At 43.2% G+C, this 120,082-nt stretch overlaps 2 protein-coding genes across 2 annotated transcripts in view; both read left to right on the top strand.

Annotated features, from left to right (window-relative positions):
* The first annotated feature begins 14,617 nt into the window (after positions 1-14,617).
* On the top strand, positions 14,618-85,307 carry PINX1 (PIN2 (TERF1) interacting telomerase inhibitor 1). The gene is made up of 7 exons (XM_060754654.2): positions 14,618-14,686; positions 16,331-16,440; positions 18,554-18,646; positions 22,503-22,581; positions 26,036-26,128; positions 29,153-29,226; positions 84,039-85,307. The coding sequence occupies exons 1-7, from the start codon at positions 14,668-14,670 to the stop codon at positions 84,609-84,611; spliced, it is 1,041 nt and encodes a 346-aa protein (XP_060610637.2). The 5' UTR covers positions 14,618-14,667; the 3' UTR covers positions 84,612-85,307.
* A 25,210-nt stretch (positions 85,308-110,517) lies between these two features.
* Positions 110,518-120,082, top strand: part of SOX7 (SRY-box transcription factor 7) — a 21,371-nt gene continuing 11,806 nt past the window's right edge. Inside the window, exon 1 of the mRNA XM_060754653.2 lies at positions 110,518-112,808. Coding sequence (XP_060610636.2) covers positions 112,568-112,808 — 241 coding nt within the window. The 5' untranslated portion in view covers positions 110,518-112,567. The remainder of the gene's footprint in view (positions 112,809-120,082) is intronic.

Genomic DNA, 120,082 nt, shown 5'->3' with positions numbered 1-120,082 from the left:
TAAATGTTTAAGAACAATGTCTTTCAAGTTGGATAGCCATTCTGTGCTGGGTTTTTAATCTCCGACTGGTGCATACACTCAAAAAACATCAGGGACCTACTGTACATAAAAAAAAAACAAGAAAACAGCTACAATCTACAGTTACTGTAAACCAATATACACACCTTTTACTGTAATGGAAAACCTTGCACTGTAATGGTTATTGTTTAAACAAAAAAAATCTCTTGTCAGAAATGATTTTGTATCTTTGATTATTATATATCAGAAATTTTAATGTATTTGTATACTTGCCATGATAAACGGGAGGGAAAGCATTTGACACAATCGATTTTCCTTTCTCCAGTCTGATGCATGCATTGCTTTACGGTGTGGGTGGGCGGGGCGTGGTTAAAGTCGATCCTTTGAATTTAAAAAGGTGACCCAAATCATCAGCTTTGTTTTCAGAAAAAAAAAGCCAATATGCTGGTTCAAGCGACGCTACAAAAACCCAATCGTAAAGACATGTGACCCTTGCGACTCCCTGTCAATGTGCTGTGATCTCGCCACATTTCCCATCGTGGGTAGGTAGGACACTTACGCCAATCAGAGATCTTTGAAATCACACACAACCACAACATTGATTTACTTTGTCTTCCCAACCTAGTTTTGGTTTTGAATCAAACGGACTCGGAAATCAACACGACGTCACGGTTCTTCCTGCTTTTCAATGCCAATACACTCTGCGTCCAAACATCCTGTTTTGAAGCCAAGAGCGTTTTTTGACGTGGAGCCAATTTCGAGACAATTCTTTCTCTCTTTCCCCCCTCTTTCTCCCCTTTCTCCTACTGTGGTTTAGACATATTTCTGTTTCCCTAATGGAAGATATTGGTTTTCCCTCCCTTGGCCTGCTCCTTGGCCTGCTTCACTCCTTCCTCATGTCATTCCATCTTTTTTACAAAAGGAAAAAAATATATATATACAAACAAACAAAGGAACAAATACTCTTTTTTCTTTTCTCTCTTTCTCTTTCTCTCTATTTCTCTCTCTCTCTCTCTCTAGGATGTGTAATGTTGTGTTGTCCGGATTCTGTATAAAAACAAAAAAAAATATGTATATGATGATGTATCTGATATTTGGCGGCCTCCGGCTGCAACTTTAACCAATATAATTAACAAAGAAATGCATAATGTTGGTGTTTTAAAAAGTTTTAAAAAAACATAGTTAAGATGTTTGTGTAAAATTGCATGGTTTAAAATGTACTTAGTGCATTGAGAAATGTTGTTGAGTTCCTCGGTGAAGGATGGTTTGCTTTTTTGATTCTAATGGTGATTGGTTTGTTGACCAGAGTATTCCCCTATACTGTACGTCTTGCTTTCTTTCTTTCACATCTTCCCTCCCTTCCCCTCCCCTTCTTTGGTTTTGGTTTCCTTCAAGACCTAGCATAGCGTTTATCGATTGATATATGTAATACCGTTCCTTAAAACCAGGTTGTGGAAACGTTTCATCTGGGGGGAAAAATAAGATGTTTTGCGTCATGGTTTGCATTTGGTTCCATCTTTTCTTTCTGCTGCAATAATTCAGGTCTGAAGCAATCAGCTACTTTCATGAGTTCCTTTAAATCACTGTGGAAACTGGAGGCTGGATATTTTGAGAGAATATCATATTTATTTATTTATTTGCATTATTTCTACCCCGCTCATATCAGCCCGGAGGCGACTTAGAGCGGCGTACACAATCGGCACAATTCGATGCCATAAAAATACATACATTGATAAGCAAAAGAACCATTGTAGTGCAATTAGACATAAGACAGTGCATAATAACAATATTAAAAGCTAAAACCTATGTCCTCTCATTCAAGTCCTTATCCGTTCCATCGTCTTGGGCCATTCCTGGGTCATTTTCCAATTCAAGTTTCTCTATTTGTTCGGAGGTTCCAAATGCTTGCTCTAAGAGCCAAGTTTTTACTCTTTTCCGAAAGGTCAGGAGGGAAGGGGCTGATCTAATGTCCCTAGGCAGGGAGTTCCAAAGCCAAGGGGCCACCACAGAGAAGGCCCTGTCTCTCGTCCCCGCCAGACGTGCTTGCGAAGCAGGTGGGATCGAGAGCAGGGCCTCCTCGGATGATCTCAAATTCCTGGAGGGTTCGTAGGAAGAAATGCATTCGGATAGATACGCTGGAATCATAGAATTTTTGAACCCAGAGAGACTTAATAATAATACTATACTTCATTTATATTTCACTCTATCTCCCTGATGGGACTCAGAGCGGATGACAAAATACATACAGTAGAGTCTCGCTTATCCAACATAAACAAGCCAGCAGAGCGTTGGATAGGTGAAATTGTTGGATAATAAGGAGGGATTAAAGGAAACGCCTATTAAACATTATGATTTTACAAATTAAGCACCAAAACATCATGTTTTGCAACAAATCGACAGAAAAAGCAGTTCAGTACATGGTAACGTTATGTAGTAATTACTGTATTTACAAATTTAGCACCAAAACATCACAATGTATTGAAACAGCTGTGGATCCGGGCAGGAGGCAGACTGCGTTAGATGAGCGAAAGTTGGATAAGCAAAGCTCTACTGTATATGGCAAACATTCAATGTTCTACAATTAACAACAAAAACAGACAGTACATAGACAGAGGCAAGGCTTCCCTCTTTTTTATCTCCGGCATCTGGAGATTGTGCTCGACTCGGCCATGGAGAGTTCCATTTTTCCACACCGAGGAACCTGTTTTCCTTGGATGCCTTCCTTATCGAATTGCTTCAGGGACGCTTTTACTTCCCCGCCAAAGCAGTACCTGTTCATCTACTCACATTGCTGTTTTCGAACTTTTTTATTGTGTCAGGAGCAACTTGAGAAACTGCAAGAAACTGTTTTTGAACTGCTAGGTAAACAAAAGCTAGGGCTGAAAATGGGAGCTCACCCCGACCCGTGGCTTGAACTTCCAACCTTTCAGTCGGCAAGATTTTCTGTAGCTAGCGGTGTAACCCCCTGTGCAAACCACGGCCTCTAGGTTATCAAGTCCATGCCCCTGTGTAGGGCAGGAATTAACCACTAATTGATGGGCTCTAATCAGTGGTTCCTCAACTTGGGTACTCCAGATATTTTTGACCTTCAGCAGCCAAACCCCTGTCTTCTGACCAAGCAATTATCTGGGAAATGAGGTACAAGACACCTGGAAGACCAATTTGGGAACCACTGGCTTAAATAGATTCAAGAAAGGACAGAATATCACTGCTCCCTTATGAAGCCCTTCTTTCAGTAGTTCTCAACCTGGGATCCCCAGGTGTTTTTGGCCTACAACTCCCAGAAATCCCAGCCAGTTTACAAGCTGTTAGGATTTCTGGGAGTTGGAGGTCAAAAACATCTGGAGACCCCAGGTTGAGAACCACTACGTTAGGAGATTTCACATCATGTTTAAGAAGCAATATCTGTTTACTTTCAAGTTCCACCCATTGGTTGGAAATCCTGTCCTGAGGAGCAAGAGAGAAGATAGCTGTTCCAACTTGAAAAGAGCTCTCATATCTCTCCTTGAGTCTGCTTTTCTCCAGACTAAACATATCCAGCTCTTCCAGCCTTTCCTCTGCAGGCGTTAAACCTAATTTTGAGACCCTGCATCTTCTAGATAGGCTCTAGTCCAGGCATGGGCAAACTTCAGCCTTCCAGGTGTTTTGGACTTCAACTCCTACTGTTCCTAACAGCCTACCGATCCTTTGTGACCTCATGGACCAGCCCAGGCCAGAGCTCCCTGTCAGCCGTCACCACCCCCAGCTCCTTCAGAATCAAGCCAGTCACTTCAAGGATACCATCCATCCATCTTCCTTTTACCGCCCGTTTTCTCCATCATCATTATCTTCTCCAAGCTTTCCTGTCTTCTCATGATGTGGCAAAGTACTTCATCTTGGTCTTTACTATCCTTCCCTCCAAAGAGCAGTCGGGCTTTATTTCCTGAAGTATGGACTGGTTGGATCTTCTTGCAGTCCAAGGCACTCTGAGAGTCTTCCTCCAGCACAACAGTTCAAAGGCGTCTATCTTCCTTCGCTCAGTCTTCCTTACGGTCCGGCTCACACATTCGTAGGTTACTACAGGAAATACCATTGCTTTAACTATGCTGATCATTGTTGCCAGTGTGATGTCTCTACTCTTCACTATTTTATCAAGACTGGTCATTGCTCTCCTCCCAAGAAGGAAACGTCTTCTGATTTCTTGGCTGCAGTCTGCGTCTGCAATAATCTTTGAGCATAGAAATACAAACCCTGTCACTACTCTCCACATTTTCCCTCTCTTTGCCAGTTATAAATCTGTCTGGTTGCCATAGTCTTGTTTTTTTTATGTTTAACTGCAACCCAGCTTTTGTACTTTCTTCTTTCACCTTGGTTAGAAGGCTCCTCAGCTCCTCCTTACTTTCAGCCATCAAAGTGGTATCATCTGCATATCTATGGTTGTTAATGTTTCTTCCAGCAATTTTAACCCCAGTCTTGCATTCGTCTAGGTCCTCTAGTGCAACTTTATGGTCAATGCCTGGCAGACATTGGCCATAAAACCCAAGTGGAAGACCTAGAAATTCCTAGGGAGATTTGAATAATCAAATCTGTGAGCAGACTGTATTTGCGCAACTTCTGTCAAGCCAAAGTGGTTTACAATTTTTTTAAAAAAAGAACTTCATAGAGAAATAGAAAATACAATAACAATAATAATAATGAAACATTTCAGTAGCAACCCCAGCAAGGCATAGTCTAGGAACTGGGGCCCCATCTACACTGCCCTGTAATGCAGCTTGAAACTGCATTATAAGGTCAGGGTAGACCCAGAGCCCTTCCAGACAGGCCTTATATACCAGGATCTGATCTCAGCGTTTCTGCTTTAAACTGGATTATAAGAGTCCGCACTGATAGATAATCTAGGATAAACATAAAACCTGGGATCAGATCCTGGGATATAGGATCTGTCTGGATTGGCGAAGTTAAGTTGCATTATATGTTAGTGTGAATTCAGCCAAAATCACCAAAACAGGACAATAAAACCAGTAGCCAGTTATGTATTACAGGCGTTAATGACTTCAAAAAGTCTCCAATTGTTGAATAAACAGCAAAACTGTCAGTATCTGTCAAATTTGCCTACAAAGCCACTTCTCTGGCCAAGTTGCTTCTGCTCTTCTGGTTTGGATTCCTAATCAGATGCTCCCTGGAAGATAAGTTTACATTTAAGTAAGTTCATAAGGACCATATATCTATTGTTTCAGTATGGGATGGCTGTTGTATGCCTTCAAATCATTTCTGGATGGTGGAGACCTCCTGTGGGCTTGTCTTGGCAGAATTTGTTGAACCACCCTTGCCTTCCTCTGAGATTGAGCGAGTATGACACATGCCCACCTGCAAATAGAAAAGCAACAAGTGCATTCAACATTGTCACTAAAACATTGAAATGGATGCCTGCGTATCTTGAGATACATCACCCATTAGTTGGTGTACATCAACTTGAATATTATATTTATTGAACAGGTATATTTATTAGAGAGGCAGAAATCTACAATGAGTTTCCACTTCCTAATCTAGAGATTCGAGGAATGGCTGTGTTGTCAGTATCAATATACAAAGCGATCTTGCAACAATCTTTGGGATTTACTGAGAAATATAATAATAACAACAAAAATAACAACAAAACAACAGCACTTTATATTCTGCCCTTCTTCCCGAGGGGGCTCAGGGTGGATTACAGCATATAAAGAAGACACAGGCAAACATTCAATGCCTTGTTACAATCACATATAATGAGACACACAAACACAAACAAATGCAAAGTCTTCCCCTTTCATTTCCGGCTCTGGGGGAGGTGCTCTTCTCCATTTCCAAGCTGAGGAGCCTGCGTTGTCCGCAGACACCTCCTGATCGTGTGGCTGGCATGATTGCTTGGAGTGCCTTTTTGCCTTTTTCTCGCCAAAGCAGTACCTATTGATCTACTCACATTTGCATGTTTTCCAATTGCTAGGTTGGCAGGAGCTAGGGCTAACAGTGGGAGCTTAACCTGTCCCACAGATTTGAACTGCCAGCCTTCAGGTCAGCAGTTCAGCAGCACAAAGGTTTAACCCACTGCGCCACTGGTTGTGCCATCGCTAGAGATTTGTAGCATCAGTTCAGTCTGTTTCATCAGTTGCAATTGAGTCTACAAAAGCTAGGCTACAAATTACTTTTTTGCACTAAGTTTCAAGAGCAACATCCCTTTGTATACTGATAAAAACTAACAGCCATTTCTCTCAGTTTCAAAGATGCAAAAAGTGCATAAATGAGCTAGAGGGTTCCCACTGAGGGTCATCCAGATGGGAAAATTCAATATTTTATGGTTTTATAAACTGACCTGGGTAGCTAGTATAAGAAGTTTCTGATCATACTGGGAGCTGAGAGAAAATATTCTGGAATGAACAGAACCTGTATTTATCCCCAAAATAAAATAGGAAAGGGCAGGAACAAAAATGTAGAACTTTCTGTTCTTTTCAGACATGCCTTTAATCTCTGTGGATGTGCCCTGAAATCGGTAACGCAAGTTAGTTATGGTTTTGCTGAAGTCTTAACTGATTTCAAAGGGAAATAAGTAAAACCAGGCCTCATCTAGACTGAGCATTTCATGCATTTCAAAGCTAGTTTCAAACTACGTCAGCTAGACAAGAAACTCCAAACCAAAGTGCATGAAAGAAAGCTCTTCAAGTACACCAATGTGCTGTGGTTCATATGGTCACCATCCGGATCTCATAATGCAGGGGTCCTCAAACTAAGGCCCGGGGGCCAGATACAGCCCTCCAAGGTCATTTACCCGGCCCTCACTCAGGGTCAACCTAAGTCTGAAATAACTTGAAAGCACATAACAACAACAACAACAACAACAACAACAACAATCCTATCTCATCAGCCAAAAGCAGGCCCACACTTCCCAGTGAAATGCTAATAAGTTTATATTTGTTAAAATTGATCTTCATTTTAATTATTGTATTGTTTTAAAGTGTTTTTTGCACTACCAATAAGATATGTGCAGTGTGCATTCATGTCTTTTTCAAATTATAATCCATCCCTCCAACAGTTTGAGGGACTGTGACCTGGCCTCTGTTTAAAAGGTTTGAGGACCCCTGTCATAATGGTTCCAGGATTTCCTATATAATCATCTGCACAGTGAAAGCACTTTCTTCAATACCAGTTTGGAACGGCATTAAATGATGGGTGAGTCTACACAGGCATGAAAGCCCAGATTCTCTCTGAGCTAACTCCTGGATGTCTCCATGAGTTGTACTGGGTGAATCTGGCATCATCTTGCTTCAGTTGGAAGGAGCAGTGGTTCTCAACCTGTGGACTCCCAGATGTTTTGGCCATCAACATCCAGAAATCCTAACAGCTGGTAAACTGGCTGGGATTTCTGGGAGTTGTAGGCCAAAACACCTGGGGACCCGCAAGTTGAGAACCACTGCTCTGGAGTTTGCTTAAAACTACAGAACGTAGGGTAGGTGGACATCTGGATCAGGTCCAACACAGACCTGTCTGCTGTCTACATGAGACATCACCACTATCCCCTTTTCCCACGCTCCACAACTTCTCAACATGGGGAAAGGGGGATGGATTGTGCCCATGTCGCTGCCATTGCTGCTTCCAGGTAGCCACAGAGCTCCATATGAGCTCCTTGCTATCGTGATGGCTCGTACAATGAGGAAGACAGTGGGGAGATTGTCTACCTCCTACTTTCTGGTGATCTGGAGCTTGCTTGGAGTTCTATGGTTGGCTCTGAACATTAGTGATGTGGAAGGAGAGGTGTTGACCGGGTTGGATTATGTGGAGGTCAACGTGGCCTCCAGATGATCTGGGATGCATGTGAACACCTCCAGGACCAGTCCAGATCATTTCTGCTCTGGACTGTCCACAGATTTACCAGCCAATGAAGAACATTAGTGATGTGGAAGGAGAGGTGTTGACCTGGTTGGATCATGTGAAGACCAATGTGGCCTCCAGATGATCTAGGGTGCATGTGAACACCTCCAGGACAAGTCTGGATCATTTCTGCTCTGTACTGTCCACAGATTTACCAGCCAATGAAGAACATTAGTGATGTGGAAGGAGAGATGTTGACCTGGTTGGATTATGTGGAGGTCAATGTGGCCTCCAGATGATCTGGGATGCATGTAAACACCTTCAGGACAAGTCTGGATCATTTCTGCTCTCGACTGTCCACAGATTTACCAGCCAATGAAGAACATTAGTGATGTGGAAGGAGAGGTGTTGACCTGGTGGGATCATGTGGAGACCAATACGGCCTCCAGATGATCTAGGGTGCGTGTGAACACCTACAGGACCAGTCCAGATCATTTCTGCTCTGGACTGTCCACAGATTTACCAGCCAATGAAGACTCATTTTCCCTCTTGTTTTTCAGTAGGACTTCAGGAACCATGTCCCCTCTATTTTTGTAAATATCCACTGCTTTATGTGGCTCTCAGGCACAGACCAACTTGGTCCCTCCAGGTGTTTTGGACTTCAACACCCACAATTCCTAACAGCCGGTAGGCTGTTAGGAATTGTGGGAGTTGAAGTCCAAAACACCTGGAGGGACCAAGTTGGTCCCTGGCTGCTCTAGCTTCTTGCTTCAGACTTGAATTTCCCCATAACTGCCTCTTTCCCTCTTCCATGTGCATGTTTTTTAATTGATTTCTGTGCAATTTTTCTCCGCTGCTGAAATTAATGTCTTTTTTTTTAAGAAAAAAAATTAATTGTTGCCGTCAGCTGCATAATAATGGTCATTTGGTTTTGGTTTTTCTTCACCAAGCTGTTTTCAATGAAAGTCAGTGGCTGTCTTCCCTTGGACACTAATGAATGTATATATTGTTAAGTGCAGAATACACAGGAGAGTGGCTGAGTTAAGGATCAGAGGGGGTTTTGTAAAGCCTGTTTATTTTTTTAAGATGAGTTGGAGCATTTAATATTTTGACCACCATTTACGTGGTTTTGGGGAACCCAGATTATGTCAAGATCTCATGCCAAAACAAGCCAAAATTTGAGTTTGAGTTGAGCGTCTTTCTTCCACAAACCATATTTTAAATGATACTTTAAATGTCATTTTAAATGTTTTATTGAAACATGTACTGATGAAAAGAAACAAACAAAAAAACACAAAAAACATAAAATGTCATCTTGACAAAAGATTTATACATGACTCAGAAAGTATTTATTTCAATTTTGTACCTTTCCATTTTAATACATTATACTGTATTGACTCAACTGAGATAATATAAACAGTTCATTTTAATAATATTTACTGTGTTGGGCTGATTATTTCTCTTCATCGTCGAGTTCTTCACATTGATGACGAGTTGTTCAATGAGCTTCAGCTGGAAGCAGGTAAGTGTTGCACTCTAGCCTTGGAACACCTTTTCATAACAACAACAACAACAACAACAACAACAACAACAACACTGTATTTATATCCTGCCCTATCTCCCGAAGGGAACTCAGGGCAGATCACAGTATACCTGTGAGTGTGGAGAAGAGCAAATCACTGACCACCTGCTGCAATGCAACATGCACAATGGAGGACCTCCATTGCAAACTTTGTGTTTTGTCTGTTTGTTTGTTTTCTTAAAAATGTAATACAACTGTCTGGTTGCTCCTGACATGATAAATAAATAAATACAGTATACCTACACTGCAAACATACAATGCCATTTTGGATAGACAGGACAGAGACAGACAGAACAGAAAGGAGGTATGTTGTGTTGACGTCCAGATTTTTTGGCGCCTTAGAGGTTGTGCTCAAATCCAGCCACAGGGAGGTGTTTTCACTCCATCCTCTCTGATGAGGAGCCATCAGGACTTCCTCCTTCCTTTTGGTCACTGGGAATTTTCTGAATGCTTTCTTTATAGTGTCGTAAAATACCTCCCCCACTTGTTTTAGTGGTACTTAATTTCTCTAATTAGAGCTCAAGATGGTTTTTTGGCACCTTGGAGGTTGTTATCGAATCCAGCCACAGGGGGGTGCTGTCGCTCCATCCTCTCTAAAAAAATTTTTTTGTCGTATCAGGAGTGACTCCTGGTGTGAGAGAATTGGCCGTCTGCAAGGACGTTGCCCAGGGGACGCCTGGATGATTTGATGTTTTTACCATCCTTGTGGGAGGCTTCTCTCATGTCCCCGCATGAGGAGCTGGAGCTGATAGAGGGAGCTCATCCGCCTCTTCCCAGATTTGAACCTGCGACCTGTCAGTCTTCAGTCCTGCCGGCACAGGGGTTTAACCCACTGTGCCACCGGGGGCTCCATCCTCTCTGATGAGGAGCCATCAGGACTTCCTCCTTCCTTTTGGTCACTGGGAATTTTCTGAACGTTTTCTTTATGGTGTCGTAAAATACCTCCCCCACTTGTTTTAGCAGTACTTAATTCCTCTAATTAGAGCTCAAGCTGTTTTTGAACTGCTTAGGTCAACAGTAGGCTGGGCTGACAGTCAGCAGCTAACGCCGACCTGGGGCTTCAAACTGGCAACCTTTCAGTTGGAAGATCTTATCATTGCTGGTGATTTACTAGCTGTACTAAAGCCCCAGCCCCACACAGAGTCCAGTAGTAACTACCCTGTTTCCCTGAAAATAAGACAAACCCATAAAATAAGACATAGTGATAGACATGGCTATGCAGCATACAAGGTCGGCTCCCACTGTCAAGTCCTTGTCATTCTATGCGTGCTGCAAGCTGAGACATAGAAGGAGACATAGGAAGTGAAAGTAAAAGTCTCCTCAGTGAAATGGGGAGCAGGACGCTCTCCTTTGGATATTGTGTGTGCTCAGGAGAAAGAAGTAAAGCTGTGGCTACTGTTTTACTTTCTCCCCCAGCACCAAGCAGCAGCAGTCTGTGGGTCTCTCTCACCCCACACAAACACTGGTAAAGCTCACTACCTCTGAGGATGCTTGCCATAGATGCAGGCAAAACGTCAGGAGAGAATGCCTCTAGATCATGGCCATATAGCCTGAAAAAACCTACAACAATCCACCGGTAAAGCTGCTGCTCCACAGCACTGACCAGCAACAGTCTGTGGGACTCTCTCACCCCACACAAATACCATAAATAGGGAAAAAGCTTCAGCAAGGAGTCTCCTACTGAGCCCTGAGAGATCATCCCATAAATGCAGATTGTTGTACCATCTATATATATATAAATGCTCATGTCGTAATGAGTGGCTTAAAAACAAAAGAACAGCTGGGCCAGTACCTACCAAATTTGGCAACAAAATGTCTCACTACACAAGGAGTGACCATCAATCAAAAAATTATGATTTTGTCATTTGGGAGTTGTAGTTGCTGGGATTTATAGCTCACCTACAATCAAAGAGCATTCTGAACTCCACCAACAATGGAATTGAACCAAACTTGGCACACAGAACTTCCATGACCAACAGAAAATACTGGAAAGGTTTGGAGGGCATTGACCTTGAGTTTGGGAGTTGTAGTCCACCTATATCCAGAGAGCACTGTGGACTCAAACAATGATGGATCTGGACCAAATTTGGCATGAATATTCAATATGCCCAAATATAAACACAGATGGAGTTTGGGGGAAATAGACCTTGACATTTGGGAGTTGTAGTTACTGGGATTTATAGTTCACCTACAATCAAGAAGCATTCCGAACCTCACCAACGATGGAATTGGGCCAAACATCCTACACAAAACCCCCATGACCAACAGGAAATACTGTGTTTCCTGGTGGTCTTTGGTGACCCTTCTGATACCCCCCTGGTGTATTGACACCCCCCTTGGTGTATTGACTTCCCAGGTTGAGAAATGCTGCCTTAAGGCCACCCAGTCCAGCTCCCTTCACCAGGGCAACAAAACAAAGCCCTCCTGACAAAGGGCCATCCAGCCATTCATATGCACACACATATATGTATATGACAGATGCAGTATCAAAGATTTCAAAGGGACCCCTAAAGAAGGACAATGATATGTTACATGTTCCAGAGTAGGCAAACCAGACAATCTCCACATCAACACTGGCAAAGAAACAACAAGAAATACTGTTTACCCTCAAGCATAAAGACATTACATATATTAGAAACCAACACATTCTCATTACTTCATCTCCAGATCACCAGACTGGGCCACAGCAACGCGTGGCAGGGGACAGCTAGTACTTAATAAAAAAAGAAGATATCCCCTGAACATAAGCCATACTATGTCTTCTTGAGGAGAAATAAATATAAGAGACTGTCTTATTTTGGAGGAAACACGGTAACTTACTACAGCAGTTTATTTACAGAAAGCATATAGAAAACGGAAAAAGGCATCTCCCAAAAAACAGTATAAAAGTAGCTATGAAATAGCAATAGTTCGTATGGACAAAGATCAATTGTCCAAAATAGCCAATTACATGAAATCCAGGAAGTCAAGAGCATAGGCATAAATCCATAAGCAAGAAGACAGGAAATTTTCCAAAGCAAAACTCTATCAGGAACATAGGCAAATACAAGAGACTCGATTCATGAACTTGAGAACTGAAACAGGAACTTGATTCTATGGCAATGTTGTATGCTCTGGAGATACCAAGTAAACATCACTTAATTTAAGCACAAACCTGACCGAGAAGCCATGAGGTCATCTCTTTGACACCTGCATTTCATGGATTTCTCACGGAGTCTTTCTGAACACCAAATTAATCTATCCTTCACTCCCTCCATGCAGAGGCCTAATCTGATATCACGGGAAAATTCCCCATCTGCTGAATCTTCCTCTGAAAGCCAATTCCCATGAAAAATGGAATGGATATTGGAATCCCAGACAACCTCTGTCTCCAGCACTTCTCTCTGATCTAAGGCCTGCAAATCACCCTGATCGCACACAGATCCCTTGCACGCAGCTGAACAAAATCCCACATTTTCTGCTTTGAACTGGGCTATATGACAGTGTGGACTCAGATAACCCAGGGCCCTTCCACACAGCCCTATATCTCAGAATATCAAGGCAGAAAATCCCACAATATTTGCTTTGAACTGGGTTATCTGAGTCCACACCACCATATATTCCAGTTCAAAGGTTGCCAGTTTGTGTACCTTAGAGTCTTCAGAAGTCAGAAATGATTTAAAGGCACACAACTACAAAATACATTTTGCTAAGTGAAATAAGGGAAAATAATAATAAACTTTATTTATATTCCACTTTATTTCAGAGTGGATTACAGTACACATATAAGGCAAACATTATTATTATTTGAAACACAACAAGATGAATCCACGGCAGACACTCTGTTGGCTGTTGTATTGGATCATCATCACTAGCTTACTCTTAGGTCTTTAAATGGTGTATACATTGGGTTGTTGTAGGTTTTTTTCGGGCTATATGGCCATGTTCTAGAGGCATTTCTCCTGACGTTTCGCCTGCATCTATGGCAAGCATCCTCAGAGGTAGTGAGGTCTGTTGGAACTAGGAAAAAGGGTTTATATATCTGTGGAATGACCAGGGTGGGACAAAGGACTCTTGTCTGGAGCTAGGTGTGAATGTTTCAACTGACCACCTTGATTTGATAGCCTGGCAGTGCCTGGAGCAATCTTTTGTTGAGAGGTGATTAGCTGTGCCTGATTGTTTTCCCTCTGCTGTTTTAATTTTAGAGTTTTTTTAATACTGGTAGCCAGATTTTGTTCATTTTCATGTTTTCCTCCCTTCTGTTGAAACTGTCCACATGCTTCTTGTGGATTTCAATGGCTTCTCTGTGTCGCCTGACGTGGTGGTTGTGAGAGTGGTCCAGCATTTCTGTGTTCTCAAATAATATGCGGTGTCCAGGTTGGTTCATCAGGTGCTTTGCTATAGAGGGAAGTGATTGCACTCTTTCCTGCTCTCTCTTTAGAAGGAGATAAACTACAAATCTGGGCTGACTAATAGGATCATAGAATCAAAGGATTATAGAGTTGGAAGAGACCAAATGGGACATCCAGTCCAACTCTAAACTGTATTAAAAACTCTAAAATTACAACAGCAAAAAAAAAAACAGAGGGGAAACAATCTGGGACATCTAATCACCTCTCAACAAAAGATTGCCCCAGGCCCTGCCAGGCCAACAAATGCTAATCAAGGTGGTCAGTTGAAACATTCACACCTAGCTCCAGCAGACAAGAGTTCTTTGTCCCATCCTGGTCATTCCACAGGTATATAAACCCTTTTTCCTAGTTCCAACAGACCTCACTACCTCTGAGGATGCTTGCCATAGATGCAGGCGAAACGTCAGGAGAGAATGCCTCTAGAACATGGCCATATAGCCCCAAAAAACCCACAAGAACCTTGTGTATACTATATATTCTTCTGGGACAAACTTTTGAAGGCAATACCATTCCTGTCCTACAGAGGGCGAACTCCCAAAAGTTTCCACCAACTCTCACTCTATCGCCTAAGCTTACTAAGACGGGTGGGGAATTGCAATTTAGCCGACTAACGTAGTGCCGGTTAGATTTTTCCCAACTCTATAAACCAAATAACGCATCCCAATTCCTCTTTTAAATCTCTCCCCGGCGTCTCAGCTTACACGCTTCTTCCTAACCCTGTTCTTTCTCCCTCGCGAGGCTTCCTTTGTGCCCGGCGTTTGAATTAGACTCCTAAGACCTTAGCAAGATGGCGGCAGGGAAGGTCACGGCGCGCCGGCGAGAGAGAAAGGACCCCAGGAGCGCTCCCTTCCCAAGATGGCGATGCTGGCAGAGCGTGAGTTTTGAACCGATGGGAAGGAATGGGATGGGGTTTTTCTAACCTTCAGAGGGAAGGGATGGCACCCTTGGCTGCTCTCTCTTTAGAAGGAGGTAAACTGCAAATCTGGGCTGACTCATAGGATCATAGAATCAAAGGATTATAGAGTTGGAAGGGGCCAAATGGGACATCCAGTCTAACTCCATTCTGCCATACAGGAAAAGCACAGTCAAAACACCCACAACAGATAGCCATCTAGCTTCTGTTTAAAAGCCTCCAAAGAAGGGGTGTCCACCACACTCCGAGGCAGAGAGTTCCACTGCTGAACAGCTCTCACAGTCAGGAAGTTCTTCCTCATGTTCAGGTGGAATCTCCTTTCCTGTAGTTTGAAGACATTGTTCCTTTGTGTCCTAGTCTCCAGGACAGCAGAAAACAAGCCTCCTCCCTCCTAGAGTTGGAAGAGACCTCATGGGCCATCCAGTCCAACCCCCTACCAAAAAGCAGGATAATTGCATTCAAAGCACCCCTGACAGATGGCCATCCAGCTTCTGCTTAAAAGCTTCCAAAGAAGGAGACTCCACCACACTCCGGGGCAGAGAGTTCCACGGCTGAACAGCTTGCTCCCTCCTCCCCATGACTTCCTCTCACATATTTATACATGGCTATCATATCTCCTCTCAGCCTTCTCTTCTTCAGGCTAAACATGCCCAGCTCTTTAACCCGCTCCTCATAGGGCTTGTTCTCCAGACCCTTGATCATTTTAGTCGCCCTCCTCTGAACACTTTCCAGCTTGTCAAGATCTCCCTTCAATTGTGGTGCCCAGAATTGGACACAATGCCCAGCTCTTTAACCCGCTCCTCATAGGGCTTGTTCTCCAGACCCTTGATCATTTTAGTTGCCCTTCTCTGGACACATTCCAGCTTGTCAATATCTCTCATCAATTGTGATGCCCAGAACCGGACACAATATTGCAGGTGTGGTCTAACCAAAACAGAATAGAGCATGGGTAGCATGACTTCCCTGGATCTAGACACTATGCTCCTAGTGATGCAGGCCAAAATCCCATTGGCTTTTTTTGCCGCCACAAAACAAAACCTAAGCTCATTTTGTGCTTTAGCCTTGTGAACCTTTTCCCTACAAGAGTTGACTATTTGTTTGAATTCTTCTTTGGTGATTTCTCCCTTTTTCTACTTCTTGTGCATGTCTCTTTTGAGTCTTAGCACAGTTAGAAGTTCTTTGGACATCCATTCTGGCTTCTTTGCACTTGTGATGAGATTTTTCAGTCCTCTTTGTTGCCTGGCTATCATTGCCAAGCATGGAGCTACTAGGCAAAGTGGACAGGCTTCCTGCAACTTTAATTAGGGTAGCCAGAGTGGAAACTGGAGAGGGCCACTACTTTAATTAGGATTGCCAGAGTGGAAACAGGAGAGGGCTACTGCACCTTTCATTAGGATTGCCAGAGTGGAAACGAGAGAGGGCTACTGCACCTTTCATTAGGATTGTCAGAATGGAAATAGGTCACAGTCATTTGATTCCTTTCCCAGTGCATTTGAGTTCTTTAAGGTTCCTCAGAGCAGTAAACAATGGCAGGAAGGAACAGCCAGATTTGAACTTAGTTGCCTATCTATGTGCAGGTCATGTAACCTTTTCTCTCTCTTGTAGCACGTCGCAAGCAAAAATGGTCTGTGGATCCTCGGAATAGTGCTTGGAGCAAAGATGAATCGAAATTTGGCCAGAAGATGTTGGAAAAAATGGGATGGTCGAAAGGCAAGGTACATAGATTCGGGACAGGGCAATAAAGTAGCAATAGGAAAGATTACCAGGCCTATTAGATTTGACACTGATGACCAGGACGGTTTTAAATTGTGTATTTCAATATTGAGATACATGTTTTTAATGTTTATGTATGCGTATATAAATTCTTGTCCCGGCATTGCATGTTTGCCGTTTATATGCTGTGCGCCGCCCTGAATCCCCTTCGGAGAGATAAGGGTGGAATGTAAATGTTTTAAATAAATCAACAAATAGCAAGATGAATAGCAAGACCTTACACAACAAGACCTTAGCAGTTCAAAGATAGTAGGAATGTCAGTGTCTTGAGTTCCAAAAATCCTATTCAACCTGAATGTCCCAAAATAGCCCCCCTTTTTGCAGATTGACAAACAAACAAGGACATTTTCTGCTAATTGGTTTCCCACGGGGTAGATAAAAATCAAAGAACAGAATCTTGTTAGTGTTTTAATTATGCATACATCCCCTTTTGGGATGAATGTCCATGTTCAGTTCAAGCTTGTGGAAGAAATGTTGTGCATGCAGTGCCACTCTCTATGGACACACATTGTATGTATAGTAATTAACAATCCTGCATCAAGAAGCTGAGAAAATCAGTCAGAAGCCTGGGAGACAAACCAGATAAAGAGTGCAGTCTGGAATCATGTCTGAGTCTTGAAGCTGGCAAGGAAGACTGGTTAAGTGTTGTTTCCTAGCACTTGTTTCCTAGCACGTGAGCTGTGTTTGTACCTTGCCTTATCCACCAAGACTTGACTGCTGAGCAAAGGCAGTTTGGTGGCTCCAAGTGAGATGCATGCACTTTCAGCTTGCCCCTGTGCTGGGCCAGATGGTCTCTTCAAAATATGACAGATAGATAGCACTCCATGCTTTTCCTACAGTTATCCAGTAGTTTGCTGATTTGTTTGATTATTAGTCCTCACTTTCACCAATCTGCTGACTCCTCAAACAGTTAGTTTTGACCTGTTTATCCCAAGTTTCCACCTATCGGCTCTAGTTTTTGAGATATAGAACACGTGGCATCTATTAGTCACCATCTGTTCCTTCATAGAAAACCATATCTTAGAAACTAGAGCTGATGCAGTCTATCCAATGCAGTTTTCCGGGAAGTCTGACTTGGCCATGGTGGTCCACGCTCTTGTTACATTCCGTATGGACTACTGTAACACTCTCTACGTGGGATTGCCTTTGAAGACTGTCCGGAAGCTTCATCTGGTCCAACGGACGGCAGCCAGGTTGCTAACTGGAGCGACTCTCAGGGAGCATACAACCCCCCCGTTGCACCAGCTCCACTGGCTGCCAGTCTGCTACCGGGCACAATTCAAAGTGCTGGCCTTGGCCTATAAAGCCCTAAATGGTTTTGACCCAACTTACCTGTCCGAACGCATCTCCCCTTATGAACCTTCGAGGGCCTTAAGATCATCTGGAGAGGCCCTGCTCTCGGTCCCACCATCGTCACAAGCATGGCTGACAGGGGCGAGAGACAGGGCCTTCTTAGTGGTGGCTCCTTGGCTATGGAACGCCCTTACTATTGAGATTAGATCGGCTTCTTCACTTTTAGTATTTCAGAAAAAACTCAAGACATGGCTATTTGAGCAGGCATTTGCGAATACTGAGTAACGGACATAAGAACGGAATCAACTACAGGATGGATTGGACATTGTTTTAATGGTTATTTATTGAATTATGTTTTATTACAGCTGTTATGATTTTATTGATGTTAAAATTTTTATATTGTAACTCTGTTTTTGGTGGTATTGAATTTTGCCTTGCAAACCGCCTCGAGTCGCCGGAAGGCTGACAGCAGCAGTATAAAAATACTGTAAATAAATAAATAAAATCAGCACGCCAAATAACTCCAGGAACAGGCCTAAAAACGAAGGCACCAAGATAATTTTTGTTTGGCTGCGTAATTCGATTTTGCTGTTCTTCTCCTGAAATGTGTGGTCAAGCATTTGAAATTAGTTTTTGTTACATACTTATTTTTTAATATATATATATATATATATCACGAGAAGGACAATTAAGGCGCCATATTGACAGGCAACAAGCTACGCTACCTGAAAATAAGCAGTTATCCAATTCTGTTTTTGCTAGGGACTTGGAGCTCAGGAGCAAGGCAACACGGAGCACATCCGGGTTCAAGTGAAGAACAACACATTGGGCTTAGGATCAACCATCAACCAAGAGGTGAGTGGAGCCTGTGGAGATGAGGCCCTGTGTTCATACTTGTGGCTCAGTTGCTTAAACCTCAGGCACCAAATGGGGCATTTCATTGGACTGGGGCCATAGGGACATCCATTCCAGCTCCATTCTGAAATGCAATAAAACAAAGTCAAAGCCTCCCAGCAGATGACTGTCCAGCCTCTGTTTGAAAACCTCAAAAGAAGGGGGCTCCACCACAACCTAAGTCAGTCTCTTCCACTGTGGAATCATTCTTACCATGGCAGTGTTCTTTCTCATGTTTAGGTGGAATCCCTTTCCCAGTCTTGCAGAGCTACATTTTGTTGCAGTCTTCTAATAGAAGTCTGCAGTCCAGTGACCTGGAACAGGAACATTGTAAACACTTCCTTTCATGTTTCACTTGGAAATGCAATTATTTTACAATGAAAAGCAACTAGGACCAAAGTTAAAATCCCATTCATTCAGATTAATTTTGCCACAAGGCTTACTTTTGCGTTTCTCTGAACCTGAGACAGTGTGACTTGCTCAAGGTCACCCAGTGGGTTCCCATAGCTGAGTGGGTATTTAAACCCTTACGTCCAGAGTCATTTTCCAATGTTCAAACCACTACACTGTGCTGTCTGTTTTAAATGCTTTTACATTAGTGAATTAATGCTTTTAAAATAAAAATAGTTTATTTTTGATACGAACTTTTAAATTATAGATTAAAATCTCAGTAGGTAAAGGTTTTCCCTGACATTAAGTCCAGTTGTGTCTGACTCTGGGGGTTGGTGCTCATCTCCATTTCTAAGCCAAAGAGCCAGTGTTGTCCTTAGACACCTCCAAGGTCATGTGGCCAGCATGACTTTATGGAGCGCTGTTACCTTCCTGCTAGAGCACTACCCATAGATCTACTCATATTTGCATGTTTTCGAACTGTTAGGTTGGCAGAAGCTGGGACTAACAGCGGGAGCTTACGCCGCTCCTCAGATTTGACCCTGCGACCTTTTGGTCAGCAAGTTCAACAGCTCAGCTCTTTAACCCACTGTTCTACCGGCAGCTCCTTAGATTAAAATCTAGTATTTTATCAATTTTATAGATTGCTAAATGGAAAATGGGGAAAAAGGAAGGAAAAAGGAAGAGGGGCCGACCAAGGGCAAGGTGGATGGATGGCATCCTTGAAGTGACTGGACTGACCTTGAAGGAGCTGGGGGTGGTGACGGCCGACAGGGAGCTCTGGCGTGGGATAGTCCATGAAGTCACGAAGAGTCGGAAATGACTGAACGAATGAACAACAACAACAAATGACCTATAACACTTTCCAGTAGGCCTGTTTGATCAAGAAAAAATTTGTTTCTAAATTCGATTCTTAATTGGGGTGTTTTTTTGTTTCGATATTAAAAATATTTACAAAACTTTCAAAAAAAATGTTTTGTTATTTACGAATTTTCGTTATTATTTACAAAACATTTTTGAAAAAAAAATTTTCTTGATCAAACAGGCTAAGTGTGAATGTTGCAGTAATGGTCACCTTGATTAGCATTGAATGGCTTTCTCCCACCCTGGACATTCCATAGATATTAGATGATATATAACTCACCATTTGCCTAGTTTCCAACAGACCTCTGAGGATGCCTGCCATAGATGTGGGCAAAATGTCAGGAGAGAATGCTTCTGGAACATGGTCATACAGCCCTGAAAAGTCAGCCAGAGCCGGATGGCGCGCGGAGGCCGCTTGTGAGCGCGCGCGCGCCATCCAATGGGCTCCGGCGCCCCCCTCCTCCTCCTCCTCCTCCTCCTTCTCTTCCTCCCAGCTGGGAGGAAGAGGAGGAGGAGGAGGAGGAGGAGGGGGGCGCCGGAGCCAGAGCCGGATGGCGCGCGCGCGCTCACAAGCGGCCTCCGCGCGCCATCCAATGGGCTCCGGCGCCCCCCTCCTCCTCCTCCTCCTCCTCCTTCTCTTCCTCCCAGCTGGGAGGAAGAGGAGGAGGAGGAGGAGGAGGAGGGGGGCGCCGGAGCCAGAGCCGGATGGCGCGCGCGCGCTCACAAGCGGCCTCCGCGCGCCATCCAATGGGCTCCGGCGCCCCCCTCCTCCTCCTCCTCCTCCTCCTCTTCCTCCCAGCTGGGAGGAAGAGGAGGAGGAGGAAGAGGAGGAGGGGGGCGCCGGAGCCAGAGCCGGATGGCGCGCGGAGGCCGCTTGTGAGCGCGCGCGCGCCATCCAATGGGCTCCGGCGCCCCCCTCCTCCTCCTCCTCCTCCTTCTCTTCCTCCCAGCTGGGAGGAAGAGGAGGAGGAGGAGGAGGAGGAGGGGGGCGCCGGAGCCAGAGCCGGATGGCGCGCGCGCGCTCACAAGCGGCCTCCGCGCGCCATCCAATGGGCTGCCAAGGGTGGCTGCCAAGGGTGGCTGCCATCCAATGGGCTGCCAAGGGTGGCTGCCAAGGTAGCGGCGCGCCATCCAATGGGCTCCGGAGGAAGAGGAGGAGCCAGAGCCGGATGGCGCGCTCAGCAGCAGCCTCCATGCAATTAACGAGCGGAGCTTCAGCTCGTAAAATACATGGGGCTGCTGCTTCGATATTTTTAAACCCTTCCGGGTTTAAAAATATGTTTTGATATCGCTTCGGATATGCAAAAAATAACGATTTTAATACGAATTAACGAATTAACGAAACGAAACCGACAGGCCTACTTTCCAGCATACATTTTAGTGCCTCAAATGTTAGCCCTGTCTCTGAGTATATTTGACCTGCTGGTTCCAAATATGGCAGCAGTTTTTGAGATACAGAACATATGCTTTATACAAGTCTTCATCTGTTTGCCCATAGAAAATCATGATTACCATACGTAAGAAACTAGAGTTAACGCAGTCTATCCAATGCAGTTTTCATAACTCCAAAGAACCCCAGAAAAAGGCTTAAAAACCAAGACACCAAGAAAAACATTTTATTACTTGAGCTATGTAATAGGCCCTCCCCTTTTGCATATGCAAGAGGCACAAAAACCCCATGAAAGTGAATTTAAAAACACATTTTTAAACCAGAGAGAACATCTTTCTTGCAATGTCTTAGTCCTCTGTCAGAGGTTGACTCTAAAGTCACCCTGCAGGACTTCGAGGTTTGTAGACCTATTAGTCAGATCAGCAAATGATCAAATCCACAAAAGTTAAACCCACAAATGTGGGTTTTACTTTCATACAACAACAAAAATGAATAATTTACACAGTTTTGTTTTCCCTATGTACTGTCATAAAATCATGGGTTATAGGAACAGTATAACAGCTAAAAATCTATATAAATAAAAAACTTAATGTTTGTTTGTGGAATTAACAGAACTCAAAAACCACTAGGCGAATTGACACCAAATTTGGACACAGGACACCTAACAATCCAATGTATGTCCTTCACTCAAAAAAATTGATTTTGTCATCTGGGAGTTGTAGTTTCTGAGATTTATAGTTCACCTACAATCAAAGAGCATTCTGAACCCCACCAGTGATGGAATTGAACTAAACTTGGCACACAGTTCTCCCATGACCAACAGAAAATACTGGAAGGGTTGGTGGGAAATGTCCTTTGGTTTTGGAGTTATAGTTCACCTACATCCAGAGATCACTGTGGACTCAAACAATGATGGATCTGGACCAAACTCTACACGAATACTCAATGTGCCCAAATGTGAACACTGGTAGAGTTTGAGGAAAATAGAATCTTGACATTTGGAAGTTGTAGTTGCTGGGATTTATAGTTCACCTACAATCAAAGAGCATTCTGAACCCCACCAATGATAGAATTGGGTCAAACCTCCCACACAGAACCCGCATGTGGGCCACAGCAACACGTGGCAGGGGGCGGCTAGTTATTAATAAAATGCTGTGCATGTGATATTTGCAGGACAACTGGATTGCCCATCAGGATGACTTCAACCAGCTCCTGGCCGAACTGAACAATACTCACGGACAAGAATCACCCGGTAAGGAAGTTAACTTGGAAAAGGGCACTGGCAGTGGGTGACTCCTCCTCTGTCGCATTTCTCAAGGAGATTGGCATAGTTCTCTGGAAAGGTTTTATTTATTTGCAGTTGGGCCCCTGTATCCACAGGGGAGATATTCCTTCATAGACGGTTATCCATTGAATGGTTTGAGATATTATAGTGAAATGTTGTACAAATGATGTCGCCAGAAAGAAAAAAAACTCCTGCTCCTTGAGGTCAATGCATGGCTGTCCCCATCTTCATAGAATCATAAGAATTGGAAGAGATTATAAGGGCCATCCTGTCATAGAATCCTAGAGTTGGAAGAGACCTCGTGGGCCATCCAGTCCAACCCCATTCGGCCAAGAAGCAGGGAAATTGCATTCAAAGCACCCCTGACAGATGGCCACCCAGCCTCTGCTTAAAAGCCTCCAAAGGAGGAGCCTTCACCATACTCTGGTGCAGAGAGTTCCACTGCTGAACAGCTCTGGCATTGTTATCCACCTTACTAAACCACTTATACTTTAACTAGTTCATGTAGTAGTCTTTCCTTTCCCCCCCCCCCCTCCAAAATTAGTCTGCTGTTGTTGTAGTTGCTAGCTATTATTGTTATGTTTTTTTACGTTGTTTTATGCTGTCTTAATTATTTTTGCTTTGTTTTTAATTGTGTTCTGCCTTGGGCTTGGGCCCCATGTAAGCCGCCCCGAGTCCCTTCGGGGAGATGGAGGTGGGGTAGAAAAATAAAGTTCTGCTTCTTCTTAGGAAGTGCTTCCTGTTGTTTGTGGAATCTCCTTTCACATAGTTTGAAGCCATTGTTCCACATCCCAGTTTCCAGGGCAGAAGAAAACAAGCTTGCCCCCTCCTCCCTATGACTTTTCCTCACATATTTATACATGGCCATCATGTGTCCTCTCAGCCTTCTCTTCTGCAGGCTAAACATGCCCAGCTTATTAAGCCGCTCCTCATAGGGCTTGTTCTCCAGACCCTTGATTATTTTGGTTGCTCTCCTCTGGACACATTCCAGCTTGACAACATCTCCCTTCAATTGTGGTGCCCAGAATTGGATGCAGTATTCCAGATGTGGTCTGACCAAGGAAGAATAGAGGGGTAGCATGACTTCCCTGGGTCTAGACACTATACTACTATTGATGCAGGCCAAAATCCCATTGGCTTTTTTTTTGCTGCCGCATGGCATTCCTGGCTCATGTTCACCTTCCTGTCCATAAGGACTCCAAGATCTTTTTCACACGTACAGTGTTCCCTCGCTATTTCGCTGTTTGCTTATTGTTTCATGGTTTTTTCTTCCCATGAAGGGGGAGGAAGAGGAACATTTGCAACAGCCACACTTGCCTCAAGCAGACAAGAGTTCTTTCTTCCACCCCGGACATTATTCCACAGATATATAAACCCCATTTTCCTCAGAGATTGTGACAGGCATCCTCACAACCTCTGAGGATGCCTGTCACAGATGCAGGTGAAAAGTCAGGAGAGAATGCATCTAGAATGCTAAAGAATGCTAAAAAATGTGCACAAAGATTATTTCCCTCAATTTTCTGTTCTTTTATTACCTCCCTTGCCCCCTTCCAATCCACTTCTCTTAAGACTGAAACTCTGAGTGATGTGGCATTGCAATTCTTTGCCACACGAGTGTGCTGTTGCCACTTATGGCACAAAAGAAGCCAGCACAAACATAGTTTCAGACTGTGGAGGAGAATCTGGCTTGGAACCTGGTGGCAGGAGAAAGCATTGTGCTTCCATTCTCCCTTTACTGAATTCCCAAACTTGATAGCTTTTTTCTGCTGTTCTCAAGGTTTAAAATAGGTGATCTCCATCTCACTACAAAGAGTGCAGGCTGAGTATCCCTCATTCCAAATGCTTGGGATCAGGAGTGTTCTGGAGTTGGAATTTTGGGATACCTGTACAGTATCGTAGATGCATACCTAAAGAGAAGTCTTTGAGATGGGATCCAAATATTTTAAAGTGTGCTTATGACCTTAACATATGCCTCTAGTTCGGTTTATATGAAGGATCACATACTCCCCAATGAGCCTGCCTCCTGAGATCTACTTGGGAGATCTTCCTCTCTGCCACTCAAGCTATGACAGAAATATTGTGTTTCATGGTCTTCTGTCTTCTCATGCCTCACATACCCCAAGCTATAATGATGAATGTGATGAATGTGCTGTTTTTCAGCCAAATCTCAGGTGTGAATTAAGTACAAAATTTTGGAAAGCAAGGAGCAACTTAAGTGGTTGGGTATGTTTAGCCTGGATGAGAGAAGATTAAGAGGTGACATAATAGCCACATTAAAAATGTGAAAATATGTGATCTTAAGGAGGGAGAAATCTTGTTTTCTGATATTGTGGAGATTATTAACTTTAAATATCTTTTAATGGTTTTTAACTGATTCTTTAAAAATACTTATATTTAATTCTGTTTTAATATTTGCATATTTTTATATTTTTAATTGCATAAAAGATAAATGTAAATATTTAAATGCAATTTAAATATTTTAAATTGTATGTTAATATTTTTATGTTAAGCCACTTTAAGTCTTCTTTGGAAGAGACAAATTTATTATTTATTTATTTACAGTATTTATATTCTGCCCTTCTCACCACACAGGGGACTCAGGGTGGATTACAATGTATATATACAGGGCAAGCATTCAATGCCATAGACACACAACATATATAGACAGACAGAGGCTGTTTAACATTCCAGCTTCATGAGGATATTCTGGCCACCAGGGGAGCTGTCGCTTCACCGTCCATTTGTGACACTGATGGAATACTTCCTCATTCTTTTGTTTGCTTCCTGGAGATTTTATGGCATCGTAAATTAGTTAAATTAGCCTCCCCGCATAAGCGGTACCTAAATTTCCTACTTGACAAATGTAATTGTCTTTCGGGCTGCAAAGGTCGATAGCAAGGTACACAGATGGTTGAAAGCTCACTCTGACCCGGGCTGGCTTCGAACTCATCACTTTTCAGTCAGTAGTGATCTTAATGCAGCTCCCAGCCAGCTGCGCCACAGTGGGGTATAAATTTATTATTATTATTATTATTATTATTATTATTATTATTATACAGAACTATGGATTCAAACCAAAAGAAAAAAGGTTCCACCAAAACCTTAGGAAGAACCTCCTGACTATGAGAGGCTTTTGACAGTAGAAAATACTTCTGCCTGGAAGATCAATAGAGCCTTCCTTCTCTGGAAGTTTTGAAACAGAGGCTGGAAGGATGGTCATCTGTTGTGAATGCTTGTATTTCATGTTCCTCCATGGAGGAATGGAGTTTGTCTAGATGGCCCTTGGGGGTTTTACCCAACTCTATGACTATAGCATTATTTGGAGGGATCCAAAGAAATAGCCCTATGGAAGCAAGAATCTTGGGATCCTCATGGGAAACATGCCTCCACAAGACAACATCTCCCTCTGTTTGTGTTTCAGAAGCTGTATCCGGAGAGGAAAAGAAGATATTTAGCTTAGAGGAGAAATCCAAGACCTCCCGGAAACGGGTCCATTACATGAAATTTGCCAAAGGTAAGGCGACTGAGATGAAGCAAAGGCAAAAAAAATATGGATCTTGCACCCTTGTGCTCTTGGCTCTTTACGCTTGCAAGTATTTTGGACCAAGGCATCAAATAGAAACATGACTATCAAACAGAAATCATGACTCCAAACTAAAGTTTTGGAGCCATGCTTGATCTTGCGCAAAGTGCATTTCTCTTGGTGTCATTGATGCCATTTCTGACTTATGGCGACCCTTACTGGATTCATTCAGAGGGGTTTGCTTTGCTTTCATTTGATGTTGATAGAGTGCTTTGCCCAAGATCATCACAGATGGGTAGGGATTTGAACCTTGGTCTCCCAACCTAACACTCAAATCAGTACACCAGGCTGGCTGCCTGTTTTAATTTGTATTACTGTATATACTCGAGTATAAGCCTAGTTTTTCAGTCCTTTTTTTAGGCTGGAAAAGTCTCCCCCGCTTATACTCAAGTCAATATTATTTATTACTTTACATTGTTGTTATTATTATTACCCTTATTATTTTATTGTTATTATTATATTTATTATTTTAGTCTATTATTGTTATTGTTACATTTACTATTTTACTGTATTGTTATTATTACATTTATTATTTTACTCTGTTTATTATTACTGGAGAACATGTAAGCTTATTTACATTGAAGAAGGTTAGAATAATGGTTTAATCAGAGTTGGACAGTCTTCTCTTGAATTACAGTTTTATGTAAATATTCAAAAACATTTAACCTACTGATGCCTATATAATTTTATTGCTATCTATTTTTATTTTGAAATTTACCAGTAGCTGCTGCATTTCCCACCCTCGGCTTATACTCGAGTCAATACATTTTCCCAGTTTTTTGTGGTAAAATTAGGTGCCTCGGCTTATATTCGGGTTGGCTTATATTCGTGTATATACAGTAACTACTTAAGTATTAAATAGTGTAACGTCATTTTAACCTTTAAATAAAGTTCTGAATTTTTTTGCCACGTTTGATATTGTTCTGTGTCTTCAAATAATTTCTGTCTTATGGCAGCCCAAAGACATTCCTAGCATGGGTTTTCCTTGGCAGAATTTGTCCAGAGAGAGTAATATGTGCAGGTTCACCCATTGGGTTTCCTTGGCCAAACAGATCTCCCAGTGTCCTTGTCCAGTGCTCAAACCACTATAACACACCAGTTCTCGTTGCACAATTTTAAGTGTTGTGATTAAATTCATAACTTAACTTGGACCTTTTTAAATTGGAAAAATCTGCCAGGTCATGGCTTAGCAAATAGAAAAACAGGATAGTCTTATGGTACTTATAATAATAATATTTATTATTTATTTATTTTTAATTATTTATTTATTTACAGCATTTATATACCGCTTTTCTCATCCCTGGGGGGGACTCAAAGTGGTTTACACATAGATAATGGCAAAAATTCAATGCCTTACAACTACAGTATTAAAACCATACTTTAAACATAAATCATATTAAATAAAAACAGTACATCATCAAATATCAAAACAGTTATTAAAACCATAAAACAATCTCATCAGTCGAGTTGCCGTTCCAGTCCTTGTCCCACTAAAAGCTGCATAAATCTAGTCCCAGAACCATGATTTTATTTTTTTTCTAAAGGTCAGGAGCGAGGGAGCAGATCTTACCTCCTTTGGGAGTGTGTTCCATAGGCAGGGGGCCACAGCCAAGAAGGCCCTGCTCCTCGTCCCCACCAGCTGCATTTGCGCTGTTGATGGGAGTGAGAGCAGGGCCTCCTCAGATGATCTTAAATTGCGAGGTGGGACGTAGGGACAGATGCGTTCAGACAAGTAAGCTGGGCCTGAACCGCATAGAGCTTTATAGGTCAAAACCAGCACTTTGAATTGGGCTCGGAGATGGACCAGCAGCCAGAGGAGCAGGCATAGCTGGGGGGTGGTATGCTCCCTGTATTATAATAAATAATAATAATAATAATTATTATTATTATTAACTTTATTTGTACCCCGCTAGCATCTCCCGAAGGACTCGATAATCATAGAATCAAAGAGTTGGAAGAGACCTCATGGGCCATCCAGTCCAACCCCCTGCCAAGAAGCAGTAATATTGCATTCAAATCACCCCTGACAGATGACCATCCAGCCTCTGCTTAAAAGCTTCCAAAGAAGGAGCCTCCACCACACTCCGGGGCAGAGAGTTCCACTGCTGAACGGCTCTCACAGTCAGGAAGTTCTTCCTCATGTTCAGATGGAATCTCCTCTCTTGTAGTTTGAAGCCATTGTTCCATTGTGTCCTAGTCTCCAAGGAAGCAGAAAACAAGCTTGCTCCCTCCTCCCTGTGGCTTCCTCTCACATATTTATACATGGCTATCATATCTCCTCTTCTTCAGTACTAAATAATACTAAATAAATACTACTACTAATAATAATAATAATAATAATAATAATCTTTATTTATATCCCGCCACCATCTCCCCCAACGGGGACACGGGGCGGCTTACATGAGGCCAAGCCCGAACAACAAAATACAATAAAATAAGATACAAATTGCAATAAAATAAACAACATAGCATTAAAATATAAAACGTATAAGCATATAAACAATATACACACAACATAAAGGGAAGAAAAAAATGTAAACCAAATAATGACAGTGAGTGGGCCGCATGTACATAAAATGATTTAAAAACTCAAGGTGAGATAAAGGAGCAGGATTGTTTGTAAGGGAGAAATCATAGAGAGACAGGGAAATAATCGGAAATACTTTTCCCCTTGGAGAAAACAGGTTAAATACTGCAAAATGTGCATCAAGCAAAATAGCATATCTGTATTCCAAAGCACTGAATTTTTACGCTTGATTTAGGCAGCAAAAGAAGAACAAAATAGTTTCCTCTGTAATACCCCACTGAAATTAGTGGGATTGTCCCAAAAGTCTTAACTCTCTTAACCATCATGCTGGAGAGAGTTACCATCCCTCTGTGTGTGTGTGTGTGTGTGTGTGTGTGTGTGTTCTCCACTTATTTCCCACTGTTCCTGTTTGTTTCCCCTCTCTGTAGGTAAAGACCTCTCTTCCCGAAGTGAAGATGATCTGTCCTGCATTTTTGGGAAACGTCAGATTAAAAAGAAACAGGTAAGAGATTAATCTGATCGCATCCTCTATTGAAAGTGCCTATTTTAATCATGAAGAATATCTCACTGTGGGATCTTTTATTCCACTGCTTCTTGATTTTTGATCATCCGGGTGTTATACGCTACGTCTCCCAAAAGTCAATGTCCAGGAAATTCCTGGAGCTGAATTCCCCGACATCTGGAGAAGCTGAGTTTGAGAATCCCTATTCACACTACATGTCCTTGCAGACAGCCAATTCTCTCACAACAGAAGTGACTTGCAGTTTCTCAAGTCGCTCCTGACACAACAAAAAAAAAATTACACACTTGCAGCACTTTGATGCCACTTTTCCTGCTGTGGATCCATTTTACAGAATTCTAGGCTCTGTAGCTTTGTGTACTGATGATAATAATAATCATCATCATCTTTATTTCTACCCTGCCACCATCTCCCCAACAGGGACTCGGGGCGACTTAGATGAGGCCAAGCCCAATCAACAAATTACAGCAGAATAAAACCAAAATCACATGCAACAAACAACATCATAATTACATAAAACATATGAATACATTAACAAAGAATTAATGTGTTCATATTAATGTATTCATATTTGAACGATATTTAGAATTCTTTGCTAGAGAGCGCTAGTTTCTCAATAAACCTTACAACTGCAAAGGATTTTAAAGAGATGTTTGTGGCAGCTTGGAGTACAGGGTTGAGTGTTGGCCTCCAACTCCAGAGACCAAGGTTCGATTCCTTGCTTGGCCATGGAAGCCCAGTGCGTGACTCAGAGTTTTCTCAGCCCCAGAAAACACTGTGAAAGTTCTTCCTCATGTTTGCCATACATTGGAAACGGCATGAAAGCACATAACAACAACATGTCAGTTTAAAGTTGTGTTGAAATGCTACAATTGTTCGATCTCTTTTCATCCTGTTGTTAATATAAGCTTAGACGGCAACCTTGAAAGCATTTTCTTGAATAAGTAAATAAGTCAAAGTTTCCCCCAGACAGCAACCAGCTAGGCTTTGAAGCTGCAAGGTCATTAAAGGTGGCCAATTGCAACATCCACACTTGCCTCAAGCAGACAAGAGTTCTTTCTCCCATCCTGGACATTCCACAGATATATAAACCTCACTTGCCTAGTTTCCAGCAGACCCCTCAACCTCTGAGGATGCCTGCCATAGATGTGGGTGAAACATCAGGAGAGAATGCTTCTGGAAGATGGCCATACAGCCCAGAAAACTCACAGCAACCCGAAGTAAATATACTTTACTTTGGAATAGATAGATGTTTAGTTGCACTCTTATCCTGGGTTTTGCATAAATAATTTTGAACCAATGCCTTCCTTTGCAGTAGTTATGCATCCGTTTTAACTTGCTGTGGTTCTGTATCATTGAAACTATATGTCCTATTCGTTCTGTATTAATTCTGGGAAGGAGGCAGGGAGAAATGATGGTTGAATCAGGTTCTCTCCCAGGGAAATTGAGGCCTTTACCTGCCTGAAAGAAGAAACCAACCAAGTAGGACCAAAGAGAGTGGGGAGGGTATTTGAACCAAGAGATGACTTTCTTTGCTTTCTGCCAAGTTATCAGAGATGTAACTTCTTTTAGGATAAAATTTGAGCTACTGTTGATGAAACATGGCATCGTTTGAGACAATACAATGACAGATCAGCTATGGAAATTACCTCTAGTTGAGAACTAGATATCTAGGCTAGGTTCTTTAAAGAATTATCCTGCGTTTTGTCTGCTGCCTCATTTGCTTTGTATGAATCTTCTTCAACCAAAGGCATTTGGAAACCAGTTGCAGGGGGGTTGCTGTTGCAGTATTTTTAAGGTGTGTGAGACAGAGCTGGGAATCTCAGTGATTGAATTATTTCCTGTAAATCCCTCTCGCAAGGTGTGGTGACGGCTGGCGATTTACATACTGTAGATTTCACAGGTAATTAGACAATTTGCACATGCAGGAGGGAGCTATCTGTGGCCATTAGTCCCAGCGACTAGGGCTAACACACAATGCGGAACTGGGGAATGCTCACATTTGTTCAGGATTCCAGCCGTGCCCTTTTCTCAGGGATTCGGTTTCATATTTTACCAATCCCAACAGTAGCACACAGCACCCTGAGGCCCTAGAAGGAGGCAGCAAATTCCCAGAGTTGTAAACCATAATCCAAAATTAATATTTAGCTTTACCTTTACTCTAATTGCACTATATAACATGATTTTTGTCAATGTCATTTCCTAATTATATCATAAAAACATGGGGAAAGTTTATTAAACTGCAAATTTTTTGTTTTTGTGAGACCTGAAGCATATTTTGCTCTAGTTTTTCAATGAATATCTTATCAAGTCTCAATCAATTCAACATAATTTGTGGCAGCTCCAAAAACAAAGTTTCTGGAGTATGGCAACTATTTTCAAAGTGACACACAATTAAACAGGAATAACACTTTCAAACCAGGAACAGAAAAAAATGTTACATAGTGTTAGCAAAGAATCATATTTATTTATTTATCATGTCAGAAGCCAATTGAGGGTACCTATGCAATGTATTTAAAAACCACAAACAAAATTTAAAAACTTGGCATTAAACTAAACCTCCTTTGACCAGTAGCTGGCCTCTGGTTAAAGGAGTGTCTCTCGTGTTGTTATAAGAACTGGTCCTCCATTGTGCATGTGGCAGGGCTCAGATTGCATTGTAGTAGGTGGTCTGTGGTTTGCTCTTCTCCACACTTGAATGTCATGGACTCCACTTTGTGGCCCCATTTCTTATGGTTGGCTCTGCATCTCATGGTGCCAGAGTGCAGCCTGTTCAGCGCCTTCCAAATCACCCCCATCTTCTGTGTAAAAAATAAACATCACGATAAAAACAATAAGACACGAGAGTACAATAAAATCAATACAGAACAAATACAATACAAAATCAATCCCAAGTGCAGGCCACCTGTACAAGTTAAAAACATAAAAATTCAGGATATTTATTTATCATGTCAGGCAACTGAACAGTTGTATTACATTTTTGACAGAACAAACAAACAAACATACAAAAGACACAGAGTTTGCAAGCTTGGTAGTTGATTAAATGTCCTTTGACCAGTAGCTGGCCACTTGGAGTGCCTCTGGTGTTGCTGCAAGAAGGTCCTCCCTTGTGCATGTGGCAGGGCTCAGGTTGCATTGCAGCAGGTGGTCAGTGGTTTGCTCTTCTCCACACTCGCATGTCATGGATTCCACTTTGTAGCCCCATTTCTTGAGGTTGGCTCTGCATCTCGTGGTGCCAGAGCGCTGTCTGTTCAGTGCCTTCCAAGTCGCCCAGTCTTCTGTGTGCCCAGGATGAGCTGGGGGTTAAAAAGAAATGTTTGTCTGGGAAAGGCTCATAGGCCTCAAACTACAGGAAAGGAGATTCCACCTGAACATTAAGAAGAACTTCCTCACTGTGAGAGCTGTTCAACAGTGGAACTCTCTGCCCCATACTGTGGTGAAGGCTCCTTCTTTGGAGGCTGTTAAACAGAGGCTGGATGGCCATCTGTCGGGGGTGCTTTGAATTTTATTTCCTGCTTTGCAGAATGGGGTTGGACTGGATGGCCCATGAGGTCTCTTCCAACTCTAGGATTCTATGATTCTTGGGATGTGTCTCTTGGCCTGTTGTGGTTTCCCTTCTTTTAGAAAGTTGACCCTAAAAGCAGCAGCTGGGCTTTGAAATCCTGCAGCTTGTCAGTGTTGTGCTTGGAAGAGCACGGAAACGTTGGAGCAGAGTGTCCCTGTATCTCTTCCTCCCGAGATAGGAGGATTCCTGGTGTCTATCAGGGGTTCTGCTGTAGAGACTACGTTGGCTGATTTCTTTTGTGGCAAAGCCTGTATAGATTTGCACCAGGTATATCAAGCCAGGATATTCCTTGCCCACGCAATCCTGGTTCCTTAAACAACTCTCCTCCCCATCCATAGCTCTGATGTTTCTGTGGCCTCTAGAGATCGCTCTTCCCCCTTCTTCCCCTTTGCTTATCCAGTAGCTGCTTGGCCGATTACATAACAGCACAAGAGAAAATACCCTTGGCTATCTTTTCCCAAGTCTGGAGGGATGCATGTCAACGTTTACCCTAACCAGCCCTGCTTTGTTTATGCTCCAGAGTTTAGCAGAAGGGCTGATCATGAAGAATGAGTTTTCTCCTCCTTCACCAAGAGAGTTTGTATTCTGGGAAATATACACCTGTGAGACAGGTGAGGAGCCTGCGCCCCTTCTGTGCTTCCAGTTTCCCAGAGGGCTGTGCTCCCTTCCCGATGCCATTGCGATCGGGTGGTTTCCCAGTTCTTCTATGTTTTCCTACCTTTTTTTATTCTAAAAGATTAGGATGCCTGCCCTGAGGATATTACCTGTCCGAACGCATCTCCTTCTATGAACCATCACAGAGGTTAAGATCTTCTGAGGAGGCCCTGCTCTCGGTCCCACCACCTTTGCAAGTGCGACTGGTGGGAACAAGTGGCAGGGCCTTCTCAGTGGTGACTTTGGAACTCCCTTCCTAGTGACCGCATCTCTGTATACGAACCCACACGATCTCTTCGTTCATCTCACAATCCCACCTCCATCGCAAGCGCGATTGATGGGGACGAGGGATAGGGGCTTCTCAGTGGTGGCCCCTCGACTCTGGAACTCGCTCCCCGAGGACATTAGGCATGCCCCAACTTTGGCAGTCTTTAAGAGGACCCTGAAAATGTGGTTGTTCCAGTGTGCCTTCCCAGAATAAGGAAACCCAAGCAACATGTCCCTAATCGCACTTTACTAATGATCTAGGATTGTCTGCTCACTCCATCTCTCTCCAAATACCTACCCTAGTTATATGTCACCTTGTCATGACCAGCATTTTTAAAATTTTAATTATTACAATTGGCCTGCCATCGTTTTTTAATGGGCCGTGGTGTTATTGTTACTGTTTATTGCTTTGTTTATGAGTTTATTATTGTCTGTATTGTTGTTGTTGCTTTTTTATTGATGTATTTGGGCTCGGCCTCGTGTAAGCCGCACCAAGTCCCTCGGGAGATGGTAGCGGGGTATAAATAAAGGTTTATTATTATTATTATTATTATTATTATTATTATTATTAGTGGAATTCGTTTGGCCCCTTCCCTCCTGTCATTTCGCAAACATGTGAAACTTTAGCTTTGGGAGCAAGTATTTGGTCCAGCATAATTATCTGTGTTCCCAGATGTACAAGCTGGCTTTAGAAAAGGCAGAGGAATGAGAGACCAAATTGCCAATATCCGCGAGATAATGGAGAAAGGCAGGGAGTTTCAGAAAAATATCTATTTCTGCTTTATTTACTTGTTTTCTGCTGCCCTGGAGACTAAGATGCAATGGAACGATGGTTCAGACTACAGGAAAGGAGATTCCACCTGAACATGAAGAAGAACTTCTTGACTGTGACAGCCGTTCAGCAGTGGAACTCTCTCCCTCAGAGTGCAGAGGAAATTCCTTCCTTGGAAGCTTTTAAACAGGCTGGATGACTATCTGTCAGGGGTATTTTGATTGTGCTTTTCCTGCATGGCAGGGGGTTGGACTAGATTGATTGATTGATTGATTTATTATTATTTAAAAGTTTTGTATACCAGCCTTCTCACCTCTCTTGAGGGACTCAGACCGGTTTCCAACCATAATATCACATACGATCAATAAAACATCATAATACATATTACAGTAAAACATTAAAACAGCAATTACAATCAATAACTATAATGGTCAGTCGTCACACTAAAATCATTGCTCCTCATCCTCCATCCATATCTCAGGGTGTTGGCTCACTCGTCGAATGGCTGTCTCCATAACTACGTCTTCACCTGTTTCCTAAATGTCAGGATAGATGGGGCGGTTCTGATCTCCAGTGGGAGAGAGTTCCAGAGTCAAGGGGCCACCACCGAGAAGGCCCTGTCCCTGGTCCCCACCAGACGCGCTTGCGAGGCCAGTGGGACTGAGAGCAGGGCCTCTCCAGACAATCTTAATAATCTTGATGGTTCATAGGGGAGAATATGTTCGGAGAGATAAACAGATGGCCCATGTACTTTCGTCCATCTCTATTGTTCTATTATTCTGAGAGGGAATGCAGCAGAATATGGAGGTAAAGTTCTGGATTGCATGTGGAAGTGGGAGGAGTTGTGTTTTTCATGCTTTCGGGGCAGATATTTACCCAAACCACAAGGAACTTATAAACAACTAGCCATCCCCTGCCACGCGTTGCTGTGGCCCACATGGGGGTCCTGTGTGGGAGGTTTGGCCCAATTCTATCATTGGTGGGGTTCAGAATGCTCTGTGATCGTAGGTGAACTATAAATCCCAGCAACTACAACTCCCAAATGTCAAGGTTTATTTTCCCCAAACTCTACCAGTGTTCACATTTGGGCATATTGAGTATTTGTGTAGAGTTTGGTCCAGATCCATCATTGTTTGAGTCCACAGTGATCTCTGGATGTAGGTGAACTACAACTCCAGAACCAAAGGACACTGCCCACCAAACCCTTCCAGTATTTTCTGTTGGTCATGGGAGAACTGTGTGCCGAGTTTGGTTCAGTTTCATTGTTGGGGGGGGGGGGGGAGGGTTCAGAATGCTCTTTGATTGTAGGTGAACTATAAATCCCAGCAACTACAACTCCCAAATGACAAAATCAAATTTTGTTGAGTGAAGGACATACATTGGGTTGTTAGGTGTCTTGTGTCCAAATTTGGTGGCAATTACCCCAGTGGTTTTTGAGTTCTGTTAATCCCACAAACCAACATTACATTTTTATTTGTATAGATTGGTCTTTGGGGGGACCTCAAGGCACCATGATGGCATTCTAGGACCACATTCAGGCTGCGACTTGTATATGCTTTTCATAGGCCAACATCTGCACCCTACCAGATTCCTGCAGACATTTTACAATGAAATTACTGAACGCCAACACAGTAGACAGTTTGTAGAGTATTTCATTTGGACGATCAGGTTCAAAACTCCCATTTGCCTGTAATATCTCTTTTGTATGGAAACTTCAGGCAGAGTATTGGCTTGGGAGGATGTTGCCCAAAAAAGGAATGTCTGTACGCTTAAGTGCTGATTTCCCCAGGCAAACCTATCTTTCCTTCACCCGCCTCTTCCCAAACCGCCTTCACTCAGGTCAAAACCTGGCAAGTACCACTTCTTCTGGACTTCCGCTGCTTTCCCTGAATGACGTAACCATCCAGATCCCTTTTCGCTTGATGTCGCTACTTGCAAAAAGTTTGGCCTCTGTCCAGTTCTGGGGCTCGTTTCCTTCCAGGACAAATTGGGGGATAATGATGACCAAGACACTAGTAACTATATGGTGTAACAACAATGACCGTTGATCCAGATTTGGAATCACTGGCTCTTTCATAGAATCATAGAATCAAAGAGTTGGAAGAGACCTCATGGGCCATCCAGTCCAATCCCATTCTGCCAAGAAGCAGGAATGTTGCATTCAAATCACCCCTGACAGATGGCCATCCAGCCTCTGTTTAAAAGCTTCCAAAGAAGGAGACAACGAATCTCCTTTGCTTAAGGAGACAACGAATCTGCTATGGACATTGATCAGCCATCAAACAGAAGTCTCCTAAAATTGTGGTCCGGATTCATAACAAATAATAATGAAACTTTATTTACATTCTGCTCTATCTCCCCAAAGGGACTCAGGGCGGATTCCAATCATAAAAGTCAGACATGCAATGCCCGAATACAACAACAATACATCCATACTAACAAAATTTATACAACCCAACATATAAATACGAATTATAACTTAACAAACTAAAACGAAATAAAAAGCACAGCCTGTTATAACAGACATAAGGGAAAACATCAAATGGAAACATTAATTTCCGATTTGGGTTGTTGTAGGTTTTTTCGGGCTGTATGGCCATGTTCTAAAGGCATTTTCTCCTGACGTTTCGCCTGCATCGATGGCAAGCATCCTCAGAGGTAGTGAGGTCTGTTGGAACTAGGAAAAAGGGTTTATATATCTGTGGAATGACCGGGGTGGGACAAAGGACTCTTGTCTGCTGGAGGTGTGAATGTTTCAACTGATCACCCTGATTAGCATTTGATTGCCTGGCAGTGCCTGGAGCAATCCTTTGTTGAGAGGTGATTAGATGTCCTTGTTTGTTTCCTCTCTGTTGTTGTGCTGTTCTAATTTTGGAGTTTTTTTAATACTGGTAGCCAGATTTTCTCATTTTCATGGTTTCCTCCTTTCTGTTGAAATTGTCCACATGCTTGTGGATTTCAATGGCTTCTCTGTGTAGTCTGACATGGTGGTTTCTGGAGTGGTCCAGCATTTCTGTGTTCTCAAATAATAGGCTGTGTCCAGGTTGGTTCATCAGGTGCTCTGCCCTGCTACGGCTGACTTATCTGGTTGAAGTAGTCTGCAGTGTGTTTCATGTTCCTTGATTCGTGTTTGGGTGCTGCGTTTGGTGGTCCCTATGTAGACTTCTCCAGGAGTCTACTGTATACCATGCGGCTGTGGACAAGTCTACACAGGAACCTCCAAACGCAGCAGCATTGCCCAAACACGAATCAAGGAACATGAAAGGCACTGCAGACTACTTCAACCAGAGAAGTCCGCCATAGCAGAGCATCTGATGAACCAAAACAGCATTTTATTCGAGAACAAATAGATTAATCATTGCTCAAGATATCTATTGAGCTGGTGGGGTGAGCAGAGCACGCATACGGAGGGCAACTATTAATCAGAGATATAATGGTAGCATTACTAACTACTATTCCTCCTCCTCGTAAGCTACTGAGCAAAGGTATGTCTTTAGCTGTTTTTTGAAAGTGGGGAGGGAGGGGGCCATCTTTAACTCCTTAGGAAGGGAGTTCCAGAGGTGGGGGGAAGCCACAGAGAAGGCCCTTTTTCTCATTCCCACCAGCTGTGTTTGGGAAAGGGGTGGAACTGAGAGGAGGACCTCCTCCGATGACCGCAGTGTCCGAGTTAGTCTGTAGAGGGAGATGCGGTTTGTCAATAGTCTGGACCTATGCCACGTAGGGCTTTAAAGGTAAGAACCAGCACTTTAAAGGTAAGAACGAGAGACAGGGCCTTCTCAGTGGTGGCCCCTCAGATGTGGAACACCCTTCCTATAGATATCAGATCGGCCCCATCCCTATTGGCGTTTCGGAGGAAAGTGAAGACCTGGCTGTTCGAACAAGCATTCGATTAAGCAGTGTAATGAATATAGGAACACAGATTAACAGATGATGAGATTGGATTCTGATTTTACTGATGAGACTCTAATGATTGTTATATTGATGTTTAATTGTTGATGATGCTATTGTTTTAACTGTCCCATAATCGTTTTATGATGTTTTGCATTGAATTTTGCTGTTGTTAACCGCTTTGAGCTGCCTGAGGGCTGAGAAAAGCGGTATATAAATAAAGTAAATAAATTTATATTTAGCTCGGAAGCAGACTGGCATCCAGTGGAGCTGCCGAAACATGGGAGCGGTTCCCTCCCTGAACTGTGCTCCAATTAGGAACCTGGCTGCTAATCTCTGGACCATTTGAAGCTTCTAAGGCAGCCCCACGTAGAGAGTGTGGCAGTAGTCCATGCATGTAGAGAGTGTTGCAGCAGTCATGGTGCTTTCTCTGGTGCAGAGTAAGGAACTCGCCATTTACCCAACACCATCCCCTTTCTCCTTTTAAAGAAATCTTTGCACCGGTGAAGCAAAACAACCACATTCCACTCGTTCTTATCTTTCTGAACTTCCTGGAACCCCTTTTAATATGCTCTCAGGCCCCTATTAAGCATCCCTTTTCTACACACAAACACATACATGCTATCTCTCTCTGTAATAAATTTATTCCCCATGTTTCCTTCCTCCGTCCAGCTGTATTTCCTGACAAGGTCTTATCATTGGGAAAAGTCTTCCTATTAAACTCATTGAGGTTTGGGATACGACCGGGTTTGGGAAGTTGCTCAAGGAGGTTCTGATTTCATTTCGACTGCATGAGAGGGGAGAAGGCTCCCCAAAGTGCTTCAAAATAAGGGACTCACATGGTAAACATTGATAAATGTAGAAATGTAAATGTGTGGATGTATTTTTAACACACTCAGTGGCTCACTGGTCTTTGGGCTCCCTTGTTGGTGATAGCATTCCTTAAAAGTGTGCGGTTGGTGTTCCACCGGTAGAAGCCACATCTGTGCTGGCGGATCCCCTCCATCATTTAGCCGTGCCTTGTTCCCAGTCCTCTGGAAGCTGCTACTCTCATCTTTGGGCAATTTCCTCATTACTAACTCACAGGGTGTTTTCTCACCCTCTTTGAAGTTTCCTCTCCTGATTCACATTTCCTGATGGTCACTTGAAGGAATTGAGAAGGCGTCTGGGCCACCCGTTCAGCCCCGGAAACAGTGTCAGCAGCTTTAGCAGTTGCATATTTAGTAGGAAACCATGAGTACTAGAAACTTACCTTTTTGTTTTTCGTGCTCCTTGGGTTCTAAAAACCTGGCTAGGATCAAAAAGGCACAGTCTTGATGATATTATTAATTTTTATCCAATCTTTCTCCCAATAATGCAGCGGATTTCAACCTTTCTAATGCCATGACCCCTTAATACAGTTCCTCATGTTGTGTTGACCCCCAACCACAAAATTATTTTCGTTGCTACTTCAAACTGAAATTTTGCTGCTGTTAGGAATAGTCATGTAAATACCTGAAATGCAGAATGTATTTTCCTTCACTGGACCACATTTGGCACTAATATCCAATATGGCCAAATCTGAATGCTGGTGGGATTGGCCGGGGGGGGGGGGGGGGGGATGATTTTGTCATTTGGGCATTGTAGTTGCTGGGATTCATAGTTCATCTACAATCAAAGAGCATTCTGAACTCCACCAACGATGGAATTGAACCAAACTTGGCACACAGAACTCCCATGTCCAAAAGAAAATACTGGAAAGGTTTGGTGGGCATTGACCTTGAGTTTTGAAGTTGGTGTTCACCTACATCCAGAGAGCACTGTGATGGATCTGGACCAAACTTGGCTCAAATACTAAATATGCCCAAAGGTGGAGTTTGGGAAAATAAACCTTGATATTTAGGAGTTCTAGTTGCTGGGATTTATAGTTCACCTACAGTCAAAGAGCATTGTGAACCCCACCAGCGATAGAATTGGGCCAGACTTCCCACACAGGATCCCCATGACCAAAGGAAAATACTGTGCTTTCTGAAACACAGTATTTGGCGACTCCTCTGACACCCCCTTGTGACCCCCCCCCCCCCCGGGGTCCCAACCCCCAGGTTGAGAAACGCTGCAATAATGGGACTCAAGGTGGCCAACAACATATTCAAAAACAATACAGATTAAAAGCTATGTAAAACTCTGATAGAAAATATAAATAGAAACTTTGGGATTGTTTTTTAGCTGACTCCGTGGATATGGAAACAGATTTTATTTTCATACTAGCCGTCCCCTGCCATACGTTGCTGCGGCCCAATCTGTCTATATGTATTTTGTGTATGTGTGTGTGTGTATATGTATATATGTGTGTGTGTGTGTGTATGTGTGTGTATATATATATATGTATATGTATATCTGTATATATGTATATGTATATCTGTATATATGTGTGTTTGCGTGTATATATGTGGTTTTGCGCATGTGTTGTAATGCATTTTTTAAAATTTTTGGCTTTTTGAGTCCCTTTTGATGTGTTTTTCAGTGTTTTTATGAGTGATGGTCACTCTTTGTCCTGATAGGTGTATTGTGTCCAAATTTTGTGTCGATTCATCCAGTGGTTTTTGAGTTATGTTAATCCCATAAATAAACATTACATTTTTATTTATATAGATTTCAATCTTAAAAATCAGTAAGAGAGTTCAGGAAAAAAGTTTTTTTAAAAAAAAAAATCCCTTATTATTTTTAGGGCTTCACATCTAAGAGCAGACAAACCAAGTGCTGCCTAGAATCAGTGTAGAGCCATCTTAGCATTTGCTCCCTCCACTATATTTTTTCCTTCTCTCCCCCTCCCCAGGCTTCATTGGTGAAGAATCTCCGCCCGGAGCCCCTCGTTCCTTGGGGGTTTTGTTAGGGCCCGATGCAAAACCAAGGGGGTGGGAGAACCGAGCTTTGATTTATCATCTCGCCTTCCCGTTCGGTCACTTCGATAGGCTAAAAGAGCCGAGTTGGCTTTAATGTGTCGCCATTAGAGACCAAACATTAGCTGGGAGAACCCATCACGCCGCCTGGTGAAAAATGTCCCCTGATTGGCTAATTAATCAGTCAAAAGGGGAATGACATGACTCTTTGGCTTGAGGGACTCGGCTGCGCAGGTAAACAGCCGGGGTGATAAATGGCGCCCCTGCACATTCATATATCAAGAAAACTGAAGTCATTTTTAACGGTGCCGGGCCTGAAAGCTGGTGCGCTTGTTCTTCCGAGCCATCCTCTTCCCTCTAGCTTTGGCCCTTAACTCTCTCTCTTGTCTTTCCCCCATCGCCCACAATTTCCCCCCTTTCCTTCCAGTTTTGCTGCCGTGGCTTTTTGTCGTACGGACGATCACATAAGAAATCCTGAAAAGAGGAAGATGCCTCTGAGATGAAGGCAGTTGGTTTCTCTCTTAGCTGGCCTTCTGAAACTTCATGATCCCAACCGTGGTGGATGACAGTCTCCATCATCCCCTGCCACCATGGCCTTTGCCAAGTTAGAGAAAAAGGAAGCTTATCCAGGGCTCCATTTGAGATCCAAAGGTTTCTATGGAAGTGCAGCACCTGACTCAGACAGCAGTTCGGGTGTTATGCAACGGCAACAAAGGCTTCGGTCATTTGCCACTTTGGGGCCAGAGTGAAGAAGAGGAGCCAGGAAGACAGTCTTCCACCATGTTTCCAGGGCCATCGGTTGGGAGCCTCCCTCCCAACAATATTTATTTATTTATTTATTTATTTATTTATTTATTTATTTATCATGTCAGGAGCAAACCAAACAGTTGTATTGCATTTTTAACAAACAAACATACATACATACAAAGCACAAAGTTTGCAAGCTTGGTAGTTGATTAAATGTCCTTTGACCAGTATTTGGCCACTTGGAGTGCCTCTGGTGTTACTATAAGAAGGTCCTCCATTGTGCATGTGGCAGGACTCAGGTTGCATCGCAGCAGGTGGTCTGTAGTTTGCTCTTCTCCACACTCGCATGTCATGGATTCCACTTTGTAGCCCCATTTTTTAAGGTTGGCTCTTCATCTCGTGGTGCCAGAGTGCAGTCTGTTCAGCGCCTTCCAAGTCGCCCAGTCCTCTGTGTGCCCAGGGGGGAGTCTCTCATTTGGTATCAGCCATTGATTGAGGTTCTGGGTTTGAGCCTGCCACTTTTGGACTTTCGCTTGCTGAGGTGTTCCTTTAGAGTACAGTTGTCCTACCACATTTGCAGGATTAATTCTTGATGATGCATGGATTTGATTAATGTGGTCTCTCTAGGAATCTCTAGGCCCTCCAGTGAGACTATATGGTTGACTTCTACCAGTTGACCACAGAGTTGCACTAGAAGACTTGGAATTCCAAGATTTCCAAGAATGTTGTCCTCTTGGGTTAAAGGGGTTTTTCAACTTGTGGTTTCCCCACTTTTGTGGGGGGTCCTTCATTCCTAACCCCAGCAAATGTGGAGACTGACTGTACACACAGGCTGAAACACCTCATAGAATCATAGAATCAAAGAGTTGGAAGAGACCTCATGGGCCATCCAGTCCAACCCCCTGCCAAGAAGCAAGATTATTGCATTCACATCACCCCAGACAGATGGCCATCCAGCCTCTGTTTAAAAGCTTCCAAAGAAGGAGCCTCCACTACACTCCGGGGCAGAGAGTTCCACTGCTGAACAGCTCTCACAGTCAGGAGGTTCTTCCTCGTGTTCAGATGGAATCTCCTCTCTTGTAGTTTGAAGTCATTGGTCCATCGCGTCCTAGTCTCCAAGGAAGCAGAAAACAAGCTTGCTCCCTCCTCCCTGTGGCTTCCTCTTACATATTTATACATGGCTATCATATCTCCTCTCAGCCTTCTCTTCTTCAGGCTAAACATGCCCACCTCGTGCTTTCTTTCTTCTTTTTGCTCATAACACTACCCTTTGAACACCTTGAAAGCTATATCCAGTTTCCTCCATGGCATTCATTGCATATTCCCCCAGTTTCTGCTTCTCCAGAAGCCTCCATAGCCATCCAGTGATCTTATGTAGGACCTTCTGTTGAAAACTCAAGTTGGAAAGCCCTCCCCTCCCATGACAAAATCTACAAGAGATTGGAAATCAATCATCAAAACTAACCATGGGGTGGAAGGAGATTCCATTTGCATTGCAACAGATTGAGTCTCTCAGTAAGTGAAGAGATGGAGAAAAAAAGGAGTTTGAAATCGGCTTTTTTGGTCTCAGGAAGCCGGGGTCAAAGAGTGAGCGTAGGAGTGGAGTTTGTCAGTGCAACTTGGCTGCTGCTTGTGAAATGAAGTAGCCCCTTCAGTTTTGACAGTTTGTACTTAATGCATCACTGGAGCTGTTGCCTCCCTGACATCGTCTCATTACAGCTCAGACTCCCCTCGTCACCCTTGCAAGACACAGAGTAATTTTCTTTCCTGCCCCCCTTCTTTCTAGAGAAAGCATGAGTTGAGTTTCATACCAAACAATACTTGAAGGAATGTAGCATGGTAGCAGGGATTTTCTCTTGGGGCGCCTGGGTTCTTATCTCTGGTTTTTTAATGAAATTGGCATCTCCTGCTATAAACCCTGTGGCCTGTTCTGAGTGGCATGGTTTTCAAAAATCATCTCCTCCCCTGGGGACCTTGGCACTTTGATCAATCAGGTAGCAGCCTCCAAAAATAGAATATATTAATATAGGGACAAGCATAGAAGACCATTGTTGTGTGGATGCATAGTGGAAAAATTGGAGAGGCCTGAGTGGCAATGCCATCTCTCCCCTGAAAATTGGTGATTGCCTTTTGGAATCATAAGTTGGAAGACACCACAAGGGCCATCCAGTTCAATCTCCTTCAGCCAAGTGGATAGACAGACCCCTGAGAAGATGACCATCCAATATTAGCTTCAAAACCTCCAGAGAAGGAGACTCCACTGGTTATAAGGCAGCATATTCCTGATGGCTCTGACCATCAGGAAGTTCTCTCTAATGTTTCAATGGGATCTCTTTTACTGAAGTTTGAATTCATTGCCCCATGTCCTAGAATCATTGAATTGGAGGAGACCTCATGGGCCATCAAGTCCAAGCCCCTACCAAGAAGCAAGAAAATCACATTCAAAGCACCCCTGACAGATGGCCATCCAGCTTCTGCTTAAAAGCATCCAAAGAAGGAGCCTCCACCACACTCAGGGGCAGAGAGAGAGAGTGTTCCACTGCTGAACAGCTCTCAGTCAGGAAGTTCTTCCTCATGTTCAGGTGGAATCTCCTTTCTTGTAGTTTGAAGTCATTGTTCCATGTCCTAGTCTCCAGGGCAGCAGAAAACAAGCTTGCGCCCTCCTCCCTATGACTTCTCCTCACATCTTGATCCATGGCCTTCATCATGTCTCCTCTCAGCCTTCTCTTATGCAGGCTAAACATGCCCAGCTCTTGAAGCCGCTCCTCATACGACTTGTTCTCCAGACCCTTGATCATTTTAGTCACCCTTCTCTGGACACATTCCAGGTTGTCAACCTCCCCCATCAATTGCGGTGCCAAGAATTGGACACAATATTTCAGGTGAATAGAGGGGTAGCATTTTAAGTTTGAAGACACCACAAGGGCCATCAAGTTCAATCTCCTGCCAAGTGAGAAGACCTCCAATCCATTCTCTGCTTCAAAACCTCCAGAGAAGGAGACTCCACCGCTTGTATGGCAGCATATTCTTGATAGCTTTGACCATCAGGAAGTTCTCTCTAATGCTTCAGTGGAATCTCTTTTCCTGCAATTTGAATCCATTGCTCCATATCAAAGTCTCCAGATCAGCCGAAGACAGCCTTGTCTTCTCCTCAGTATGACATCCTTTCAGATACTTAAACATGGCTATCGTTTTCCCTCTCTGCCATCTGTCAGGAGTGCTTTGATTGTGTGTTCCTACAGGCAGGGGATTGGACTCGGTGATCCCTTGTCATCCCTTCCAGCTCTCTGATTCTGTCATTCTTTTCAACAAGCTAAACACCCCCAGCTCCCTAAACCACTTCTCATAGGGCTTGGCTTCCAGACCTTTGACCATTTTGGTTGCCCTTCTCTGGACACCTTCCAACTTGTTCTGGGAACCCTTCTTGGTTCCCAGAACTGAACATAGTGTTACTCCAGGTAAGGTCTGGCCATGGGACTTCCCTCAATCCAGACACTGTGTTCCCATTAATGCAGCCTGGAATTAGTTTTTTTTTTTAGCTGCCACATCTACACTGTTGAGTCATGTCCAGCTTGTGGTCTACTAAGACTCCTAAATCCCTTTCCTTGTCACCCAACTAACACTTAAAACCAGAGGAACATAGAGAGATGACCTGTCCAGAAGGGCATAGCATCATTCATGGCTGGTTCATGAAGGATATTTTTTCCCTAGGAACCGATGTATGCTGCAGCAATTTTCTTAGATTATTCTGCCTCATTTTGTTTCTTGGCAGTAGGAGATTTCACAGAATAGAATCACAGTTGGAAGAGACCACAGAGGCCACCAGTCCAACCCCATTCTGCCATGCAAGAACACACAATCAACATTTGAATGTTGGCCTCACTGGTCATAGCTCACCTTGTCAGTCACAGCAACCCACGGATCTCTTGGTTCCCTGCCTGCATCCTGTTCCCAAGTGTGTGGTCAGTGCAAACAAGGCGTTGAGCAACCCGGGGAGGATTGTCACCTTCCGAGTGCGTCAGGAGATCCGGGTAGTGCTGCTCCATAATTCATAGATCCCAGCAAATTTACCTTTACCCCCTTCCTGTACAGAACCATTTCCTGGTCATTCTCCAAGGAGGGGAACCATACTCCGTCTCTTGACTAACTAGCTGGAAAGGCAGGTCTTCCATTCATCATTTGAGGGGAGGAGGAATGGACATCCGTCAACGTTTTTTCAGTGCCAGTTATTTTTGGCACCCTCGCCTTCTTCCCTTCTTTTCTTTTGGCACAAAGGAGGATGCCAGCCCCAGATAAATGGGTTTTCTGTTCCGTCAGGAGCAATGCTGGTCCGCTTTCTCTCCAGGTCTCGGGCCAGTGAAGAGGAGGGAAGGGAGACCAGTGGCACTCAGCTTGGCATTTAAAAATTAAAAGTAAAAGTTAACTAGCTTGTCAGCCTGGGATTTATATTGTCATAGTTCACTGGGGCTAGATAATGGGGAAGGCTTTGATGTTTGCAACTGCGGGTTTGCTTTGCCCAGTAAGGAAATATTCAAGAGCTGGTGGTTGGGAAAGGGGAGGAGGACCTAGGCTGCATATATGCCAGTGGTTCTCAGCCTTCTCAATGCCACAACCTCATAATATACTGGAAAGATTTGGTGGGCATTGACTTTGAGTTTTGGAGTTGTAGTTCACCTACATCCAGAAAGCACTGTGGTCTCAAACAAGGATGGATCTGGACTAAACTTGGCACGAATATTCAATATGCCCAAATTTGAACACTGGTGGAGTTTGTGGAAAATAGACCTTGACATTTGGGAGTAGTAGTTGCTGGTATTTATAGTTCACCTACAATCAGAGCATTCTGAACCCCACCAATAACAGAATTTTCTGATTATCTTTGGTGACCTCTCTGACACCCTCTCGCGACCCCCAGATTGAGAAACACTGATCTATGCTGTAGAATTAATGCAGTTTGACACCACTCTTACTGCTATCGCTCAATGCTATATAATTATGGGATTTGCAGTCTGGTGCAGACCAGCGGTCTTTGGCAGAGAAGTCTCAAGAGCTTTTAAAACTAGGATTTATGATTCCATAGCATTGAGGCATAGCCATTAAAGTGGTATTGAACTGCATTAATTCTGCACCCCCAAATTGATCATTTAGTTGGATGGTGGGAGAGGTGGAATTAGGGGTTTCTGGAAGGAAAGGCACCTGTGGATAAGTCAAAATATCCCCTGCCCCAAGCCATTATAGTGTGCTGGGCTTTAGCACAGATGGTTAATCACTAGCAGCAAAAGATCTTACCAGTTTAAAGATTGACAGTTTGAAGCCTGGGTCGGGGTGAGTACCAACCTTCAGCCTAGTTTACTGTCTACCTAAGCAGTTCGAAAACAGCTGTGAAATTAGGCACCGCTTGAGTGGGGAGGTATTTTATGGCACCATAAAGAAAATACCAGAAAATGTCAGTGATCAAAGGAAGGAGGAAGTCTGATCAAGGGCTCTTTATCATAGAGAATGGAGCGACAGCACTCCCCTGTGGCTGGAATAGAGCACAAACTCCAGAACGCTGAAGTTGGGAAAAACTCCGACATATACCTCTATCTGGGTTGTTGTAGGTTTTTTGAGCTGCATGGCCATGTTCTAGAAGCATTCTCTCCTGATGTTTCGCCTGCATCTGTGGCAGGCATCCTCAGAGATTGTGAGGTCTCCATGCTCAGGGATGTAAGCTGTTTTGACATCAGTAGATAGTTGGATAAGAAAATCAGCCAAACCTCAACTAGTGCTAAAAGACTAATATTGTCACTTGCTAGACTTGAAATTCTCAAGAAAGGGGTCTTGGCTCCATTGTGAAGGAATCAGAGTATCTGATACTCCAAGTATCTCAATTTGGCAGCAGTTGAGCACACACCTATCACTACCAGAGTTAGCTTTTCCTGCTGTGTTTATTTTACAGTTCTCCAGGGAGAAATGCTTTGCACACTCCAGCTTCTCTTCTTTATGGAGAATGTCTTCAAAAATTGGCGCACCCCCACCACACTTTTCTTGGCTGATGTTCCACACTTTTCCTGTCCTGGTCTCTCTGTATCTAGAAGTAAACATGCCAGATTCGTAGCAGAAAACAGAAGGCATATACTCTGCCTTCTTTCTCTTTATTCACTCACAGGGAAGAAATACTTTGCCCCCTGATTGTTTTATTAGAATGGTCATACAGTGGACCCTTGGTGGGTTTGGTTCCAGGACCCTCTGTGAATACCAAAATCCTTGAATGCTCAAATCACATTAAATGCAGTGGTGTAGAAAAATTACATCCCTTACATAAAATGGCAATAAGCAAGGTTTGCCTTTGGGAATGTTTAAAAATATCTTCAGACCATGGATTAGCGGATACCGAATCTGTGGGTACCAAGGCACAAGTATTTCAGAAATTATTGCTTTTAAGTAAATTAATGTTTGCAGTTGGATACAAGGTGCACCTACACTGTAGAATTAATGCAGCTTGACCCCACTTTAATTGCCATGGCTCGATGCTGTGGAAGCATGGGATTTGTAGTTTGAAGAGCAAACAACTCCCTTTTTCAGAGATGGCAAAAGGCCTTGCAAACTACAACTTCCAGGTTGTCATAGCATTGAGCCATGCAAATAAAGTGCAGTCAAACATCAATCATTCTACAGTGTTGATGCACTCACAGATTCACCCCCATTTTGCTCAGAGACTAACTTCTGTGTAAGCAGGCTGTGAATGGCACATATTTTTATATATCATTTGTTGATTTTTTGTGGTGTGAATCTAATGCAGCTCTAAGAAGCCTATGTGACTGTTTGTTGCATTGATATGTAGCCATAGAATGCAGTGGAAAGAGAAGGGAATGGGCTTAATGAATATAAAAAGGTAAAGGTTGTCCCCTGACATTAAGTCCAGTTATGTCTGACTCTGGGGTGTGGTGCTCATCTCCATTTCTAAGCCAAAGAGCCGGCGTTGTCCATAGACACCTCCAAGGTCATGTGGTCGGCATGACTGCATGGAGCACCATTACCTTCCCGCTGGATGGTACCTATTGATCTACTCACATTCACATGCTTTCGAACTGCTAGGTTGGCAGAAGCTGGGGCTGTCAGCGGAAGCTCACACCGCTCCCCGGAATCGAACCTGCGACCTTTCGATCAACAAGCTCAGCAGCTCAGCGCTTTAACCCACTGTGCCACCAGGGGCTCCTTTAAGGAATATACAAAGCTGTTTTATGTTGTATCAGGCAACGCACCTATCTACACCAATATTCTCCACTCTTGTCAGTATGGATTGAGCATGCTTTATCCAAAATGCTTGGGATGAGACGTGTTTCATATTTATTTATTTATTTGGACTTTTGGAATACCTCTATTTGCATATCCATACGTAATGAAATATCTTGTGGATGGGGCCTAAGTCTAAAAATTAGTGTTATTTATGTTTCATAGATACCACTTGCACATTGCCTGAAGGTAGTTTCATGCAATATTTGTATACAAAACCTATGTACATTGAACCATCAGAAAACAAGGTGTTTATATATCATCCATCCTTGTGGACAATTTTGGATTTTGGGAATTCTAGATAAGGGATGCTCAGCCAGTATAATCACCCAGGACTTAGTTCAAAATCATTCTGATACTGTACAAACTGGATATTGGAGATGTCAAGAAGTTGGATTCGTGTCAAAAGCCTGATACGGTAGAGTCTCGCTTATCCAACATTAACGGGTCGGCTGTTGCACTCCAGGCCAAGAAGCCCTCTGACTTTAAACACCACACAGCTGAGTAAAATGCAAGCAGTTTATTGAAGATAATTCAAAGCAGTGGCAGTAAAAACAATCCACAAAAATAGGTAAATCAAATTAGGTAGAAAAGAAAGATAGGAACAACAAATCCAGGAAATAGTCCATCAGAGTTCATGACAACAAATACTGGAACTTCCAAGGCAAAACCCCAAAACTTGAGCACGAATCAAACAAGGCACTTGATACAAGAATCTATCCAAGGTGAGGCTTCCAGGGATCTGAGAAGACGTCTTGACTCAATTCCAATGTTGCTTCGTCTGACTACAGATTCTGTACTTGGCACTTTTATCCCCTAGTCTACTCTATATCCCAAGTGGCAAAGAAAAGATTTCGTATCAGCCTTGAATCTGCTATCAACCTGTCCTGTAATCTGGCAGAGCGCCTGAGAGCCTGGTTTATTTTTCTGTGCTGACTGAAATTATCTCTCATATCTACTGGCTCATTAATTTCTGCAGCTGGCCCAGGTGCAGAGCTTTTCTCAGGCTCAGAGCCTTGGGAATTCTCTGGTAGCGATTCAGGCCCAGGGAACAGACCATCATCCCCAAATCCTTCAGGAACAGTCTCATCAGAAAAGGCACTTTGATCAGGAATCCCATTGTCATTCTCTGCATCTAGAGCAACCTCATCATTAGACACATGGACCTCATTTCATTCCCAACATCAAGAGTACCCTGATCATTAGACACAATCATAGGCTGAACTCCAACAACAAGAGCGTTGGATAAACGAAAATGTTGGATATTTATTTATCGTGTCATCAGCAGCCAGACATTTGTATTAAATTTTTAACAAAAACAAACAAAACAAACAGACCAAACACAGAACTTGCAAGCGTGGTAGTTGATTTAATGTCCTTTGACCAGTAGCTGGCCACTTGGAGTGCCTCTGGTGTTGCCACAAGGAGGTCCTCCATTGTGCATGTAGTAGGGCTCAGGTTGCATTGCAGTAGGTGGTCATGGTTTGCTCTTCTCCACACTCACATGTCGTGGATTCCACTTTGTGGCCCCATTTCTTAAGGTTGGCTCTGCATCTCGTGGTGCCAGAGCGTAGTCTGTTCAGCGCCTTCCAAGTCACCCAGTCTTCTGTGTGCCCAGGGTGAAGTCTCTCATTTGGTATCAGCCATTGATTGAGGTTCTGGGTTTGAGCCTGCCACTTTTGGACTCTTGCTTGCTGGGGTGTTCCAGCGAGTGTCTCTGTAGATCTTAGAAAACTATTTCTTGATTTAAGTCGTTGGCGTGCTGGCTGATACCCAAACAAGGGATGGGCTGGAGATGTCACTGCCTTGGTCCTTTCACTATTGGCTGCTACTTCCCGGCAGATGTCAGGTGGTGCGATACCGGCTAGAGCCAGTGGTTCTCAACCTGGGGTCCCCAGATGTTTTTGGCCTTCAACACCCAGAAATCCTAACAGCTGGTAAACTGGCTGGGATTTCTGGGAGTTGTAGGCCAAAACACCTGGGGACCCACAGGTTGAGAACCATTGGAGACAGTGTAATTTCTCCAGTGGTGTAGGGCGCAGACACCCCGTGATAATGCGGCATGTCTCATCCACTGTTTTAGCGTGGTCCACACCGGCATTACCCAAAATGTTGGATAATAATGTGGAATTAAGTAAAAGCCTATTAAATGTCAAATTATGTTATGATTTTACAAATTAAGCACCAAAACATCATGTTTTACAACAAATCGACAGAAAAGGCAGTTCAGTACACAGTAATGTTATGTAGTAATTACTGTATTTACAAATTTAGCACCAAAACATCGCATTGTATTGAAACAGCTGTGGATCTGGGCAGGAGGCAGACTGTGTTGGATAATACAGAATGTTGGATGAGCAAAGGTTGGATAAGCAAGACTGTATACAGTTATCTCTCCACATTTGTGGTTTTGACTTCTGAGGATTTGATTAATCACAGATTTATTATCTCTAAGGCTCTCTAGGTCCTCCATTGTGTTTCTGTGGTTAGTTTCCAGCAGAAGCCTTCCATAGAGGCATGCTGGAAAACCTAAACATTCCTAGAAATGTGTTCTATTGGGAAACAAAAGGGATTTCCTTGTTTGTGGTTTTTCACTTTCACAGGAGTTCTGTGCCCTTAAGCTCAGCAAATGTGAAGGGATGACTCTGTTTTTTGAGGAAAATAAGAGGGCAGGAAAATGTATCATTAGTTTGAAAGAATGGGAAGGAGTTCAGAAAAGTAAAACAAATATTATATTTTGTGTGGATCACCCACCTTATAGCCGCCAGAGGCAGCAAGCCATTCATATCTAAAAATACCCAATAAGAAGAGCTGGGTGTGCCTCTCTGTGTTAATTTTAGACAGACATTTTTCTTTTCTTTTTTTCCCCCTTTGCACATTTTCTGTAGAGCCACTGCTGTAAGGCCAAGTAATTCCACCTTTTTCTTTGCTGCTATGAGCTGTTGGGTGTTTTCTTGTTGTCAGAACCATAATAAACCATTCCAAATCGAGAGATCTCTTGAGGAATCTTAAGTCCTCAAGTACAAATCGTGTGATCAACTCCTGGTTATTTATTTATCATGTCAGAAGTGACTTGAGGCTGCAGTTAGAATGCATTAAAAACACAGAGTTTTATATATAATTATAATAATAATAAAACTTTATTTATATTCCACTCTATCTCCCCAAAGGGACTCAGGGCGAATTCCGAACATAAAAGGCAAAGATTCAATGCCCGAATACAACAACAATACATGGCATTATTCTAAATGTCCTTTGATCAATAGCTGGCCACTTGGAGTGCCTCTGGTGTGGCTGTGAGAAGGTCCTCCATTGTGTATGTGGCAGGGCTCAGGTTGCATTATAATAGGTGGTCTGTGGTTTGTTCTCCACACTCGCATGTCATGAACTCCATTTGCAAACCTTCCAAGTCGCCCAGTCTTCTGTATGCCCAAGAGGAAGTTTCTCATCTGGTCTCAGCCATTAATTAAGGTTCTGGGTTTTCACCTGCCACTTTTGGATTCTTGCTTGCTGATGTGTTCCTGCAAGTATCTCTGTAGATCTTAGGAAGCCATTTCGTGATTTAAGTCGTTGGCATGCTGGCTGTTATCCGAACAGAGGATGGCCTGGAGATGTCACTGCCTTGGTCCTTTCATTATTGGCTGCTTCTTCTGGTGAATACTAACCATACAATCTTAGAGATTCCTAGAGAGGCATTATCTCTGGTAAAAAAATAGCATTATTGTAATTTTTAATCCACTTTCATAAAAGCCCTGAACCCAAAATGTGGAAGGCTGATTTTACTGCAGTCACCATCATCTTCAGCATTTTTCCCAGCTCAGAAATCAAACTTAACAGATTTGCAAATGACACCAAATTGGGCGGGAGATAGTTCAAAATCCATGCATGTTTTCGAACTGCTAGGTTGGCAGAAGCTGGGGCTAACAGCAGGAGCTTGCACCGCTCCCCGGATTTGAACCTTGCCATCTTTCGGTTAGCACGTTCAGCAGCTCAACGGTTTAACCCACCGCGTCACCAGGGGATTAATCTATTATGTGAAAAATCCAATCCACAAAAGTCAAATACATACATTCATAGAATCATAGAATCAAAGAGTTGGAAGAGACCTCATGGGCCATCCAGTCCAACCCCCTGCCAAGAAGCAGGAATGTTGCATTCAAATCACCCCTGACAGATAGCCATCCAGCCTCTGTTTAAAAGTTTCCAAAGAAGGAGCCTCCACCACACTCCGGGGCAGAGAGTTCCACTGCTGAACGGCTCTCAGAGTCAGGAAGTTCTTCCTTATGTTCATATGGAATCTCCTCTCTTGTAGTTTGAAGCCATTGTTCTGCGTCCTAGTCCCCAAGGAAGCAGAAAACAAGCTTGCTCCCTCCTCCCTGTGGCTTCCTCTCACATATTTATACATGGCTATCATATCTCCTCTCAGCCTTCTCTTCTTCAGGCTAAACATGCCCAGCTCCTTAAGCCGCTCCTCATAGGGCTTGTTCTCCAGACCCTTGATCATTTTAGTCGCCCTCCTCTGGACACATTCCAGCTTGTCAATATCTCTCTTGAATTGTGGTGCCCAGAATTGGACACAATATTCCAGGTGTGGTCTAACCAAGGCAGAATAGAGCATGGGTAGAATGACTTCCCTAGATCTAGACACTAGACTCCTATTGATGCAGGCCAAAATCCCATTGGCTTTTTTTGCTGCCACATCACATTGTTGGCTCATGTTTAACTTGTTGTCCACGAGGACTCCAAGATCTTTTTCACACGTACTGCTCTCGAGCCAGGGAGAAGGGAGGGAGAAGAGTAATCTACAACTTCTGTCGAATGGATTCTTTTTGCAAAACACACACACATGCCTCTGGTATTGCAACCATGATGTTGGGAGTCGTGGCACTTCAAGGATTGTGCCATAGCGGTGGGATAAGCGGAGGTCATTGGAGGAGGCATCTCCTCCCTGTGTCCAGGGTGTGCTGAGAAAGGGCAATGTGGACCCTTCCCTTTTTCGAAAAGAAAACAAACAACCTTATTTACTTCTTGGTGGTATGTTCTCTCACCCCACCAGCGCCTCCGTTGCCTCGTTTGAAGGAGCAAAAGCGGCCCTTGCCAGGCCTTGGAGTGGTGCTTCGGTGCTGGAGCGTCGCCGGAAAAAAAAAAGGAACAGTCCGATAAGGCTCCCAGGACAGAAGCCTTTGTGCTTATCTCTGCGGAGCACATGGGCCGCCGAGAGTGCATCCCTTTCCTGTCCTAGCTTTGGGAGACGTAAACTGACCATCTCCCGACAGACTTCAAATATGGGGCTTAACGTCTGTAGGGCAGGAGACCTTTCCCCCAACCCCACGACTTGGGAGCCTAGAGTAGGTCTGTTCTTTTTTTAGGAAATGTGGGTAGGAGAGGAGTATTTTTTTGTTTTGTTTTGGAGGTTTGTTTTCCTTTCCTCTCGTGAAAAATCCTGATAACGCTTGGGCCATTTGAAAACTCCTGCCTGTGTATTTTGATTTTCAGGCGGCCCAAAGGCAGCCCGCCTCCCCAGTTTGTTTTCTTAAGATGTTTTCCCAGAAGGGAAAGTTGAAGATGGAAAGGCTGGGGAGTAGTGCCTTCTCAGCTCCGAGTGTATTTAAATAGATTCTTGAATTAATGTACAATTTAAAGGGACATTAAACCGTTGAGCTGCTGAACTTGCTGACCAAAAGGTCAGCGGTTCGAATCCGGGGAGCGGGGTGAGCTCTCTCTGTTAGCTCCGGTTTCTGCCAACCTAGCAGTTCGAAAACACGCAAATGTAAGTAGATCAATAGAGAAGGTAACAGCACTCTATGTAGTCATGCTGGCCACATGACCTTGGAGGCATCTACTGAGAACGGTACCTATTGATCTACTCACATTTGCATGTTTTTGAACAACTAGGTTGGCAGAAGCTGGGGCTAACAGCGGGAACTCACTACAGACAATGGAAATGAGCACCACCCCCCAGAGTTGGACCCGACTAGACTTAATGTCAAGGAGAAACCTTTACCTACCTTTACTTTAAAGGGAGAAAGGGCTCTGATTTTGTGGAGGATTCTTGCAGAAGGACGCTATCATAAAATCAAAGGCAAACAAAATCAAACTGCCTGTGCTTTGGGACTTATTTCTACAGTAACCACAAAGATACCCAGCGCACCAAGATACCCAACACACCTTGGGGCTCTCCCGCCCTCTTGCTGGCACATTTTTGCCTGGCTCTGCTCTCGGCAGGCTTGCCCCAGTTGCGGTTTAGAGGCCTCCCCAGACGTGCCGGGAGCGCCCTTGTAGTGCCTCTGGCTCTGCGTTGATGCAACAAGCAGGCGGGCTCCTTTCCCAACCTACGCCAGGCCCCCGTGCCAGCATTTCTCTCCCTTTGGCAACTTGCAATCAATTTCCTTTATATAAACCACTTCTGAAGATTCCATGTTTGATTTGCCTGGTGATTGCTCCCCGGGGCCCCAAACCATCCTCCGTTCTGGGAGGTTTTTTTTAGTGGTGTTCCTCTAAACCAGTGGTTCTCAACCTTCCTAATGCCGCGACCCCTTAGTACAGGTCCTCATGTTGTGGTGACCCCCAACCATAACATTCTTTTCATTGCTACTTCATTACTGTCATTTTGCTACTGTTATGAATGTATTTTCAGTCACTGGGCTAAATTTGGCACAAATACCTGATACGCCCAAATTTGAATACTGGTGGGGTTAGGGGTGATTGATTTTGTCATTTGGTAGTGCTGGAGTTGCTGGGATTTATAGTTCACCTACAATCAAAGAGCCTTTTGAACTCCACCAATGATGGAATTGAATCAAACTTGGCACACAGAATTCCCATGACCAAGAGAAAATAATGGGAAGGTCTGGTGGACATTGACCTTGAGTTTTTGGAGTTGTAGTTCACCTACATCCAGAGAACACTGTGGACTCGAGCAATGATGGATCTGGATCAAACTTGGCAGAAATACTCAATATGCCCAAATGTGAACACTGGTAGAGTTTGGAGAAAATAGACCTTGCCATTTGGGAGTTGTAGTTGTTGGGATTTATAGTTCACCCACAATGAAATTGCATTCTGAACCCCACTGATAGAATTGGACCAAACTTTCCACACAGAACCCCCATGACCAACAGATAATACTATGTTTTCTGATGGTCTTTGGTGACCCCTATGACACCCCCTTGCAACCCCCATAGGGATCCCGACCCCCAGGTTGAGAAACACTGCTCTAAACACTTACACCGAGGAGTGTCCATAGTAGGCTCTTTCTGTCTTAGCAGGTCGTTGCCTTTTGCTGGGTTGGACTACTCCTGTCCTTCCAACCCTGAAATTTAGTTTTATGCATTTGGCAGCAACACTTTAGGGCAGGCATGGGCAAACTTCGGCCCATGTTTCAGATATTTCTTGTTATGTTTGCGCTTCACAGTGACACACTGCAGTCATCACAGTTGGGAAAGTTGCGACGCACGATTGGGAAAGCTTTACTGTAGTTGCTTGACTTCGTTACTGATTGCTGAAACAGACTGGCAAGGCGGTTTGAGAGCTCACAAAACCTTCAGGTGATGGGGATCAAAAGCAGGCCTACTTTGTGGCACACTCCCATAGACTATCAACTATTTCATTACGTCTGGAATCACTCCGAAGCAGAATTCCTTCAAATTTAGAATTGTACCACATAAGAGTGTGGAGAAGAGCAAACCACAGACCACCTATTACAATGCAGCCTGGGCCTGCCACATGCACAATGGAGGACCTTCTTATAGCAACACTAGACCCTCCAAGTGGCCAGCTACTGGTCAAAGGACATTTAATAGAATACCAAGTTTGCAAACTTTCTGTTTTCTCAAATACAACACAATTGTGCCCTTGGTTCGCTCCTGACACGATAAATAAATAAAACCACATAAGAGCCCCTGCTGGCGCAGAAGGTTAAACCGCTGAGCTGCTGAACTTAGTGACCAGAAGATCAGCAGTTCAAATCCGGGGAATGGGTGAGCTTCTGCTGTTAGCCCCAGCTTCTGTCAAACTAGCAGTTGGAAAACATGCAAATGGGAGCAGATCAATAGATACCAATCCGGCAGGAAGGTAATGGCACTCCATGCAGTCATGCTGGCCACATGACCTTGGAGGCGTCAATGAATAATAGAATCATAGAATCAAAGAGTTGGAAGAGACCTCATGGGCCATCCAGTCCAACCCCCTTCCAAGAAGCAGGAATGTTGCATTCAAATCACCCCTGACAGATGGCCATCCAGCCTCTGTTTAAAAGCTTCCAAGAAAGGAGCCTCCACCACACTCCGGGGCAGAGAGTTCCACTGCTGAACGGCTCTCACAGTCAGGAAGTTCTTCCTCATGTTCAGATGGAATCTCCTTTCTTGTAGTTTGAAACCATTGTTCCATTGCGTCCTAGTCTCCAAGGAAGCAGAAAACAAGCTTGCTCCCTCCTCCCTGTGGCTTCCTCTCACATATTTATACATGGCTATCATATCTCCTTTCAGCCTTCTCTTCTTCAGGCTAAACATGCCCAGCTCCTTAAGCCGCTCCTCATAGGGCTTGTTCTCCAGACCCTTGATCATTTTAGTCGCCCTCCTCTGGGCACATTCCAGCTTGTCAATATCTCTCTTGAATTGTGGTGCCCAGAATTGGGCACAATATTCCAGGTGTGGTCTAACCAAAGCGGAATAGAGGGGTAGCATGACTTCCCTAGATCTAGACACCTTGTTGATGCAGGCCACAATCCCATTGGCTTTTTTTGCCACCACATCACATTGTTGGCTCATGTTTAACTTGTTGTCCACAAGGACTCTTTTCACACTGCTCTCGAGGCAGGCGTCCCCCATTTTGTATCTTTGCATTTCGTTTTTCCTGCCAAAGTGGAGTATCTTGCATTTGTCACTGTTGAACTTCATTTTGTTAGTTTTGGCCCATCTCTCTAATCTGTCAAGATCATTTTGAATCCTGTTCCTGTCCTCTGGAGTATTGGCTATCCCTCCCAATTTGGTGTCGTCTGCACCAAATGGACAATGCGGGCTCTTTGGCTCAGAAATCGAGATGAGCACCAACCCCCAGAGTCAGACACAAGTAGACTTAATGTTGGGGAAAACTTTTACCTTTTACCACATAAGCAAAATCCATTGTACACCTAAGTGCAATGGTAAATCCAGCACTGGCACCCAATATCAACTGCGGTTTGGTTCCAGGACTCAGGTGGATACCAAAATCCATGGGTGCTCAAATCCTATAATATACAATGGCACAGCAGTTTGGCATCTCTTACATAAAGCAGCAAAATCAAGGTTCATTTTTTGCAATTAAAAAAAATATTTTCAGTCTGTAGACAACTTAATCTGTGGATCCAAAACCCATGGGTATCAGGGTCGTAATTGTCTAAGCACTCCAACAGTATTAAAATATGCAAACATAGCAAACTAACACAAGGATTACATCTTGCTGGTACAACACAGGTGTCAAAGATTAACATGGAAATATCTTGATGCTTGAAGGAAAGTGAAACTGGCTTTATCAACAACAATGAGTTTCAAAAATGCCTGAGGCAGGTAGCTGTCCAGAAAAAGCCATTTAAACTTTATAAACCTATTTCTTACTAAGAAACAACTTGGCAGGCAATCCAAGACTGAAAACAAGTCTTCCTCTGAAGGAATCTAGGAGAAGAGGTGCATAAAAACAAGAAAGTGAATTCTTTCCTTATCATTTTTGTCCTGTGGTTCTTGGGTGTGCCTATTGCTTGGTTATCATTGTTTAAGTATTGTTCCCTGCCTTGAGCCCCATTGTAGAGGCGGAATAACAATGCAATAAATGGGTGATTTATCCTACCAAAGCCTGCTGAGATTCGGTTCTGCTGGGAGCTGTTCTCATCAGCAGGAATCCAATTGCTGGTTCTTTCTTTGTTCTGTTTGCGAGCAACTCGTTTGAGATATGCCGGAGGAAAGTTCTGCATATATCATGGGCTGCATTGTAATAATAAATGGGTCCCAAGCCTTAATCTCTCCCTAGAAGCCAAAATGACTAAACTGGAATTGTTTGTTTTTAAAATTATTTCGTATTAATTTTTCACAACAAAGTAAAAACAACCAACACATACTATAATAAGAAACATTTTCTTTTGTCGTGTCAGGAGCAACTTGAGAAATTGCAAGTTGCTTCTGGTGTGAGAAAATTGCAAGGACGTCGCCCAGGGGACACCCAGATGATTTGATGTTTTTATCATCCTTGTGGGAGGCTTCTCTCATGTCCCCACAAGAGGAGCTGGAGTTGATAGAGGGAGCTCATCCACCTCTCCCCGGATTCGAACCTGTGACCTATTGGTCTTCAGTCCTGCCGGCACAGGGGTTTAACCCACTGCGCCACGGGGGGTCCATAAGAAACAAATAAAAGAATCCGATACAAAAACAATCCTATAGTATTCCCATCCTTTTCATAGAATCATAGAATTGAAAGAAACCTCATGGGTCATCCAGTACTACCCCATTCTGCCAAGAAGCAGGAAAATTGCATTCAAACCACCCCGACAGATGGCCTGAAGTATGGACTGGTTGGATCTTCTTGTGGTCCAAGGCACTCTCAGGACTTTGCTCCAGCACTACAGTTCAAAAGCATCTATCTTCCTTCGCTCAGCCTTCCCTAAGGTCCAGCTCTCACATCTGTAGGTTACTATGGGGAATACCATTGCTTTAAGTATGTGGCTCTTCATTGCTAGTGTAATGTCTCCACTCTTCACTATTTTATTGAGATTGGTCATTGCTCTCCTCCCAAGAAGTAAGTGTCTCCTGATTTCCTGGCAGCAGTCTGCGTCTGCAGTAATCTTTGCACCTAGAAATACAAAGTCTGTCACTGCCTCCATGTTTTCTCCCTCAATTTCCCAGTTGTCAATCATTCTTGTTGCCATAATCTTGGTTTTTCTTATGTTTAGCTGCAATCCAGTTTGCCCTTTCTTCTATCATCTTGATTAGAAGGCTCCTCAGCTCCTCCTCACTTTCAGCCATCAAAGTGGTGTCATCCGCATATCTAAGGTTGTTAATGTTTCTTCCAGCAATTTTAACTCCAGCCTTGCATTTGTCAAGCCCCGCACATGGCATGATGTGTTCTGCATACAAGTTGAATAGGTTGGGTGAGAGTATACAACCCTGCTGTACGCCTTTCCCAATCTTGAACCAGTCTGTTGTTCCATGGTCAATTTTACTATTGCTACTTGGTCCTTATAGAGATTTCTCAGGAGAAAGACAAGGTGATTTGGTATGCCCATCCCACCAAGAACTTGCCACAATTTATTATGATCCACACAGTCAAAGGCTATAGAATAGTCAATAAAACAGAAATAGATGTTTTTCTGAAACTCCCTGCCTTTCTCCATTATCCAGCATCTGGATAGTGGCAATTTGGTCTCTCGTTCCTCTGCCTTTTCTAAACCCAGCTTGAACATCTGGCAACTCAACTATGGCTTGGAAGTCTCCTATTCATAAAATCGCCATACATTGGCAGCAGTTAACATCAGTTTGCTACCAAATCAACTTTGGGTAATGGCAGCCTTGTGCACAAGAAACCAAAAGTCCTTTTCATCTATGGCTGTGATCTCAGGTCTTGCAAACTTAGGTCTTTCTTGATTGAATCAATCTACCAATAATGCAATCTCTCCCATGGTATCGTTACAACTCTCTTCCAGCCCTACATTTCAAATGAGTTAATTTTCTCTATTTCAGTTTGCTTTCCCCTCAGGCTTTCACAACCATACACAAAAATGAGCTGTCTTATGGTCTGGATGATTCTGATTTTGGGGTTTTATGAAATGTGTTTACACTTGAGAATAATGTCTATTCTTTCATGACTGCCTTTCCAAGTATGGATCTTCTTCTGATTTGTTCATTCTCCATTTTGGTTAATTTCTGAGTCAAAGTATAGGAAATCTATAGCTATTTCAATGCTCTTTGTTACCTGTTTTAAAGTTATATAAAATCACCTGTTTTCATTATTATTATATTCTTAATGTTGAGCTGTAACCCTGATTTCTCACTTTCTGCCTTAGCTTTCATAAGTAATGATAGTAATCGTTATCCCAAATCTTTATTGTTTTCTACAAATAATATGATATTATAATATGGTGTACCTTCCCTTAGTTTTCATTTCTTTGTGATCAAACCAGAATTTCTCATCATGTACACCAGTGTTTCTCAACCTTCCTAATGGCGCTACTCCTTAATATAGTTCCTTATGTTGTGGTGACCCCCAACCATAACATTATTTTCGTTGCTACTTCAATGAATTTTGCTACTGTTATGAATTGTAATTGAACCAAACTTGGCACATAGAACCCTCACGACCAACAGAAAATACTGGAAGGTTTTGGTGGGCATTGACCTTGAGTTTTGGAGTTGTAGTTCACCTCCATCCAGAGAACACTGTGAACTCAAACAATGATGAATCTGGACCAAACTTGGAACGGATACTCAATATGCCCAAATGTGAACACTGGTGGAGTTTGAGGAAAATAGACTTGACATTTGGGAGTTGTAGTTATTGGGATGTATAGTTCACCTACAATGAAAGAGCATTCTGAACCCCACCGATGATAAAATTGGGCCAAACTTCTGACACAGAACCCCCATGACCAACAGAAAATACTGTGTTTTCTGATGGTCTTTGGCAACCCCTCTGACACCCTTTAGCTACCCCCCCCCCCCCAGTAGTCCCATCCCCAGGTTGAAAAACACTGCTTTAAGGAAAAGAAGATAGGTTGTACTAAGGAAGGGGTACAATGGAGTGCACTCCTCACACCTGAATACAGCTGAATCAATTATTTTCCAGGGCAAACGCAGCAACGAGTATTTCTTGTTTCACTGCCGATCTGAAGGAGGTGAGGTTGGACTAGCTAGAAAACTTGCAAGATTGTCATTTGAACAGGATTCTCATAAATGTTGAACAGTAGCTCCCTTGTTCTGCAATCCAAGGGAAGGTTGGATGCAAAGGGCAGGAAGGTAAGAACATGCACTAAGGTAGCCGAAAGAAGCTTTCAGATTCACTCTCTGGAACCCCAAATATCCTTAGAACATACATTTTAAGATATTTTCTGCTTCCTTGGAGACTAGGACGCAATGGAACAATGGCTTCAAACTACAAGAGAGGAGATTCCATCTGAACATTAGGAAGAACTTCCTGACTGTGAGAGCCGTTCAGCAGTGGAACTCTCTGCCCCGGAGTGTGGTGGAGGCTCCTTCTTTGGAAGCTTTTAAGCAGAGGCTGGATGGTCATCTGTCAGGGGTGATTTGAATGCAATATTCCTGCTTCTTGGCAGGGGGTTGGACTGGATGGCGCATGAGGTCTCTTCCAACTCTTTGATTCTATGATTCTAGGATATGCAGGGCTACTGTGCATAAAGGCAGCCACAGATCATGTGTGGCTGCAGTGAAAAATGGTGATGAAAGATGTCTTGTTTTCAGAACTCACCTGAAATCCTGTGTCCAGTTCTGGGCACTGCAGTTCAAGACTAATACTGATAAAGTGGGATCATGTCCAGAGAAAAGGGATCAAGATGGCAGATGTGAAAACCAAGCCCTAGGATAGTATTTCTCCACTTGGGGTCGGAACCTCTGGGTGGGAGGGGGAGTGTCACAAGGGGGGTTTCAGAGGGGTCTCCAAAAACTATCAGAAAACATATATTTATGTTTATTAAACTCAAAGTAGGGAGGGGAGAGCAGGCATGCTCGGTATAAAGGCTACGCAGAATGGCAATACGATCAATCCCACCATCCGACACCAATTATACTAACTTCTTTATGATATGGCACCAATTAGTAACTGGACAGGGGGCAAGCAATCCCACCAACTGTCCTTCCTTTAAAATAAAGAATTCACTGGCACCTATGGAGCGTTTGAGGGGATATCTCTCTATTTAAACTTTCGCTGCCACCATACACTAAATGAACAGGAACCCTCTAGCTGGTTAAACTATTCAAAAGGCTTCTTAGACCACCAAGTACTGTGTTTTTAAAGAGCTTCTTTGAAGGAAAACAGGTGAGGTTGATTTAAAAAGAAAAGGGACTAAATCCACAAATGTACGCTTGACTCAGGCTTAAGTTTTTAAAAATAAACAAGAAAAGTTTATTTAATATAGTACAGATTGAAGCGAATGCAGATTACTAAGCTTGGCTGTTACAGATAAAATGTTCTGGCACTTAAAAGCGTAACGGTTGCATGAGAATGATCTTTTCTTTGTTACAGTTACTCCTACAAAAACCCAGCTATTTCTTCCCTAAATAGCTGTACCAAGCTTGCCACAGCTCACTTGGCTGGCAAACTTCAGGCAAACTGCCTATTCTAATCACGAACTCCTAAAACTGTAATCCTGCTCTAACTCTAACATCAACCAGACTGACTGACTAAAAGCAGCTTCTTTCTTTCCCTCCAAACAGTCCAACTCCGCCCCCCTTTTACAAACCAATCCTGGCTGTTTCCAGGCTGGCTCAGGCCTAGGCCACTCCCCCTCTCTGAACTGGAGTTTTTCCCTAAACTAAGATGGCCCCTGCTGCCCTCTGCCAGGCCTTCTAAGCTGAAACTAATCTAGCCTGTCTCTCCTAGGCCCTGCCACCCACGCTGGCAAGGTAAGGGATCTTCACACTCGGCACATGGCAGCATGGTGCGAATGTGCGGGCGAGGGAGAGTGTGTGAGGCTGGAGGGATCCTTGTGTCAGGAAGTCCCTTCAAGGCATGGGAATTCTACATGGGAACTTTGATGCAATTCTATCGTTGATGAAGATCAGAATACTCTTTGACTGTAGATAAACTATACATCTCAGCAACTACAATTTTCAAACATCAAAGTCCATTTTCCCCAAAACTCCACCAGTGTTCACATTTGGGCATATTGAGTATTCCTACCAAGTTTGGTCCAGATCCATCATTCTTTGAATCCACAGTACTCTCTGTAGGTGAACTACAACTCCAAAACTCAAGGTCAGTGTCTACCAAACCCTTCCAATATTTTCTGTTGGCCATGGGAGTTCTGTGTGCCATGTTTGGTTCAATTCCATTGTTCGTGGAGTTCAGAATGCTCTTTGATTGTACGTGAACTATAAATCCCAGCAACTACAACTCCCAAATGGCAAAAATCAACCCTCCCATTCTCACCAGTATTCAAATTTGAGTGTACTGGGTATTTGTTTGTGCCAAATTTGGTCCAGTGAATGAAAATACATCCTGCATATTAGATATTCATATTATATATGTGGAATTACAAATAAAACACCCATCCTTCTACATCCTAATCACAGTTGCACAACCCCTGATGCCACATTAGTGTGAAACCACAGAGTTCAATATAGTCACAGCTTTGGGATAAAAGCTATCCCTCAGCCTATTTGTCCTTGTTATTATCATCCTAAGGAGGGGATTCAAGCCCTGATCTCCCATAATCTTAGTCCAACACACACAGAATCAGGTCTGCAGGTTTACTGCCAAGTAAGCCAAAGACTATTTAATATTTCAGATTACATTTAGGAACTCCATCATTGCAGAAAGTCTTGAGAGAGCATTAGCTAATGAGTTGCATGGGAAAAAATGTGAAAACTTTGAGATGTTTTGAAGATGTTTTTCAGAAACTTGAACCCTTGTCTCCCAGTGTCCTAGGCCAACACTCAGCCACTACATCAGAATGGTTCTTTCAGGTCATATGTGTTGTTTTTTCAAGTCAGGAGCAACTTGAGTAACTGCAAGTTGCTTCTTGTGTGAGAGAATTGGCTGTCTGCAAGGACGTTGCCCAGGGGATGCCTGGATTTTGATATTTTACCATCCTTGTGGGAAGCTTCTCTCATGTCCCCGCACGGGGGGATGGAGCTGACAGAGGGAGCTCAAACCGCTGTCCCTGGATTCAAACTGCTGACTTGCTGGTCAGCAATCCTGCTGACACAAGGGTTTAACCCATTGTGCCACTGGGGTCATATAATAGCCATCTTTAAATATCTGGAGGGATGGCATGTAGAAGATGACAGAGCAAACTGGTTTTCTGCCTCCCCAAAGTCTAAGACATAAATCAATAGATTCAGATTATAGGAAAAGAGATACAAATTAGGCATTGTGAAGAACATATTGATGGTTAAGTGACAGACTCTCCTTCACTGGGAGTCTTTAAACAGAGACTGGATAGCCATTTTCCAAGGGAGCTTTCGTTGTGTGTTCCCATAGGGCAGGAGGTTGGACTAGATGCCTCTTGGGGTCCCTTCCAACTATGTGAGCCTACATTTCAATATTTCCTCTTCCTCAGAAGGATGCAAGGGCAGCTTGGCCAAATCAGTTGAAATCCCTTTCAAGTCTAGAATCTGTTTTCTCAAAGTAGCTAGCCCACTGTCTTTTGGCAATCACAAAAGCAGGGCCTTCTCAGTGGGTGCACAAAGGCCTTTGCTAGAGATGATGATGAGAGGAGATATGATAGCCATGTATAAATATGTAAGAGGAAGCCACAGGGAGGAGGGAGCAAGCTTGTTTTCTGCTTCCTTGGAGACTAGGACGCAATGGAACAATGGCTTCAAGCTACAAGAGAGGAGATTCCATCTGAACATGAGGAAGAACTTCCTGACTGTGAGAGCCGTTCAGCAGTGGAACTCTCTGCCCCGGAGTGTGGTGGAGGCTCCTTCTTTGGAAGCTTTTAAGCAGAGGCTGGATGCCCATTTGTCAGGGGTGATTTGAATGCAATATTCCTGCTTCTTGGCAGGGGGTTGGACTGGATGGCCCATGAGGTCTCTTCCAACTCTTTGATTCTATGATTCTATGATTCTATGATGATGATGATGATGATAATGACACAACAATAATTATTTATATATTTCCTTCTTTAAATGAGACTTAGAGCGGCTCTTTCCCTTCTGGTAGCAGGTGAATATTTTCTTTTTTCCATTTCGGCGTGCCTTACGGAACTTACTCTTTTTGAGGAAAGAGCTATGTGCAGTCTATTGTCCTGTTCTTACTTATTTATTTGCTTTTTAATGGATGCAGAGGACCGTATCTCCCTGCTCCGGCCTTCTCTGTGGCGACTCCCAGGCTGTGCAACTGACTCCCACAGAAAACTACGTTGGTTCCCTCTCTGATCTCCTTCTAACCACAAGTATTAGAACAAGCATTTCCTGATGAACTGATTGTGCAGACGGGTTAATTCTTTTAAGAGGGTGTGACTGCTGCACTTTTACTCTGCGTGTGATGGCATCCATCTCTGCCTTTTGTTTTTCTTAACCCTCCTGCCTAATAGTTTCACTGGATAGTTCAAGTGTTATTTGTATGGCAGCATTTGCCATGGCAGTTTACTCCATCAAAAGGAGAGTGCTATCAGAAGCCACTCCCAATCAGCACTGTGGTTTGTGGCTAGTGTCATCGAAACCACAACAATCAAAATTAAAGCTCAGGCATCTTATTTTTGTGGAGCTACAGCTCTGAAGAAAGGCTTTTACCAAATGCCGAGTGAAAAATACTTGTCAACCAAGCTGGACTCTGAAAAGGAAAAGGCACTAGAGATCATACCACAAGCACACTTTGGATGGAAAGCAGCAGTCTTTCAGGAGAGAAACAACTTATGTTTTATAGATTACATATTACAGCAAAGTTCTTGACTGTGTACATCAGTGTTTCTCAACCTGGGAGTCGGGACCCCTGGGGGGGTCATAAGGGGGTTTCAGAGGGGTCACCAAGGACCATCAGAAAACATATTTCTGAGGGTATTAAGAACTCCTTTGGCAGAGAAGGCTGAAGATCTCTCCGCCTGTCCTTCTCTTCCTTTTTGGAAACACAGGGCAAATCCTCCCACTAAAAGCCCTCCTCTGCTGTGTTTGGCCAGCCTCTCTCAGCTGGCCTCTCAGGCAAGGGGAGGGCTGTTTCTGAGACTCCCAAGTGGGGAGGGGAGAGCAGGCATGCTCAGTGCATGGCAGCATGGTGTGCATGTGAGGGAGAGTGTATGAGGTTGGCCCTGATCCATCATTGTTTGAGTCCACAGTGCTCTTTGGATGTAGGTGAACTGCAATTCCAAAACTCTAGGTCAGTGCCCCTCAAACACAGTATTGGGTTGTTGTAGGTTTTTTCGGGCTATATGGCCATGTTCTAAAGGCATTTTCTCCTGACGTTTCGCCTGCATCTATGGCAAGCATCCTCAGAGGTAGTGAGGTCACTACCTCTGAGGATGCTTGCCATAGATGCAGGCGAAACATCAGCAGAAAATGCCTTTAGAACATGGCCATATAGCCCGAAAAAGCCTACAACAACCCAGTGATTCTGGCCATGAAAGCCTTCGACAATACATAAACACAATATTATCTGTTAGACATGGGAGTTCTGTGTGCCAATGTCATCATTGGTGATGTTCAGAATTCTCTTTGATTGTAGATTAACTATAAATGCCAGCAACTACAACTCCCAAATGACAAAAATCAACCCAACACTGCTACTGAAATTTGGGTGTATCAGGTATATGTGCCAAATTTGGTCCAGTGAATGATAATACATCCTGCATATCAGATATTTACATTATGATTAAAACAGTAGCAAAATTATGGTTATGAAGGTGCAACGAAAATAATGTCATGGTTGGGGGTCATCACAACATGAGAAACTGGATTAAGGGTTTGTGGAATTAGAAAGGTTGAGAAACACTGCCCTGAAGAAAGCAAACAGAATATTTGAAGATACACCAATAATTGGGATGTTGAAAGTTCAGAATCTTCGAGTGCTTGTTTTTCTTCTTCTCAAAAATCTCAGGATTCTTTCGTTTTTCCTCATCGCCCAGAATGTCGCAAAGGCAGCTTCCCGTAGTTGCCAGTCATTCCCAAATCATCACGCTTCCCTCGTCTCCGAGAGGAACCAAGCCCTGCGCTTGTTGACACAGCTTCCTCCCATAATCTCTGCAGGAATCCTTTTCCGTCTTCAGGGTTTTTCCAGGCGCACGGTGGCCTCATTTTTTCCAAACAGCTTATCTCGGCCATCTACTTTTACACCCTGTTCTCTGCCTTTCACAGACAATTGGCCCGATCGCAGCCTTGGGTGCGTGGATGCGTGTGTGTGTGTGTCTGCATATGTGCGTACCCATTTGGAGTTTTTTCTATCTTTTTGAATTTATTTCCATTCTGGTCGCTCCATTCATTCTCACCTGTGTAGATTAGCCAGGCTTTTCAGGTGATGCAAATTGTGGCATCGATCTTGTTAGTGAATCACACATAAATTTATTTATAAATAAAGTAGCTGTCCCTTGCCACGCGTTGCTGTGGCCCAGTCTGGTGATCTGGAATTTAAAGTAATGAGAAAGCGTTGGTTTCTAATATATGTGAGTTCTTTATGCTTGTGGGTAAAGAGTATTTCTTGCTTTTTCTTTGTCGGTATTGATGTGGAGATTGTCTGGTTTGCCCACCCTGGAACATGCAACATATCATAGTCCTTCTTTAAGGGCCCCTTTCAAATCTATGGTACTATTTCTGTGAGTGTGTGAATCATATCTATCTATCTCTATCTATCTATCTATCTATCTATCTATCTATCTATCTATCTATGGCTGGATGGCTCTTTGTCAGGAGGACTTTGATTACGTTTTCTTGCCCTGATGAAGGGAGTTGGATTGGATGGCCTTAAGTATTTTCTGTTGATCATTGTGGTTCTGTGTGTGAAGTTTCTGTCGTTTGTGGGATTCAGAATGCTCTTTGATTGTAGGTGAACTGTGAATCCCAGTGACTACAACTCCCAAATGTCAAGGTCTATTTCCCCCAAACTCCATCTGTGTTCATATTTGGGCATATTGAGTGCTTGTGTCAAGTTTGGTCCAGATCCATCATTGTTTGAGTCCACAGTGCTCTCTGGATGTAGGTGAACTACAACTCCCAAACTCAAGGTCAGTGCCCACCAAACCCTTCTAGTGTTGTCTGTTGGTCATGGGAGATCTGTGTGCCAAGTTTGGTTCAATTCCATTGTTGGTGAAGTTCAAAATGCTCTTTGATTGTAAGTGAAGTATAAATCTCAGCAACTACAACTCCCAAATGACAAAATCATAAATTTTTGCGTGATGGTCATGCCTTGTGTTGTGAGACGTTTTGTTGCCAAATTTGGTGTGATTTCGTTCATTGGTTCTTTTGTTTTTAAGGTACTCATTATGACTACAGCATTTATATATATATAGATATAAATAATTTATTTCTACATTTATAAATAAGTCCAGATTTGGATGGGTTGTAAAGAACTGTTCTCCTTCTTTTCTACCCATCCCAAAACCTCCTATTCCTGGCTGCTGCTGCTTTTTATCTGAAGGAAAAGGATGGAGAGAGTAGGCATTTCACTGCTGTGAGCTCTAGTCTTTTGTCAGACTTCACTAGGAGCCGTGGTGGCACAATGGGTTAAACAACAATAACAATAACAACAACAAAACTTTATTTATATACTGCTCTATCTCCCCAAGGGAACTCAGAGCAGTTTCCAAGTAACATAAACAATACATACAAGAAAAATGGCATAAACATAAAATTAACAAGACAATATATGCATTAAAGTACTTCATCAAGATGAAGTACTTTGGCCACAACAATGATGCTGGGGAAAATGGAAGGAAAAAGGAAGAGGGGCCGACCAAGGGCAAGATGGATGGATGGCATCCCTGAAGTGACTGGATTGACCTTTAAGGAGCTGGGGGTGGTGACGGCTGACAGGGAGCTCTGGTGTGGGCTGGTCCATGAGGTCACGAAGAGTTGGAAACAACTGAACGAATGAACGACAACATAAGTATTAAAACTACAATAGCACATATATTAAAAATAATCATGCTGATCAAGGCAGTTTGAAAGCCTGGGCCGGGCTACTGCGATTTTAGGGGGCCCGGGAAATTAGGTAGAGTCTATGGCTGTACATTTCCAGGGCCTAAACCCTTGTGCCTTAAACCCTTGTGCTGGCTGAACTGCTGACCTGAAGATGGGTGGTTTGAATCTGCGAGACAGGGTGAGCTCCCGTTTCTCAGCTCCAGCTTCCATTTGGGGACATGAGAGAAACCTCCCACAGGATGGTAATACATCCTGGCATCCCCTGGGCAACGTCCTTGCAGATGGCCAGTTGTTTCACACCAGAAGCGGCTTGCAGTTTCTCAAGTTGCTTTTGACACAATAAAAGAAATCCCAGGAATACTGTGTCCAATTCTGATCATCACCATTATATCAATCCTGTCCAGAGAAGGGTGATCAAAATGTTCACAAGTGTGGAAGCCATGAATCTTTCTGAGGAGCCACTCAGGGAACTGAGGCTACTTAGCCTGGAAAAGAGGGTGTTAAGAGGGGACATGAGAGCCATGTTTAAATATTTGAAAGAGTGTCCTATTGAATATAGAGCAGACTTGTTTTCAGCTGCTCTAAAGACAAGAATGTGGAGCAATGGATTCAAAGTGCAGGAAAAAATGCACCTGAACTTTAGGAAGGATGTTTTGATATAATAAGGACCGGGCTATGGCACAGCCAGCTGCATTAAATCACTACGGACTGAGAGGTCATGAGTTCGAAGCCAGCCCAGGTCGGAGTAAGCTCCCAACCATTAATAGTCTAGCTTGCTGTTGACCTATGCAGCCCGAAAGACAGTTGCATCTGTCAAGTAGGAAATTTAGGTACCACTTTATGCTGGGAGGCTAATTTAACTAATTAATATCATAAAACCTTCCAGCAGCGTGCGTAAGAATGAGGAAGTACTCCATCATGGACCTGATGTCACAAGTGGATGGTGAAGCAACAGCTCCCCCTGTGGCTGGAACCGAGCATACCTTCATGAAGCCGGAAAACTGGAATGTTAAATTGCCTCTGTGTCTGTCTATATATGTTGTATGTCTATGGCATTGAATGTTTGCCATGTATATGTGCATTGTAATCTGCCCTGAATCCCCTGCGGGGTGAGAAGGGCAGAATATAAATACTGTAAATAATAATAATAATAGGTATAGGTAAAGGTAAAGGTTGTCCCCCCTGACATTAAATCCAGTCGTGTGTGACTCTGGGGTGTGGTGCTCATCTCCATTTCTAAGCTAAAGAGCTGGCATTGTCCATAAACACCTCCAAGGTTATGTGGCCAACATGACTGCATTGAGCGCCGCTACCTACTCACCGGAGCGGTACCTATTGATCTACTCACATTTGCATGTTTTCGAACTGCTAGGTGGACAGAAGCTGGGGCTGACAGCGGAAGCTCACGCCGCTCCCTGGATTCGAACCTGCGACCTTTCATCAACAAGCTCAGCAGCTCAGCGGTTTAATCTACAGCACCACCGGGGGCTCCTAATACTAAAATAATAATAATAATAATAATAATAATAATAATAATGGGTTATTGTAGGTTTTTTCGGGCTATATGGCCATGTTCTAGAGGCATTCTCTCCTGACGTTTTGCCTGCATCTATGGCAAGCATAGTAAAGAGTAGAGACATCACACTGGCAACAAAGATCCGCCTAGTCAAAGCCATGGTATTCCCTGTAGTAACCTAGGGATGTGAGAGCTGGACCTTAGGGAAGGCTGAGCGAAGGAAGATAGATGCTTTTGAGCTGTGGTGCTGGAGGAAAGTGCTGAGAGTGCCTTGGACTGCGAGAAGATCCAACCAGTCCATCCTCCAGGAAATAAAGCCCGACTGCTCATTGGAGGGAAGGAGACTAGAGACAAAGTGGAAGTACTTTGGCCACATCATGAGGAAACAGCAAAGCGTAGAGAAGACAATTATGCTGGGGAAGGTGGAAGGCAAAAGGAAGAGGGGCCGACCTAGGGCAAGATGGATGGATGGCATCCTTGAAGTGCCTGACCTTGAAGGAGCTGGGGGCGGTGACGGCTGACAGGGAGCTCTGGCGTGGGCTGGTCCATGAGGTCACAAAGAGTCGGAGACGACTGAACGAATGAACAACAAATGGCAAGCATCCTCAATGATAATAATCGTGGTGGTGGTGTTGGGAATATGCTACCTCGATGTCCAGGGGAGTCTCCCTCTCTGGAGGTTTTTAAGCAGAGCTGGTATGGCCATCTGTTGGGAGTGCTTTGGTTGGGTGTTCCTGCATAGCAGATGAGGTTGGACTGGACTGGCCCTTGGGGACTTGTCTAGCTCTGTGGTTCTTTGAGGGCAATGAAAGTGTGGGTGCATTGCATTTGAAACGTCACCTTTTCTCCTTCGCCCATGAGCCAAGACCAGATGCTTGTCTGTGATATGAATCCCTCCCTTCTCCTTCCTGCCGCCTCCCAGTGTCCGTGACAGCAGCAAGGGTCCTTTCCCAGGGGTTGGGAGTTGAAGAGAGGAGCTAAATGGCACGTGCAGCATCTGAAAGCCTGGCCTCTTTGGAGCCTACATGTTGGTGCAGCATCATTCATAAAACACTTGGCTATCCAAGGGTTGTGATTATGTCCAGAGTTACTGCAAATAGCTTCCATCCTGCCAAGGGACTTGGATCATCACACCTCTAAGCGGACTTGAAGGCAATGTCTCCGTTTATGCCAAGCCATAACTTACAATGTGTTCTTTACTATATACTCTTTTTACTGAGCATATAGTCCAGAGATTGATAAGATTGTAATTTCCTCCCAGTAGCAGCCGGTATCTTCCATGGAGGGGTGGACCTAATCTGGATTTTAGTTTGAAAGTGTGTTTCCTTTCAGTTTCCAGTCTGATGTCATTCATAAAAATCAGTGCAGCATGGCTAAGAAGACATTGCCATGAATGCTCTGGACATTATGTGGGCATTGTTGTTGTTACCATTATTATTTAATACACAACAAGATTAGTACGCAGCAAACAAGATCACTATGCTGGCTTTTGTATTAGATCACACATCGGATGCTTCCCAAGTGTCTAGGACTGTGTGATGTATCGGCGAATGGTGTTCTTCCCATTTGTTTAGCCAGGAAGAAGCTGGCATCCACAGTTTGAGCTCATGAATCAAATCATATTATCTACAGAAGGAATCTCCTGATTCATTTCAAAGAGATTAAGTTTGACTTTCTCAATTGGAAAGTCATTGCTGTCCACTAAAAAAAAATAAGACATACAATATGTAGCTGTGATGGGAAGTATTGAGAAGACAGAGGGGAGCAGAAGACACTGCCATCTTGTCTTTACTAATAATATAATATAGTATATTGTATATACATATAATATTTATAATATTATAATGTAATACAATGTAATAGTAGTAATAATAATTCAATATTATAATTATAATTATATATTTAATTACATGTAATATTACTAATAATATTACAATATAATGGTATAGTGCAATATAGTAATATATACTGATATTGTACTTTGCTAATAATATAATATATTGTATGAAAATATATATTGTAAGCCACTCTGAGTCCCCTTCGGGGTGAGAAGGGCGGCATATAAGCGCCATAAATAAATAAATAAATAAATAAATAAATATTGGATTCCAACTCTGGAGACCAGGGTTCGAATCCCCACTTGGCCATGGAAAACCACCTTGCGCAAGTCACACTTCCTCAGCCCCAGAAAACTCTGTGACTGGGTGGCTATAATTCGGAAACAACTTGAAAGCACTGTCGAATGCTTTCATGGCTGGAATCACTGGGTTGTTGTAGGTTTTTCGGGCTATATGGCCATGTTCTAGAAGCATTGTCTCCTGACGTTTCACTTGCACGTATGGCAAGCATCCTCAGAAGTTGTGACTTCACAACCTCTGAGGATGCTTGCCATAGATGCAGGTGAAATGTCAGGAGAGAATGCTTCTAGAACATGGCTATATAGCCCGAAAAACCTACAACAACCCAACGTGAAAGCAAACGACAACAAAGGAACAAATGAATAAACCCTATACTTTGCTGCAGTGCCAAAACTCTTCAAGAAGGGGTAAAGAATAGCAAATGGGGGATTGTGCATGCTTAGTGGCTGCAAAATGTCAATGGGCAAAGAAATTCTGGCTGGACCACATTGTTGTGTAGAGCTAAAATGGTTGTTTGGCTAGAACAGCAAGCAAAAGCATACAGGTGCTGCTGCGTTTTGTTGCAATTTCCCACTTAGAGCTCCAGCCCAGGCGCCGTTTTGAGCTCAGTGACTCGATGTTTGTTGACTGTCCTGTCTGCAGCGAGCTGGATTGAAGAAAAAGAGCAGCAAGTGATCAGAGACTTTTTCAAAGTTTGTTTGGTTACCAGCATTTTTTTTTAAAAGGAACTTCCATCAGTTAACTTCAAAGTATGTTTCTTTTTCAGTTTCCAGTCTGATGTCATTCATTTTAGATCAAAATCAGTGCAATATGGCTGAGAAGACATTGCCATTAATGCTACAATCATGCATGCATGTGTTTGTGGGTAGTTATTATTCATCATCATCATCATCATTCTGCTATTATCTCTTGATTAAGAGAGAGAGCAGTTACAGTTGGGTTGAACCACATTATTTATTTATTATTTATTTATTTGTATTTGTATACCGCCTTTCTCAGCCAATCGGCGACTCAAGGCGGTTTCCAACAAATCAGTACATATAAAAACATAATACAGATTAAAACAGTAAACAATATAAAACACCACAAAATCAATAAAACAACATCATTAGCGTTTCATTATTATCCAGCATTGTCCAGTTCCATTGTCAAATTGTTCAATTTCCTATATTAGCTACTCTGCATTTGTAAACGCTTGCTCGAACAGCCATGTTGTAACTTGCCTCGGAAACGTTAAGAGGGAGGAAGCAGATCTAATCTCCCTAGGGAGGGTGTTCCATAGCCGAGGGGCCACCACTGAGAAGGCCCTGTCTCTTGTCCCCGCCAAACGTACTTGAGACAAAGGCAGGCGAAAAACAGGGCATCCCCAGGTGATCTTAGAGTCCTCAATGGTTAATAAAATAATATATAAAATTTATAAAATAATGTATAAATATTAAAATTAATATGGCGTCCCTACTTCGCGGATTTTCACTTATCGCGGGGGGTCCTGGAACCGAACCCCTGCGATAAGTGAGGGAACACTGTAATCTACTTTATAGATACACCTTCAGCAGGGAAAATGTGTTCCCAGCTAGATCTAAATTCAATATATTAATAATAATAATTGTATTTATTAACCACCTCTCATCGTAGCCCAGGACAGGTTAGAACATCGCTAAAAACACATAATCATCTAAAACATTTTTATAAAATACACATATCAAAACATATTTCTACAAAATACACATTGAATACATATTAAAATGCACAAAACAAAGATAGAACACAAGACACAAGTTTGAAATTTGTAACATAATATAAGCCACTTATCTTGTTAAGCAATCAATTCCCACCTTAATGAAGCTACGCTGGCCACCATCTATTTGGTTGCTGCAGTATATTTTGCAAGTGTCCAGTGTTTCTGAATACACAAGCTGTCCCTTCAGATCTCAGCTTGGTGCTGTACTGTGACTGTTTTTCATTATTCAGACTATAGAACTGTTCTCATTCGAAGCATCTATTCATACAGAATATTTCGGACAGTGTGGTTTCAGTGCCAGATTGCGGTTTTGGGAGAGAAGGGCTTAAATCTTCTTTCAGCCATGAAAACTCCCTGGCTGACTTTGAGCAAGTCTTACTCTCTCAGCCTCAAAGGGAAGCAATAAGAAACCCACTCTGAATAGACCTAGCCAGGAAAACCCCATAACAAGTGTGACTGTTATGTGATGAAATATGATATTTAGAACTCCAAATTCATCTGTCTCGTGTATGCTTTGACCTCATGACAAAGGGCATATGCTAACACATTGGTGCATTGGTTTTCTGCCAACAAAGCAAATGCTCCATTCAGCCTAGAACAGTGGTTCTCAACCTTCCTAATGCCGTGACCCCTTAATACAGTTCCTCAATGTTGTAGTGACCCCCAACCATAAAATTATTTTTGTTGCTACTTCATAACTGTGATTTTGCTACTGTTATGAATCGTAATGTAAATATTACATATGCAGGATGTATTTTATTCACTGGACCAAATTTGGCACAAATACCCGAAACACTGAAAATTAAATACTGGTGGGGTGGGGGGCTGATTTTGTCATTTGGGAGTTGTAGTTGCTGGGATTTATAGTTTACCTAGAATCGAGGAGCATTCTGAATTCCACCAACGATGGCATTGAACCAAACTTGGCACACAGAACTCCCATGACCAACAGAAAATACTGGAAGGGTTTGGTGGACGTTGACCTTGAGTTTTGGAGTTGTAGTTCACCTACGTCCAGAGAGCACTGACTCAAACAATGATGGATCTGGACCAAACTTGGCACAAGTACTCAATATGCCCAAATGTGAAACCTGGTGGAATTTGGGGAAAATAGACCTTGACATTTGGGAGTTGTAGTTGCTGGGATTTATAGTTCACCTACAATCAAAGAGCATTCTGAACCCCACCAACGACAGAATTGGGCCAAACTTCCCACAAAGAACCCCCATGACCAACAGAAAATACTGTGTTTTCCTGGTGGTCTTTGGCGACTCCTCTGACATCCCCTCGTGACCCACCCAGGGGCCCGACCCCCAGGTTGAGAAACACTGGCCTAGAAGGAAATTCAGGTGTATATATGTGCTTTATTGTTCCCTCTACCTTTTTTGTAAGCCACCTTGACTCATAGTTTGGGGGGAAAGCAGAATATAAGTAAATGGATGGATGGATGGATGGATGGATGGATGGATGGATGGATGGATAGATAGATAGATAGATAGATAGATAGATAGATAGATAGATACTGTAGATTTATAGATAATACAACCACCTGACCATTTCAAGATTTCACCTGGAAAGATACAGGGGATCCTCTCCCTTGGTCACTCCATGGTATCAAAATAATGCTTCCTGCTTGATATCTTCAGTCACAATAATCAATTTAATTTGGCCATTCTGTTTTGAACAGCTGTGTTTTGAATTGGACTGGTTTAACACATTTCCGTAGGGAAGTTATAGTGCAAAGCCATGGGGAGCTTTTCTGGCACCAACCCCATTGTTTCCAAATGATGAAGGCTCTCCTAAAAGTGCCCCAGTGCCGAATCCTCTCTTCCTTGGTCCAGACAAGCAGTCATGGCCAACACAAGATGGCCATTTGGTAGTCTCCCAACAGTTTTCCAGAGCCTTATTTTCTCTTCTCTGTCTGAAATGAGGGAAATACCTCCCTCAAGGTTGAATTTTCTAGCAGTCAAGACTTTAAGCCTCTAATTTTTTGGTCCATCTCCACCCATGTCTGGAATGCAAACCCAGTAAGTTTGTCTCCGAAATTGAATTAGCCTTGGGCTGCAAGAAGTTCCTCATCCTTTTGGAAGTAGTGAAGCCCATGTGAACTCCCCCAGATGCCCCTTCTGAGACATTCTTAATCCCAAAAGAATATTTTATGGCATCCTGAAAATGGTCATTCACACATCCCAGAAGCCTTCAGGGGCCACACTTGGCAATGAAAAGGCCATTTAATCTTCAGAGCCAGTGTGGCGTAGTAGTTTGATCATTGAAGTCCACAAAATCAGCCATCGAAACCTAGCAGGTAGCCTTGGGCAAGTCACAGAAGAAGTCAATAGCAGCCTCCACCCAAAGAAGCCCTGCCAAGATACGTTCTCCTTAAGGTCACCATAGGTCAGAAATGATTTGAAGGCACACAACAACATCAAAGTCTCAAAAAGCTATGGTTCAGATCAATGCTAGTTGGAAAGCCAAGGTGTTGTGATGGCTTGAGCATTGGACTACAACTCCGGATAGTACTTTTGGCCATAAAACCATGACTTGAGAGAAAGGCAAAGGCAAAACCCCTCTGAAGAAACCTTGCCAAGAAAACCCCATGAGAGGGTCATTTTAGGTCTGCCACAATTTGAAGGCACACAGCAAGAATAATCCACATTTAGACGCACATACAATGACGCACATACAATGACGCACATTTAGACGCACATACAACCCCGGTGGTGCAGGGGGTTAAACCGCTGAGCTTGTTGACCGAAAGGTCGCAGGTTCGAATCCGGGGAGCAGCATGAGATTCCACTGTCAACCCCAGCTTCTGCCAACCTAGCAGTTCGAAAACATGCAAATGTGAGTAGATTAATAGGTACCACTCCGGTGGGAAGGTAATGGCGCTCTATGCAGTCATGCTGGCCACATGATCTTGGAGGTGTCTACGGACAACGATAGGTCTGTGGCTTAGAAATTGAGATGAGCACCAACCCCCAGAATCGGACACGACTGGACTTCATGTCAGGGGAAAACCTTTACCTGCAACAATGTGTGTGTGTGTGTGTGTGTATTTAAAAGGAAGCAGAAAACTAAATTTAAAATAGGATATAAACATAGATTTAACAAATACATATTTGAAAAGTTAATATCTACAGATAATTTTATTTTCAGAATTAGGAGTTGCACTAAAGACCGTGAGTAACTGGAGTTAAGGGCATAGGATCCTCACCAAAATGGGAAAACTGCACATGCTATTGTTTATACCAGCAAGGACACTTCTAGGTGCTCCAGCATGACTCTGTGGTCAGCTTTTGCACAGTGGAGGACCTGGAGATTCCTAGAGATAACATTTCAATCAAATTTGCAAGAGTGAAATCCACAAATGCGGAGAGCTGACTGTATTTGTGATCTTTTGCATTCTCCTCTCTTTTTGTAAGCCACCTTGATTCCCAGTTGGGATAAAGGAAAAACATAAATGAAGGGATTCATGGATGGAAGATGCAGCCCCCTGTCCAAAGTCCACCTGGAAAGAAATAGGGACCTCTCTTCCTTGGTCACTCAATAACATTAAAATAATGTTATCTAATTAGTGCCACCAGTCACAACAGCCAATGCAATTTGGCCACTCTGTCTAAAACCGCATTGCTTTTTTGCTTTGGACTAGTTTCACACCCTTTGGTGGGGAAGCCGTCATGCGAGGCCGTTGGGAGCTTTCCTGGCACCAACCCGTCCTTTCCAAATGATTAAGTGTCTCCCATAAGTGTCCCCGAAACCGAAATGTGTGAGTTTGTTTTGAGCCTGGCACTGCCTATACCTGTCTCCATGCCCCACTGGCTCCCTGTTCAGTGGCCCGTGGTTATTAAAATTCCTTCCGATACTGGAGTTGCTGGCCAGCATTCCTGTTTTGGGGCAATCTGGGTTTCTCTAAAGTCTACCAGGGCTCTGAATGTTGGCTTGTTGATCAATAAAAGTCCTGTGTTTCTGTCTAAACCTTTCTCCTCCATGACCCTTTTGGCCACATGCATCATCTCTCCGATAGATATCAATAAGATCATTAAAATATATATTTTTCCATTTGCAAAAGCATGGGAAAGGGCTGCTGACAACTTCCTTATCCACTGTGGGAGTGGATATGAGGTGGCACTCCTTGAGGTGATGAATTGACCAAGGAGCGGAGACATCCATCACCAGGTGAAGCCTGGCGTCAAAACTCCTTTGCAGCCTTGAGGAAAAGAAAAGTTAATTTTTGGCTTTCACCCCCACCCGCACCCTACATTTTCTCCCACAACTCAGTCGGTATGTCCCATAATTTCTATTTCTTGTCCCTTTTCAACTAAAGGAGAGGAATAATCAAGTTAGAGCTTGACCCAACTAGCCTTAGGCACTATTTCAAGACTGGTGATGAATGTATTCAGTGCTTCTCAGTGGTCATGATTTATTCAGACTGGGTTTGCTTTTGCTTCTTCTGAGGCTGAGAGAGTGTGATTTGCCAAGGGGTTTCCATGGCTAAAGGGGTATTCGAAATGTGATCTCCCAGGGCACTATTTTAACATTCAAAATTTTTTCTCCATGTGATTTCATTGAGAAACAAAAAAAAAGTTAACCTTATAAACCAAAATTAATTTTGGAATTGGCAGTGGAATATTCTGTTTCACAATGGGGTGGAGTTTCCTTCTTTAGAGGTTTTAAAGCAGAGGCTGGGTGGTCATCTGTCAGGGGTGCTTTGATTACGTCTTCCTGCATGCAGAATGGGGTTGGACTGGATGGTCCTTGTGGTCTCTTCCAATTCTAGTATAGTATTAATCATATTTTGGGGCTGAATCCATTCAGAATTAGACTTCTAATGAAAGTGTCACATTATCACATAGACACTAAATCATTCTGGTTCTTGTTACTGGTGTAGATATGCTTTATTGCTAGTAAATGATTCAGCTGAAGATACACAGCAGAGAGGCCCATCGATTGAGCTCAGCCAAGGTAGAATGGGGGCCCAAACAAACTCTACCAAAAATATCCATTGGCTATCAATCCCTATTCTTGACTCATGGGGTTCCCTTGGGCTGGAGTGAACTCTACATAAGGTTATTGTTATCTTCATATCCTACTTTTTCTCTTTTAAGAGGCAAGACTCATGAAAGATAGCACTGTCGTATGATATATAGTTGTGGTTCTCAACCTGTTGATCATAGATGTTTTGGCCTTCAACTCTCAGAAGTCCTAACAGCTGGTAAACTGGCTGGAATTTCTGGGAGTTGTAGGCCAAAACACCTGGGGACCCACAGGTTGAGAACCACTGATATATAGTGTGGAAGCAAATAAAGACACCCAGAGGGCATACATATGGCCCATCTCTCCATGGGAACACCTAAGGAAACTCAGGATATACTTACACAGTAGAATTAATGCAGTCTGCCCCCACTTTAACTGCTACGGTGCAATGCTATCGCATCCTGGAGGGTTTAGAACAGTGGTTCTCAACCTGGGGTCCCCAGATGTTTTTGGCCTACAACTCCCAGAAATCCCAGCCAGTTTACCAGCTGTTAGGATTTCTGGGAGTTGAAGACCAAAAACATCTGGGGACCCCAGGTTGAGAACCACTGGTTTAGAAAGTCTTCAACCTGCTCTGTCCAAAGAGTGCTGGTGCCTCACCATACTACAGCTCCCAGAATTCCAGAGCATATAGCTATGGCAGTTCAAGTGGTGTTCAACTGTGTTAATGCTACCATGTAGATGCACTCATGGTGGAAAATGAAGCATTTCCACAGAGAAAAGAGTAGTACACCAACTTACTATAAAACAAGGTCACAAACCTGATATCAGCAAAGATCTATCGATCCAAACAACGTTTCCAAAGGGTGCTCTTTGATCCACCCGACAAACTTTGTTTTATCTTTGACATCCAGATTACAACTGAACTCTTTTACACCTTAGATGTTGTCCGAGATAAACATGACTGGTAGGCATGGGCATAGCAAGCATACCTCAATTAGCAAATGCAGAATGCCTCCCTTAACAAAGCCTTTGATAATGAAGTTTCTTTTTACAAAGTTTTTTGTTACACACTCAGCCCTCTGGCTTTTCCTTTCATCTTTATATTTATCTGAAAGGAGCTTTCAGACATATTCATAGAATCATAGAATCAAAGAGTTGGAAGAGACCTCATGGGCCATCCAGTCCAACCCCCCACCAAGAAGCAGGAATATTGCATTCAAATCATCCCTGACAGATGGTCATCCAGCCTCTGTCTAAAAGCTTCCAAAGAAGGAGCTTCCACCACACTCCAGGACAGAGAGTGTCAAGATTATGTTTTGCGTCTGTATGATCTGGTAACCTCAATTCCTCTGTGCATAGACCCCAAGGGTCTCACTCTGACAGAGAGTTCCACTGCTGAACGGCTCTCATAGTCAAGAAGTTCTTCCTAATGTTCAGATGGAATTTCCTTTCTTGTAGTTTGAAGCCATTATTCCGTGTCCTAGTCTCTAGGGAAACAGAGAACAAGCCTGCTCCCTCCTCCCTGTGACTTCCTCTCACATATTTATACATGGCTATCATGTCTCCTCTCAGCCTTCTCTTCTTCAGGCTAAACATACCCAGCTTGTCAATATCTCCCTTGAATTGTGGTGCCCAGAATTGGGCACAATATTCCAGGTGTGGTCTAACCAAAGCAGAATAGAGGGGTAGCATGACTTCCCTAGATCTAGACACTATGCTCCTATTGATGCAGGCCAAAATCCCATTGGCTTTTTTTGCCGCCACGTCACATTGTTGTCTCATGTTTAACTTGTTGTCCACAAGGACTCCAAGATCTTTTTCACACGTTCAGCAGTGGAACTCTTTGCCCCCGAGTGTGGTGGAGGCTCCTTCTTTGGAGGCTTTTAAACAGAGGCTGGATGGCCATCTGTCAGGGGTGCTTTGAATGCAATATTCCTGCTTCTTGGCAGGGGGTTGGACTGGATGGCTCATGAGGTCTCTTCCAACTCTTTGATTCTATGATGCGCAAATGCCAAGATAAGGGTCCTCCCTAAGTCCTCCAGCACAATTTCTGGTGAAGGTTGAGCGTAAAGTTGCATTGGAGAACATGGATCAAATCCACAAGTGATTTTTCTTTTGGGGCGAACAGAGCCTGTGGTTAGTTCCCATATTCTTTTGGTCCACTGTTTTGGGAATTATAGTCAGCTCTTCACCTTTGCTAGGTTTACAGTCACAAAACTGCTGTGAAAGTGAAAAACCATGAATGAAGAAATTGAGTTTTGTCTTCTGATTTCGCCGTGATGGTCAATGTCTGCTGGAACCTGGCCACAGAATGTCCTGGGTTGGTGACCTAGAAAGTCTTAGAGATGTGAAATATCCAGGGCTTTTAGCAGGACTGGAGGAAACTGACCTACAGCCACATTGGAGGAGCTAGAGATCATTAGGGAGAATATTTTAATCAAATCTGTGAATAATCAAATGTGGAGAGACAACTATAATCTCACTCAGTAGCTTCCAAATCTCCTTGTCCTCCAAAGGCCAGGTCTAGTGGAACAGAAATAACTTTGCACTTGAGATTCCATTAGTGTTTCTTTGGGGCACTTAAACAGCTCTGGGTCAATTCTCCAAAGGAATTTCTGTCCTTTAAAAAAATGCATAAAAACAGTTGAGATTTTCAGTGTTATTTTAAACTCTGATTTGTCTGTGTCCCCAGTACCCGACCCTGTTTGTTTGTTTGCCTTCTGAAACAAATGGGTAGGGTTTAGAAAGAAGAGGCTGTTCAACGGCAATGGCAAACGGTCCTCTGAGTATTCCTTGTTTAAGAAAAGCACAATGAGGAATTCAGGGGGTTGCCGTAAATCGACTGTCCACCTGCAGGCACACGCAACCTACGACAACAAATAAGAATTGAAGTTATTACTTACTGTTTAAAAAAAACATGTTCCACAGAGAGTGATTGCAAGGGGGTGACATGAAACTTGCCAGTATAGTGCAGCCTGTCTTATGTTTGACACACATCCCTTGCTGTATATTTTTCCACACAGGCAAAAACTCATAATAATTTTATTGCGTACCACACTGAGATCGCACAATACAGAGTGCCATCTAAATATCAGAATAAATACAATAAAGGGTTTTAGAAAGAAAGAAAGACAGACAGACAGACAGACAGACAGAAAGAGTTAGTATGGGTTGTGAATTTTCCAGGCTGTATGGCCATGTTCCAGAAGCATTCTCTCCTGACGTTTTGCCTGCATCTATGGCAGCCATCCTCATAGGTTATGAGGTCTGTTGGAAACTAGGCAAGTGGGGTTTATATATCTGTGGAATGATGTCTAGAGTGGGAGAAAGAATTCTTGTCTGTTGGAGGTAGGTGTGAATGTTTCACCCTGGACATTCCACAGATGTATGAAACCCAATTTTCCTAGTTTCCAACAGCCCTCACAACCTCTGAGGATGCCTATAATAGATGCAGGCGAAATGTCAGGAGGGAATGCTTCTGGAACATGGCCATACAGCCCGGAAAACTTACAACAACCCAGTGATTCTGACCATGAATGCCTTTGACAAAGAAACAGTATGTTCTATTCCGTGACCTGATCTCTACTCTTGCCATTTTGTTTTGCAGGATGACGCTGCCAACGAAGACTCTTCAGACGAAGCCTCAAAAGACGGGCTTGAGCCAGCTGAACAGGTGGACGCTGGAAATACAGTGACCAGCGCACTCACCGTCCAGGAGTATTTTGCCAAGCGCATGGCGAAACTCAAGAAAGCCCAACGTGGACACGACTGTGACCCTCCTCCAGAAAAGACTGAAAAGCTGGAGTGCTCGGAGGCCCAGCCGAGAAGAAAAAAGAAACAGAAAGAGGTTGGGCTTGAGAATGCAGCCAGAGAAGCAAAAACAGTAACCCCAGTGAGACTTGACTCAAGTGAAGAGGAGGAGGATAAACTGGAGACCCAAAAGGAGGAGAAGAAGAAGAGGAAGAAAAAGAAGAAATCTAAGCAACCGAGTGTTGATAGCAGCAGTCTTATTTGCGATGAGTCTCAGGAGGAAGAGTTATGTCACAGAGAGGCATCTGATGTGGAAGTTGAAGACGTAGGGGAACCACAGCCAAAGAAAAAGAAGACCAAAAAGCTAGGAAGGGATAGAGAGGGAGAGGGAGGAAGAACAAAGCCAGGCAAGAAGAAACGCTCCAGTTAACGCTTGTCTGCTGAGTTCTTGAACTGAATTGGTTGACATGTTTGCACGAACGCGACTGACTGTACAAATGAACCACGTCTCCAGCCCAAAAAGATATTTTTGGAAACGGTCTCATCCCTATTTGCAGCCCTTCCTCTTAAGACAGTCTCCAAAAAGTGTGGCTCCTCTTAAAAATCCACAAAAAGGGAGAATTCAGACTTTCCAATTTGGGAGTAATTTTACGTTGTGTGATCTTTAGGATGCATCTACACTAGGCATGGGCAAACTTCAACCCTCCAGGTGTTTTGGATTTCAACTCTCACAATTCCTAACAGCCGGTAGGCTGTTAGGAATTGTGAGAGTTGAAGTCCAAAACACCTGGAGGACTGAAGTTTGCTCATGCCTGGTCTACACTGTTACAATTAATGCAGTTTGATACCACTTTAACTACAATGGCCCAATGCAATGGAATAGCAGGAGCTATAGTTTTAGTGAAGCATCAGCTCTCTTTGACAGAAGAGGCTAAATGAGTTGGAAAACTTCAGTCTCCACAATTCCATTGCATTTTGCCACAACAGTTAAAGTGGTATTAAACTGCATTACTTCTATAGTGTGGCTGCACCGCTGGTCAGACCAGGCTCTTATCCACCAGTTCCTACAGCGTAAATGGAGCAGGGAAAGAATCAACCGAGGAAATAAACAAGTGCTAGAAAACGACTCATGTTTAGATATCATTTCTGTGTCTTGAAAGAAAAGCAGTGAAATTGGGAACAGTTGTGGCTGGGCTCTCCCTTGAATGATCAAAGAGATACGTACACATAAAATATCCACCTCCTTAACCACAACTAACTCACAGGAAAAATAACTTTTTGGACTGCCGGTTCTGAGAACTTCAGTCCAAAATACTTTCTTTCTCCAGGCTGCATTGAATTTACCTGCCAGTGGTAAAACAAGTAGCAGCAACCATCTGGTTCTATGTTTTCCATGAGAATCATGGAATCAAAGAGTTGGAAGAGACCTCGTGGGCCATCCATCCATCCCAACCTCATTCTGCCAAAAAGCAGGAAAATCGCATTCAAAGCACCCCTGACAGATGGCCATCCAGCCTCTGTTTTAAAGCCTCCAAAGAAGTAGTCTCCACCACACCCTGGGGCAGAGAGTTCCACTGCTGAACAGCTCTCACAGTCAGAAAGTTCTTCCTAATGTTCAGGTAGACCTGGACATGATTATAAAGGGCGGACATCAACCATAGTCCCAGCTGGGTCATAGGGTCCCTAACAGCTACCTAGACATACTAGGTGTTCATTCTGTGATAGTATAGAACAGATGTAAACAAACTTCAACCCTCCAGGTGTTTTGGACTTCAACTCCCACAATTCCTAACAGCCGATAGGCTGTTAGGAATTGTGGGATTTGAAGTCCAAAACATCTGGAGGGTCAAAGTTTGCCCAAGCCTGGTATAAAAACTAGATCCAAGGCAGTGGTACTTTTGAGCTTCGTCTCTCCGAAAGCCAAGCCAACATTAGCCAGTTGTCAGGGATCCTGGGAATTGACATCGAAAAAGTAGGCCACCAGTGTTGAGAAATGCTGGCCTTCAGTTCTGATAGATGACCAGGTTCTAAGATTTCATGCCACTCCCTTTGCACTCCCTCTCTCTGGCCTTTTCTTTTAATTGCAAAACAAATTCAGTACAATACTAATAACACTATGTAACGAAAAAAATTGTTCCTGGTTTGAAGGTGATATTTCTTGTTTAATTGTGCAGTACTTACTTTGAAAGTCATCGTTATACTTCAGAAACTTGGTTTCTGTGGCTGCCACTTTTAACCTTTCATTGTGCCATTTTTAACCTTTTATGCAAACTTCAGAAACAAGGTTTTTGCAGTGTAATAAACTTTTTCCATGTTTTTATGATAGAACCAATTAGAAAATGAAATTTCTAACCTAGGAACAAAAATCGTGTGACATAATTGTTTGAGCATTGGGGTCCAGGGTTTGAATTTGGCCTTAGAGGAAGGTCCCATCTTAACAAGCCTTGCCAAGAAACTCTTAGGGTTGCCCTGTGTTGGAAATGCCTCAAAGGCACACAACAGCAGCAACAATAAGCATATTCGTTTATGACTTCTACTGGCTTTTCCCCCTTTCATAAATAGTCCAAGGGTGTAGCTATCTATCTATCTATCTATCTATCTATCTATCTATCTATCTATTTATGGCATTTGTAGGCCACCTTTCTCAGCCTTACGGCGACTCAAGGCGGCTCACAGAATTAGCAAACTTGCTGCCATACATTCATAAAAATAAAATTAAAAACATTTTACTCAACATTCTAAAAACATATATAACCAATTAAAAACATATTTATCTACACTATAGAATGGATGTCACCACTTTCACTTCCTTTGCTTAATGCTATGTAATAGAGGCAGTTGCAGATTTACAAGGTCGCTAATCTTCTCTGGCAAAGAGTGCTTGTGCCGCACCAAACTTGTGTCCAATTCTGGGCACCACAATTCAAGAGAGATATTGACAAGCTGGAATGTGTCCAGAGGAGGGTGACTAAAATGATCAAGGGTCTGGAGAACAAGCCCTATGAGGAGCGTCTTAGGGAACTGGGCATGTTTAGCCTGAAGAAGAGAAGGCTGAGAGGAGATATGATAGCCATGTATAAATATGTGAGAGGAAGCCACAGGGAGGAGGGAGCAAGCTTGTTTTCTGCTTCCTTGGAGACTAGGACGCGGAACAATGGCTTCAAACTACAAGAGAGGAGATTCCATCTGAACATTAGGAAGAACTTCCTGACTGTGAGAGCCGTTCAGCAGTGGAACTCTCTGCCCCGGAGTGTGGTGGAGGCTCCTTCTTTGGAAGCTTTTAAGCAGAGGCTGGATGGCCATCTGTCAGGGGTGATTTGAATGCAATATTCCTGCTTCTTGGCAGGGGGTTGGACTGGATGGCCCATGAGGTCTCTTCCAACTCTTTGATTCTATGATTCTATGAAACTACAAATCCCAGGAGTCCATAGCATTGAGTCGTGGCAGTATAAAGTGAAATCAAACTGCATTAATGATACAGTGTAGATGTGCCCCTAGAGGTGCGTTGAGAGATAGAATCATAGAATCAAAGAGTTGGAAGAGACCTCATGGGCCATCCAGTCCAACCCCCTGCCAAGAAGCAGGAATATTGCATTCAAATCACCCCTGACAGATGGCCATCCAGCCTCTGCTTAAAAGCTTCCAAAGAAGGAGCCTCCACCACACTCCAGGACTCCAGAGAGTGTCAAGATTATATTTTGCGTCTGTATGATCTGGTAACCTCAATTCCGCTGTGCATAGACCCCAAGGGTCTCACTCTGACAGAGAGTTCCACTGCTGAACGGCTCTCATAGTCAAGAAGTTCTTCCTAATGTTCAGATGGAATCTCCTTTCTTGTAGTTTGAAGCCATTGTTCCGTGTCCTAGTCTCCAGGGAAACAGAGAACAAGCTTGCTCCCTCCTCCCTGTGACTTCCTCTCACATATTTATACATGGCTATCATGTCTCCTCTCAGCCTTCTCTTCTTCAGGCTAAACATACCCAGCTTGTCAATATCTCCCTTGAATTGTGGTGCCCGGGGCAGAGAGTTCCACTGCTGAACGGCTCTCACAGTCAGGAAGTTCTTCCTAATGTTCAGATGTTCATTCTTTAACAGTTATTTGGATATGTATTTTTTCTGTGTCAGGAGCAACTTGAGAAACTGCAAGTTGCTTCTGGTGTGAGAGAATTGGCTGTCTACAAGGACGTTGCCCCGGGGACACCTGGATGTTTGATGCTTTATCATCCTTGTGGGAGGCTTATCTCATGTCCCTGCATGAGGAGTTGGAGCTGACAGAGGGAGCTCAATCCGCTCTCCCCAGATTCAAACCGCTGACTTATTGGTCAGCAGTCCTGCCGGCACAAGGGTTTAACCCATTGCACCACCGGGGACTCCAAGTGGGATCAAACGGCATTTGTTCTACAGTGTAGAACCAGCATAGGTGATGTCAGAGATTATATATACGTACATCCATTTGTTGGCAACGGAAGCATCCCCCAGCGCGGATGTGACAGGGCCCCAAAGAAATATCATTGCTTTTTTTGCTGGGGGCATGCTTCTTTCAACCTGTGGTTTGCAATATCTGCATTCCTGACATTTGTTGGCACGCTTCAAAAGGGCCTGGCAGCATCTGCAGAAGCAAGCGATGATTTACTGCTTGTGAAAAAAGTAAGTCACTGCCGGCGAATGCACCCAGCAAAAGTCGCCTTTCAACCTGGGTGACTCCTTTGCGGTTGGTGGTTTTGGTGACGGCAGACCTCAGTCTCCTTTGCCGCCTTCAGAAAAATGGACTAGAGGGAACCAAGCCTTATTAAATCAAATGGAAGAGGGGTGTGTGTGTATATATATACACATATATTTGTTAATGCTTTCTTATTTTCCTTCCCTTGGCCCATCTGCGCTTTGATCATGCCGTAACAACTGCGAAGTTGAACACGCAAGGTGCAATTCTTTGAACAAAAGAAAGTTCCAATCTTGGTGGAACATCAGGCGAGAGACGGAGAAAGTCAACAGATTAAGTAAGAATAAGGGAGCGGTAAAGCTGCCATTGGCGTTGGAAAAAAGATGGGAAAATCTCATTCGTAAAGCCTGACGGACGTCCAAGTACAGAGTGCTCTTCTGCTTTGATACACGGCCTCTTAGGTTTCAGGTCAATTTCTCCCAAGCAGCCAAAATGTCACATTTGCCATCTTGGGGCTTGGGTGTCTTGGAAAGGTAACATTTCCAAGTTCATGATAATAAGGTGGATAACTGTTATTGCCACAACTCCAAAACGCAGGTTGCTTTCCATTAAAATGACTGATCAAGATTTGGCAATGGAAACAATCACCAGGGTGGACGGTGTTGGGTTGAAATTTGGTGGACGGTGTTGGGTTGAAATTTGGGGAGTCCTCCTTTTTGGGAAATCAAGGTTCTCATTTCACCATAGATCCCATTGGGTGATTGTGGGGTTGTTGTTACCTACTTTCCTGCTACAACAGCCTTTGAAAGTAGGGCACTCCTTCCTGTCAGCAGTGTGAATGCATGCGGCAGGAGTATGCTTTTGGAGAGTCAAGCTTCTAGTCCTCATTGCACCCTGAAACTCAATGGATTATTTATTTCTGTTCCAGCACAAAATGTCAATAAAGCAACTTGAAAGTAAGAACGAAAGGAAGGGAAGGGAATGAATGAAGAAAGAAAGATAGAAGGAAGAAAAGGAAGGAAGGAAGGAAGGAGGAAGGATGGATGGATGGATGGATGGAAGGAAGGAAGGAAGGAAGGAAGGAAGGAAGAAGGAAGGGAAGGAAGGAAGGGAAGAGGGAAGGGAAGAAAAGAAAAGAAAGAAAGGGAGGGAGGGAGGGAGGGAAGGAGAAAGAAAGAAAGAAAGAAAGAAAGAAAGGGAAAAAGAAGGAAAGAAAAGAAAGGGAGGGAGAGAAGGAAAGAAAGAAGGAAGGAATGAGGGAAGGAAGGAAGAAGAAAGAAAGAGAGAAAGAAAGAAAAGGAGGGGAAAAGGAAGAAAAGAAAAAGGGAGGGAGAGAAGGAAAGAAGGAAGGAAGGAAAGATGGACGGAAGGAACAAGGGAAGGAAGTAAGGAAATGGAAAGAAAGAAAGAAAGGGAAGGAAGGAAGGAAGGAAAGAAAGAAAAAGAAAGGGAAGGAAAGGAAAGGAGGGAAGAAAGAAAAGAAAGGGAGGGAAGGAAGAAGGAAAGGGAAGGAAGAAAAAGAAAAAAAGAAAAGAAAAGAGGGAAGGAAAGAAAGAGGAAATGAGGGAAGAAAGAAAAGAAAGGGAGGGAGGGAGGGAGGGAAGGAATGAAAGGAAAGAAAGCAAACAAGAAAGAAAGAAAGAAAGAAAAAAAGAAAAGAGTGAAGGAAAGAAGGAAGGAAAGAAAAAGAAAGGGAAGGAGGAAGAAAGAAAAGAAAGGGAGGGAAGGAAGGAAGAAAAGAAGGAAGGAAGGAAGGAATGAAAGGGAAGGAAGGAAGAAAGAAAGAAAGAAAGAAAGAAAGAAAAAGAAAGAAAGAAAGAAAGAAAGGAAGGAAGAAAGAAAGAAAGAAAGAAAGAACGAGAGGATGGGAAAGAAAGAGAGAGGAAAGGAAGGAAGTAAGAAACTCTCTGGGTGATAGGAAATATCTAAGGCTAAGAAAAACAAAATGCTGCTGGAGAACTAAGAGCAATTCACCTTTTGTGGGGACCCTATCACACTGTGAGACGTGGATTCATATCAAAGCTTGGCCATGGAAATATACTGCGTGACCTTAGGCAAGTCACACTTTCTCAGCCTCAGAGGAAAATAATGGCCAAGCTCCTCTGAACAAATCCTGTCAAGAAAACCCCTGATTAGTTTGTCTTAGTCAATGAAACTCAGAATTGACTTGAAGGCACACAACAACAATCCCACCTGTAGCATATTCTAAATAGCATCACTTTGCATGCATTGGTATTAGTATGATATTTACAAAAAGGTAATGAAGAGGTGTTGTCTGTCAAATGACAATTGCTATAATAAATAATAACACTTTATTTATATTCCTCCCTATCTCCCCGGAGGGATTCAGGGCAGATTCCAAACATAAAAGGCAAAAATTCTATGCCCGAACATACCAACAATATACCCATAGTAACAAAATTTGGCAACCCAATATATAAAAACAAATTATGACTTAGATGTTAAATTATGACTAGAATCAGAGTTGGAAGGGAACTCATGGGCCATCCAGTCCAATCCCGTTCTGACAAGAAGCAGGAAAATTCATCTGTTTTCTAAAACCGGGACTTAAAATAAATTACAAATTCAACAAAATACAATATAGTTAAAATGTGCAAAGGTTCAACATTAAGAATGGATTACATTATCTAAAACATGTTTTAAATGTTCAAAGTTTGTAACAGCTGTTTAGGAAGAGCATAGTTTGAAAGAGTGTAGCACCTTATTAAAAGCCCTTTCATTAAAAGCCTTCGTTCTTAAACTTCATTGTTCTCTGTGGAGCTGATTTCAGTTAAGTAAATACAACAAGAAACCTGATGGCACAGTGGGTTGAACTGCTGAGCTGCTGAACTTGCTAACTGAAAGGTCGGTTCAGCTCTGGGGAGTGGGGTGAGCTCCTCCTGTTAGCCCCAGCTTCTGCCAACCTGGCAGTTCGAAAACATGCAAATGTGAGTAGATCAATAGGTACATATAACTGTTAAGATGCAGGAGAAGGATGTCAAAACAAACCCCTTTGTGTTTTTCTGAGTTGTTGTTTTTTTTCTCTCGCAAAGCAGCATAAATGTATAATTCTTTTTTTTTCTTTTCTTTTCTTCTTCCCCTCCCTGTGCTTGTATGATTTTACCCCTTTCCTTTAATACTAATAAAGACTAATAAGCAAAAAAAATATAGGTACAGCTCCAGCGGAAAGGTAACGGCATTCCATGCAGTCATGCTGGCCACATGATCTTGGAGGTGTCTATGGACAATGCCGACTCTTCGGCTTAGAAATGGAGATGAGCACCAACCCCCAGAATCAGACACGACTGGACTTAATGTCAGGGGAAAACCTTTTTTAAAAAACAAGAATGAGAGTCATGCCTTCCACGTGTGACTGTATTACAGTTCCTAGTATTGCTTGCTTTTGCTGGCTTTAGCCGACAGGAGTTGCAGCCCAACAACATGTGCTGACACATATTTCAGAGCAAAGCTCTTTTCCCCTTCTAGAATGACACTGACTTAAGTTTCAGCCTCAGTGAACACAGCGAGCCAATCTGTGTGGAAGAGTAACACTGTGAAGCAGTTGCAAGAAACCCCAAATACAACCACATTCACCATTAAGGGCACATGCACACCCATGCACAATGGGACTGCAATTCTGCAAAAGTTAATGGGTTGCTGATATTCCAACAGCAGACAAAAGGTCAATATGTTTTCGCATGAATGTGTAAGTCACCAACAGGATTCCAGTATCTAAAGCACTGTCATAACCTACTCATTTTAATATCTGCATCCACACATTTTAATTAAGTGTCAGATATGAAGCCAATTAGGATGGTTGCATATCCTGGACTTTCTGATTTAAATGTTTTGGCTTTCTGGTTTTAATGCGCTTTTTTAATAACTCTGCAATGTTTTGATGTTTTACATTTGCGGTCTGCGACTATCGTGATAAAATTCATTCTTTTATTCACTCGTTCATTAGGCAAAATAAATGAATGACACAGATATAGGATAGATGACCCCTTGCTTGAAACTCAAAAACCACTGGACGAATTGACACCAAATTTGGACACAATACACCTATCAGGCCAACAAGTGACCATCACTCATAAAAGCACTGAAAACAGAGCAGAAGGGACTTAAAAAGTAAAAAAATGCATTACAACACATGCGCATAACCACATATATATACAAATATATACACACACATATATATACACACAAAAAACACATATACACAGACTGGGCCACTGCAACGCATGGCAGGGCATATTTTTTAAGTCAGGTCCGTTGGAACATAAATACACAATGAAAGTTTATTTCAAAAAAGTAAATTTATTTTCAGAAAGTACATACTTCACTCTATTTTTCGACATAGTTGCCAAGTTTGTTCAAACACTTATCATACCTCTGAACCAATTTTAAAATACCCTCTTCATAAAAACTTGCCGCCTGCCCCGATAACCAAGAGTTAACTGTAATCAAAGAAGGGCAACCGGAGCGGTCCTCATCATGGACGTTGTCACGGCCATCTTTGAATTGTCGTACCCACTTACGCACTTTGCTTTCACTCATAACAGTATCACCGTACACGTCACACTGGCATAGAACTCTGGCATAGACACTGAGAACTGGGAAGCCCTGGCCCTTGAGCGCTCCAGCTGGAGGACAGCTGTGACCAGCAGTGCTGCAGAATTTGAGGAGGCACGAGTGGAGGGTGAAAGAGAGAAACGTGCCAGGAGGAAAGTGCGTCAAGCCAACCCCGACCGGGACCGCCTTCCACCTGGAAACCAATGCCCTCACTGCGGAAGAAGATGCAGAGCAAGAATAGGGCTCCACAGCCACATACGGACCCACAAGGAAATCCACAATGGAAGACCATCTTACTCGTCCAACGAGGGATCGCCTAAGTAAGTAAGTAAGTAAGTAAAGTAAGTAACACTTCACAAATCTGTCAATGAATTTCTGCAGCAGGCAGGTTCCTTGCTGACAAAAGCCGTATCACCGAGCGAACCTCACATGCGGAGGGTGAGTTGATAGTCTTAAACATTTTAAAAACACATAACAGAACCGTACAGGTTAGCTACAGAGCGGAAACTGAGCACAGTTGCTCCCGAGGCATGCCAGTACACGACGCACGCGCTCGTTGCGGTATGCATGCGAACTACTAGTGTCTACAACAAAACGGACCTTACTTTAAAAATACCCCTCGTAAATAAAAATGCAATGTTTGTTTGTGGGATTAACATAACTAAAAAAAACCTTGGGCGAATTGACACCAAATTTGGACACAATACATCTATCAGGTCAACAAGTGGCCATCACTCATAAAAACATTGGAAAACATAGCAAAAGGAACTTTAAAAGCCAAAAACCAAAAATACATTACAATGCATGTGCATAACCACACAAATACACATATACACAAATATATACACACACATATTATGCACATATATGCAATCACAAAACACATATACACAGACTGGACCACAGCAACATGTGGAAGGGGAAGGCTAGTATATATACAAAAATGTAACATTCATTTGTGGGATTAACATAACTCAAAAACCACTAGATGAATTGCAGCCAAATTTGGCCACAAGATACCTACTAACCCAAGGAGTGACCATCACTCAAGAAAATTTTATTTTGTCATTTGGGAGTTGTATTTGCTGGGATTTATAGTTTACTTACAATCAAAGAGCATTCTGAACACCACCAATAATGGAATTGAACCAAACGTGGCACACAGAACTCCCATGACCAACAGAAAACACTAGAAGGGTTTAGTGGGCATTGACCTTGAGTTCTGGAGTTGTAGTTCACCTATATCCAGAGAGCACTGTGGACTCAAACAATGATGGATCTGGACCAAACTTGGCATGAATACTCAATATACCCAAATATGAATACAGATGGAGTTTGGGGGGAAATAGACCTTGACATTTGGGAGTTGTAGTTATTGGGACAACTCCTTCCTCAGAGCAAGAAACGTAACTGAAGCCCTCCTAACAAAGAGCCATCCAGCCACAGATTAGATAGATAGATAGATAGATAGATAGATAGATAGATAGATAAGGCCGTCCAATCCAACTCCCTTCATCAGGGCAAGAAAACGTAATCAAAGTCCTCCTGACAAAGAGCCATCCATCCATAAATATAGAGATAGATAGATAGATAGATAGATAGATAGATATAGATATAGAGATAGATATAGAGATAGATATAGAGATAGATACGAGCCCACGAGGACCTTGAGATCGTCTGGAGAGGCCCTTCTCTCGATCCCGCCTGCCTCACAGGCACGGCTGGCGGGGACGAGGGAGAGGGCCTTCTCGGTGGTGGCCCCCCGGCTATGGAACACTCTCCCTGCAGACATCAGACAGGCGCCCTCCCTCATGGCCTTCCGAAAAAGCCTTAAGACATGGCTGTTCGAGAGGGCATTTAATTAAGTGCAACAACAATGTGGTAAAGAAGATCGGAATGGAACAAGGAATATGAGACTGGTTATGATTCTACTAAGAGACGAAGCGGATTTTTAGTGTTGTCTGCAATTGTTGTATAATCTATATGTTGTTGTAATTGGTTTCCTTTGTAAACTGTCTTCTATATGTGTTTGTACACCGCCATGAGTCGCCCTTATGGGCTGAGAATGGCGGTTAATAAGTGCATCAAATAAATAAATAGATAGATAGATAGATAGATAGATAGATAGATAGATAGATAGATATGATTCACACACTCACAAAAATAGTATCAAAGATTTGAAAGGGACCCCTAAAGAAGGACAATTATATGTTGCATGTTCCAGAGTAGGCAAACCAGACAATCTCCACATCAACACTGACAAAGTAACAACAAGAAACACTTTTAACCCACAAGCATCAAGATATTACATATATTAAAAACCAACACTTTCCCATTACTTTATTTTCCAGCTCACGAGATTGGGCCACAGCAACACCTGGCAGGGGATAGGTAGTCCCTTATATAAAAGGGTCAAATTAAAATTTGCTTTTTGGAATTTAAAAGTTCATATTTCTGATGTTCTTCCCACCCATCATTACAAACAGGTATAGATTAGATACAAGCTCTTTGTGCATTGGATCTTTCCATGAGGATGCTTGATTTCATTTGATTTGTATTGCCTTCAGCCTTAGAGAGAGAGAGACTGGTGGATGCCAAGTTTCATTGTGTCTGTCATCATTTCCTAATGAATGTTACAAATGAGGTGGATTTTTCCGTATGTGCAATGGATCATCATCTGAGCATACACCTCAATAGTGCCTTTGGATAAGGTCCATTTCCAAAATTAAACTCCTGTGTTGGGATAGGAATCCCATTAACTTCTTGGACGAGTTGGGTTGCAACTCCTTGAACCCGGAAATCATAAGATCTTAGAGGAGGAAGGGGCCACAAGGGACATCTAACCCAGCCCCGTCTTGCAGAAACACACCGCCATCACCCTCTTGAACAAGGGCCATCCAAACTTTGCTCAAACCCTACAAAAAAGTAGAGTCCACCTCTTTTTGATGTAGTGCTTTCCACTGCTGAACTATTTTTACAGTCAAGAAGTTCTTCCTAATGTCTTGACGGAATCTCCTTCCATTGCAATTTGAATCCATCGCTTCAGTCTCCGGAGCAGCAGAAAGCAAGATTGCTCCATCTTTGCCCTGACGTCCCTTATGATATTTCAAGATGGGTTACAATACCTCTCAATTTTATGTATTGTCAAAGGCTTTCATGGCCGGAATCACTGGGTTGTTGTAGGTTTTTCTGGGCTATATGGCCATGTTCTAGAAGCATTCTCTCCTGACGTTTTGCCTGCATTTATGGCAAGCATCCTCCAGTTGTTTCTCGTTGATCCTGCATCAAACTGCAAAGGCTCTGGCATAAACCAGTACAGGTAGGCCTGTCGGTTTCGTTTCGTTAATTCGTTATTTCGTATTAAAATCGTTATTTTTTGCATATCCGAAGCGATATCAAAACATATTTTTAAACCCGGAAGGGTTTAAAAATATCGAAGCAGCAGCCCCATGTATTTTACGAGCTGAAGCTCCGCTCGTTAATGGCATGGAGGCTGCTGCTGAGCGCGCCATCCGGCTCTGGCTCCTCCTCTTCCTCCGGAGCCCATTAGATAGCGCGCGCGCGCTCACAAGCGGCCTCCGCGCGCCATCCGGCTCTGGCTCCTGCGCCCCCCTCCTCCTCCTCCTCCTCCTCCTCTTCCTCCCAGCTGGGAGGAAGAGGAGGAGGAGGAGGAGGAGGAGGGGGGCGCAGGAGCCGGAGCCCATTGGATGGCGCGCGCGGGCTCACAAGCAGCCTCCGCGCGCCATCCGGCTCTGGCTCCTGCGCCCCCCTCCTCCTCCTCCTCCTCCTCCTCTTCCTCCCAGCTGGGAGGAAGAGGAGGAGGAGGAGGAGGAGGAGGGGGGCGCAGGAGCCGGAGCCCATTGGATGGCGCGTGCGGGCTCACAAGCGGCCTCCGCGCGCCATCCGGCTTGTGTGACTTTTCAGGGCTGTATGACCATGTTCCAGAAGCATTCTCTCCTGACATTTTGCCCACATCTATGGCAGGCATCCTCAGAGGTCTGTTGGAAACTAGGCAAATGGTGAGTTATATATCATCTAATATTATCTATGGAATGTCCAGGGTGGGAGAAAGCCATTCAATGCTAATCAAGGTGACCATTACTGCAACATTCACACTTAGCCTGTTTGATCAAGAAAATTTTTTTTTCTAAAATGTTTTGTAAATAATAACGAAAATTCGTAAATAACAAAACGTTTTTTTGGAAAGTTTTGTAAATATTTTAAATATCGAAACAAAAAAACACCCCAATTAAGAATCGAATTTAGAAACAAATTTTTTCTTGATCAAACAGGCCTAAGTACAGGTGGTCCCAGTGGTCATTGGCACACTGGGTGCCATGCCAAAAGATCTCAGCTGGCATTTGGAAACAATAAACATTGACACCTCACCACTGGATGGGAACATTAAAGCTGGTCTTTTGTATCCATGGAGTACACTATCCATGTCTTTAAATACATATGTATTTAAAATCCCAAAAGGAAAAGTGATTTTTGCCATGTCACCATTTGATTATACCATTGTTTAGCATGGGAATTGAAGAAAGAGAGGGAATTCAAGCAAAGGTATCCAGCCAGCGTTTTTCTCTCCATGGCACCAGTCCATATATGGCATTTTCCAAAGTTTTGTGAAGTCTTTCCCACCATCTTAAAACACTGAAATGCATACCCTAAGGCTTGGTTAAGAGTAGTAAGTGCTTAGAGGTGATTAATTCATTTGGCTCAATCCAATTAGCTGCCTTGAATATGCAAGTCCTGAGCAGCATAGTTGTGAATGGGATAACTTGAATTATTTTAATAGTTTTAATGGCTTGGTGTGCTTGCAAGTATTTGTTTTCAACCATTCTATGTTCAATTCTATTTTATGTGCTGTAGGTTCTTTTTTATGACCTTACATGCTAGTTTTAGAGGGTCTCAAAGTCTTTTAAATTGTTTATTTATTTATTTATTTGCCTAGAGACTATTTCATCTTGCACTTGATGAGATTGATATTGATATTGATTGATATTGATTGCAGTTTGTTTTATATCTGCAGCTATTTTTGAATTTTACTGATTTTTAACCAGTGGGGTTTTATGATATTATGTTGTTTGTTATTGTTTTTGTGTTACTGTTTATGCACTTGTTGTATTTTGTGTATTTGCACCTTTGAGTGCTTTGTGAGCCATTCTGAGTCCCTTCAGGAGATGGTAGCAGGACATAAATAAAGATTATTATTGGGTTGCTGTAGGTTGGCCATGGTCTAGAGGCATTTCTCCTGACGTTTCGCCTGCATCTATGGCAAGAATCCTCAGAGGTAGTGAGGTCTGTTGGAACTAGGAAAATGGGTTTATATATCTGTGGAATGACCAGGGTGGGACAAAGATTATTATGATTATGATCATTTGATATATAACAAGATTAGTACACAGCAAACAAGATCACTCTGCAAGCTTTTGTATTTGATCATGCTTCGGACACTTCCCAAGTGTCTGGGACTGTGTGATGTATCGATAAATAATGCATGAGTAGGGTGGCTTTTTGCTACTGACAGATGGTGATTTTGTCAGCGCCCATTGTTTTTAAGTGCAGGCCAAGGTCTTTAGAAACTGCACGCAGTGTGACAATCACCACTGGAACCCCTTTGACTGTCTTGCAGTTTGATCTTTTAATCCTCATATTGTGTAAGCTTTTCCAGTTGCTTCTCGTTGATCCTGCATCGAACTGCAAAGGCTCTGGCATAAACCAGCACAGGTGGTCCCAGTGGTCATTGGTGCACTGGGTGCCATTATTACAAAAACTGTAGATTGCAAATCACAATTTCTATGTTCCAAGAAATTCTACATTGAATGTAACATGAGAACATTCACATGATTAATTAGAGACTGTATATAAATAACGGCGCTCCATGCAGTCATGCTGGCCACATGACCTTGGAGGTGTCTACAGACAACGCTGGCTCTTCGGCTTAGAAATGGAGATGAGCACCACACCCCAGAGTCAGCCAGCGTTGTCCGTAGACACCTCCAAGGTCATGTGGCCGGCATGACTGCATGGAGCGCCGTTACCTTCCCGCTGGAGCGGTACCTATTGATCTACTCACATTTGCATGTTTTCGAACTGCTAGGTTGGCAGAAGCTAGGGCTGACAGCGGAAGCTCACGCCGCTCCCCGGAATCGAACCTGCGACCTTTCGATCAACAAGCTCAGCAGCTCAGTGCTTTAACCCACTGCGCCACCGGGGGCTCCCATATAATATATATATATATATATATATATATATATATATATATATAAAATCAAAAGAGTTTTGATTATTGATGTCGCCATACCAGGTGACAGTCGCATTGAGGAAAAACAACAGGAAAATCTCAGCCATTATCAAAACCTCAAAATCGAACTGCAAAGGCTCTGGCATAAACCAGTACAGGTGGCCCCAGTGTTCATTGGCACACTGGGTGCCGTGCCAAAAGATCTCATCAATCACGATCTGTCAACTGCAAAAGGCCACCTTTCATGGATCTTCACGCATCATTCAAAAATACACCACACAGTCCTAGACTTGTGATTTTGTGATACGAAATCCAGCATGGAGATCCCGTTTGCTGTGACATACTGTGGTTTTGTGTCAGTAAAATAATAATTATGGTATCTCATTCATGGGGTTGCTATAAATAAAAGTTAACTTGACGGCAGTTTACTACAACATCCAGTTGAAAGGGAGGTGAAAGTGGTGTCAAAGTGCATCAATTCTACAGTGTAGATGCACCCCAAGAGAATGCTCTCTCTGTCCGCCGTTGTTAGTGTGGACTAAATGTAATTAAATCACAGAAATTTTAAAAATACGTGGTTTATTTTATTTATTTATTTTATTGTGTCATCAGCAACCATACCATTGTATTACATTTCTAACAGAACAAAACAAACAAACAGATTTTTTAAAAAGCACACATTTTGCAAACTTGGTAGTTGATTAAATGTCCTTTGACCAGTATCTGGCCACTTGGAGTGCCTCTGGTGTTGCCGCAAGAAGGTCCTCCATTGTGCATGTAGCAGGGCTCAGGTTGCATTGAGGCAGGTGGTCTGTGGTTTGCTCCTCTCCACACTCGCATGTCATGGATTCAGCTTTGTAGCCCCATTTCTTAAGATTGGCTCTGCATCTCGTGGTTCCAGAGCGCAGTCTGTTCAGCGCCTTCCAAGTCGCCCAGTCTTCTTTGTGCCCAGGGGGGAGTCTCTCATCTGGTATCACCCACGGATTGAGGTGCTGGGTTTGAGCCTGCCACTTTTGGACTCTCGCTTGCTGAGGTGTTCCAGCGAGTATCTCTGTAGATCTTAGAAAACTATTTCGTGATTTAAGTCGTTGATGTGCTGGCTGATACCCAAACAAGGGATGAGCTGGAGATGTCGCTGCCTTGGTCCTTTCATGACATGAGAGAAGCCTCCTCGCAGGATTGCAAGATATCTGGGCGTCCCCTAGGCAACATCTTCATAGAAGGCTGATTCTCTCGATCCAGAAGCAACCAGAATACGTGGTTAAAAGAAATTCTGCAGTGCAGATGCACCCTGAACCTCTTCCTGGCAGAGCTCTGTGTTATCCATAAAAGTCCCTTTCTTCTCCTTGCCTGAGGGTTGCCATGAAAATGACTCAAAGGCACTTGTAAACAATGCAAAAATTGTGGGAATCGGAGCAAAGCCTTGACTACGGTGAGGTGGATCTGTAATTGGTTAAGTGAACGAACACAGAGAGTGCTCACTAATGCTTCCTCTTCATCTTGGAAAGAAGTGACAAGTGGAGTGCCTCAGGGTTCCGTCCTGGGCCCGGTCCTGTTCAACATCTTTATTAATGACTTAGATGAAGGGCTAGAAGGCAGAATCATCAAGTTTGCAGACGACACCAAATTGGGAGGGATAGCCAATACTCCAGAGGACAGGAGCAGAATTCAAAACGATCTTGATAGATTAGAGAGATGAAGGGCCAAAGCTAACAAAATGAAGTTCAACAGTGACAAATGCAAGATACTCCACTTTGGCAGAAAAAATGAAATGCAAAGATACAGAATAGGGGACAATGCCTGGCTCGAGAGCAGTACGTGTGAAAAAGATCTTGGAGTCCTCGTGGACAACAAGTTAAACATGAGCCAACAATGTGATGTGGCGGCAAAAAAAGCCAATGGGATTTTGGCCTGCATCAATAGGAGCATAGTGTCTAGATCTAAGGAAGTAATGCTACCCATGCTCTATTCCGCTTTGGTTAGACCACACCTGGAATATTGTGTCCAATTCTGGGCACCACAATTCAAGAGAGATATTGACAAGCTGGAATGTGTCCAGAGGAGGGCGACTAAAATGATTAAGGGTCTGGAGAACAAGCCCTATGAGGAGCGGCTTAGGGAACTGGGCATGTTTAGCCTGAAGAAGAGAAGGCTGAGAGGAGATATGATAGCCATGTATAAATATGTGAGAGGAAGCCACAGGGAGGAGGGAGCAAGCTTGTTTTCTGCTTCCTTGGAGACTAGGACGCGGAACAATGGCTTCAAACTACAAGAGAGGAGATTCCATCTGAACATGAGGAAGAACTTCCTGACTGTGAGAGCCGTTCAGCAGTGGAACTCTCTGCCCCGGAGTGTGGTGGAGGCTCCTTCTTTGGAAGCTTTTAAACAGGGGCTGGATGGCCATCTGTCAGGGGTGATTTGAATGCAATATTCCTGCTTCTTGGCAGAATGGGGTTGGACGGGATGGCCCATGAGGTCTCTTCCAACTCTTTGATTCTAGGATTCTATGAAATGAAACCATTAAACCAATCTATTAAATTATATGAAATACTGCACTTGATGTTGATTTATATTTATATCCCACTTTCCTCTCTTAAACCAGACTCAAAGCAACTTACAATGAATGAAGAACAAAGCAATTAAAAACCTACAACATATAAATTTATCCTAGAGTTGCTAAAACAATTCTGTTCAATCACATGAGACCATTAAAACATGTGGCTTGTTCTTAAAAACTTTAAAAAAACATTTATATTTTAGGATCAACAGAGATAATGGGAATTACAGTCCACCACATCTGGAGGATGCTGCTACTTTAATTCTCACTGATCATCTTATGTATAATAACTCCCAGGCAATAAATTAAAAGACTTCCGGTTCCGGTGATGGCGGCCAGCAGCGGCAACGCTGAGCTGCGCAATTCGAACACACAGAATCGAAGGGAATCTTAGGAATCCCCCCCCCCGACCATCAGATTTAGGGGGGAGTGAGACCGGCACCAGAAGGGAGGCGGATAGAGCCCGAAATAACAAGGAAGAGGTCGTGAGGCGAAGGTAGGAAGCGGAGAAGGGAGCGCCGCCATTACAATCACGGCTGGCTCTCCCTAAGAAGGACCTACCGCTGCTGCTGACCCTCGGGCTGGTAGTTTTACCTGCCGAACGCTTGAGGCCCCCCGGTGTTGGGGCTCCGCCTCCGCCGCCATCGCTTGGGCCTGTAGCCGAGGCTACAGCCGCTGCCGCCGGCTGGCGTGGATCCTGTCGCGGCCGCCATCTTGCCTGTAGCCTGTAGCTGAGGCTGTGGAGTGGCGAGCCGCGGGAAGGCCGCGGCGAGAGGAAGACGCCGCGAGGGATACGCCGCGGCTGCCCTTCCCACCCCGGCGTAGTGAAGAACACGCCGCGAGAGGGACGCCTTCCAGCCTGCAGCCGCCATTGAGGAGCGAGCCGTGGGTCGTGAGAGGGACGCCGCAAGAGACACGCCGCGGCTGTCCTTCCCCCCTGCCATCGAGGCTGCGGCAGCTGTGGAGGAGCGGGCCGTGAGCCGCGAGAGGAACGGCTGCCGGCCGGCTGATCGAGCTGGGCCGGGCCGGGTGAAATCTGCCGCGGTTGCCAGGCTACCTGCCTGGGCCCGCTGCTGCAATTGGGGAGAGGGAGCGCGCCAAGAGGGAGACGCAGTGCGAAAGAGATCCAGCGCTGCAGTCCCCCCCTGCCAGCGAGACCCGTCGGCGGCCGAACTGAGCGGCGGTGCAGCCTATGCTGCTTGTGTCACTCGACCTGACCCCGCCGCCTGCAGCACTGCTTGGGGAGTAGGAGTTGGAGAAGGAGGAGACGCCATCCTGCCGCGCTGCTGATCCTTTGTCACGCCGCGTGGCCTACGGCCCTTCCATCTGGGTTTGTTCATCTCCCTCCATCACAACTGGGCCAACCAGGCTTTCCACTCTTGCCTAGTCCATCTAGGCCCACCAGCCCTCCAGCCCTCCATCTGGTCCTCGCCATCGGGCAAGCGGCGGTTACCTCTCTCTTACTGGGCACTTGCTGTGTAGTCCATTGTGCAGACCATCATAGTTGTGTTGTTCGATTGTGTGCTGACCGATTTGTGTAGACTTAGTGGTGTAACCCACTTTCTGTGTAGACCGACGGTGGGTTGCCTGCGCTATCTAGCCTGACAGAGACCATCTGGGCCGGCCGTCACTGTGTCGACCACCTCCGGAAGCCCATCCTGGGGCTTGTCCATTGTGTAGAACCACCTATATGGAGACCAGCTTTTTTCGCTGAGCAAGAGTGTTGTTTGTCCATCTGTGCTGCCCCACCTCCGAGTCACCAGCCCCGGATGCCCATCCGCTGGCTTACCATCCGTCTAGATACTCTGGGGTCATAGCAATTCAATTAATCTACCACCGTTATCACCCTTAATAGGGAGTTGTATAACATCAACTAGTCCTTTCCTGGTAGTCATTGTTATCATCTGCCATCGGCAAAAGGATAGAGCTCTTAGGCGCCTGCCATCGACTGCCAGACCGCACCAGCACTTACGTCCCTTCCCCCGTCCCTCTGTGCCGCACTTTATTATCATTAGTAGAGCACTTTAGGCCTAGCACTTTATTGAGATCTGCACCTAGCACTTTATTGAGATCTGCACTTTATTTATGTGCCTTTAGGCCTAGCACTTTATTGAGACCTGCACTGTATTAATGTGCCTTTAGATCTTGCACTTTGTTAATGTGCCTTTTTGAATGTGTGCTGCTGCTAACAAATTACATGCATTACGATTACTGACGAACTGCTCCCAATTCTAAGCACTTTATGAACTGCCCTATTGTAGTAGTTGGAACATCAGTTACCATCTGTATTGCTGCTACCCATGTGGTCCCCTGCCCCCATTTGTGTACTGTTCCTGTTGCTCTTTTGTAGCGGGGGGGGCAGAAGGGGTGGTGTTCTGGAGCCTACGACTGAAGATGTGGTGGGGAGGGGGGAGGAGGGGGAGAGGGGATGCTGGAAAGAACCTATAAGCTTAACAACAACTGTAGGAGAAAGGGATCACATGGCTCGGAACTGCGGCATGGAGGGGGGGAGGTGTTCCACTAGCCGAGGGGCCCCCATAGAGGTCGTGGTGGGAAGGAGGAGATGCGGGAGAAGGAGACCTCGAATTCGGCTTAATTCGGACCGCTTATCTAAATTAACTATTCCCAATCGGTCTCCGAAGGTAAATTGGTGTAACCAGGTGAGCGGGCCCTCTGGCTTGAAGGTGGTGTTGTTGAACGCCAGATCTGTCAACGGTAAGACATCTTGGATCCAGGACTTAATCCTGGAGGAGCGGGCAGATTTGGCGTGCATCACGGAGACCTGGTTGGATGAAGCGGGGGGCGTAAACCTCTCCCAGCTCTGTCCTCCAGGTTTCTCCGTGCAACACCAACCAAGAGCCGGAGGACGGGGAGGCGGTGTCGCAGTGGTCTATAGAGATTCCATCCATCTAACCAGGAGCCCCATCCCGCAGACCACAAATTTTGAATGCGTCCACCTGAGGGTGGGTGACCGGGACAGAATAGGGATTCTGCTAGTGTACCGTCCACCTCGCTGCACTACAGTCTCCCTACCTGAGCTAGCGGGGGTGGTCTCGAGCCTGGCGGTGGAGTCCCAACGGCTTCTTGTGCTGGGGGACTTCAACATCCACGCCGAGGCAACCCTCACAGGTGCGGCTCAGGACTTCATGTCCGCCATGGCAACCATGGGGCTGTCCCAACGAATAACTGGCCCCACCCACTGTGCTGGACACACATTGGACTTGGTTTTCTGTCAGGGATGGGAGCAGGGTGGCGGTGTGGAGGAGTTGTCTATCTCTCCGTTGCCATGGTCCGACCACTTCCTGATTAGATTTAGGCTCACTGCGCCTCCTAACCTCCGCAAGGGTGGAGGACCCATTAAGATGGTCCGCCCCAGGAGGCTAATGGATCCAAGTGGATTCCTGACGGCTCTTGGGGAGCTTCCCGCCGCCGCGGTAGGTGATCATGTCGAGGCCTTGGTCGCTCTCTGGAATGGGGAGATGACCAGGGCTATTGACAAGATCGCTCCGGAACGTCCCCTCTCGAGTAACCGAGCTAAACCAGCCCCTTGGTTTACTGAGGAGCTGGCAGCGATGAAGCGAAAGAAGAGGGTTCTAGAGAGCGTGTGGCGCTCAGACCCAAGCGAGTCAAACCGAACACGGTTTGTGTCCTTTTTAAGGGCATATGCCGCGGCAATAAAAGCCGCAAAGAAAACTTTCTTTGCGGCCACTATTGCGTCTGCAAAAAACCGTCCGGCGGAGTTGTTTCGGGTTGTCAGAGGTCTTTTAACTCCCCCTACCTCAGGTGGGAGCCTTGACAACTCGGCAGCGCGCTGTGAAGCATTTGCTCGGTTCTTTGCAGACAAAGTCGCTTTGATCCGCGCTGGGCTGGACGCCACATTAGATGCAGTCTCTGTGGATGTGACACAAGCACCTGCTTGTCCGATTTTGTTGGATTCTTTTCAGTTTGTGAAACCCGAGGATGTGGACAAGATACTTGGAGGAATGAGACCCACCACGTCCATCCTAGACCCCTGCCCATCCTGGCTTCTTAAGGAGGCCAGAGGGGGATTGGCCGAGTGGGTAACGGTGGTGGTTAATGCCTCCCTTCGGGAAGGCAAGATTCCAGCGAGCCTAAAACAGGCTGTTGTAAAGCCGCTGTTGAAGAAACCATCACTCGACCCCACTAAATTGGACAACTTTCGGCCTGTTTCCAATCTTCCCTTCTTGGGCAAAGTCATGGAAAGCGTGGTGGCCTCACAACTCCAGGTATTCTTGAGAGACACGGATAATCTGGATCCGGCACAGTCTGGTTTCAGACCGGGACATGGTACCGAGACGGTCTTGGTCGCCTTAGTGGATGATCTGCGCCGGGAGCTAGACAGGGGGAGTGTGTCCCTGTTGGTGCTCCTGGACCTCTCAGCGGCCTTCGATACCGTCGACCACGGTATTCTTCTGGGGCGCCTTGCGGAGATGGGTCTCGGGGGCACTGCCTTGCAGTGGCTCCAGTCATTTCTGGAGGGTCGTACTCAGAAGGTGTTGCTGAGGGACTCCTGTTCAGCGCCACAGCCGTTGATCTGTGGCGTTCCTCAGGGTTCCATCTTGTCCCCCTTGCTGTTTAACATCTACATGAAGCCGCTGGGTGAGATCATCCGGAGTTTCGGGGTACGGTGTCACCTGTACGCAGATGATGTCCAACTCTGTCACTCCTTCCCACCTGCTACTAAGGAGGCCGTCGAAGTCCTGAACCGGTGCCTGGCCGCTGTAATGGTCTGGATGAGGGCGAACAAACTGAAATTAAATCCAGACAAGACAGAGGTACTCCTGGTCAGTCGCAAGGCCGAACAGGGTATAGGGTTACAGCCTGTGCTGGACGGGGTCGCACTCCCCTTGAAGGCGCAGGTTCGCAGCTTGGGTGTGACCCTGGACTCATCGCTGAGCCTGGAGCCCCAGGTTTCAGCGGTGACCAGGGGAGCATTTGCACAGCTTAGGCTCGTGCGCCAGCTGCGCCCGTATCTTGGGAAGTCGGACTTGGCCACGGTGGTACACGCTTTGGTCACATCCCGCCTCGACTACTGCAACGCTCTCTACGTGGGGCTGCCCTTGAAAACGGCCCGGAAGCTTCAGCTAGTCCAACGTGCGGCAGCCATGTTGTTAACGGGAGCAGGACACAGAGAGCATACAACGCCCCTGTTGTCCCAGCTCCACTGGCTGCCGATTCGCTACCGGGCCCAATTTAAGGTGCTGGTGTTATCCTACAAAGCCCTAAACGGTTCCGGCCCAAAATACCTTGCAGACCGCATCTCGGCCTACGAGCCCACGAGGGCCTTGAGATCGTCCGGGGAGGCCCTTCTCTCGGTCCCGCCTGCCTCACAGGCACGTCTGGCGGGGACGAGAGAGCGGGCCTTCTCGGTGGTGGCCCCCCGGCTGTGGAACACCCTCCCTGTTGAAGTTAGGCAGGCGCCCTCCTTGATGGCCTTTCGTAAGGGCCTGAAGACATGGCTCTTCGAGCAGGCCTTCAACTGAGTGTATCTTGAACGACACTGGAACGAACTAGGACTATGAATTTTGGCTATGACCCCAGGACTTGACGAAGCGGATTTTTAGTATAAGTATATGTTATGTGTGTATTGTCTGGTTTGTATTGTCGAGATTTATTGTACACTGTCCTTTTTGTTGTTGTTCACCGCCCCGAGTCGCCTTTGGGCTGAGAGGGGCGGTCAATAAATGCAAAAAATAAATAAATAAATAAATTAATCCCCTTTTTGATTGATTGATTAATTGATTGATCTACTTATACTTTAAGGGCATTGAGTTCAAGGCTCTGCCCCCAAAGGACCTGCTCTGATTCCCATAATTTTTGCATTGTTTACAAATGCATTTTCATGGCAACCCTCAGGCAAGGAGAAGAAAGGGACATTCATGGATAAGGCAGAGCTCTGCCAGGAAGAGGTTCAGGGTGCATCTGCACTGCAGAATTAATGCAGTTTGATCCCACTTCAACTGCCATGGCACAATGCTGTGGGATCCTGAATGTGGTAGTTTGGTGAGAGAAAGCTAAAGGCCTTGTCCAACTAAATCTCTCATGCTTCTATAATAGGCAAAGGTAAAGGTTTTCCCCTGGAATTAAGTCTAGTTGTGTCCGACTCTGGGAGTTGGTGCTCACCTCCATTTCTAAGTTGAAGAGCCAGCATTGTCCATAGACACCTCCAAGGTCATGTGGCCAGCATGGCTGCATGGAGCCCCGTTACCTTCCCGCCGGAGTGGTATCTATTGATCTAGTCACATTTGCATGTTTTCGAACTGCTAGGTTGGCAGAATCATAGAATCCTAGAGTTGGAAGAGACCTCATGGGCCATCCAGTCCAACCCCATTCTGCCAAGAAGCAGGGATATTGCATTCAAATCACCCCTGACAGATGGCCATCCAGCCTCTGTTTAAAAGCTTCCAAAGAAGGAGCCTCCACCACACTCCGGGGCAGAGAGTTCCACTGCTGAACAGCTCTCACAGTCAGGAAGTTCTTCCTCATATTCAGGTGGGAGCTCACCCCACTCCACGGATTCAAACCTACGACCTTTCAGTCATCAAGTTCAGCAGCTTAGTGGTTTAACCCACTTGGCCACCCTGGGCTCCAATAATATTAGAATAATACTGGATTCTATAATACTGGAAGTTAAAGTGGTATCAAACTGTGTTAGAAGTACAGTGCAGATGCATCTTGGGTTACCCAAGATTAATTTGGATTTAAAAAAAAAAGAATTATTATTACTCTTATTATTATTCAACTCAAGTGAGATGCAAAGTGAATGGTGCAGAAAGGTTCATCTGGGCTTGGCAAAGAATCAGTTCTAAAGTCAACTTTGTTTCATTATGTTATTGTCACTATTTGACTGCATTACTATGTTACTGTTAAGCAATTTTATTATATGTTATTGTCTGTTTTGTATGTATTTCATTTTGCCTTATTGTAATTATTTGGGCTTGGCCTCATGGTTAGGTTAGGGTTTTGGATTAGGATTAAAATTGGTGTTAGGGTTAGGATTAGGATTATGGAGGTGGTTAGAGTTAGGGTTAGGGTTAGGGTTAGGGAAAGGGTTAGAGTTAAGGTTAAGGTTAGAATTAGGGTTAAGTTTAGTTTAAGGTTTTGTGAAAGGGTTAGGGTTAGTGTTAGTGTTTGTGTTAGGGTTGGATGAGGGTTATGTTAAGGGTTTGGGTTAGGATTAGGGGAAGGGTTAGGGTTAGGTTTAGTTTAAAGGTTAGGGACAGAGTTAGAGTTAGGGTTTGTGATAGGGTTAGAGTTAGGGTTGGGTGAGGGTTATGTTAAGGGTTTGGGTTAGGATTAGGGGAATGGTTAGGGTTAGGGTTAAGTTTAGTTCAAAGGTTAGGGACAGAGTTAGAGTTAGGGTTTGTGATAGGGTTAAGGTTAGGGTTTGTGTTAAGGTTGGATTAGGTTATGTTAAGGATTAGAGTTAGGATTAGGGGATGGGTTAGGCTTAGGGTTAAATTTAGATTAAGGGTTAGGGATAGAGGAAGGGTTAGGGTTTGTGAGAGGGTTAGGGTTGGATAAGGGTTATGTTAAGGGTTAGGGTTAGGATTAGGGGAAAGGTTAGGGTTAAGTTTAGATTAAGGGATAGAGTTAGGGTTAGAATTTGTGATAGGGTTAGGGTTGGATGAGGGTTATGTTAAGGGTTAGGGTTAGGATTAGGATTAGGGGGATGGTTAAGGTTAAGTTTAGTTTAAGGGTTAGGGATAGAGTATGGGTAAGGGTTAGGGTTAAGTTTAGTTTAAGGGTTAGGGACAGAGTTAGAGTTAGGGTTTGTGATATGGTTAGGGTTAGTGTTGGATTAGGGGTATGTTAAGGGTTTGTGTTAGGATTAGGGGAAGGGTTAGGGTTAGGGTTAAGTTTAGATTAAGGGCTAGAGTTAGGGTTAGGGTTTGTGATAGGGTTAGGGTTGGATGTTAAGGTTTGGATTAGGGTTTGGGTTAGGGAAAGGTTTAAGGTTAAGGTCAGGATTAGAGTTAGGGTAAAGGTTAGTTTAAGGGTTAGGGATAGAGTTAGGGTTAGGGTTAGAGTTGGAGTTAGTTTAATGGTAAGGGTTAGGGTTAGAGTCAGGGTTTGGGTTAGGGTTAGTAATAGGGATAGGCTTAAAGTTAGGGTTAGTGTTAGGGTTTAGCTTGGTGTTGGATTAGGGTTATGTTAAGGGTTTGTGTTAGGATTAGGGGAAGGGTTAGGGTTATGGTTAGGGTTAGAGTTAGGGTTAAGTTTAGATTAAGGGATAGAGTTGGGGTTAGGGTTGGATTAGGGAAAGGGTTAGGGTTAAGGTCAGGGTTAGAGTTAGGGTTAAGATTAGTTTAAGAGTTAGGGATAGAGTTGGAGTTAGTTAACTTAATGGTAAGGGTTATAGTCAGGGTTTGGGTTAGGGTTAGTAATAGGGATAGGCTTAAAGTTAGGGTTAGCGTTAGGGTTTAGCTTGGTGTTGGATTAGGGTTATGTTAAGGGTTTGTGTTAGGATTAGGGGAAGGGTTATGGTTAGGGTTAGAGTTAAGTTTAGATTAAGGGATAGAGTTAGGGTTAGGGTTGGATTAGGGAAAGGGTTAGGGTTAAGATCAGGGTTAAGGTTAGTTTAAGAGTTAGGGATAGAGTTAGGGTTAGAGTTGGAGTTAGTTAACTTAATGGTAAGGGTTAGAGTCAGGATTTGGGTTAGGATTAGTAATAGGGATAGGTTTAAAGTTAGGGTTAGAGTTAGGGTTAAGGTTAGTTTAAGAGTTAGGGATAGAGTTAGGGTTAGAGTTGGAGTTAGTTAACTTAATGGTAAGGGTTAGAGTCAGGGTTTGGGTTAGGATTAGTAATAGGGATAGGCTTAAAGTTAGGGTTAGAGTTAGGGTTAAGGTTAGTTTAAGAGTTAGGGATAGAGTTAGGGTTAGAGTTGGAGTTAGTTAACTTAATGGTAAGGGTTAGAGTCAGGATTTGGGTTAGGATTAGTAATAGGGATAGGTTTAAAGTTAGGGTTAGAGTTAGGGTTAAGGTTAGTTTAAGAGTTAGGGATAGAGTTAGGGTTAGAGTTGGAGTTAGTTAACTTAATGGTAAGGGTTAGAGTCAGGGTTTGGGTTAGGATTAGTAATAGGGATAGGCTTAAAGTTAGGGTTAAAGTTAGAGTTAAGGTTAGTTTAAGAGTTAGGGATAGAGTTAGGGTTAGAGTTGGAATTAGAGTTAACTTAATGGTAACAGAGTCAGGGTTTGGGTTAGGATTAGTAATAGGGATAGTCTTAAAGTTAGGGTTAGCGTTAGAGTTAAGGTTAATTTAAGAGTTAGGGATAGAGTTAGGGTTAGAGTTGGAATTAGAGTTAACTTAATGGTAACAGAGTCAGGGTTTGGGTTAGGATTAGTAATAGGGATAGTCTTAAAGTTAGGGTTAGAGTTAAGGTTAATTTAAGAGTTAGGGATAGAGTTAGGGTTAGAGTTGGAATTAGAGTTAACTTAATGGTAACAGAGTCAGGGTTTGGGTTAGGATTAGTAATAGGGATAGGCTTAAAGTTAGGATTAGCGTTAGAGTTAAGGTTAGTTTAAGAGTTAGGGATAGAGTTAGGGTTAGAGTTGGAGTTAGTTAACTTAATGGTAAGGGTTAGAGTCAGGGTTTGGGTTAGGATTAGTAATAAGGATAGGCTTAAAGTTAGGGTTAGAGTTAGGGTTAAGGTTAGTTTAAGAGTTAGGGATAGAGTTAGGGTTAGAGTTGGAGTTAGAGTTAACTTAATGGTAACAGAGTCAGGGTTTGGGTTAGGATTAGTAATAGGGATAGGCTTAAAGTTAGGGTTAGAGTTAAGGTTAATTTAAGAGTTAGGGATAGAGTTAGGGTTAGAGTTGGAATTAGAGTTAACTTAATGGTAACAGAGTCAGGGTTTGGGTTAGGATTAGTAATAGGGATAGGCTTAAAGTTAGGATTAGCGTTAAAGTTTAGCTTGGTGTTTGGTTGGGGTCAGCGTTTGCTTAAGGGTTAGGGTTTAGGGTTAGGTTTAGGGTTAGGGTTAGTGCCAGATGAGAAGACACTGTCCTTGGCCTCCTTTCCTTTTCCTTTCAATCCCTCAGGAGTTTATATATTCCTGTTTATGGGTCTGCGGGCACTCTGCACACGCTCAGGAACACTGTTGCCTTGCCAGGTGCAGGAGGAAGGGGAGAAGAAGCAGAGGAGGAGCAAGAGGGGGCGTGGCTTGAGGCGGGGCCCATAAATACAGGGCGCGGGTTGCGGGCAGCTCCTGGGCAGTGGCGCGTCGGGCAGAGACAGGGAAGGAAGGAAGAGAAGAAGGGGAGAAGGGTCTGGCTGAGGTTCGAGTCCCGCCTCTGCCCGCTTCTCTCTCTCTCTCTATTTCCCTCCGCATGGCTTCGCGGCTGGGCTCTTGCGGCTGGGAGAGGCTGGAGATGCCCGGCGAAGAAGGGCAAGGCCTCGGCCGAGGAGGAGCAGGAGGAGGAGGAGCAGGAGGAGGAGGGGAGAAGGCTGCGGCGGAGAGCCGGATCCGGCGCCCCATGAACGCCTTCATGGTCTGGGCCAAGGACGAGAGGAAGCGCCTGGCCGCACAGAACCCGGACCTGCACAACGCCGAGCTCAGCAAGATGCTGGGTGAGTTACATAGAGGAAGAGGGTTGGCTGTTAACGCGGGTTGGCTGCCTGTCTGTCCCATCCCTGGAACTTGACCCGGGCCAAACCCAACTCAGGCAAAAGAGCCAAGCAAAGACTAGCAGCGGTTCCTTACCAAACTACAGACCCTAATAGACCTCCCCCTCCAATAACATTAAGGTTTGGGAGTTAAAGCGGTATCAAACTGTGTTAACTCTGCAGTGTGGACGACACCCTGGTTCCTTACCAAACTACAGACCCTAATAGACCTCCCCCTCCAATAACATTAAGGTTTGGGAGTTAAAGCGGTATCAAACTGTGTTAACTCTGCAGTGTGGACGGCACCCTGGTTCCTTACCAAACTACAGACCCTAATAGACCTCCCCCTCCAATAACATTAAGGTTTGGGAGTTAAAGCGGTATCAAACTGTGTTAACTCTGCAGTGTGGACGGCACCCTGGTTCCTTACCAAACTACAGACCCTAATAGACCTCCCCCTCCAATAACATTAAGGTTTGGGAGTTAAAGCGGTATCAAACTGTGTTAACTCTGCAGTGTGGACGGCACCCTGGTTCCTTACCAAACTACAGACCCTAATAGACCTCCCCCTCCAATAACATTAAGGTTTGGGAGTTAAAGCGGTATCAAACCAAACTACAGACCCCAATTGACCCCTCTCCAATAACATTAAGGTTTGGGAGTTAAAGCGGTATCAAACTGTGTTAACTCTGCAGTGTGGACGGCACCCTGGTTCCTTACCAAACTACAGACCCTAATAGACCCCCCTCCTATAACATTGAAGTTTGGGAGTTAAAGTGATATCAAACTGTGCTAACTCTGCAGTGTGGACGGCACCCTGGTTCCTTACCAAACTGCAGACCCTAATAGACCCCCCTCCTATAACATTGAAGTTTGGGAGTTAAAGTGGTATCAAACTGTGTTAACCTTGCAGTGTGGACGGCACCCTGGTTCCTTACCAAACTACAGACCCTAATAGCACTCCCCCTCTAATAACATTAAGGTTTGGGAGTTAAAGCGGTATCAAACTGTGTTAATTCTGCAGTGTGGGCGGCATCCCGTAGGTTAAGTGAGGCAACGCCACCTTGCCAATCTCATTCGTTAGAGAAGGTGAAAGGTCTTGTAACTCAAGCCTTCCCAACTCCCGGGATGCCATAGCCTTGAGCCTTGGTGATTAAAGCGGTTTTGATCTGCGTTATTTCCACAGTGTGGACGCACCCCGTGTGTTAAGTGAGGCAACGCCACTGTTCGGTAGACTACCAATCTCCTTCGTTAGAGAAGGGCGAAAGACCTTGCAAGTCTCCAACTCCTGGTTTAAAACCGCAGTTAAAGCGGTTTAAAACTGTGTTATTTCCACAGGGTGGACGCAAACCATGTGTTCAGTGAGACAACGAAACTCTTCGCTAGACCCAACCAATCTCTTTCGTTAGAGAAAGCAAAAGACCTTACATGTCTCCAACTCCCGGTGTAAAACCGCAGTTAAAGCGACTTTAAACTGTTATTTTCACAATGTGGGCGCAAACCATGTGTTAAGTGAGGCAACGCCACTCTTCAGTAGACCTCCTCATGCGGGGACATGAGAGAAGCCTCCCACAAGGATGATTAAAAACATCAAAATCATCCAGGCGTCCCCTGGGCAACGTCCTTGCAGACGGCCAATTCTCTCACACCAGAAGCGACTTGCAGTTTCTCAGGTCGCTCCTCACACGATCAAAAAAAAAAAAGAGAGAAAGAGAGAGAGAGAGACCCAGCCAATCTCCTTCGTTAGAGGAGGCGAAAGACCTTACAAGTCTCCAACTCCTGGTTCAAAACAGCAGTTAAAGCGACTTTAAACTGTGTTATTTACACAGTGTGGGCGCAAACCATGTGTTCAATGAGGCAACGCCACTCTTCGGTAGACTTTGCCAATCTCCTTTGTTAGAGAAGGCAAAAGACCTTACAAGTTTCCAACTCCCGGCTTATAACTGCAGCTAAAACGGTTTTAAACTGCGTTATTTCCATCGTGTGGATGCACCCCAAGCATCTGTCCCAACTTTCTTTCCTACCTCTTTGATAAACTTTTTCTGGACTCGCTTTTTCTGGACTGCGTAATTTAGAATGCACCTACACTGCAGAGTTAACGCAGTTTGATACCGCATTAGCTGCGATGGTTCATAGAATGATAGAATCCTTGAGTTAGAAGAGACCTCGTGGCAACCCTCTTCTAAGATGCAGGAAAATCGCATCCCTAGGAGTTGTAGTTTCCCTTGCAAATCTCTAACTCTCGGGGTGGCATAGCCTTGACCCCTGGCAGTTAAAGCGGTTATAAACTGCATTATTTCTTCAGCACCCTTAGCCTTTCCCCCCGCGAACCGACTTTCTCATCCTTTTTCCCAACTTTGTTTCCCATCTCATTGCAAACCTTTTTTTGGAACCTAGAAGGCATCTATACTGTAGATTTAACGCAGTTCGATAACGCTTTACATAAAAAGCCTAATTTCTAAGGAATCCTATATGTTGTAGTTTCTCTGCCTAAGACTTCTGCTGCCTCACCAAAGTACAAATCCTAGGATTCCATAACATTGAGGCCGTGGCAGCTAAAGCGGTGTCAAACTGCATTAATTCCGCAATGTAGATGCACTCATAAGCCCAGCATGGAACTGTTTTTGTTTTAAGGGGGGAATTAAAGTTAAAACCTAATGTAAAAGGTAAACGCTACTCTTGTCAATAGGTTACAATAAAGAATTATTTCCCATTATTATTATTATTATTATTATTATTATTATATAGGTGCAGTAAACAATTAAAACGGTTTATGTTAATTGGGAAAAATAACTAACTTGTACAATTATTAATTGGGTATTTAAACCAACGATTGGGAGAAATTTGTCTGGATTTTCTTGCAAATGTTCACAGAAATAGTATTTCCATGGTGGGAATATTAATTGGGACCAACAATAGGAGGAAATGTTAATTCTCTCCCTCTATGTAATATAATATAATATATATATATATCTTACAAAGTAATATATATTGCAAAGTACATATATATGCAAAGTAAACATACAAATAAATTATTTCTTTTTAGTTGCTGCATATGTATACGTGTATATATGTAATGTGTATATATACATATATATATAATGTATATATAAACTATATATATATAACAAAGTTGCAAAGTAATATATATATATATATATGCAAAGTAAACATACAAATAAATTATTTCTTTTTAGTTGCTGCATATGTATATGTGTATATATATATAATGTGTGTATATACATATATATAATGTATATATATACATTATATATAATTTATATTTTATTGTTTTCAAAACTACTTGTGTGCATTTATGGTTTTGCAAATGGTAAAATACAATGCATTTGTTCAACTATTTTCAGAACTCTCTCTAGATATCTATCTATCTATCTATCAAAAAGTTATATATATATATATATATATATATATGCAGCAACTAAAAAGAAAAGATTTATTTGTATGTTTACCTAGCAATTTCTCTCCCCTCCCCTTTGATTTTTCTTCCTCAACAGTTATTTTTCAATGCGTTGCATGGAGAACTTTCTCAAATCGAAAAGTCTCCAAAGTTTCTTCTGAGTTGGAAAACAATTAGAAGGACACACAAAGAGGCCAAATTCCCCAGGAAAAAAAAAACCCTAGAGATATATCTCTCATATATATAATATATATGAAAATAGTTGAACAAATGCATTGTATTTTACCATTTACAAAACTCTAAATACACACATATAGTTTTGAAAACTATAAAATATAAATTCCCCTTCCTCTGCATCCTGTATCAATCGCTCTGCAAGAAAATTCTTATATATTCATATACATACATACATACTTTTTGATATATATATATAAGTATGTATGTATGTTTATATATATATATATATATATATATATATATATATATATATATGAAAAGTATGTATGTATATGGATGTGTGTGCATATATTTACATTTTCTTGTAATATGCTGTATTGGGACAGGATAAAGAGGAAGGGAAATCTACTATTTACCATTTTTAGAACTTTGTCTTACTCTCTCCGTGTATATATAGTAATATATAATACTAATATTGTGCTATGGTAATAATATCATATATTGTATTTACATATAACTGGTAAGCCGCTCAGAGTCCCTTCGGAGTGAGAAGGGCGGCGTATAAGTGTAATAAATAAACACACACATACACAAACTGTATATATAGAGTTAACAAATGTGTAGCATAGTATACATTATCCCTTAATATTGCTTTACTTTTTCCTTTACCTATATAAAGAGAGTGGTTTCAAAATGTTTAACAAATGCACAAGATTTGACCAATTTCATTTTTTTCTATAGAGATAGATAGTTTTGGATACTATACATTTTAATATAAACACATATTTGTAGTTTTGAAGATTGTAAACTGCTTAACAAATACTCAAAATCATACACATATACACAATACATATATATATATATAGAGAGAGAGAGAGAGAGAGAGAGTTAACAAATGTATAGCATAGTATGCATTATCCCTTAATATTTGTTTTTTCCTTTACATATATAAAGAGTGGCTTCAAAAAGTGTAACAAATGCACAAGATTTGACCAATTTCATTTTTTTTCTACAATAGAGATAGATAGTTTTGGATACTATAGATTTTAATATAAACACATATTTGTAGTTTTGAAGATTGTAAACTGGTTAACAAATACTCAAAATCCCCCCCCTCTCTCTATATATACACACACTACTCAAAATCCTATACACACACAAACTATATATATAAGTTAACAAATTTATAGGATATACATTCTAAAAATATAATGTATATCCTATACATTTGCTAACTTATATAGTTTGTGTGTATGTGTGTGTGTGTGTGTGTATATATATATATATATATATATATGAGAGAGATTTTGAGTATTTGTTAACCTTCAAAACTACAAATGTGTGGGTATCTATATATTAAAATCTATAGTATCCAAAACTATCTATTTATATAAAAAATTGAAATTGGTCAGATCTTGTGCATTTGTTAAATATTTGGAAAACCTTCTATATATGTAAAGGAAAAAAACAAATATTAGAAGATGAAGGGAAAGCTACTTATCTATCTGTATGGTAAAACATCAAAACATTTGGGGCTCACCTGGACAACTTACTTGCAGAGGGCCAATTCTTGGGGGGGGGGGGGGGGGTGGGTTCGTAAGGGTTAGCTGTTTCTGTGATTTTAAATTTACTGATTTTTGTGTGGTTTGTTTACTTGGCCATGGATCCCATTGCTTAGATTTTTCGTCTAGAATTTTAAGGTTCTAATATTTTTAAATAGGTCTTTAACATTACTCTCTCTCTCTCTCTCTCTATATATATATATACATACACACACACACACAACCCTATACCTTTGTTAACCATTTTGCCATTTTCAAAACTATATATATATATATATATATATATATATATATATATATACACATACACACACACACACACATACATACATAAACCTATACATACATATGTAATTTTGTGTATTTGTTAACTATTTTAATATATATATATATATATATACACACACACACACACACACACATACATAGAGTATACACATACATACATGTATATACACACAGTATTATTTTTATTGTTATTGTTTATTTATAACCAGCTTTTTCTTTCCACAAAGGAGGCGTACACACCACTCTCTCTCTCTCTCTATATATATATATATATACACACACAAAACCTATACCTTTGTTAACCATTTGCCATTTTCAAAACTATATATATATATACACACACAAACCTATATATACATATGTAATTTTGTGTATTTGTTAACTCACTCTCTCTATACACACACACAACCTATACCTTTGTTAACCATTTGCCATTTTCAAAACAATATATATATATACACACACAAACCTATATATATATATGTAATTTTGTGTATTTGTTAACTCACTCTCTCTCTCTATATATATATATACACACACACATATACATACAGTATACACATACATACATGTATATACACACAGTATTATTTTTATTGTTACTGTTTATTTACAACCTGTGGTATATAAATATAGTAAATATATAAATATAGTAAATAAATATATAAATACTATATAAAGTGTGTGTATGTATATATATATATATATATATATATATACTATAATATATATACTGTAGTTATAGTGTATTTATATATACAGTTATATATATATTTAAAAACTGTATACATAATTTTAATGTAGTTAAAGTGGAAGAAATAGATATATATCTATGTATATATAGAAAGAGTGTGTGTGTATACTGTAGATATAGTGTTGTTGTACATTAAAAACTATATAAAGTTTTAAAGTGGAAGGAATAGATATATCTATGTAGATATATATATATAGTGTGTGTGTGTTGCCCTTTAATTCTGTGTATTTGTTAACCAGATTTTACCACTTTCAATCTTGCTTTAAATCTAGATTTGAAAATATTAAAACCTTAAAATATTAGGTGGGTGAAAAATCTTAATAAAACAGCTATTATTTATCTGTAAATAGGTTTCACTTTGCAAAAGGGAAAGCAGGGACCTATGTGCCTCCTTGATCTCCCAGTTAGAACCCTGTTTAGCTTTTGTGGATTGAGTTTAGATGGAGAAAGAGCTCAATTGCCGGCTTTTGGAAAGGACAATGGGATATGTGTATTGAACCTTTTTCTTTCTGAATTAACATTTTTGCAACTGTCTTAAACAGGGGGATACATAGTACTAATTTTTATCTCTGGCAGGGAAATCACTGTTGCTTATTTTTAATTGTTTAGTTTAGTTAATAATTTACGATGTTTAGATTTTTTTTTTGCTCCCACAATGCCATTAAATGTTGGATAAAACTACACCATGGAAAGCAAAGCAATCCTTTTAAGCATATTCATTTTTCTTCCTCTCTTGCAAACTAGCTGTGCTTAATCTGGTTTGCAAAGCAGCTCCTTAAAATAGGAAATAATTAGAATTCAGTGGCATTTCTGTTTGGATATAAATTACTTTCCCTTGCCACTAAATTCAAATTATTTCTGAGTTCCAGCTTGCTTCTCTTTGTAAAACTGCATCTACACTGTAAAGTTAATGCAGTTTCAGACCATTTTAACTGATGCAGAATCCTAGGTGTCAAACAGCATTAATTCCACAGTGTAAAATGGCTCAGTGCTATGGAGTCATGGGAGTTGTAGTTTCACAAGGTTTCTACCCTTCTCT

Source organism: Anolis sagrei, chromosome 1, assembly GCF_037176765.1.
Source record: "Anolis sagrei isolate rAnoSag1 chromosome 1, rAnoSag1.mat, whole genome shotgun sequence".
Classification (NCBI taxonomy): domain Eukaryota; kingdom Metazoa; phylum Chordata; class Lepidosauria; order Squamata; family Dactyloidae; genus Anolis; species Anolis sagrei.
This window is presented reverse-complemented; position numbering and strand designations above follow the sequence as displayed.

Excerpts from the sequence above, each read along its gene's own strand:
- PINX1 (XM_060754654.2), top strand. Across the intron at positions 16,441-18,553 it reads TGGGATGGTCGAAAGGCAAG|GGACTTGGAGCTCAGGAGCA; the intron begins GTACATAGATTC and ends TGTTTTTGCTAG. Across the intron at positions 26,129-29,152 it reads TTACATGAAATTTGCCAAAG|GTAAAGACCTCTCTTCCCGA; the intron begins GTAAGGCGACTG and ends CCCTCTCTGTAG.